Raw genomic sequence first — 105,579 nt, forward strand, 5'->3', positions numbered from 1 at the left:
GAGTGTCTCTACAAGTACAGAAGCAGCTGTTGGAAGAGAAGATCAACAATTTCATCACAGGTTTTGACCAACAGTGTGCTGGGCTTAATAACAGTTTGTTAAAAAAAACAAAACAAAACAGCAATGAATTGTAAAGGAAATTGGAAGTGTGAATAACTTTGATGTAGGAAATAATGAAGACTGCTTTGGACTGTGACTAGCCTGTTGAATCCTTAATGGAAATATGCACTCCAGAGCCACTGGGAGCAAATGAAGATTGGTGTGATGGAGGAAAATATCCCATGATATACATTAATTGTGTATTGGGTTTGCATGACCAGAGAGGTTCTGGATGATGAAGGATTATTAATGCTAGCCTAGCCTGCACACAGACATTTTTATAATCTGTACATTTGGAGGAGAAACATCGGAAATGTTGTAATTCTTTAGAATTACTTCCTGGATTTGATGATCTTGGAGGTATTTTCGAGCCCTAATGATTCTATGATTCCAAACAAATGGCATCATTTTAGGGCCTCTGAATGCAGCAGAACAGATGTGTGGCCCATTGAAGATCATCCATGCAAAGAAATCAGTGCACAAGTTGTAGAAGAATGCAGGTGTTCTTTCAAAAGCCTTCTTTGATGCTAAAAACTCCAACATGAGATGGAAAGGGGGCACAAATGGCTGAGACTGAGCCTGTTGCTCAGTGGAGAGAAGTTTTAAGTAAGAGAAGATGAAACCCCCTCCCAAGCTGCCCTTTCCTCAGGACACAACATTCTCAACACACTTAGTACAGGATGTTTGCCTGGACTTGCAGCCCAAGTAACTCCTTTATTGCCTCCTTCTGGGAGAAAAAATGAGTGGGAATGGGTCCCTGAACACAGCACACACATGCAGGGTCAAGTTTCAAGCTGAGAAAAGTTGCCCAGAGAAGTTTTGGATGCCCCATCCCTGGTCAGAGCCAGGCTGGATGATCCTTGGAGCAACCTGGTCTGAAAAGTGCCCCTGTCCACAGCAGGGGTGGAATGAGATGATCTTTGAGGTCTCTTCCAGCCCAAACCATTCCATGATTCTGTGATTCCTGCTAAGTGACCTGGACACTGAAATGCTCCTGATTCCACACCTGGGCACTGCTGCTGCAAGGACATTTGTCTGTGTCCCCTGAGTGTTACCTGAGGTTGAGAATATACACATCACCTCCTGCAGATCCTGCCAGCATCCTGAGCAGGAATTGGCTCTGAGCACCAAGGAAACCCAGTCATTCCAGAAAACACCATTTACCTCCACAAGGTACTTAATCACAGAGAGAAAAAATAAGCATACACAGATTCTAACAAATGCACAAAGGACTTTCAGGCTTGGTGTTTAAAGACTTGCACGTGGATGCTGTTATACTGAAGATTGCAACGCAAGTTGTTTTCCATTACCATCTGTATGGCAGTTGTCTTTTGCCAAGTGGGCAGTTTGCCTTATCTCTCTCTGAGTGATCACAGTCACACCTCCCTCGGAAGGGGACATTGCTGATAACAGCTATTGAATGCCACTGCATGGCTGATAAGAACTACAGCATCCCATTGGGAGATGTGAGCCCAGAGGGAGGAGCCAAGCATTCCTACCCAGATATAATCCAGAGGTTTTTGAGACACCAGGATGACTTTCTCCACGGGATTCCCCAGAGGAACAGCAGCTGCCTCTGCTTCCACTGGATCTTCAGAGGAAGAATACATCCTTCTCTACAGGATCCCTGCTCCAGCAGAACCACCCCTGACCCTGCAGGAGGGCTGAGCCACAATTCCAATGGGACTGCTGCCAACAGCCTGACCCACAGGGTGTCAGGTTGGGTTCTGACTCTGTCAGTGTTGTTCTAGTGTACTGCATTGTTTATTTTATCCTTTATTTTTTTCCTTTTCCCTATTAAAGAACTGTTATTTCCTGCTCCCATATTTTTGCCTGAGAGCCCCTTAATTTAAAATTTATAGCAATTCAGAGGGGTGGGGAGGGTTTACATCCTCCATTTCAGGGGAGGCTCCTGCCTTCCTTAGCAGACACCTGTCTTTCCAAACCAAGACATGTTACCAGTCCATCTGGCTCAGCCCTGCTGTACATCCATCCCAAAAAGCAAGAGGGGCTGAGCTATGGAGAATCACCCTGTAGGACTGATTTGGGCTAAACTGCTTTGTGGCTGGATCCACGTTCCCACCTTCTGGAAGTATACTGGGTTTGGATTCCAGAAATAAGTCTGCTGCATGGGAAATGTGATCCATCCTATTGCTCACAGTTTGCAGAAGCAGCAGCCATCTGCTGGGGTTTAGAGAAGGCTGAGGAACACAGGATGTTTGCTTTCATTCAGATGTGCTGTGGATGTGCCTCGTGTGAGCAGACTTGTCACAATCCTAATAAAACAACTGGGACATCACACTCGAGAGGAAAGCTTTGCCTTATGGGGTAAAATTAAACTCGAGCAAGATAGAAAGCACTACAAATACACATGCACACATGCATATACATAATCATTTAAGTAAAGGTCAGCAGAAAACAGGCCAGGCAGAAATTCCAAGCAAATGCAGCACTAACTTTGAGACTGAATTAAATGCTTTCTGAGGTGTTTGATGGAAACCACTCCCAAGAGAAAAAAAAATCTACTAAAGGTATAAGACAAGGAATGGTCCAGTTGCAAAATAAACCTACATGGCAAAATTACAAGATGAGATTAATTCAGATAAACTCTCCCACGGGGGATTTGGGATTACTGACAGAACTGAAACGTGGGTGTGGATTGACAGCACCAATCCAAGGCTTGGGAAGAGCAGACAGAGGCACTCCCTTATCACAGGCACTGATCACCACGGCCACCTGGGAGACTCACAGGGAGCTGGGCTCAGGTGTCTGCAGCTGCAGGAAAATGTCATGCACAAGGAGAGTAACTCCATGCTGCTGCTGTGAATGTTAGTCACAAAGGGGACACACTCCCATGGGAGCAGAGGATGCAAGCAGCATCCTGCAAATGCAGGAGGAGCAACCAGAGATGCAGATGGAGGTGCTGGCAAACAGCATGAGCAGCAGCTAAGGCTGTTCCTGCCAACAAGGGAAAAAGTTAAGTATGGTAAATCAAATAAAATTAAACATGCAGCAACAATGGATGCCCCACTTTTCTCTGCAAATGTCTTTTACCCTGTTTTCCCCAGGAGGTAATGAGGATTTTTGTAAATCTCTGTCAAAAGCAGACAACCTTGCTTGTATTTCTGTGTAAAGGCTTGAATAAGTGGAGAATATATCAGGTGGCAAATATTTTTCCAACAAAAATAAAATAAAACATTCTGCATATGTGGCATTGAGGTTGAAATATCCTGTGGATGATCACCAGCAGGACTGACACTACTGGTATTTTCTGTGAAGACAGCATTTGAATGGATGAAAGGCACTGTATAAAAACTTTGGTGAGTGAATTTGTCAGAATCCTGTCAATTCCTCAAAAGCAAAGCAGTGAGGGAAGAGGGGTCAAGGTAAATTGCTTACACAGATGCAGATCAAACCAGTTTGCTGATGCTACCAGGAATTCTGAAAAAAGTCTCCTAAGCATATTCACTGCTCTGTATCAGAATGGTAGTGTGCAACTTCTGTAACACATCTCAAAGGAAAACCCCTGGATCACACTGGGAGAAGGCCTGAGGTGGGTTTCACTGGGGGCAGAATTACACTTGATGCGATCAGAACAGTTTGAATGTCATGGAATAAAGTTCTGGATGAAAATCAGTGCACTTTGGAGGAAAGTTTAGTAACTCAGAAAGGATGCTTTATGAAGAAGATGAAAAAAATCTATTTTCACATCTCCCAGGATGTGACTTACATAATACTTTAAGATCTTAAATGAAGATGCAGAGAGTTTTCAAGAAGGAAAGATCATAAGATCATAATATGAATTTGACCTAGCTATAAATCAGAGAAAAGACAAAAAATTATATTTTAAAATTGTACTCAAGCAGACATTGAACAGCATTTCCCTGGAGTATCTCACACTCATGCATCAAGATGGTGATAAAATTTCAGGAACAAAAGACTCTACAAAGATTATGGAACTAAAAAAATGTCTCAACAGCCTATCATTAAAAGCCAGTAATTGCAAGAAACTATAATTATTCTAAAACAAACTTGCTGAGAAGTGCTTGTCTGAAGGGCTCTCATTAGCCATTTTACTAAAAGCTTTCAATATTAGAATTTCAGTGCCTAGTGTATTTTTGATGGCCTTTAACACATGAAGTAGAGGTGCACACCTATAGAATTGCAGTTAGAAATTAATTTACTCCAAGGCAGGAGATCTTAGAACTAAACGTGACTCAGAAGCACACAACTCTCTAAAATATTTCTTTATTTATTTGTATTTGAGCTGAAATGGCTCAAGTGGGAGCTACAATTTCTTTGGATGTACTAAATATAGCTTAAGACAAATTTTCCAGAGGTGTCCTCTGGTGCCACTTGGTGCCCCAGCAAATTGTGGTTTTAACTTCTCCTTGTTTCTTAATAAGGGAAATCTCAACTCTGTTTTTGATCAGCTCTCACTCAAGCCTTGGCTATTGATTCTTGCCATAAATTCTTCCAGGTCCCACCTGACACTGGATAATGTTGAAAATTCCCCAAGTGTGGGGACTGCACAGCATGTCAAAGAAACCACTCAATAATGATAATATGCCAAATATTACACATCACAGGCTTTATATTGGTTCCAATTCTTCTGTATTTACTGAGCTATCTTACCCTAAATCTGGTGTCTAGACTTCTCTACAGAGCAGACTTTTAAAGCTGAGTGGTGCATTTTTATTTAGTATTTAGATGGGCTTCTCCACTTATTAATGTGTCATGTATGTTGCAATTAAGGCAGCCCATTAAATATGAGGACAATTTAATCTCCTCAGTGCCCTTGAGCATCTGGTTTTTAAAATTTTGTTTTATTGAACCTGTTCAAACCTTTTGCCTCCCTAACAGGATGTGGAAGCTTGCAATATTCCACCTTGCCAGATCAGAACAAAAAATACAAAGCAGTTTTGATATTGATAAATAACTCATTCATCTGTCTCCCTTCCACTGAAGATCTTGACAAACCTCTGTCAAATTCAGCATGAAGCTTTTTTAATTCTGAGGTCAAGATCACCAGAGTGTGAATCCTGTCCCTCTGTGGGAATTGTACCATTTTATTATTGCCATCTTAAGCCATTTTATTTCTTGGCTTTCTCTAAATTACACAGAGTTGGAGATAAGGAAGGATGCACAATGGATTTGTACAGTGGTATATTTTCTGTTTATTTGCAATTCTTTCCCTAACTTTGGCATCCTCAACTCTTTTGGCCACCAATGGGGAGGCTTTAATGCCATTCCTTCTCAGTGTTTCCTAAAAATCAGTCCTATCAGAGAGCTCCTTTAAAGTGAGATGTCCTCATCTCTTCAGGCTTTTAAACTTCCACAGAACACCAGTTTTGTTCTTGTTCCAGTTATCTATTTTTGTGTGGTCTGCTTAGTCATGAGATTATTTAGGCATTTCTTTGCTATTTTCCATCTCAATCTAATGAATTTCTGCCTTTTTCTAGGATTTATAGCTTTTGGATCCCAGCTCCAGTTCCTGTCCCACACAAAGTCCTTTCTTACTGGTCCTGTATAGGGTATCTGAAATTCCTGTACAGGGTCATGACAGAACTACAATCTCCCAATTAATGTCATTTTCTCAGTGGCAAAATTATCCTATTTGTTTACCTGACAGTGGATCTCAGAAGACTCTACAAAATGCTTTACCTTTCTTTTTCTATCCTTCCCATTTTGGCAGTATTCCTACCTATCTACTCATCCCTACTGCAAAATTTGGAACCCATTAAGATTTGTATTTTAAATTTAAGTGCTGCTAGACTCCCTCTGATGTTAAGCATTCCTTACAATGCTGAGCTGAATCACTGACTATAGAACACTTCCATTTGCTGTAAATTGAAAATTTAAAAAGTATCCAATAGGTTAAGGCTGTACAATGAGATAGAGATAAAGCAGGTTGCAAAAATACAACATGAACACTTGCCTGTTCTCTTTTACAACAAAGAGAACGAGACATCTCTGTCTCAGCCAACTCCATCCTCAGGGTCTCTGCACTTATGGAAAAATCCCAAGTTTTATCAGCTGCTGCTATGATCACCAGAGATGCACCAAGCCTGGGAGGGAGCTGGTGATGCTTCAGTGAGATTGGGAAGGGCTGCAGTTCACTCACGTTGTGGGCACCTGCACCCCCCCCACACACAGAGGCATTTTACTCATTTCTTCTTTCCAGGGTGATGTAAGTAGGAAGCTGGGCCACAACAGAAGGTGCCCACCTGCAGAGGATGGTTTTGTGACAGTGCATATATTGGTTTGTAATACATTAAATGCAGAGATAACTGAGGAGACAGAGCCAAGGAATGGTTTGGGTTGAGAGAGACCTTAAAGATCATTTTGTTCCAACCCAATGCCACAGGCAGGGACAATTTCCACCACACCAGGCTGCTCCAAGCCCCATCCAAGCTGGCCTTGAACACTGCCAGGGATGGGGCAGCCACAGCTGCTCTGGACAACCCGTGACAGCACCCTCACAGTAAAGAAATTTTTAGTAATACATCATCTAAACCTCTTCACTTTCAGTTTGAAGCCATTCCCCCTTGTCCAAAAAATCCCTCTCCATCTTTCCTGTAGGCTCCCTTCAGGTACTTGAAGGAGATTTGATCACAAAGCAAAGAGCACAAGCCAAGCTGGTTTCACTGACATCCCCCAGGGGCCCAGGTAACACCCGAGGCTGTTTCCAGGCAGATCCAGGTGCCAGAGGCTGGCTGTGCTCAGCCAGGAGACACCTGCCCTTCTGGGAGGGGGTGGTGCTGAGCCCCCTCCACAGCCAGTGCTGCCAGCAGGTGAGTGCTGCAGCCTTGTTTCCCTGCAGAAATCACAGGATCCCAGGATGGTTTGTGTTGGGAAAGGATGGCAAAGATCATCTGGTTCCAACCCCCTGCTACGGGCAGGGATACCGTGTGTTCGCAGGGGTCTTAGGAGGAGGGAAGAGATGAGAAGGTTGAGTCCATGTTTCAGAAGGCTGATTTATTATTTTATGATTTATATTACATTAAAACTATACTAAAAGAATAGAAGAAAGGACTTTAACAGAAACAGAACCTTCTGAGGCAGTTGTGGGTGGCAGTTGGGGCGGGCAGGGACAGTTGGGGAGGGGGGTTGGCCCAGCAGTGGAGCGCAAGGCCTGAGGAAGGTAAGAGGTAAACAGGCAGGGAAGGAAAGGGAACAAAAAAATTCAGAAAACTTGGCTTAAAGGAGTGCCTGGAGGCAAGTTAAGGCGCTGGGGGAGGGGAACAAAGCAGGAACAAACCCATGAATCGGGGAATAAGTGAGAGCAGTGCTGTGCTGGAGGAGGCAGCTAGCCAGCTGCCAAGGCGAGCAAGCTCCTACTTATCTCGCCATGTTGACTACAGAAACAGACCTCAAATGACGCAGTGTCTATAAACAGAGAGGAAGAATTAGTTCCCATGCTGGTAGTTGTGTCTATGACCCTAAAATGCTTACCCCACACACAGCAGGAATTCAGTTCCTGAGGGCACTGAGGGTGCCATGGCACAGCTGATAGAGGAGGAGCAGGAGGAAGCTGTAACAAGCACTTGCTTATTATTAGAGAAACTTGGGATGGCAATTGCAAACACTGCCTAAAAGCCACACCACTCCTCCCCAAAACCAAAAACATGAATCAGGAGTCAACTGCAGGGTGAACAGGCTTTAGCAGAATGCTTTCTTGTTACATGCGAATTGGATTCCAAAGTAAACAAAAAAATCTCAGATTGTGCCCTTTCAATCCCAGTGATGGAGCAGGACAGGTACTTTGATGCTGTGTTCCACAGCGTTCATTTTTGTTAAAAGATGTATCAGAAAAGCCTTGTTCAGATGCTGATTTGCCTCTTCAAACAGCTCTGCTGCTTCTTCCATAACACTTTCTCTGGCTGGTCTTTTTCCTGATGGTCTGAATAATTAGTTCTCTGGGGAGATCAAGTCTTTTCTTGCTTCCTACTATTGGAACAGGGAATATCTGGACTAATCCCATGGTACCCTGATAATGCTCCCTTTGACATGTAGGAGATCCTTTATGGAGCATGATGTGACCCTTCCTGCAGACAAACACATGTCACATGTGCCAGGTGAAACAGGCTCCAGCTAGATCCATTTATGTTTATCACTCAGTACAGCAGGACTTGCACAGTGGTATCTCTGCAGCAATCCTGTTTGATAAGCTGCTCTGCAAAGAGCAGAAAGCCAGTGTGGATGAGAGCTCCTGTATTCCTGCCTGGGTGGCCATAACAGATGGTCTATAGTGGAACTCCAGACACACAGAAAAACGTGAAGTGGCACAAATCTGAGTCACTGGTACAAAAATCTCTGTTCTGGAGAGCGCTTGACTGCTGTTCCAACTGTCTGGGTGCTAAAAAGCAGAGCTGAACTAGTGAGGAGCTGGCCCTGAAAACTCCTTTCCAGCTATTTTTAAAAAGCCCTTTTGTAGGAGAGTGAGGCAGTGTAAGTTTCCAAAAGAATAGGTTTGTCTTGTACCTTTGATAGCAATGGAAAAACACTGATCAAAAGCATTTATTATTGCTTGTAGATCTCCAGGAAGGGCTGCAGGTACTGAATGTGCACATATTTTCATATATATGCCCACACACTAGTATGGCAAATGTTGGTCACGGGAACTTTCATCTGAGGAAAGTTAATTTTTATTCTTGCAAATTGGTATTACATGTATTTATACAAACACATAAGCATACACAGATACACATCTATGTAAAACACCTGCAGAACTCAGTTCTTCTCCATCTCTGCTTGGGATTCACATCATCATTTTCAAAGCAGCAATTTTTACAAAATACAGGCTAAACAGAGAATAGGAGAAGGAAAAGTAACAGTACCCCTTTAAAACATCAGCAGTCTTACATTCATGTCTTATGTTGTGCTCTGAAATCTCACCACAGATGAGGACTTCACAGATTAAAGCAGAAAAAAGAAAGCGACCAGGAAATAAATGGGAAGCCCACTGCATAAAATCTGATGGCCACATGATAAAGAAAAGGTAAGATTTGTTTATTCCCTGATAAAGCCTGTATTTTTTCCTTGAATTGTTACTGTCCAAACATCACCTGATACAAAACACATCATAAAAATGCTTTACACAGCCAAAATGGGCCAACCAGACTACATGGACCATCTAAGAAATGAATTAGCTGAATGCATTATTTACCAGCTTGTTCAGCTGTACTGTAGAACTAATTCTGTAGTTATTATACAAAGTCAGAATGAAGAGTAAAAACATCTGTGTGCACTGGACAGTGCACTTGGACAGCACTGTTGATTTTTATCCCTTCTATGGCAGTTATTTTAATAGCTGCCCCCATCACAGGCTTCAGTTTTAGATATTTGATGTTTTAAAAAGATGGATTAATCGCATACTAGGAAAACTGAAGTACAGTCATGTAAAATGACTTGCTCAACTGCACCTGAAGTGCCAGTGTAGCCATCAGGCTGTGCTAGAACCTCCCTTCTGCAGAGTGTGCTGCCAGTAGCTTTATGAGCTGCTCATTGCACTGCTCCCATCAAAAGCAGCACACAGGACAGTGAGCAGAACTGAGCAATTCTGAATTAACAGAATTAAGCACATGGAACAGCACAACACACACAAATGCAGGTTCTGTCCCTCACTAATGGGACATTGCACTGGTTTTGCCATATTTTACCTTATATTGGTATAACTCCAACCCATGTTGTTATCCACCCTTGTTTGCATTTAGACTATTTTAGCTGGTTTAGTTTAAGAAAATTTAAAGTTTTAAATGTCTACAAATGCATACAAATAACTCTTCTAAACTTAGAGTTACACAACCCTTCTGTAACTGTGGCACAGTTCAATCTTAGTTTTGCTTTTTTAAATACAATCCTTCTGAGAAGTGCAATCGATTTACAGAGGATGACAAATTCTACAGTTCTCTGACTTAACATCACATGGAATTTCATCTTAAAAGATGTCTTGACTGCTTGATTATAAAATAAAAATGAAGGCATGGCATTAGGGCTGTTGCAGGAAATAATTTCTCAAGCAGCATTACTGTCTACTTGAGGGAGAAATACCTGGCTTGGGAGGTCAGCAGAAATGGATGCGGGGGTAAAACAGGTCAGCAGGATTGTGAATAGATCAGACTGACTCAAAAGCATTTGTATTGGCAGGTGTGAACAGGAGTGGGGTCTGTGACAGGCAGGACAGCAGATGCTGGCCTTGCTGAGGCCTTAATTTTAGTAATGTCCAGTCTTGGTCACTACTGTTAAAAAAAAATAAATATGTGAATGATTTTGAGACAACACAAGGAGAAGACATAAGCATCTTGATAGATTTAAACCTGTGCCACACCAGGAAGGATTGAAAGGAAGCGAAATTGCTTTGTCTGTAGGTAAAAAAATATAGGGGAGACATTTATCTTGAGATATAAAGATGCATTTTGAGATATGAGAAGCAAAACCACTCACATCCATTACAGTTATACTTCAGTGGCCATGAGCTTTTAACTAGTGCTGCAGGTTCCTCAGTGGGAGCTGGACCAGGGAACTGGCTGAAAATTAGCAGTTTTGAAAGCAGTTTGACAACAGCTTAAAGGACTTTGAATCAAGTCTGACACAGTCTCACTTCCTCCGTTATGCCAAAAGCTGAGTCAGGAAGCTGAGGACAACAGCTAGATATCCTTTGCAGGGTTAGTAATGTTGAGGGGATTCAGTACCTGCACAAACAGCAGGGATGTGGCTGACACCCACCAAAGCAACCAGCTCTCAAACTGCCTTTGAGCTAATTTCCTAAAAAAAAAGACTGTATGTCAGAAGGATTTGGTCATATCAACATAGGAGGGCTGGTACTCATAAATGTCAACTTTCTAAAAAACATAACGTTGATATTAACACCATTACAGAATCTCACAATCAGTCAGGTCGGAAGAGAGCTCTGAGATCTAGGACTGAACACCACCTGGTCAACCAGACCATGTCACACCAGTCTTTCCTTAAACACCTCCAGGGACAGTAACTCCACCGATCTCCCTGGGCAGCCCATTCCAATGTCTAATTACCCTTCCTGTACAGGAATTCTTTCCAATGTCCAACCCAACCCTCCCCTGGCTCAGCAGGGATGTTCCCTGACATCCCTTACTTTGTCCCTTTATTTCTGTCACTTGTCTGAGAGAGAAGAGACTGAACCCTGGCTACACCCGCCTTTCAGGGAGTTGCAGAGCACTAAAATCACCCCTGAGCCTCCTCTTCTCCAGACTAAACATCCCCAGCTCCCTCGGCTGCTCCTCACAGGACTTGGTGCTGCAGATCCCTGCCCAGCTTCGTTACCCCTGCAGCCATTAGATGTATTTTGGAAAAAAAACCCCGGCAAAAACAAACCAACCCAAACCATCAAACATCAAGCCATCGGGTAGATAAATTTAACCGAAACTTATGATATTTAACTATGGCATCTACAAGCAGTCATGGTGCTGGTCCCTGGTTCCAAGTATATATAAATATACTTGGGGGGCAAAAAACAAAAAAGAAAAAAAGCGACGCAGGCAGCGATCACACACTGGGCTGAGAAACCCAAGGGTGCAGAGCTGCAGCAGAGAAGAGTGAGGGGAGTGAGGGGTGCAGCGGCTGCTTCCCAAAGCAGGGACCCGCCGGCTCGGTCCCTCCGGCTGCACCCAGCGCGGCCCCTCGCCCGCAGTCCTCCCCGGGCAGCGGCTCTGCGCCCCCCGAGAGGCTCCCACGGGGCTTTACCTCAGCCTGAGCGCGGTCTCCCCTCAGCAGCGCCGGGTTTTACTGCTCAGCCGACGGGCCCCGCCGCTCGCCCGGCACAGGGATGCGGGCGACGCGCGGCCGAGAGAGGAGAGAGAGGCGAGAGAGCCGAGAGAGGCGAGGGACGCGCGGAGCTGCGGGGCCGCGCTGCCGGGGGAGGGGGCGGCCCTTTCCCGGCGCTCCCGGCGGCCAAGGCGGCTCCGGGCGCCACTGAGGCGGCGCGTCCCGGCGGTGGCTCCGGTGGGCGGTCGGGGGCGGTCCGCGGGCGGGGGGCGGTGGCAGCAGCGCGCTCGGTTGTGAGCGAGAGCGAGTGCGTGCGAGCGAGTGCCATGGCCGGAGCCCGCTGAGAGCCACAATAGGAGCGAGACCCCGACGCCCACCGGGACCCTCCGCTCGCTCTCCCCCGCGCCAGCCGCCGGCGGAACAGCAGCGCTCCCCGCCCTGCCCGGCACTGCCCCCCCCGCGCCCGCCGCTCCCCCTCGGCTCGGCTCGGCTCCCTCCCGCCTCGCAGGGCCCTTCTCCGGGAATGTGAAGAGGCAGCAGCACCGCAGGCAGCGGGGAGTGCACGGGACTGAGCGGAGCCGCCCGCGCCTGAACCCGCCGCCGCCGACGCCGCCCTGCGCCGGGGAGGCCGCGCTGCCGCCGAGGCCGAGGCCTACAGGGCTCCTGCGCCGCCGCGGCAGCGACCGAGCCCGGCGAGAACCGCACTCGGGCCGCCGCCGCCGCCAGGCATCGGCCGCGCTCCGCCAAGGCCGCCGCCGCCTCCCTCCGTCTCCGGCTTCTCTACCGGGAGCGCCAAGGTAACTCCATCGGCGGTGCGGGAGGAGGAGGCGCGGGGGGCTGCGGGAGGACATGTTCCAGCTGCGGAGATCCCGTCTGGAAATGACAGCCGAGAGCGGATAATTGCGCCTCTGCTCCCTTCCCCGCCGATAGCCGTCGGTATTTTCACTTCCCCCCCCACCCCCCCACCCCCGGGACCGGCGGATCTGATGAGCGTGGCTTCGTATTTACCAAAATACTCGGGGAATGGAGCGGAGGAAGCGGGGAGCGGTGGCCGGGTTTGCAGCTTTTCCCCCTCGCACACAATAAATAATCTCGGGCTTTATTTCCCCCCTCCCCCCCACTGTTGGGGGAAACAGAGTATTTCCCTGTGATAGTGTATGCAGGGCAGCGAATGTTCATTTGGAGAGGCGAAAAAAAAGATCAGTGTTTACTGTAAGGTTGTTAGGCTGGATGTAGTCTTGTTGAATTAGAATTAGATTTTAATAATTTATAAAGCAGGTTAGGGAAACTGTTACTAAATTTACAGCAGAGAAGTGTCAGTAATGCTCCTTGCTGACACAATGATCCTGCAGTTTAAGTGATCTACTTTAGTCGCTGTCCATTATTACTATTTTTATTATTTTCCGTAATTTAATTTGGAGAGAGCGTGCAAACATTTCTGCTGGGATGGTTACACTTTAATGATGCACGTGATGAGGAGGGGAAGCTTTCTGATGAGATGAGATGGGGCCAAACCGATTCACGTTTAGGGAATATATTTTTGCTGATATATTCAGAATTTGGTTTATGTAACAGGTAACTTTGTGTGTTTTTTGGCGGACTGTTGAAATCTTAGAAGTGGGTTACTAAAGTACAGGCCATTCTATTCCAGTTTATCTGACTTTTTTATTTATTAATCTTGGCTGGGGCCTGAATGCCCTGGTGATGGTGGCTTTATTTTTTTTTTTTGCCTGGGTGATAAACAAGACCAGTTTAAGGTACGGGTTCATGTTGCTGATAGTATATTATATTTAGAAAGCCTAAGCTGGTAGTGAAAGAATACCTCAGGAGAAATCAAAAAGATGGAATAAGGTTTTTTTCATTATTGTAATGCCAGCTGCACAGTTCAGCTTCTGGGTGCTGCACATGCTTCCTTGAAGAAGCTATGGAGTTTATACTCCATTTTTGATAGATTCACTGCACCTATATGTAATTTTGCATTAAATAGTTCTTATCTTTTGGAGCTTGTTTACACTGTTGCATCAAATCTTTGCTTTCGAAAGCTTTTCTTACAAAAGACAAACCCAAATAATGCCTGTTCCAGTGGATTTAGTAATCTACCAAGCACACGAGTGACCAGATCATTTCAATAACAATAATAAGTACTCGAAAGCGTTCTGTATGTTGTGGAATCAACTTCTTGTAGCACACGAGGAGTCACTTTGGTAATTGAAGTCAACAGACATTGGGGATGAGTAATGCTTTCCAAGGACATGCTCTAAGACCCTGATCCTGCGAGTGCTTACGCCGATGCTTAACTTTGCACGGGTGCCTGTCCTGGCCGAAATCGCCAGAGCTGCCCTTGTTAATGGTCGTGTTAATTAATGAATGCAGATGAGGCTGCTGGAGTGAACTGTGCGCCGAGCTGCTGCTGCTTGTAACGTGTAGGCCTGAATTCCTCCTGTCTCCTCTGCCTTGAGTATTACTCATGGATTTCATCAAGCTGTGATGGGCCTTTTTAACAGGCAGGACCAGACTGGTAAATAAAATAGCTGGATGCATTAATTCAGCGTTTGCTAGAGGTACAGAATCAGCTGCAGGAGTACCACCAAGGCAGGTTTTGTAGGAAGAAGCAAATGCCTATTGCCTAGGCTAGCTGAAGTTGGGAAACAAACAAACTTTTGCTTGCAGAAGCCTTTTTTGGCTCTTTGCCTCTCCCTGCAAACCTTGTGTGTCTCATGCCCTTAGAGCAGTTACTGCTACCACACTGCCAGTCGTCCAGAAATGCCAGGACATGGAATAACCACGTGTAAAGGCACTCACAGGAAAACAACTGAGTGTTTCTGAAGTGGAGAATAAAGAAGTAATATGCACAATTTGTGTCAGTCTTGGTGAAATTGTGAAGTGTAGCAGTACTTTTTACTATAGTTTCCTAAATTTCTATAAAGTCTTGTATGTAGGTGTGGCAAATAAACGGAGTTTTTGTTCTGTCCTGTGTTTTTTGTCCTTAATGCCAAAAAAACATCTGTGCCTTTTTGTGTACCCATTCTTGAGCAGAGTAAGTTGAAATGACTTCATCCCAAGGAATGCATAATTTAAAACTACAGTCAGGTCTGCAGGTGTGTGAAGTTGTGTTCTGATGAAGTTCTGAATGCAGTGATGTCAGCATTAGGTCTGAAATTTTAGGCAAATAGGAGACACTGATAAAAAAGTAAGCAAGAGGAATTACTACACTAATAATTAAGTTTATTCCATCCATAAGATGGGTTAGACCTTTCAATAGTTTATCTATGTGAGTTGTCAACAGGAAGAAGATATTTGGAAAGTTTAGATGAATCTTTACCTGTTTCACTCATTTGGGACACATTTTTAACACATGCTTTCCTTCAGTAGGGATATGTCCTCAGCACCAACTACTCCTCCATCAGTGGATAAAGTAGACGGATTTTCTCGGAAGTCCGTCAGAAAAGCCAGACAGAAGAGGTCACAAAGCTCCTCCCAGTTTAGGTCTCAGGGCAAGCCTATCGAGTTAACTCCCCTGCCTCTGCTAAAAGGTAAGATCAAACACAGTTTTTAATAAATTAAACAATTTTTGCTCTACAGCCAACTTAGAAAATCAAAGTATTGTCAGGAATTGCAGGGAAGTTTTGCAGGCATTGAGAAATGTTTCATGCCAGATGTATATGTGTTTAAGCTCTACAAAATATTTTATCTGTGATTTGAGGGTGTGGTAATTGTTTGCAATACTTTTGGAAGTCTTAAATGCTGATGTTAACCCTTACCATGACTTGAATTTTCAAGGCTCTCAGGCTTTGTGCAAGAGTGTTTTGGTTTGTGAATCCTCAGCAGCTGACATAAATCAGCAGTAATTTTGGTGAGGGTAAATGGACTTGCGAGCTGAAGGAAACTGGTTTTTAGTGTCTTTCCTTGGTGTGTGGATCTGCACCCTGTGACAGTGGTGCCAACTGCAGCCCCTACAGCAAGAGAGGAGGTGGGATCCCCTCTCTTACCATTTGTGCATGGGTAGCTCCCAGGTTCCTGCCTTCTGCTGGATTTTGAAATGGAAAGGTCCCATGAGCTGCAGCCTCCCCAGGGGAAAGATGCTGCCAGTCTGGTCTTAGGCAAGGCCCTGCTGTTTTGAGATCTTGCATATCCCAATGCTGGTTGAGTTTCTGCTGGCAGATTTAACCTCTCATTTGAGAAGGAAAAATATTATCCAGCATACTGCTCTTAAAAGCATGTCAATATCTCTGTGATACTTTGACTGCTTCTCCATAATTTTAGTTGTCACTGAATTTCAGTACAAATCCAGGGGTCAGAAGCCCCTCTCAGAATGTCTGCCTGGTGAGGAAGGGGAAATCACCTTTCAGAAGTCTTCAACACCGACTTCTCAAATGGTTTATTTACTTCTGCGTGTTTTTTTCATTGCTATTCCTCATTTCTGCCTTAAATAGTGAAAATAGGCATGGCTGGTGCTGGTAATTCTGGAAAATAGGAGGTTTATTAGGTTTAATACTGTGTCTGTCCCTTTTCTTCCTTTTTGGGCAAGTATATTCCCCACATTCTCTCATCTAACTTGTTTGACAAATTTGTTAATCAGGGTATTTAAATATGTAACAAATGTGGAACTGCACTTTGGTTGGTTCTCAACCGCACTTCATAAGGATACAGTAGTTGCAAAAAAAAAAACTTCAACAAGCCCCCCAAAAATCTCACACCTTAATGTGTGTTTCTAAATTTAATTAAAAGTAGGATTCTTTTACAGGAGCAGGATTAGTTCCAGTGGAGCTGTCATTGCAATATTGTGGGCTTCTTCCTGTGGCTCCCTATAAGAATGCACAAATGGAATATCCTGAGTCAAACTAAATATGCACCCAGCTCCCCTGCACTGTGCCTGGTGGTGACTTTTATCCAGTATTTCTCAGTTTAGGGTTGGTTGGTGCCACTGGATTTGACTTTGTAGTCTGCAGTGAATATTATTGGTGATACTTTGGGTGATCCTGTGCAGGGCCAGCAGTTGGACTTCAATGATCCTGTGGGTTCCTTTCAACTCAGGTTATTCTGCGATTCTAAAAATTTTTTTCTCTTTGTTGTTGAACTCTTTTGTTGTTTGGTGAAAATATGATAAAGAAGCAAATACTTCTTTCAAATAATTTTAAAGCTCAGTTTTACACTTTTTCAGGTGATTTTTGATATGCAGGTTATTTCATGCCAGTTGCTACATTTTGGAAGGTGACTGGAGTTTATCCTTTGGCTTAAATGATGGGATTAGTGGAAAACATTTGGATTTCTATTTGTACAAATGGAGAAATTGATGTTGTAATTATTTCTCTCTATTCTGTAGTCCCATTCAGGGAGTAAACCAGGCATGGGCATGAGTAAAACAGTGAGACCTCGCCTTGCAGAAACACAGGCGTGTCCAGGTGCTTCATATGACTACTGCAGCCAGTCCTGAGGATTGAGATATAAAACTGTAATAAGATAAAACAAACAGATGGGGAGCAGAGAGTGTTGGTGAGACATTTATGATTAGTGTCATAATGAGTTACAGTGGTCCAGCTTCAAATGAAGAATGTGATCCTGGGAGTTGCTTTTCCCTCTTTGCCTTAACGTGGATTCCCAGAGGTGCAGGGATCTACCTGTGCAGGTTAATTTGTGGGATTTGGGCCTAACAGTCTCTCTGAACAGCAGAGCTATTGGTCCCTGCAGAAGGGACACTGGCAGCTAAAAATCATGCTGCTGTTTGGAAATATTCTTGACCTACATTAATATTTGTAACATTCAGGGTTGTTAAGTCGGCAAGAAGTGAGGAAATTTTCTCCTGTGTTGTTCATCCTTTTCTTGACCAATTCCATCAATGTCCTGAATATTTTTTAACTCTCATGGTTACATTCACCTTCCAACAAGTGACCAGTCCTATTCCTTCTGTTCAGTAACTGTATGATTTCCAGTTTTATCCTGGAATATTTTCTTTTAAACCCAAATAGAGAAGAGATACCAGCAAAGTAGCTTTTTAAAGTCTCAGAAAACTGAACTTAGTTTGGAGATGTGCGGTTGATAAGCTTCCTGGTTTGAGTACATTTCAGATTTAATTAAATATCTTCAGAAATTTTCAGTATGGGAACTTTTTAGAGGACAGATCTCAAATTCATATTCCTCAGATGTATTTCATATGCATCATGGAGGGGTCTTGCTTACACAAATATACATGCTGTGCTTCCTTCTATTATTTTTATTTTAAAATTTTTTTTTTGTGGATTGGCAGGCTGCTTTATCTCAAACAGCACTTTATGGCCTTCAGTATCTTCTGTGATTACAAGAATCATGTATGCAGAAAAGTGGGTAACTGCTTGGTCCATTCCTTGCAAGTTTTTATACTCTGCCTGTCACCATAATGATCTGAGCACCTTCCAGTAGTGTATTAAGTGACGTGACTACACATCTGTCACATCTTATCTGCTCTCCTTCCTCTCCCTAGGGGCAGAGTCACATAGAGTGAAATGGCTTGTTTTGGTAGTGTTTTAATGCAGTCTGTTGCCTTCTGTGAGCTTACACGCCTGTATTGCAAAAACAGATAGATACACCAGCCTTCTTGTTGTTCTTCGGTAATAAAAATATTTTAGGAAAGAAAAATAAGGGGGATGCCGTGTTTTGATGCTCTGTACAAGTCTGAAGGATAAGCTGCTATTTAGGAAATGGAATAAGAACAACTGGAATTTTCAGTGTTGCTCATTTCAGGGAAAAAAACATATACAGAAATGAAGTTGTTACTCTCATATTTTTTTAAAAAGTGTGTGGATGGTATCAGTTTGCAAACAAACATTTAATGTATTTGGAAAACAAGGTGTTCCTTCTGAGGCCCTGCTGGGCTGAGTTCAGGCTTTCAAAAGCCCTAAGTCAAAAAACTTCTGTTTGCCTAGAGTAAAGACTTAAATTTTTAGATGATTTCATTATATTTTTATTTATTGCATTGTGACTTAATCTAATTTGAAGTTATCTTTAAAAATCTGACTATTGTCCAATATTACACTTTAAGCCCAGTGTTTTCTCCTTTGTTTGAAGTGTAGAGGAATGGGATGGGAGGTGCACCTGGGAGTTGTGGCACAGGTGCATTTTGCCTGTGTGTGCTCCTCTGTAGTTTCTCACGTGCGTTTTTTGAAGGTTGCATGCTTTTCCCTGGTGGCTCTCGCAGTGCATGATGGATTTTGGCTGTCCTTTGAAGAGGCTGCTGGTGTTACCCAGGCTGACAGGTGCCTTAGGTGTAACTGGCTTGTGACAGAGCAGTCCTGGTGAAGGGCCCTTTTTTGGGATTGAGTAATTCCATCTGTGTGCCTGAAATCCCCTCCCAGGTTTGCTAACCAGGTTTGTGGTGTGCCTCAAATCGAGCTTGTTCTGTAGAGGAAAATAGGATTGTAGCTGCATTGGATAGGTGTATTATTTATTGGAGGACTATTCTGCTTTCATTTTGTATAGCTGCTCTTTTTACTTAGAAGTCTCTAGAGGTGGAACAGCAGGAGTGCAATGTTAGAAAGCATTTGGCTGGAAAAAGAGTATATTGTAAGTGCTGGACATGTGAAAACAGAGCAATTTCAGTATTACCTGCAAAAGGGGGAGGGGGAGCTCATTTGTGTTTCTGCCTGGTGTCTGTAGAGGTGGAGGAGTGTTCAGAGAATGAAAACTTACACAGAGATGATTAAAAACATCATGTGTCTTACAAATGCACATTTAGCATCCTGAGAAATTGCACAGAGAACTTGCATGCAGCTCACAGCATCATTGCCACCCCCCTTGTCCTCATTACAAATACAGAAGTTAGGCAAAGCAAACCATCCAAAAGCCAGACTGTTAATTGTTAAATCATTTGTATCCCATTTTTCTAATTCAGGGTGTGTTTTTTTCCTGTCATCCTTCCACATTTTCCAATGATTTAATGTAATTAGTGAAGGTTACTTTCATGTTCTCTGCAACTATTGTATATTTTTGTTGAGAATGTTTCAAAGTATGATTTTTATTTTTAGATGGTTTTTCCTCCTTAAAATAAGCACTCAGAGCAAAAGTTCTCTGTCAACAGTACCAATTGCTTTGCTACCTCAATATTATGAAATTTTTTGAGCTTCTAATACATTTATCAGATAGTTTCCATGGCATTAAAGAATTGGTATAGTGGCAACAAAAGAGCATTGCATAGTCAAAAAGGGAAAAATCTCTTTCCACTTGCTATTTGCTTTTGATCATTAAATTATGTCCCTATAGCTGAGATTTTATTATAAGCTTTTCTTGTGAATCTTATCTATTGGTCAAATGCTGAGGTTCCTAAAGAGTAAAAAATTCTAACAATTTGAAAAGACTCTCAACTGAGAACTGCAAGATGTGCACCTTCTTGTTCAAATGCAGTTACTTTTGAATTTTTAAAATACTCCTTTAGCATAAAAAAAGTATCCAGGCCTTTGCAGACCTATGGATGCCACCTAAAACTTGTAATATGAGAAATAGTTATGATTTGAGTTGTAGAAGAAGAAAGAGTTTGTTTTCTGTTGGCTTCCATGGGAGCTGCCTGCTTATCTTGTCTGTGCTGCTCTTCATTTGAGACATTTGGAATGTTTTACAGATATCAGATATACAAATATCAGTAAACTGTTAATAAAATCACTGAGCTAAATGCTCTCTTCTCATAAATAAACAAGAATTTAGGGTCATAGTGGTTATGATTTCCCAAAATAAAATTCAGCCTTATTTGCAGAACTAGAAATAGATCTTAGGACTTCTAATTTATTGCATGGAAGAAACACTGGAACTTGGTTTGAGCTGCATGTACATAATCAGGGATGAATCCTGGAACTGCTTCTAGGAATTTTATGCCCATTCTGGTTGATATAAATCTGGACATAATAGGCCATCTCTGTGTAAGATTTGGGAACAGGGCCACAATCTCAAAAGGAAGATGGACTTAGCCCATTTAGTATATTTTTTTATGAATATGTATAATGTTCTAGTCATAAGTAATAAATTTCTTCTCTTTCTTTGTGCTCTTGTCAGTTGGATTTTGAATATGCACTTAACCTTCTTTATAACCTGTTTACATCTGTTGATCGTAGAAAATTTTTTCCAGTAATCTTAAAGGTTTCTGGGTGTTTCAATACACTAATTACATTCTGTTTTTTTTGATTTTTTTTTTGTTTTATTTTTTATTCTTTTGATTGCTTGTTACTGTCTCCCACATTGGGAATGTATTTTTGGAGGACAACATTTGTAGATAATGGGCAGGTTAAGTAGAAGAAATACCCTCTTAACAGTGCACGGGGGAAAATGCAGTTGGTGCGGAATTCTGTCAGCTCACCCACAATCTTCCAATGTTTCCAGTCAGTTCTCTGTGTTCATTTCTGAGTCTCTCTAGGGCTGGCAGTTTTCCTATGGCCAGAGTGGTGGTGGGTTATTTTTTTGTTTTTTGAGGGAAGGTGGTTTGGATTTGTTTTGTTTTGCTTTGCTTTTGAAGCCTCCAATGTAATTGTTTTACTTCCAGAATTTCTCAGCCTGGCTTCTGGAAGTGTTTAGTGATGATGATTCGACCTTTTCCTTTTTTTCTTTTTAATAATTTTTAATGTGAAGTAAGTTGTAATTATGTAAAATATGTTTCTGTACTCTTCACAAGATTAAGTCTAAAATCTTGATAATTTTCTGCAGAGTGTTTAGACTTTATCATAGAATCACAGAGTCACAGAGCAGTTTGGGTTGGAAGGGACCTTAAAGATCATCTCATTCCAGCCCCCTGCCATGGACAGGGTCACCTTCCACAGACCAGGTTGCTCAAAGCTCCATCCAGCCTGGCCATCATCATGAAAAACTTTTGGTTTCAGTCTGTACTTGTACAGTATGTCTTTATAATGTTCCCAGTAATACTTATCTCGCTAATAATATTGCCATTTTCTTTTCTGTGCCCAAGTGTAGCTCTGGGGCTCTGTAATAAAACCTCCTGTTTCTGTAATAAGTACCTCCTTTATATTCCTTCCCTGAAGTACCTTCAACAAATACAAGTTCTGCTTCAGCCAGGCTATTATTTCTATATAGTGCACATGCTTGTTGAGGTATAGTGCTGCCTTTATAATTGATTATGTTATGGAGCTTTACTGTTGTGAAAGAACACATTCTCCATATCTCTGGAATTATGTGTGTATTTATAAAATCTGTGTTTGTGTATATTACATGTGTATAATATAGAAGTGTATATAAATAATCTATAGACATATTTCATGTCTTATACAAAGTTTATATTTTGAGTTTATTTAATTTTCTGTTTTTCAAAAGGGATAGTACTTCTGTTCATTGGTGTAGCTTTATAGTAAGGCAGCAGTCCTTTCACATTCATCCATTGTAAGCTACTGCCTCCCTGAGAAAAGAGCACTTTCATTAATGCTTTCTGGGGAGTGGGAGGAGGACACACAACTATTTTTAGGTTCAGGGTAACTTCCTTTCACCTACAGTTTTTTCATTCATGTTATTACTGTTTCTTTGACTCAATCAGGCAAAAATCCTTGGTAACAGAGGAGGGGACTTGGGGAGTTCAGGGAGTTTTGGTAGGATGGGTATTTATGGATTACTGTACTCTTAATAACTGTATAACTCACAAGTATCAGCAGATGGGCCCACTTTGCTGCATAAGAGGTTAAGGCAAATCTGTTAGAAAAATACTAAAATCTTCCTTTGAAACCTCCCTGGTAATGTCATTCTGGTTGCAGGTGCAGTGACAGGAAGGTTTTTTTTTTTCTGGTGGCCAAACTTTGAGAAGTTCTGGAGCCAAGTGTGGCCTCTCATCTGCTGAGAGAAGTGTCTGAGGGCCACAGAGTAAAACAGATTGTTAAAAACATTCCACTCCTCCTGATTTTAGTGATGTGCTTGATCCTGTGTCCTCTCAAACAGTTGATTCAGCTAATCTGAAATGCTGGTGGATATTTATGCAGGGTTGGTAGTTTCTGTGTCTGTGGTTTTCTGCTTAAAGTAAAGAACAGTGCAGCTACAGTCTGAGGATCTTTTGTCAGGCATTCCAAAAGATAAGGCAGATGTCCAAAGAATCAGTGTAAAATACTTTTCTGCCCTTAGTTGTTGCACTTGATTGAAAATTTTGTCTGTTTTCAAGGAAGTCTTGTAATCAGACCAAAGAGGAATCAGTTTGATTAGGAGTAATAATGATCCACAGTAATGGAAGGTTTTTCACCAGTAGTTTTTTTTCTAATTGTTATATTAAACAAATCTAAGAGTACATGCATTTTGAAAATTATACATGTCAGTATCATTTAATTTTGAATTTCCTGTAGGAAGTTTATTTTTCAAGTCACAGTATGTCTGACATTAACAATTTTTTATTTTGCTTGAAAGCAAAGTATTTAAGATTTTATTTTAAAACACTTTAGCATTTTAAATATATTTTATAAAAATTATTATTATTTTGTGTTTATTCTCTTTGTTGATTTTTCCACTCTTCTTCCATTCCAGTATGTATGACAGTAATATTTGCCTTGTGTGTGAAGTGCAAGGTCCTTCCTGTAGCATCTGCCAGAGTCTGGGACAGAGGAGGAAAACAATACAGCAGAATTGCTGTACCTGCTTAAATGGGCTGAAAGAAAAAAAAAAAAGTGAAATGGCTCATTTCTGGGTAGCTTCCCAAAAGAAAAATTAGAATATCAGGTTGCTGTAAAGTGTGTTTTACAGGGTTGGACATGGTGCCAGCCCTTCTGTGACAGCAGTTTCTCGTGTTCCTGAGCTGAAGAGTTTGTTCTGATAGCTCGGTGTTGGACTGCAGAGCTGACCGAGTTACAGGAGATGTGGAGAGTGCAGACAGCAGCCTGCTCTTCTGATTACAGAAGTTTGTGCATAATTAGGGTATTTCTGAAGATTTTTATGAGTTACTTTAAAAGGTGCATCTCCTGCCAAACACCAGTCACAGATTCAGCTGTCCTTACTTGATGGCATTTTGCAGAAGTTGAAGTAAACCATCAGTCTTATATCAGGGATGGTGAGTGAATGCTGACACCTTTGTGGCCCTGCTGGTTAAAAGTATCAGTTTGAGAACTTGACCCCCAGCAGGAGATATGATAAACTACTCAGTTACAACAATTTTTATTCTGAAAAATCAGATACCATCATGAACAATAAAGTTAAGTTGAAGTGTGTGTTGTCTGGAGTTCTTTGCTGTCAGATTTTGATTTAAAAAATGAAATAGATATAAGTTGCATGGTTATCTGTTTTATATTTTTCACTGTGAAGGCTGGCTGGGCAAAAATGTAGTTTGGGTATTGGGGGAAGCATTTCTTTGGGTATTCTTTTATCATAATGTTAAGGAGATCTGCCATTAGAATTGTTAGTGAGTTTCTAACTCTTTGAGGAGTATCAGAAAAAAAGTTTAGTGTCATTAAGAATTGTAGTAACTGTAGTTGGATGTGGTCTGAGTTTTCTGTGGGATTCCTGGAAGGTTTTCAGGAAGTTTTAGGGATGTGTTTTGTGTGATGTATTTTTTCATAATGCTCATGATGTAGCTGCCTAGTCTGAGTTGTGCTTTTGTTGTTTGGGATTTCTGTGCTTCTTTGCAGTGTCATGAGTGTAATGTTATTATGACTTCCTTGGTGTTTTTTCCATGTGCGTATACTGAACTTGGATTTTCAAATTTTACAGCGTAGGTGGTAGCAAATTTGTTTGTTGCTTTCACTGCTTTGGTCATATGGATTATGCTGCAAAGGAAATCTACTGCAAGTTAAATTTCTCCTATTACAAATTGATACTATGGATAGTCAGAAACTGAGGGAAGGATGATTTCAGATTTTAGAGGAATTAAATATTCTTATTTTTCCTTTATGTTACCCAGTAGAATGTACTGTGAATGCATAAACTTGCATTAGTTTTCTTGGCAAGTTCTGCTCATGTGCTCTCCTCTTTCACATTCCAACAGCAGGACATGGATGTTATATGCAGTCTCTGTATAAATTAGAAAGTCTATTTAGTATTTTCTGCTTTCACATAAGATTAACTGTTCAAAGCTGTTTATAGAGAATATGCTTTCCCATCTATGTGTAAATAGAAATGCAAAAGGTGGTGATTACAGCTGAGACAGTACTTGATTTGCTGTTGAGAACGAAACTTATTGGTTGAATATTGTCAGTATTACCAAGGGAGAGTAAATTTGGCAGCTTGCTCTGTTGATGTTTTCAAATAACATTTTTGGGATAGCTTTTTGAAGAAGTTGAGGTGGTACTGTGTCATCTTGGTTCTCCTTCACTTTCCCTTTATTCTCCTGTTTTCTCCTGTGCTTGTTTTTTATCACTGCCTTCCTTACTCCCACTTCTTTTTTCTTCCTGCACCCTCTGATGGATACGATAACATATTTTTCCACAAGAGGGTGATAACACTCACACGTGTTAAAAGGAGCACTCCAGGTGGAGGGGATTGCAGAGGTTATTGACAAACTCAATAGAATAAAATCAGCTGTAGTTATACAGAAAAGTAGTCTGCTCACCTTCAGCTCCATCCATGTGTTACAGTGGTTGTTTGTGTGCCCTTCTGGAGGCAAGACCAGACGTGTCAGGATGGAGATCCACCCTGGGAAGAACATGCCAGCTCCATCCTGCCTCTCTTGCAGTAATCAGGCCTTGCTGCAAGACAGTCTTTCATATCTGTTATTCGTGCAATAATTTTCCTTTTCCTTTCTCCCCCATGCACTCTTGTATTTCTTACATTTTTCCCTCCCTCTCCTGTTTAATAGGATACAAAACCTCCTTCTTCACTGGTCCTGTGAAACTGCAGTGGCTGAAATTTCTATTCATCTTTAAAAAATGCATAAAGAATGAAAAGGTGAGGCAGAGAGAAGGAGGAAAATAGCCACTCTTGTGATTCGTCTTTAATAGGGAATCTTAGTGAAAATTTCTGTCTGTTTTTGACTGTACCTACTCTTGAACAAGTATTTTACTCAGGACTAGATGCTGCTTTAGTTATTCTTTTTAGGGCTAGGAAGGCTGATGGAAATAAGTGGTTCTTAGTCCCTGTGACAAGAGCAGTTCCAAAATTGTGTGCCTTAAGTGATGGAGACCTTGACTGGAGTTCTGGCACCTGGGCTTGGCTCTTGGAAAAGTGTTGTGGTGTGGCTGGATGACAAAGGTGTGGGAGCAGATCCATTATATATGTGGGAGAGGGTTGGGATGCAGGGCTTTTTAGGTGACCTTCAAGAAGAAGTCAACATGTCAGGGTGGTTGTTATCCTGTATTTTGGATGCCATAATCTCAGAAGAAGTGTCCATTGCTGTAAATTGCTTTGGAATATGATCTGAGCTGCCAGATGAAATCTCTGCAGTCACAAGTGAAAAGAGCTGCTGTGAGTCTCCTAATATTAGAGGAATGAGCAAATGAGCTCTGTACTGTGGGTTAGGCATAAGCCAGGCAGTGAAAAGGCTCCTGGAAAAATTCTGAACACTTCATTGCCATGAGTCAGCGGGAATCCTGGCGAGGAGGGAGAGAGGAACCAAGTACTTGAGGTTATGTTTACTCCATCCTCCTATTAACTGTGAAATTCCAGGTCACAGAGTGAAATTTCTCACTCTTCTTTAATTTCAGGAAGAACAAACAAGTGTCCCAAATAATAAATAAAAAAGATTCTGTCTTTTTCTAAAAAGACAACCACAGAGTCGATGATCTTGTCAGAATCTCTTTTTAAATATTTTGTCTCTTTAACTGTAGGAAATTCCAGTGGCAAGAGAAATGTGTTGAATTTCTCAGGACAAGTCTGTTTCTCTTCCTGTTCTTTTACTGTCCTGTTTGTCCCTAAACTACCACATCCATAATGTGCACAGTCAAGTTCAATAAACAGCATTTGGAGCTCTTGCTTCATGGGCCAGGTATAAGCTTTGGTTCAGGTATCCCATAATCTCAAATGGGATAAAATCTTCCAGTTAACACTCTTGAGGTGAACATCCCACCCTCACAGCAGAAAAAACAAACTACAAAACCCCCAAAATACTTTAGAATTTCTGTATATGTGTCTGATCTGATTCTGAGTGTAAGGGAATTGGGGACATTCTAATTTTCATTATCAATGTAAATCTATTTTTCTTAGGTTTTGGGATATTCTCCTAATGAAAGAATGCTGTAATACCTAGGAAAAAAAAAATAAATAGTTAGAAGCAGGCTTTGAGTACCTCTAAGCAAGTTTCTCTTATTTCCTGCTTGGTAAGGAGCAATCATTCCTCTTGCAGAAACTTTCTTAATCAAGGACTTTGTAGAGAGGAGGATTGCCATGCCCTTCATATAGATTCTAAGGCAACCTCATTTGACACAAGTGCAGCATTGGTTTGTCTTCCCTTGTTTTGTGCAGTTGTTCCCAACATGAACAGGCATTGCACTATGGCAAAAATTCATTTGGGAGCCAAAATCTTCAAAGTAATTTCAGTTGTGGTGAGATGTGCCAAAACTTCATGGTCAATAAAAAGCAAATGGTTTGGAAATGAGCATATTTTCATGTTTATTTGCTTTTGGAGAAGTATTATACTTCTGGATTAAAGTGTTCTGATATATCAAATATAACAAAAAAGCTCTAAATCACCACATCATATACAATAAAAAATTCACAGCCTGTTTTTCATTACACTTGGTCTTTTAAGCTAAAGCACTCAGTAGTTGATGGTATTTTTTGCCTAGGTAGTTTCAAATGTCTGAAGGAACAGGACCTGTCTCATGTCCAGAGCTGCAACAAGGAGTGGGATAAAGCACCCACTTGTGTGTTCTTCATGTTGGAAGAGTTGTCAGATGGGTGAAAGGGAATTAATTCAGCCTTTTCCCCATTCCTATGTTCAGTGGCTGGACAGACACTCCCTCCCTCTTTTTTTATTTTTTTATTTTTTGCTCATGATGCTTTTGTGGTTAATGCAGTTTTTCTGCATTGTTGTTTCCCAGGTTTCTTGTCCATATTGAATATCTATATTTGGGTTTATTTTTCCCAGATGTATTAGCTGATGTTTTTCCAAATTGAAATTCACATTATTTTCTAGCTGTGTTAGGAATGTGCTTAGGTTCCTTTGTATTATTTCTGACTTTACTGTTACTCAAAGTTCTCTATTTAATATCCTCTGAAGATGTTATCTATATGCTATTTTAATCATTAGATCATTAAGGAAGTTATTAATGTCTGGACTAAATTGATTCTTATATCTCACTGGCATTTCTTTCCAGTTGGATACTTGGAGACTTTTATCCTTTTAATTCTAGACTTTTTGGCAGCACTGTGTGTGTCAGCCTCTTCCATCCAAAAAAACTGGAATCTGCTTTAAACGTAGGACTTTGAGGGAAAACTGAAGTGTGATTCATGCTGGAATAGAGTAAACTTTGTAAATCCAATCACAATTGAAACTGAAGATGTGTTGTAATCATTACATGTGTATTTTCACATGGATTTCAATATGCTGTCTTTTGTACTTTCACTTGTACAGTAGTAGTTCTTAAATGATAAATTATTAAGTAAATATTTTCCTAGTGGAAGTGCTTTCTATTTTTGTATAGCATCTTGAGAACAGAATGTGATTCCTTTCTGTAGGGTCAGCTATTTGAAATACTTGCCTGTGTTTGTTCTAACTACATAATCTATAATCCTCAATATGTCTTTAATCCACTTTATCTCCTACAGAACTAAATCTTTGGAATTGGGGGGAATATAGTGTGATAGATGGTATCTAAGGTTATAAAGTTTGGGAAGATTAAATTTACTTCTGAGGTCAGATTGATAGATTTTGGCAAATAACAGATAAAATAAATGACTAGTAAAAAAATAAACACTACTCCTATTTTCATGCCTATGGAATAAACAAATAATAGGTAACAAAGAGGTAACAAAATTTCATCTCTAGAAATAAGATAAAATTAAAGATGAAATTTCCCACTTGGCCAATATTAAGCATCTCCTACAGTGATAAGGAAAAGGAATTGATTTATTTTCTCTTTTCTTTTTCTTGTGTGAAGTTGAATTGAACTTCAAAATGTTTACCTTTGTGTGCATGACTAAGGCAGAAAGCAGAGTGCATTTTTTAGCACTGACCACTTGGGAGTGAGTGGATGCATTAATGTGAACAGATTTAACCTTGGCTTCAAGGAGAAGGTGTGTGCATCCACACACGTGTCCTGAAGTCTGTCCTGGGTGAAATGAGCTTGTCCTGGGATTGTTTAGGGTGCTTTAACACTTTGGGGTGCTGGCTGTGCTAAGGATTGCACAAAGTGCTTCTGTGGGGATGCTTCCTTAGAGAAATGGAAGGAGGAAAACTCCTGGGGGGAAAAAAAACCTCCTTTTTTTAATCCTTAAATAAAACAAGCTGTCAAAGGTCAGGTGTCTGTGTTTGTCTAATAAAGGCATTAGGTATCATTTGTTAGGGGATGATGGATTTGTCATTTCATCTAGTGATAAATAATCTGATTTTATAAGGTGTTTGGGGAATGGGGATAATGATCATGTCAAATGGCAGGTTTGCACAGCACAGGATTTGTTAATGAAGGCACACTGCATGGCAGGCCTGTGTTCAAAGTCCACAAGTATTTATTTTAAGTTGGTGTTTTACACAAATAATCCTGATTTCATATTTTAGAAGAAGCAAGATGATCAGCAATGTTAAGTAAATCTGGCTCATCAGTCCTAATATTTGTTCTTACAACAACATGCATAATACTGAAAAAAACCACATGCTTCTAATACTAAACATAAGAAAAAAGTTAGTGTGGAATTTCACTATACTGTACTTGTAAAATTTAGGACAGTCTTGAGGAGATGCAAATTGCAGGGAAGCTTATTTACATGAGTAGATATTTCCTTTATGGAAAAATAAAGCTACCATGTAAAACATGGCTTTGTCTGGTACAGACCCTTAAAAATTATTCCCTGTGATCCATTCCCTGGGAGGGATGGGAGCTGGCTGACAGGGCAGTGAGTGATTCTGACCACTGAAATGTCCCTTTTGCCACAATGATGGCATCCATATGGCTGCAAGGAGGGAGGGCCTGCATTTTATTTTTTCCAGTGAGGAAGTAAGTGGGATTTCACTCTTTTTTTCCCCCCTTCAGACAACAAGAAGTTTTCTCCCAGCTTCAGTGCTTAAATTCGTGTTGTGCTCTCTGTGCTGCCGTACCATTTTCAGTAAAAGAGCAGTTGCATGGAGACAAAGAGGCTGCTGATTTAAGTCTCAATAGAGAAGTCTGTTAGGCTTCAGCTGTGGGAGGATGCTAAATGTAGCTCAGAGGTTGGCAGATGCTACCTGGACCAAAACTACTTGAAAATATTAGGGAGCTGTTTTGTAGGTTTGCCTAAAAAAAGAGACATTTAATAACTGGAAGAATTAGTGGGACAAATATGACAAAGGAGTTGCAGTTTAAGAAGGTTCTTACTGTGTGGATGTGATCTGCTGTTCATGTTGAATTAAAAAAAAGAGTTCAGCTACAAATATTTTGCTAATCTTGATGGGAGGGCAGAAAAAATCCAACCCCAAGCCCTTTCTCTTCCTACCTGTCTTACTTTTTTTTTAAATTATGTAAGTTTATGCAACATTTTGAACTTCATTTTCAAAGGGAACAATACTGTTTCTGATTATGATTATGTAAGTTAAGCTGAAAGCTGTGGAGTGTTATTTTCTGAAGTTTTCAGAAAGCTCAGTGTTACTATTAACATTTTTCTATGCCATAACACAATGAAAATTTACCTTAAGGGTTTATTTTGTGCTGAAGCCTTTGGGAGCGCCATAAGCATCATTAGTGAGGTGGTGGGACTGGGCTTGGCTTTCTGCTGGGTGTGTGTGGAGCTTCATGGATGATACAAGAGGGGAAGTTTTCTTCATCCCTGCATGAGCATCTTCCATCCCTGAGGTTGGATAGTTCTGGGATCTGCCAGGGTTTCTCACCTTGTTGCTGAGCCAGAGTTTAAAGGCTCTTTAGCCATTTCATTTCTGACCTGTGAGATGCTGTGCAGGACACATGAAATGAGGTATCCCAGCATTTATTTTCCCAGTTATTTTCTCTTTTAGAGATGGAGAGGGGAGATAAAAGTAGTGTGCAGGTGCTGTGCAGCCTGAGAGTAAACAGAGAGAAAAGACGGAAGGAATCCACTGCTCAGTTGATTTAACAGGGAGGATGAACTTCTAATTAATTTCCAAGTGGGGTTTCTTGTATGACCTGTCCCATGGGGAGAGTTGATGAGAGGATCTCTGTGGCAGGTTATTAAATAGTTAACTTCAAGGGAGATCGTTTTGCTTCTGAAGAAGAGGTTTGCACACGTGTGGGTAACAAAGCGTTTCCAGTAGAGCACGTTTGATACTTAACCTGCAAAATGTCAAAAGAGGTGATTAATGTTTTGTACCTTTGGAATAGGTTTGATTTTTGTGTGCCTGAAGCTTCTAGCAGGTGCTATAGAAACCAGGAGAAAACATTATCTTTTCAGCATGTTGCACTCAAAGTTCACATTGAGCCACAAAATGTCCAAATGAGTGACAGTCTCTTGTTTGAATCTAAATGGAAAATGGAGTTTTCCGTGGCCTACTTATTCTGGAAATGATCATTTCATTGTAGGCAGATTTAACTAAAACCTAGGAGACTTTGTCAAAATTACAGGAAAGAAAAAAGATATTATTCACTTTTAGAGTGAGGCAAAGAAAATGACAAGAGACTTTTCAGAGGGTCTGTGTTGATCTGTCTTGCCTGCTAGTTCTTCTTTTGAGAGAAAGCAGTTTTCAGTTTTCATAAACATGTTCTTGGTTGTTTGATTACCTTTTTTTTTTTTTTTTTTTGCTACTACACAATACAGTAATGTGGCTAAAAGTGCTATATACAGTTTCTTAAATTTTAGGGGTGTTTTTCAGAGTTTATAAAAGTGTATTTCTAAATGGTGCTTTAAAACTCTGCCAGGGGTCCCTTGCTATTAGTCAGGGGTGGTGTTTATGCCCTAGGTCAGCTTTTTGCCTTGTCTGTGAACACCAGCCCAAAACTGGCTGAATTCTGAGACAGCAGATGACTCTGTGTGTAACAGCTAGATAGGGCTGTCATAATTAAGAATGCCCAGGCATTTTAGCATGTTATTAACCACAGTGTAGGTGTCTCATCCTCATGGAGCAGCTGAGGCTGATTGTTTCCTCTGAGGTGTGATGGAGGCATTGCTGTTAGATCTGGCTGAGGCTCAGTAAGATCAATATGAGGATGCATCATGGCCAAACTTGCAGGAGCTGTAGCAGGATAAGAGAGATGTAGCCCCATTAAATGATGGAAAACCCAGAGAAAATGCCTTATGCAATACGGTTAAAAAATAATTTTGAATAGTTTATTAAAAGGCTCATGAGCAGATGTGTTCATAGTGTCTTATGGGGAGGAAATACTGCTTAAATAGAAGAACTGATGTTGTCAGCTAAAGCAGGATCCATGTGGTTTTAATAGTGAGGGAAAGTCTGTGCTGGCAGGAGCTCTTTAAATGGATGATAAATTCTCTGTGAGTTTGCTACAAGTCATGAGTTTTGATTTGAGAAGTTGTAGTTGAGCACATATTGCCAGATTAATTCGTGGAGGGTTGCTTCTGTAGGATATCTTAGGGACTGTTTTCATTTAGGGTAAATGACCTGCTTTGGTAGCCTCTTCCAGCTTGCAGTCTCCTAAATCTGCAGCTCAAAGACCCCATCTTCTCTCCCTTGTGAAGCTGTCAATGTTGATGGAAACACAGCAAGGAATTTGGGAAGAAAAGTGAGGTTTTCGTGAGTTAGACTAGTGGGATGTTCCCTTGGAGGAATTAGCCTCTATTCCTTCCTCTGCTCTTTGTCTCTTGGGTGAATCTCTGTCCTTTCTGTTGCTGCTGCTCGGCCTGAGACACGAGGGGTGATTTACTCAGTGCAGGATGACTCAAAGTGCAGGTGAACTTGGTGGCAGCTGCTCCTGAGCATCTCACAGTGCTAAGTAAACATCCAGAGAAATCAGGATGTCTCCAGTTGAGCATTGTGAATTAATGGGTGCTTTTAATCTGAGTCTTTTTATTTCTCAGCATTCTTTTACATTGGTATCTTGTGAGTAATACAGCATAAAAATGACAGTCTTTTAAAAAAAATATTATTGTCAGCTTTGAGGAAAAACAACATAAAAATTCCATACAACATTATGCTAACTCTTTGAGATTCACTGCTTTTATTACAGCTAAGTAACTGAAAGACTGCTCTAATTTTGTTTTAATAGAAACAAATCTGATTGAATTATTTCTGTTTTTCTTTTCAAAAATGTGACTGTCACAAACATTTTAAAAAGTCTTGATTAGAGGTGATGAAGTGCCTAGTGAAATTCAAGTATCCAGACTGGAGCAGTGTTGCTTCATTGGTTCATTTTGAGCATGAAGTCTTTTGCTTTTCAATCAGATTATATTTTTCTTTAGGAATAAAATTTTAAAATTAATTATTCTTGTTTTTTATACAATGCAGTAATTCCTGATTTTATTATACAAAATCATTTTTTTTTTTCCTTAAGAGTAGTGTACTCCTAGGGTTTTAAAAAAATTTAAACTGAAATCCATAGCCTGTTTTGTTGCTTCACTGGATACTTTTCCTATCCTAAGCACATTTTAGCAAGGCTCACCAGGTTAAAGAAAGGCCATAGTGTTAAAATAATTTTAAACTGGGATCCTGCTTAAGCTCTTCTATTTTCTCACTTCCTGACTGAGCACAGCTATCTTTGCCTGCCCTTTCTCCCCTCTTTTGTTTACAGCTGAGGACAGGGCTGATACCCCATGCATTGGAGATCCTCATTGTCAGCTCAAGGAGTTCATTAGCAAATGCTTTGTCTTAGGGAATATTGAACAGCACATCCCTACCCTGGGAAGGGATCTTTTATGGCATCAAAAATTTCATCTGTGTGAGCTTTCAGTGTTTATTCTACTAATTTGGTAGTGGAGCATGAAGTAATTTATTGTCATGTGTTACATATTAATAGATCTGAAAAAAAAAAAGGAAAGCAAAATAAGGTTAAATAAGGTTTCCTGAATATTTTATTGCTTTATCTGAACTCCTTACAACTTGCTTTTTGGTTTATTTTTTAATAAGTTTGGAAACATGAAACAGTGTGCTGATGAATCTGAAATTTATGGAGATTTGATATATATCTTATCTATTCTTAAATATATGAAATGTTTATATCAGTGAATTGCTATTCAATATATCTTGTTGAAAAATGATTATGCTCATGTTCTCTGAAAATAAAGGCTTGTAATTCGAGACTGCCTTTTTGAGAGTTCCCTCCAACGCTGTCTCAAGGTAGAGTTTGAAAAAGGAAGCAGTTTATAAACTGCTGAAATACAGCTCAGTGTCAAAGCAACCAAAGAGTGAAATTGCTCAAAAGAAATAGTTGCTCTTATTTTGAAAGCGAGTCAGAGTGGAGGAGCTTGCTTTGTGCTCAGCTGCTATTGGCTGCACAAACCCCTCATCTCTGTGGCTAGTGCTAGATAGGAATATTAATAATATAACTCATGCCTCGTCGTATTTTGCTGCTTAATCATCTTGTTTGGCACACCCCTGGTCATGTTGTACGTGGCCATAATTCAGGAAAGCAAACTCACTGGGGCACTGGTGTGTTAGAGTGCAGCGATCAGAGGCTGGGGTTGTGCGGATGATGAAAGCGCTGCCCGGCGTGGGTTTATCCAGGAAAACTGGGGAGAAGCTGCAGCAGGCAGGAGCAGAGTGAGGAGCACCTCCTGTGCCAGCCCATGGCTGTGCCTGCCTCGTCACAGCTTTGCTGAGGATCCAGGCTGGGTAAGCAGAAACCTGTGTCAGCAGCTTTGCTGCAAGCAGAAACTCCAGCTCTCTCAAGTCCTTGCCACTGTTGTCTTCCCTGTGCTCTTGCTGCTGTCAGAAGTGGTGTTTCAAGGAGGTTGATAATATTTTGTTGGAAAATACTTGATTGTGTTAATGTAGTTTGGGAAGGTAAAGAGGGGCTCTAGCATGAATTCCAACAGAAAAGAAAATTTTTATTTTTAATATGTCCTCTTAATTTTTTCTGAACGTGACATTTTCCTCAGACACCAGAACTGAGCCCTGTCAATTGCTTGTAATTCAAAGTGTTGCTATATTAGTCAGGAAAACTTCTGAAATAAATGTGGAGTAGAAAACAAATGCTTGGCTTGATCCTAAAGGTTGGATCCTTTATAGTTGAGGATCCAACCTTTATATATCCTAAAGGTTGGATCCTTGTATTCTGTCATCATTTTATCCTATAAAGGATAAAATGATGAGAGAATACAAGGAAGTATCTGAAACAAATCAAAGGGGAAACTAAATTGGATTGGGTTTTGTTTGGTTGTTTTGGTTTTTTTCCTTTGTTTTATTTTTAAAAATCAAGAAGTCCTTTCCCTCTTTTGGTTTTTAAATAGTTTGAGCTTTAAATAGTGTAGGTTCTTTCAAGAGACCCATGACTTTTTGTGAAGTGGCTTCCATGCTCTTGTCAATGCATGAATAAGAAATAATAGAATGGGTGGGGAGGAAGTTGATTGTAATTTGACTTAAAAGCATGAATGTTTTGACCTCAGCGATTGGCAGTTTGAAAAGAATGATTTGCTGTGCTGTTTGTGTGAGTGTTGGGTTGTTTGGTGTTAATCACCATCCAGTTATGAATATAATTCACTTGTTAGACAAGTGAATTAGACTGTAGGTTAGTGCTGGGCTTCTAAACATACCTTCAGTAAACACTCAGGTCAAAAGGAGGGAGGTTACTTGGAGTGCTTTGTTGAGGGAAATTTCATACTCATCTTGTGGAAATATTCATCTTGTGGATGTAATGAAGGCAATGCTCTTCAAGTTGGAGAGGTCTGTAAAAATAAGAAATTTTTATTATAGTTTCTTATGTAGTTAGCAAGTGTATTTTCTGAAATACAGTTTTGACTGTGAAGTTTTCATGTATAAACAAAGGTGTTAGGGTTTCCTTTTTGGTGAGATGTTGTTTTATTTGCTTTTTCTAGAAGTTTGTTTTGGGCTCCAAGTTTCAAGTAGGATGCTTTTTGGTTTGATTTATAACTTGACTACTTTAGCAGCTGATATCATTTAAGAATATTTTGTCTTTGCTTGCCCTAACAAAGCAGTTGAGTCAGAGGAAAGCTGATCCTTACTTTTTTAAAATGATACTTTTGTTTGTGGTTTTTAGAGCTTTGAGACAGTGGTTAGAAATCAAATCAACATAAAACCTGATCCTAGCTACAGAGTTCTCCTAGGCTGGAGAGGCCCAAATCTGAAAGTGTAGGATCAGTTCCCACATTGTAACAGTTCTTCCTGCATTTCAGAATTTAGACCAGTTTTTGTGATGCTCAGGAATAATTCTTATTTGGATATATTAGCACTTTGCCTGATTAAGGATTGCTGAATCAGGTTCAGTATTTGAAAGGTGAAGGAAGATGAGTGTTAATGTTTGTGTTACTCTGGCTGGTGTGTTTTGTGGTAACATTTTAATAAAGCAAGGGCTGATCATTGTGTTGAAGATATTAAGAGGGACTGTGTTTGTATTCTAAGCCAAAAGAGATTTTTCAGTTTATTTTTTGCCCATCTTTTGCTGAAGTTGTTGTTGAGCATGCCAGGGCCTGAGTTGGTTCTCCTCCAGCTGGAGGCAGAGAATTATGCTTAGAATAAAGGTAAAATTTACTTACAAAAATAAACTTGAACTAGAGTTTTCAAAGTTTTTATGTGAAAGTTATAAATCCAGAAATTTTTGTACCAGTAATGTGTTCTTAAATATTTTTCATAGGAATGAAATACTGTGTTTCAGTTTGGTTTAAGAAAGGACATCAGCATTGCTTATTAGGCATAATAAAAAAGTAGCTTAGTTTAAAAATAGCAGTCTAGTGGGAATTTCATACACCTCCTGTGTATTCTCTCCCATGGACATTAAGAAAACATTAGGAGTTTCAAGTACTGTAAATAAGACATTTACTGTGGTCACAGCGTGGTTTTGTTTTTCTTTTGTCCCCCCTAAACATTTTCAAATAGTTCTAAACTTCTTCTTCCTACAGATTTCAATGAGTTCCTTACTTACAATGAGAACATAAACTTCCTGTTTTTTTGTTGTTGGTTGTTTTTTGTTTGCTTTAAGAGCTCAGGAAGCAGAAAGCCAGAAAATGACCGAAGATTGTTATCATAGACCTACCCAAAATTTAAGGGTTAAAGGCAGCTTGTGCGGGGGTGCCATGGAAAAGGTGGGATGGTCAGGGAAGGGGGAACAGCCAGGGAGGGAGGTTGTTGCTCAGTGACAGAATGGGGAGCAGAGAGGAACTGGCCAGACCTGTTGTGTGGGAGGAGCTGTGCCCCAGCCCTTTGCTCTGCGCTGAGAGGGGCTGAGTGCTGCTGCTGGCGAACTGCTGCTGGGAGAGCTCAGCCACCTTCCCCAGCCTGGTAAAGTCTGAGCGCTTTGTAACATGGAAACAGAAGAGAGTTCATGGCTTGCTTGATGTGCTGTTTCTTGGAGATAGCGAGGATGTGGAGAAATGATAAGATTTTATTCCTGAACAGGTAAAGTTCTGTACACTAATAGACTACTGTATAATAATACAATTTTGTTTGCCATACTTACTTATTATTCAATCAAAATCTCTATGTGTGAGCTTACATCTGTCTATCAATTGGTTGAATTTTGGAATAATTTGATTTTTTTCTCAAGTATCTGAGCTGTTGAAGGGAGGGCCAAGAGTAAATACTTGCCCCATGAGTGCCCTAAAGTGGTGCAGGTGCTTCAAGGAAGGATTATCTCACCGTGGGAAGAAAAGTGCCCAAAGCAGAAGAACCTGTCATTTTCCTCTTGATTATACAAACAGCCTTTTTAATTTCCTCTGCCTTGCTGAATCCTAATTGAAACCTTGCACTAGGCCAAGGCAGCCTGGGTGCCCAGGTGAGGCTGTGTGCAGTGAGAGAGGTCTGCCACAGAGATTGCATGAGAGGAGTCTCCTGTGAAATAATGAGAAAATCATCAGGGCAAAGACTACTTGGGTATGCCTGAACCATTTCTTGGATGGTTGGGGTATGTAACTAGGGGTGACCATGTCCACAGCTAGAAACTCCCAGATGGTTTTTCCAGCATAAGGTCTGTGAGTTGGAGGAGGAGTGAGAGGGATGCTCTTGAGCTGGATTCTGGGGCTCAGGTTCCCTGGTGCTCTTGTGATGGGCTGTGAGTGTTCTGTGGGGTCTTGTTCTCCCTCTGCTCACTCCTTTTGCTCTCTGCAGGCACTGATGTCCCTCACAGTGCTGTGTCGTGGGATTCCTCATTGGTTTTGAGGTACCTCCATGTGCTTGAACCCAAAAAGATGTGCACACCCATTCTGTAATTGACTCAAACCCTCAGTCAGGACCAGGGCTGTGCACAGCCATATGGAACTGTTCCTTCAGAAAGAGAAACAACCCCAGCCAAACCACACTAACAGGAGAGTGGGAAGCAGGGATGTGCCACCTAATGGGGTGGTGGTGGTTTGCTGGGCAAGGATTTTGCAGTCTGTTGTATGTGTTCTTTCTTTTCAGCAAAATCACATTTAAAGCAGATTGTTTTAGCCTTCATTTCAAGTGAAAAGGAGTTCCTTTCTCAGCAAAACACACCATCATAGAAGCATTCAGTTTCTCATTTGCAGAATAAATGATTTTAAGTTCTCTTGAGTCCAGCATGGAAAAAGTGTTCCATCGTTTTACTGGATGCTGTGTTCTCCAAAACATCAGGTTTTTTAAAATGGCTGTTTCTTAATGATCCACAGCTGAAGGTCCTTCCCTTTACTCTCGGCAGCCTGAGCTGTCTTCATAAGGTGGAACAGGCTCTCTCTTTGGTCCTAGGAAATAGTATTAATCCTGCCAGTATTGAACTGAATCCAGAATTACTAACCTGTCAAAACTCTGCTTTTAGTTACGACAGATGATATTCAGGATATCTAAGAGTTGCATTCATGTTGTCAAAAACACATGATGTATTTGTCTGTGGTAACATCAGAATTTCTAGAAGGGATTAGTTATGTTAATATTAAATTATTCCAGTCTCTATTAGTAAAAATGAGTCAGGTTATCTTAATAAAATGGTAATTTTCTAATTATGTACTATATTTCTAAAGTAATGGCTTTTAAGTACCAAGCATTTAAATTTGGCTTTTTAGTGGAATAATGAAGTATTACAAAGGCTGTCAAATGTTTTAGGATGCATTCAGATAATTTAGTTATTTGTTTTTCCCAGTGTTTTCCTGGTAAAAGCTGCCTAACTAGTCTGTCTTTCTCATGGTCTGTTTTTCCTGTTTGTACCAATTTGGTTGCTAACTATACAGAAGCAGAATAGTTGGGAGGAAATTCCAAGATGTTTCAACTTTTCATTAGCAAAGTGATTGGGAAACAAGGAGGGTTCACTCAGATGTCTGAAACATCATTTTGTAGCTGTGTAGCAAGCTGGGCTGTGTCACATAACATAAGAAAGAAGTCCCTGTGGAAAAGCACCCCCTCAGAATGGGTTGCTTTTATGTGTGTATTGTCTTTGCTTGTTTCAGTCTTCAAAACTCAAAATTTGCATTATTTTTGTTATTTCTTTTGAGTAACCCTTGCAAGTTTGCACATTGATGTAGGTAGTTTGAGGGGAAAAAAATCCCTGGTGAATCGGCAGGGTGAAGTTGATCTTTTGTGCTGCAGTTTTATATGGTGCTTCCTTAAGGATTTTGAACTTTAAGCATCTTGTGCAGGAAGGCTATTATTTAAAAAAAGTGTGTGTGACACTGCTGTAAAATCTCAGAAACTAAATTCTGGTTAATTTGTGTTAAACCCTGGAACAAATTTACTGGAAGCTTCCCTGTGTGAATGAATGTGAGCAGCTGAGGAGGAGTTACTCAGCCAGGTTACTTTTCCAGTTGTGACTAAGGGGCCAATTAGCAGCATCCGGATGAGACGGCAGCGCCTCGGTAAAAATAGATGGCATTTGGAGGAGCTGGGGGCTGCCTTGGAGGAGGGCTTCAGCTCTAGACTGAGAGAAACAAGGGAAAGAGGCACCCTTCAGCAAGGAGTAGCGCAGGACTGTGAGAATTCCATGAGCAGCCCAGAGGAATGGCAAAAAGCAATGCCAAATTAGAGCCTGAAACCAGCAGGCCTCTGCTGCCACAGGAGCTCCTGAGCTGGGCTCATACTTCCATTTGACAAGAGCATAAGGCTGGCATTGATGTGAAAAGGAAACAAGCTGTAGCATCCTCTGAAAATGACAGGAACCAGAGGTGTGGGTGTAGAGCTCGCTAGATTGTTAGCTCTTCTGTTCAGGATTGATACATTAATGCCTCAGTCAGAGGCAGGAGTAAGTCAGTCACACACCAGCGATGCTTCAGCTGATTTGCTTGCAGGCAATTAGCTGGCTACTGCTGGCATCTCTGAGACTAAATAATTAACTACCATGTGGGTACAGGGAGGAGAGCTGGATGGGCTGGGATTTTGCTTTCCAGCCTTTACTGTTACAACTTAGTCCTGGGACCACGGCAGCTTTGATGGTCCTGCCCTGTTGTTTCCATAGGATACTGAAGCTGCTGGATTAGGATAGTTAAAAACTCTTTTGTTGCCCACTGACCTACTTTGGCTGCGTGTTAGCTATTGGATTGGGAAAGGGCCATCTGTGTATGTGCCCACTGGTACAGGCTGAGTGCAAAGAGAACCCAGGATGCTGTCTGCCGTCTCTGGATAAACCTCAGTCCAGGGGAGGCAATTACTTAAAATACTCAATTTTATTGTGAAGGCCTGGCTTCACTCAGCATTTAATAATGTATTAGTGAATTTGATACTTCATGGAAGAAAGAGAAGGCATGAGGGATGCACTTGAAGTCCTGTCTTTTAAATACAAAGGGTGTAAGTTAAAGATTTCTTACTAGTGGTGTAGTAGTGAGCTGGCTGCTTTCTGGAAAGTGCAAGCCAGGGAAGGTGTGATCTGTGTATTCCTTTGGACAGATACAAAGCATGTTTGCTGATCTGTACCTGCAAAAGCTCTATAAACATGATTGCAGAATGTTATGCTAATTCACCAGTAGTATATTTGGATCACCTCACTTTTAGAGTTACCTGTATTTGTATAAACCTGCAGAGCACACATTTTTCCTGCTGAGTTTTTCTCCATTAATTTGTTGTGGAATACATAACTGATGTGATTGCTCTTCCTTTTTTTAAATTTTTTTTTTATTATTCATTAGTAAGCAATAAACTTTCTGCCAATTAGAGGAAAGGTGTAATCACAGTTGTAATGAACCAGAGTCACACTCCTTGACTTCAGTTTGGCCAGGGTACCACCTTCAAGATGAAGTTTGTGACCACAGCACAGCTGGGGATAAATATTGCTGGAAATCTAATTTCAATTTATCATCTTCAACAGAGAGGCAGCTGAACTAATGAGTAGCTTGGAAGAGGTGGAGAGGGTAGCAGTTGATGATGAAGGGTATTGTTTGGTAACCACAGAGGAAGTGCCTTAATTATATTTAATGCCTAAACTGTTATGTCTGGTTAATATTTGTAACAGTCTAAACTAAGAAGGCTTTGCAAAGTGACTCTAAGCCCAGCAGAGCTGGGCCTTTGGTTGTGTTACTTGCATGGCATAACCTTGTCTGTAAAATTTCTAATTTTCTCAGACTTATTCTTAAGAATTTAATACAAAACTTCTAATTTATTATGGGTCAAATACTTATTTTTAACAGCAATGTGCTGCTGTAGACTGATAGTGATATTGCAGAGAGTTTAAACAATTTCTATAGAAATTCAGGTGCCAAGGCCCAGTAGTCATCAGATATATTTGTCTGTCCAGGAGCAGACAGCATTTATGAGGGACAGAACCCCCTGTGATGGATTTGCACACAAGCAGGTAGAGAATATTCTGTCTAAAAAATCCTGGATTATTTTCTTCAGTGTTTCTGGGGAGGTGAGAGGTAAAGATCTTGCGAAAGAAGGTCCATGTGCATCATGCTAGTGCGAGGTCATGATAAAGGTTGTTCTTTAGACAGTTATAAATATTCTGAAATTAGATCTTTGCTCTCTAGAACCATAAGGTTTAAGGGAGATAAAATGCCTATCCCCATTTAGGGTTCAAGAAGCAGAATAAAAAGTTTCTGTTCAGAAGAGAGAAAAGTGGCCTATTAGTCTATGTCAGTCAATTTTGCAAGTTTTTGCTAAAATACCTGGTTTAGGTATAACAGAGCAATAGACTCTAAAGGTGGATAATTACTAGTAAATGACTCTCATTTACATACCTTTGAAACTGAGCTGAGCCATTCTGTGATGGACAAGATGCTATTTCTAAAGGCATAGCTGTTATTTTTACTTAGACATATGTAATGATAATACATAATAACATAAAATACCCAGCACAGCACATATTAACTTGACAGGTTATAGATGAGTATTATATAAATGTCATGTTTTTCCCTTCTATTGCTGAGTTGTTCCAGATCCTGAATAATCTGAAGATCAAAAAGTTGCTGTAGAAGTGGCATAGAATGGCAATGTGTTTCTGTGCACCAGGGAATGTGAGAGAGCTCTACAGCAATTGCGAAAGCAAAATAAAGTCGATTTATATATTTATATTTATTTTCTGTCATTTAGCCATATGCACTGGGCTTGGCAGTATGAAAAGGGTGTTCCCTGTGAGTTATTTGAGTTATTGTCACAAGGTGTTGGATGCCAGCGCGTGAGGCTCACAGGTGACCGTGTCTGGGGCTGAGCCCTGCAGGGAGTGCGCGCAGCGGGAGCCGCGTTCCTGGCAGGGAAACTGCCTGGGCTGCTCCTGCTGCAGAATCCTCACCCAGCACCTTCTGAGCAATGCTTTGGAGCTTCTCAGCTGCCCAGGAGCTGTTATCCCAGCTGTACCTGCAGGTTTTCCTGTGTTGGCCGTGGCTGGGATGTAGCAGGGGTTCTGTTCTTGTGCTCAGCAAACACGGGGGATGCTGTCCCTGAGGGGTTTGCTGCTGCAGGGGTGTGACCGTGTTCACAGGGGTCTCAGGATGAGGGAAGAGATGAGGATCTGACTCCATGTTTCAGAAGGCTTGATTTATTATTTTATGATATATATTACATTAAAACTATACTAAAAGAATAGAAGAAAGGATTTCATCAGAAGGCTGGCTAAAAATAGAATAGGAAAGAATGATAACAAAGGTTTGTGACTCGGACTCTCTGTCTGAGCCAGCTGACTGTGATTGGCCATTAATTAGAAACAACCACATGAGCCCAATCACCTGTTGCATTCCACAGCAGCAGATAATCAATGTTTACATTTTGTTCCTGAGGCCTCTCAGCCTCTCAGGAGGAAAAATCCTAAGGAAAGGATTTCCCATAAAAGATGTCTGCGACACAAGGAAGCATCCCTGCAACCCCAGCTGGCTGTTGGCACAACATTGAGTCCAGCTTGTTGATTCTCATCTTGGACATCTCAGTAGGCTGAAACTAGAATTACAAACAACTAAATGTATAATGAAGGCTAAACCCATGATTTTGTTGTTGTGTCACCCTGGAGCATATACAGAAAAGAAGGAGGTAAGAATATCTCTTAAGAAAGAGAAGAGTGAGAAAGACGAGATAAGAATAAGCATGTGTAAGAAGTTGAGCTTTCACTGTGTCCATTTGGGCACTTTGTAGTGATTTCCCAGCTTGTTTCTGCAGTTTTGGGGTATGTTTACTAAATACTGGATTCTTTTCTTACACAAACATAGTACTTTAATGATGTGTGTCACAGACATATTTTCTGAAAAATCCTTTCCTTAGGATTTTTCCTCCTGAGAAACTGAGAGGCCTCAGGAACAAAATGTAAACGTTGATTATCTGCTGCTGTGGAATGCAACAGGTGATTGGTCTCGTGTGGTTTTTTTCTAATTAGTGGCCAATCACAGTCAGCTGGCTCGGACTCTGTCTGAGACACAAGCCTTTGTTATTCATTTCATTCTTTTTCTATTCTTAGCTAGCCTTCTGATGAAATCCTTTCTTTTATTCTTTTAGTATCATTTTAATATAATATATATCATAAAACAATAAAGCCTTCTGAAACATGGAGTCAGATCCTCATCTCCTCCCTCATCCCAAGACCCCTGTGAACACCACCACAGATGTGCAGTTCCGTAAAATCTTTACTCCATTACACAGGTTTGTCCCCTCTGTGGAGGGAGTGAGAGAGCAAACAGTTGGGTTGTGTAGTGCATTACTGGAAAATGTTGGGAGACTATTGTGGTAAATTAGCACGAAGTAGAATATGTTGCTGACTAAATTTATACTGCCAAATGAGAAGAGAATGGAAATCATGTTTTCAGGGTTCAATTAAACCCTTCTCAATGTATAAACAGGGTTATAGAAATGTATATTTTATATGTATGTATATTATTTAAGCTAATAAATGTGAATATTTTAAAATATAAGCCTGAGCTCTTAGACGTTGGGTTATGTATGTAGAGCAGCTCTCACATAATTATTTGTTTCACTCGAGAATGAATTCCTGTAACTTCTGGGATAAATTAGTGGGTCAGTATCAAGCAAAGCAGCAATTCTGGCACTTGCTCTGAGCCTGCTTGGATAAGAGTTATGAGTTGGGTTTCCTGTGCTCTTGGTTCAAGCTTTTTTGCAAGTGTCTGGGCATTTCTGTATAAATTTCATAGAGCAGCTCTGTAGTTGAAGCAAAATGAATATTGCATATTTTATTTGGACAGATGGCAGTTTCAGAGCACTTACTAAGCAAGATACAATTTTTGCATTCTTACAGGAAGCATGTACAGATGTATAATTTTATCATTATTTCATTATGCACTTAATGCACTGAAGAAATGAATTGCAATGCAAATCCTGGACTGCCTTGTGACTGCATTTGGGGTGGAACTTAACTGTAAGATTGCTGTGACGTGTTTGTGTTCTTATATTTAATGATCATTACAGAGCACAGGCCCCTCATGTCATGCAGAAAAAAAATTGTGATCTGCTAAGAATCTTATCAAAAGAAAGACAATAATCCTCTTAAGGATTCTTCTGTCTTAGGTCAGGAGGCCATCATGGGGTTTGTGCAAAGGTTTGTTTTCTTAGTGTCCTGGAAGTTGTAAACATTTTAATTTTTTTGCCATCTAAGGAACCTGGAAACAAGGTCCTGTTCACTATAAATGGCTGCTCTTGCCATAATATTGCCAGTAATTTACAATGGAAAAAAAATTGTATGCATTGTACCAGGATAAAGCTGAAGCTGTAATGCAATCCATCATGCTCTCTAAAATCAACAGAAAACAAGTATGAAATAAAATTTGAGCATAGCTTGACCAAGTTGAAATAATGAGCTGAGACTTGGTGTTTCTATTGATGTTTTGGGTTCCAGTGCTCTACTCAGAACTTTGGAATGGATGTAGGATGGCAGGGTCCCAGAGACCAGCTGGGCAATTAAAAATACACTGAAAAGCACCTGGAAGAACTGTTAGAGATTTTAAAGGAAAGGGTGATTGCCATGGAGCACTAAGCTGCTATTGTGCAGCTTGCTCTATATTGGATGTTTGAGAAATCCCTTGGAAAACAAGGTGGCTTTATGTATATATATGGTGTTCCTGCCTCTGCTCTTTGGGATGTGATTTAGGGCAGAGCAGTTGAGCACATAGGTAAGTTCAGTTTACTTTGCATTTACTCTACCTGTAGCTTTTGCTATTCAAATGTCTACAGAAAATCCTGACTAATTGTGGTGTGCAGCTGCTGCTGGTCAGGGCTGAAAGGAGCAGGTGGGGGGCTCTGCACTGGAGGCTCAGCAAAGGTGGAAGGAATAACACTTGGTGACTAATCCTGGAGCCTCCCCAGCTGCAAGGATTCCCCATGAAGGGTCAGTCTTGTGTTTGTAACCAAGCATGGTGCTAAAATCCAGGAGATCTTCTGAGTTTGTGGTATTTCCATTCTTAAACTGAGAATGTTCTAACAGCTCAGGGAGTTGCAAGGCATGAGCTGAGTTTACTGTGTTTTAGGGCTGTCTCCCAGGTTGGGTTTTTTCTAATACATCTGGCTAATTAAAAGGTTAGAGTCAGAAAAAAACCAGAAGCAATAAACCATCCAAAAAACCAAACTGAAAGATGCTTATGTTTATATACATGTAGAATTTAGAAAAGAAACAGTGGGGATGTTTTTGGGTTTTTTTTTTTTCTTTTAATAAAGAACATTTACAACCCATTTTGCTGCTTTTCCCCTTCTTGGAGAAGACTTTGAAAAGTAATATTTAAGTGTTTCATGTGTAATGCTGTATGGTATAGGGCAGAAAGTGTGTGGCAAAGGTATCCTGATAACTTGTTCACCACCTCAGGTCAGTGTTTTCAAGTGGCAGGACAGACATTGGCACCAGGTTTTTCTGGTGACTGTTCAGCAAACTCAGTGACTTAGCTGAGTGAAGGGTAGCTTGTACTTTGAAAGTGCAATTTAGTAAAAACCTACTTAAAACAACTGGCATGAGTTTTCTGAGTCAGTGTAAAAGAAACTTGAGTCAGTCCAAGAAGCTGGCCACAGTAACTCTCAGTGTTTCAGCAAAGTATTTTTGTCTTCTTTTGGAACTTTATGCCATGTGTTCAATTTAGAGAATTGAAATCATATTTATGTGTATTTTTGCCAGCCTTCTTGCTTTCCTGGAAAAAAAAGAATTAACTAATAATTGTTTTTGAAATATTGGTAAAAACTGGGGTGGGGGAGAGAGAGCAAAAGGAACCTACAAAACCTTTGATCAGCCTGGGGCTCAAGTGTGTTAATTTGATGTCCAGGCAAACTCACCCCAAGTAATGTAATTGGCTATATTAAAGATGTCAGAGTGTCAAGAACCTCCAGATATGTGGCTGTTTAATCAAATCCAGCCCCTAACCTCTGACTCCTTCATTCTTGCTTTGCTTAACCACTTGGAGCTACTACTTCTCTTCCCTTTTAAAATATTCTACTTTCCTTGTGTACATATTCTCCAAACATTTTTTCCCTCCATCTTCCAAGTCTCCTGCTCTACCTCATTCTCTCTCTCCTGATCTTTTAATAATTTATGTTGTTTCCCTGCCTTCTTTAACTTCTCTCTACCTTCTTTATAATATTCACAGCCTCTTTGCTGTTCTTCCATCTCTGCTGAAATTTTTTTGTGCACTCATCTACTTGCTGTTTTTCCATCAATTTTGCTCTGAAATCTTGTCATTTGAATAATTTTCTTTACCTTCTCTTTTACCTTCTTTGGCCTGGATCATTTTTAGAGTGAATGGACTTGCATGTAGAATAGGTAAACCTTGACTGTCTTGGGGTTATTTCATTAAACTCATCCCAGTTCTTGAAGAACTAATGGGGAAATGCTGAAAATATTGTCAGTTTACCTAAAAAATGAAGATATTGCTGCCTGATTATGAAGAGACACAGTTCTGCTGAGTGGTGATTATCAGTCCAAGCCTAAGAACTGATAATGTACAGACCAAATATCTCCTGAGGCTATTTTTGTGGGACACCAGTTGGTGCACCAAAATACCCTGGCAGTCTTGTCTTCCATTAATTGCTCAGGAATTCTCACTATCCATCATGTATTTCCTTGATTACATGTCATTATCTGAGATGTTTGATGTAACTATTTCATAACAGAGTCCTTGTGTAGGTCAGTGATGAGTGAGAGCACCCAAACTTGTAAAACCTCAGCTCCCTTAGAGTCTCTCTGCTCACTTGGGGTGCACATCATCAATGCCAGTTTGCACTAATACAGACCTTTTGCAGCCAGTGTTCATGGAATAATGTTTTGTTATGGCTCATAAATGGCTTTGACAACCAGGCTTCTTGTCTTGGTTCACGTCCAAGTTGAAAGATGTTCACAGCACAGACATCACTGGTGAGAATGGACAAGTGTTGATCACAGGTTAATGAACCACAGCCCAGAGGAGGCTTTTCCTTGAAACTTTGCTGTGGCTCTGGATTGAGCTGTATGAAAATGAAGAGAAATTAAATTAAATTATATTATTGCCTGCACTGTGCCTGCTGTGGAAATAGGCAAAAGGTTCAACTTCATAAAGTGTAAAAGCATAATTTTGAAAAATATGCTTTATTAAATTATTTTTATTGTCAATTTATAGCACTTAATTCACCTATTATTCTATTCAGGGGCTGAAACCTGAGGTACCACATATGTGAGTAAAGGCAGAATTTTGATTAATATATCTACATTACAAAATTTGGGCAGTTTATATGACTAAGAATACATCTTTTAACGAGTACACAACACAACCCTGTGTTGTTTGTAATGCTGCCCCACTCGAATGATATGTTAGATCTACACTGAGTTTATTATACCTGCCCCAGTAAATTATGTTTGTTGAATATCTATTAAATGATTGGGGAGTGTTATAAGCAGTGGAGACATTTGTGGATCCAGGATCCCTGTGGAACTACCCAGAAAAATCCCACTTGGTGAGAATTTGCTCAGTTTGAGTCGGGGCAAATTTATGGCCAGGGAAATAATTCTCAATTTTGTGACAGATTAGCTGAAGAGGCTGTGATTATCAGGAAATTGGTGGATTATGTCCTGTGTTGCATTTCTAATCATGCAGTTTGAATGTGCTGGAAATGCTATGGTAATGTTGTGCTTTTTCTTTCTGAGTGTTTTCACTCAGGAAAGTCAGCTTGAGTTTGTCCCACTGTATTTATTGCTGTGTGAATAATTGTACTGGTTAGATTTTACATATTTGGAACACAGTGCCTGACTGCTGCCCTGCCTGTGTAATTATTAAGTCTAGAGAATGGGTTGGGAAAACAGCTTTGAGAATAGCACCTCTTATAAATGAATGATTACTGACTTGGCAAAGCATTCATAATATTGACAGCCAGTTAGGAAAATTAAATCAATGCAATCAGGATAGTGATTATTTTTCTCAAGAAGCGTTTGTGTAAGAAAAAGAGGGCAAACATTTGTACTTTTTGGAATGTTAAGAGCAATATTCTGCTGTGCAAAGTGACCTATAGACACGTGGTTGTTCTGTATTTCAGGACTGTAAGTTAGGGAAAGCTCTGAGCTGGGTGTCACCTTCTCAAAGAAAACCAAAAGGCTTTCAAATTCAAATTTGCCAGTTTTATTGGAATGAAGACTAGAAAGGTAACTTCTTCCATAATAAAATCTTCACAGTGATTTGTGAGGGTGAGCTGTAGCAGTTTTATGCACCACTGCCCCCTTTGTGCTGGTAGGTCTTGATGCAATGCTTGCTTGTATTTAATGTGATTTGGTGAGTGGCAGCAAAGTGGGAGCTCTTTGGGGTTTGGAAGATTTTTTTTTTCACAAGGAGATTTTGTTTAAGTTGAAAAATAATTGTGCTAGGTTTACTTAGTAACTGGAAGATATGAAAATTAAAGAAGAGTTGAGGAATTATTTTGCTAGTAAGTCAAAAGGAAAAGTTGAAATTTTGCAACTCAATTGAAAGAGGAAATCTCAGAGGTGGAGCGAATGCAGAGTTCTCAGATGTTGGGACATTATAAGGAAGTTCTTAAAATTAGTGTGAATAAAAATGTTACTATTAGTCTCTCTTCCCCATTTTGGGCTTACTTTGGTTTTAGTATGTGTTTTTATTTTTTGTGTTTAATGTGGTGTTTGCTTTTACTATCATACAAGGAGATGATGCTAATTCTCTATGCAAATGTCATCTTCAAGCTAATGAATACCATTAATGTATATACTGGAAGCAGTACTTATTCTGAAAGCATTTTGATTTTAATGATTCATAAATGTTCTGATAGTGCATATGTGGGTGAAGGGTAGCATGTGTGAGCATCACAGAATCACAGAAATTCAAGGCTGGAAGAGACCTGTAAGATCATCAAGTCCAACCCATGTTCTAACAATTCAACTAGATCATGGCAGCAAGTGCCACATCCAGTCTCTTTTTGAACTCTTCGAGGGATGATGACTCCACCACCTCCCTGGGTAGATGATTCCAGTATCTGACCACTCTTTCTGTAAAATACTTCCTTCTTAATTCTAACTTGCATCTCCCTTGCATCCTCTAGTTCTGCTGAATACTTCTTATGTAATCTGAACATTTGATCTTGTTTCATTCTGATTTTTGCTGCCCTGTGTCTGCAGTCCATGGCTTTTCCTCACAGTTGCCATGCTGCTTTGAGCAGCTCAATTCCTTCCTACACCTTCACTTCTTCACTTCCCAGCATTGTGTCCTTCACTGCAGAATTAGGGGCAGGAGGGAACTGATCCAGGTTCTCCCCATCTGGTGTTCACTTGCCAGGGAGAGGAGAGGCAGAGCTCACTTCCCTGCATGCAGTTTCTCTGGTGCACAGTTTGTTTCCTATAATCCAAAATGAGTTACTTGTAAATGACTTTAATTAAAACCTGAATGTAGTATAAACGTTAATATATTTTTATGGATGTTAGAGAATTGCAATAAAAGTCTGCCATCAGATTTTTATGTCTTTAGTTGATAAAAGGATGCAGAAGGCAGAGACTGATCAGAAGGGATGGGCTGGTTGGATTAGGATTATTCTGGGAAAAGGCTATTAAGAGAAAAACAGAATTGCTTTAGCCATTTTACTATTTCAGCCTTTGCAGTAAAAAGTGTTGGTCCGTGTCTAAAAAAAATTATAGCACTTTCTGTCAGTTTTTCTGATAACTTTATAAAAACTTGACTTTAAAGCTCTGATTCTGTCTTGATAATCAGCATTCAGATGTCCTAGTACATGCTTTCACTAAGCCGATTTCCTTTGAGTCTGTGAATACTCACTGTATTTCAAAAGCTCTGAACAGTTTTAAATGGCTGAGAAGAAAATTGACAAGCCTGAAAATTAAATTGTAGCAAAGACCTGAAAATGAGGAGAGTTCTCACAGTCACCCAAACAGAAATTTATCTTGCTTTAAATTTTGGTTTTAATAAATGTATACTCCTCTGTGTATTTGACATAAATCACACATGCTACTTAATACTGTCACTTTAATTTTATTTTATAGGTTATTAAAGTGTTATGAGTATTTACACAGATTTATTAGAGTGCTTGCTCAATTTTCTACTTTTATGTGAAAGTAGATACAATGGTAATATTGCAGGTTATTAAATTCTGGGGCCTAAATGTGTGACTGTGTTAGCATGGGAGTAAATTCATTGAAAGCTCTGAGTATCTGCTGAGAATAAAGGGTTTGCTGTCGTTCCTCAGCCAGCTGTGAACATCTGTAAGGAGCTGTGTGTTCATTCCAAGCTGCTGCATTAGGGAGCTCAGGAGTTCTGCTGTGGGCTCTGTAGGTGTGTGCCCCAAAGAGCAGAAAAAGAACCCCCACCCCAGAATCTCAAACCAGCCAATACCATGGTCTGTGTGGGACGGCTGGGAACATGGAATACTGATTTTATTTATTTGTGCCACCCTTTTCTTGGCTTAGGACTCCCTAATTTTTCAAGCATATTAACTCTCATATACTTCCCCTGTTTCCAAGTACAAAACCCCCCTGGCATTAGGTTCCCCCTGTTCCCAAGGCACCCCAAATTCCCAGGAACATTGAGAAAAATTACTGAGTGAAACTTCTTAGAGTTTTATTCCCTAGTGTGAGTGGCAACTTACTTAATAAAGAAAAGCAGATATGACCAGAACAATTGGTTTGTGGGATTTTATTCTGTGGGGCTTTGAGGTTTTTTTTGTTGGTTGTTTAGAGGTTTTTTACTTGGCTGTGGTTTGGTTTTTCTTAGTTTCCCCTATGGTTCATATGGCCTGTTGATGCAGTCAGACTGGCATGAATTTCATGAAGGGTTTTAGAGTGGTTTTTTTGAGAAGAATGTAATTATATTTTTTGTTTTGTTCCCACACCTCCAGATACTTAACTGGAGAAAGAAAAAGAAAAACTTTTATGACTTATTTTAATGCTTTAGTAATTTAAAAATTTTTATTTAATATGAACCCTGCTTAAAATGTGTGTAATCTTGAGTCATATATATGAGTCTGGTTTTAACTTGTGCTGAATTGTATCCTAATGGATTCCACTTGATTTCAGCTTGTTTTTCATTAGCTGTAATGTCCTTGTTGGTCAAAACAAACATGTAGAAGTCATGTAGAACAGTGCAACCAAACCCCATTATGGTCATGTAGCAACATCAATGGTATTGATACCTTTTAAATATTTTCAAGGTCTGTGGTACATTATAGGTGTAATAAAGAAGAAAGAGTGCAAATGTTAAAAATAAAGCTTTTGAAAAGAAATCAATTGCACTTTCTTTTTTTTTCACTATAAGGCTGTCTTTGGAAGAAATGTTTCATCATTTCTTGCCTGCTTGTTAAAAACAGTGAATTCTGAAGTCCATTCATCTCTGTTATTTGAAGGCAGGTAGTCAAGAGAGCAGTCACAGAACTCTGCTTCCCCAGGCCCTTTATGTCCTGTAGGGCTGTAACCTTAGAAAGGTCATGTATAGAAATGATCTTTTTTGTTGTGGGTGAAGGCTAATGAGTTTCTCTGTCTCCTTGGCTCATCTTGGGTTTCAGCTCTGCCTCCTCTGAGGTGTTTGAGTGTGTGAGAGACACCTGGCCAGTGGAATGGCTTCAGGGTGCCTGGTTTTGGGACCTTCAGTGTTCCAGAGGTGTTTCTAGAAGGAGGATTCTCCTGCCATGTAGATTCCCTGTTGAATCCTGTCACTACTTCAGTGCTGTAAACAAAACCAGGTTGAAGAAACTGTTGCATCTTTATTTGTACTGCGATCACGTTTATTCTTTTTAGTGTTTAAGCACTGGTTTTAATTAAATTGAAGCACTGTGTTTAAGCAAAACAGATTTGTGGTGCTTAAGTCTTAAAACTATTTAAAAGTACCATACAATTACTAACACCTCCCAGCATTTGCCAGGTATTCCTTACTATGACTTATTCTTTGTCAGCAATGAGAAATTCCATTTAGATTGGCCTTTGAGAAGTCCAGGTTTTAAGAAATAAACACAAATTCTCTACTACTGAAGCTTTTTTTAAAGTGAGATCAGGAAGGTCAACCAGTGGATTTTGGTGCTGAGGCAGGCATTGGTGCCTAAATAAAACCAGGTAGTTGAAAGGAAGCTCCCTAGTCTGAGGACAGACCTTCAGAGTAAAAATGTGGAATTTCATCTCTACAACTTTCTGCTATTGCTGTCCTCTTGTGTACATGAACATTGGATAAATGAAGCTGCCTCTGTATTCTTTTGAAGCATTTGGTAAAGTAACCAACAACTAAGAAGTTGGCATTCCTTTTATTATTGTATTAAGTCTTTTCATTTGCTGTGAATTAAGAAAATGGAACAAAAGTAGTGAGTTCTGCTTACTTTATTGGTCAAGCACATACTATTTTTTGTGAAAATGTTCCTATTGATGCATGTTATGTGTTCACAGTACAGAGAAAAAATCCTCACTGTGTTTCAGTGAAATTGATTTTGCTATGGGAAGTGTCAATATGGGGATAATGACTGAAACTCAAAACTTGTTTATGGAATTATGGCCTTGCTGTGTGTTCATATATATGTATTCATGTATATTCATACAGGGCTATAAATGACGTGGTGTTTTTAGAAATACAAATTAATCAAGCTTGATGTGTTTGACGCTTCTTTCATCCTTCTTTGGAGTTGAAGTTAATGATGGTAAAAACCAGCCTCCAGTCAAAGTAGTTGTTTATTGTAAAATTAAGTCTTGAATGCTGGTGTGTGTCCATTCTCTACTTCAGCCTCGACTTTCTTGGTGAACTTTATTTTCCTCATGGCAGTTGATGATTAAATTCCTTCTACAATATGCTCAAGATCTCAAACACACAATAGCAATACAGTTCCTGTAAGTGGTTCATTTGTTAATCTGAGCTCTGTTTTACAAGAATTGTATGAATGCTGCTTTCCTTTGAAATTGATCTTCAAAAAGAAATCCTGTTTTGTATAATAAGATGCCAGACTCACAAAGATTTCCTTTCTTGTTTCATAGACGTTCCATCTTCAGAGCAGCCTGAACTGTTCCTAAAGAAACTTCAACAGTGCTGTGTCATTTTTGACTTCATGGACACGCTTTCAGACCTTAAAATGAAAGAATACAAGCGCTCCACTCTTAATGAACTGGTGGACTACATTACAATAAGCAGAGGCTGTTTGACAGAGCAGACTTACCCTGAAGTAGTTAGAATGGTGAGTTCTTTCTTTCTCATGGTCTCTTTTTAAACCCTCTTGCAGTTCCATTTACACCCTGTGGGCAAAATTGACCCCTGGGGTAGGTGGATTAAATGATGCCTTTGGCTTGGATTTATTGATAGACATTTCTTGGGGATAATTCTCCAATGACAAAAATATTAATTTTTATGTATTTTAAATGAAAGTCAAGTAGATTATGTTTATTATAGTGTCACAAATTATGAAAGGAAACCTGGATTGTTTCCTGATAGAGAAAGCCAGCAGCCATTAAATCACAGTCCCTCATGTTTCCTCCAATCTATCTTCCCTCTCCTCCCAGTGTAAATAATGGAATAATTTTTGCAAGTTTATCTTTCTTTGAACTTTCTCCAAGTTCTTGGGTGGCTGCCTCAGGTACAGATACCTTAAAGCATGCATGGATAATAATTTTAAAATAATAAATGCTAAAAATGTTGTACAGGATTGTTGTGTCAATTTCCTGGTTGGGTTATGTGGATTCATTGCAGGGGCTGTGAGAGTGAGCAAGATTGCTCAACTATAAAGCCACACCTTGTATATATAAATTGTTAAATAATGGTGTTTAATTGTAAAAATGGAAACAGTACCAGATGCTCTATGGTGAAGAATGTTCATTGCAACTGGCAAAATCAATCACTACTTTAAAATGTTTGTTCTGTGCTGCTGAACAGAACCCTTATAACCTGTTCTCTAAATGAGAAAGCAATTAATTAAATATAGATTTGGTCTTGACAGTTTCCTAACAGTACTGTGTGATTGTGGGATCCACTGGCTATGTGCTGTAAGAAGAAAAACATGAATAGTTTTTGCATTGCATTGTGTATGCTCCTTGCTTCTTTTTTGACACACAGATTCATGCTGTGTTGCTTGTCTGTAGTATTTAAAAATAGCTGTAAATTGTGACAGAACCATCAAGCAGTTAATCATGAAGGAAAAAAACCCAGAATTAAGGGTTTATGAAAAAATCTTAATAGGTCTTCTTTGTGTGTATGAATTGTCAGAAAGCCTGTAATTATGAGTTCAGATTCTTTCCCTTCTCCCTCACCGTCTCCTGCCCCTTTCTGCTCTGGACCAGTCTTGTGAATGAACTGCTTGCTGTGTTATTTCTTCACAATGTGAACTCATGCACCATTCACATACCAGGCAGAATACAGAAAGGCTTTTTTTTCTTCTCAGTTTTTCTGCTGGTGCTGCACTGTGGTATCTAAATGGTTTGCATGTGTTAGTTTGATCTGATGTGTACCCCTTGTGATGAGCAAAGTATATCACACCCTTTGCCTAGAAGGGATGTTGATGTACAGATAACTTCAATAAAATGGGGGGCTTTTTCTGTGTGTAGCAGATGCCTCCAAACTCATCCCCCCAAAGAATTTGGTAATTTTTATAGCATTTCTGTTACTGAGGTTGTATTCTTGGGTTGACACTGGTTATAGTTGTTTAGTGCAGCAACATCTCTTGAATAAAAACTCTCAAAGTTAGTGTTGCCTTAGCTTGGGCCCCAGGAAGCAAGAAGAATTTGATTTGTAATTGTTTATGAGGTTCAATTTGAATCATAAATAATAATCTATGAAACAGTAAAGTAAAACCCCTTTTGTATCATGTCCTGCTGTCCCTGCAGTCACTTTTATTGATTCACACAACAGGTTTTAACTTAAGGAAATTATATATTGCCTAAAGAGTTTGAAAAGCATGGTTTTGAATAATTTCCTTAAATATAGTCTGTATTTATGGTATGGAGTATCTATTGGAAATAAAGACACAGCCTGAATATTTCCAGTGGATTTCACAGATATTTACTAATGGTGCTTAAGAAATTCCAGTTTCACTTAGATCCTTTTTGATAGAAATCTGTTCTCTCATCTTTTCCTTTCATGGCATCATGCCCTTCTTCATTCTGCTTTCTTCTCCTTTGCATTTGTGGTGCTGAACCCAGGCTGTTCCCTCTTCAGTGCTGGGATACTGAAGCAGGGGAGAACTCTGAATATTCTCATGTCCTCTGTCTGGCTACCCAGTGGCCCCTGACTGCCCAAATCTGATTTTTTTTTAACAAGTAAAAAGATGCCTATTATTTAAGTATTTAAAGAAGTGAACATGTTTTTATTCCTTAAGAATTTCCTGAGGAAATTTGAAGTAAATATAATTGTAAATTGTAATTTAGATTTTGGGTGAAGCTCCAGCCTGCAACAGGCACCTGAGCTTTGGTGAAGGTGTAAGCAGCTGAAAGCTGGACTCCCCTGATTGTGCCTGTCACAACCAGTGGTGTTTTGGGTGCTGGAAAACCACTTTATGGTTGTGTTCCATGGGAGCAGGATGCAGTGCTGTGATGCTGAATTTGTGGGGGTGAACCCATAGCAGATGCATGAATGATTCCTGTTGATGGCCCCAGTGAATGCTGTTGCTGTGTTTCTGCTAAACCACATCACCAGGGCTTTTGAGGCTTGCAGGTGCTTTGTTTTTTGTAGATGGACTATCTGGTAAAAATGCTGGTTTTTCCTGCTGGTCTTTGCCTATAAAAGCAAGACTTCTTCACCACTTTGAGAACACAGGCCCTAGAGGGAAGGGTAGTTCTTCTAATATGCTATAGAAGGAGTTTTCAGCACATACTGCCTGGTGAAGAGATGGCATTAGTCACTTTGTACTAAAGCCCTGCTATTTGGTGTAACTTACTCTTTGCAGTAAATACATGTTCTTGTTTCAGGCAGTTTTGTGCCCATAATCATGCACTGAGACAGACTTAAATGTGCACAGTTGACTTCACAAGTGCAGCTACCACCTTCATGTGCTTTTGGGGATTTTCACCAAAGTCTCCAGCTGGGTTCACAAGGGAGCTGTCACATTGACAGTCTCAGACCTGTCATGGTAGTGAAGAAAACAGCAATATCTGTGTTCTGACCAAATTAGCATCCCCACTGCCTGCCTGCCACAATTGTCATGGGAGTGTTTTGATTGAAAGACCAGGATCTTAAAACTGATCAAAACTGAGCCCAGTTGTTTTATGTCCCTTTGAAAGATCTCTATCCTGTTATGTTTAGTGTTTATGAATCTGAGAATTAGTATTTTCTGCTTGTCCCTTTTGGCTACTGTGATTTGGAGGTGAAGGGAAAAAAAGTTCTTTTGTGAGTTTTAACATCATCCAGGAGCAGGGAAAAAAAGTGCACCAGTCAAAAACTGGTATTTTTAAAGTTACTAATATTCACAGAGAAGGATTAATAGCTTAAGTGTTTTCTAAATAATCTAAAATGTTTGAAAATTAATTTATGTGGAAGAGACTTCTTTTGTTTTAAGGTTTTATAATGTATGTGTATGTTAATGATCTCTGTTAATGACCCAAGGTTGTTTGGTTCTAGACATACTAGGCTAGGAAAAAGTTGCCGGTAGAATTCTTTAGAAGAGCTGAGATTTCTAAAATATAAGGGTTTGAAAAAGTAATTTGTGGCAGCCAGATAATTTAGAGATGTTTTTCATGCCATCTAAAATTTATGCCATTAAAAGCTTTATCCATGCTTGTAACATCACATGTTTTCATCTTCTTCTCTTGCTCATGTGATATGATGTTGTATATAGCTAAATGTGAAACCACTTGGCTGTTTGTCAACCTGTGTGCAAATCTGCTTCTTTAAACCACTCTCTATAGCTTGATTCAGTGTCTGGCATGTTATTTATTATTCAAAAAAATAAAATAAACCAGAATCTCCTAATGACCACCAAAGCAAGTTGCAGAGGCCTCACCATGTCATCAATATCAGTTGATGGGGAGAGGAATTGGGATTTGTGGTAATGGCCATGAGCTGAACAGATTTATTCAGGAGGGGATTGCTCAGCATGCTTCCCCTGCAGTTTGATGCGTTGTTCAGAAGGGCAGATGACATTCTTTAGAATTAGGCAAATCTTAGGAAAAATGGCCTTGCCAATTAAGCCACACTCGGCTAAGAGGGAAATGCCTGTAATAGGACTTTATGAGCCAATAATTGGATACTTAATCTAAAATTTATTCCTGTCTGAGCAAAAAGTGGAGGCTTAAACTAATGATACTGATTTTTGCTGGTAGATTAAGCAGTGGTAGTTGAAGGAAATAAATGTTTGTTTTTATCTGTGGTGTCCTGAAGGGTGTATGTGGTAGGACTGTTTGTGCTTTATGGATGTTAAGACACAGATTGAGGAAACTCATCTATTTAATTTGAAAAATGAACAAAAAAATTGACAAGCTGTTAAAATGAGATGTCTGGATGAATCTCTTTGTTGGTGAGCAACCTTTCAGCTCTCCTATTTGCTTCTTTAGAAATTGTAGACCTGGGCCCTGACGTTTACACATGAGTGTGTGTTTGCCAGCCCACAGGAGATGGCTAATGAAACTCTCTTCAGATCCAGCTTTTAGAATGAAGTAGTGATACTTTGTTCTCTTTTCTAAGTGCTGAAATGCCTCTGGCTTCCCATTGTCATCTTTATCTTTTCTGTAATGGCAAATTGAGTAAAATAAGACTGTAATTTCTGTTCAGCCCAAGTGAAACATCATAGGAGATGTCATGTGGTGTAGAAGCTGTGTTAAGCAACAGAGGGAAAGAAACTTGGTTAAATCAATACCCAAATAAACACAAAAAATGCATTTTAAAGGTCAGGTTCTGGTTTTGGGTTTATTTTTTTTTATCCTCTCTTTCTACTGACATAAATCTGGAGAGATTGCATTGGTTTTTACTGCAGGTTTGTCTCAACAGATGTGAGGGCAGAGTCTGTTCAGGAGTTTGTTTGTGACAGACCCGTTAAACATAAAGAATATCTTGCTAAGCCATGATTTTTTTAGTATGTTGAGCAACCTATTTTTAGGAAGTGTTCTAGCTGTTAGACTTCATAGGCATTATGGTTTTTATATTTTCTATAGCTTTAGCTGTGTCTTGTGACTAAGTGTGACATCTTCAGAGTTTCTGTATTAAAATGTTCTTGGATAGAGATTTTTCTGCAGATCCACCTATATTCAGTCTTACCTTTTTTGATTTAACAAAAAACCTGTGTGTATGTTCCTGTTGATTCTTGCATTAGATTTCAAAACAGAAAATGAATGTCATTTTGAGTTTAAGGAAAAACAATGAAATCATATGCTCTCACAAGAATTGACAAATCATATCCCTTTCTAATGGGAATCTTATATAAAAGTTCAGGAATTCTGTAAAATTAATCTTGAACTTGACTCAGTGGAAGTAGAACGGATTTGGAAGGTATCTGAAATGCTGGAAGGAAAATGCAATGTTTGATTCCCCCCCCAATGTTTTTTGACTAAAAATTGTCATGTAGATGCAGCCATAATGGAGCAAACATGCTATTGTTAAAAAAAAACACATAAAAATCACATAATATTTTACATTCTGTTCTTCTTTCTTTAATGTGGGGGTTAGCAATTCTGTAGAAGCAAGAAAAGAATCTACCTTTGATTCCTTTTGTGCATTATTTCTAAATACTTTTGTTAGATGTTTTTGTTGCTCACATTCTTTATACTCCTAGCTCATATTAAATGTACAATGCTTATTAAAAGAAGAGGCTCTGATGTTTTGTGCCCTTCTCAAAAAATCAGTTGGAGGCAGCTCCTCTTGCAGCAGTTGTCCCTAATAATTTTTCTGGACAGTCTGTAATTACATTTACCTGTATCCATTATTGCTGTGGTTGGTTACATGGGCCTTGCATCTGTCAGGCTCTGTCTGCATAACAGTGCAGTGACTGGGTCTGAAGGAGAGAAATAAACTGGGAAAACACTTTTCTTGTTCAAGAAACACTTGAGCTGTATTTATTTATTTATTTACTTAAAGGATCTTCACATCCCCACACCCTATTTTGGCTGTGTCAGCCTTTAAAGCATTTTGTCTACAGACAAGCACAGTGTTAATCTGCTTCTGAGGGATTGTTTTCCTGAGTTTTGAATTGTATGTTTTGTTCTTTAGTTTGGAGTTCAGGACAGCATGAGTTTTGCAATGCTGTCTAGAGTTCAAGTACATTCATTGGCAGGCTTTCACTTGATCTCCTGCCTGCTCTAGAGGTGAGGGGCTCTTTCTGCTGGTGCTGTGCTTTGATTTGTGCAAGGTACTTAGCTACTGCTATGATTTTTCAGACTGTATTATAGAATTACATTGGCACATATTAAGTAAATAATTCTTCCATTGAATCATCTGAAAACTTAGTTACAGGGAGATAGTGATGAATGGGGTTACTGGTAGGGTACCCAGATATAGTTTGGGTCTGGGTGACCCAGAGTGGAATTGCAGAGCTCCAGTTCCCAACAGGGAGGAGGTTGTACCCAGGGCTGGGGCTGAGCTAACACTTCTAATTCAGATCCAAGTGTCATAATCCACCTTGGTTCTTGTCTGAGTGAACAAGATTAGAACAAGGGGTGGTGGCTTTAAACTGGAAGGGGAGAACAAAGAGTAATGGCTTGAATTTGGATGGGGACAGGGCCAGATTACGTGTCAGGGTGGAATTCTTCACTGTTAGCTTGGTGAGACACTGGCACAGGTTATCCAGAGAAGCTGTGGCTGCCTCATCCTAGGAATTGTTTAAGGCCTGGTTGGATGAGGCTTGAAGCAGTGTGGTCTAGTGGAAAATGTCTGCCTGTGGCAGGGCAGATTGGAATTAGATGATTTATAAGGTCCCTTCCAACCCAAACCATTCTGTGGTTCTGTGAGGAGTTTCAGGGTGTTTGTAAATTTGGTTTCTTTTGGGCAAAGCATCCACTGCAGGAGTATAGCTATTGATTTTTTCAGTGCAAGGCATCACTAGAAAGCAGCTCCTCCCTCTATAAACACACATGGTGTGGACATTGCACCTGAGCTCCAGCTGTTTTCTCCTACAAACTCACTCCTGTTGTAGTTCTGCCAGGAGAAGCATTGCCCAAGGATCTCAGGTTTGCTGCTTCCTCCTCTGTATGGATGGAAGCTGACACCACCACTGAAGTGGGTGAGGGTAAGCTAACAAGTTTAGGAGCCCAGATCCAGAGCTAAATTCTTGCAAGTTATTGATTGAATTTTTAGAAGACTTAAAGGTCAAGGGAAAATGAGAAGAACGGTTTTCCCCCCAGCCTGTGATCTGGATTGTTGACTGTGTTCACAATCCAGTGTAGTTCATTCTGATGCAGTCAAGTTAAAAGTAATGCTTCTGGGCAAAAGAAAGCACATAATATTAAGCCCTGAAAGACTGTATTCAGGCAAGCAGTGGTGCAGAAAAGAACCTGAGCATTGTGGATTGCTTATCATGAGTATCTTAATATGAATTTCTGGTAGGCTGCACTGTTCAAAGAGGTGAATGTCGATAAATTAATATGACAACATGCAGGAGAAAAGAGGGAGATGGTCTGGCTTTTTATATATACCTCAGTGCACTTGTGCACAGGTGGGAGGTCAAAGGAAGGAAGCAAAAATAATCACAGGATTAAAAACAAACAGAGAAACCAACAACTGCCTGGGTTTAGGAGCTTTGTTTTTCCATTTATCGCCACAGAGGTTGAGAGTTGTCATGTCTATATAAAAATACCTATCTATAGATAGACACATACTGCATATGCAAATATATATATACAGGTGTAAAAGAGATCTGGTGGCTTAGCAAGAACCAACAGGGTATCAGGCAGATTCAACCTTGAGATCACAAACAGTGCTGTAGCTAAATTAGTAGTGAAACTTTAGGAAAAGAGAGCTGGTGGAACAGTTTATAATCTTTTAAGGTAAAATTAGATACTACATTTTGTAAGATGTTCTGTAGTCAAACTTCTGGGAACAATTCAGCGGGTTTTATAGAAAGATTACAGCTGAGTGACTGCAGTACTTACTTCAGGCTCTAGGATATGTAAATCTGTAAATGATATTGCATATGCAGATATGATATCCACATATGCAGATATGTTTCAGAAGTACAAGTGCAGTGTCTTTTCTGGGGGCCAGTGTTGTCTCCAGGTTAGATGGCATCATGTTATGACTTAATTACATTTTATTGCTTCTCTGTTGTTATTATGCACAGCAGTTTAAACATTGTGAGCAGAGATACTGGGTTTCAATTTTATATGTACATGGGGTTTTTTTGGATGATTCCACATATTTTTAATTGAAGAACAGGTGTTCCCTGAAAGCTAAATGGGTATCCACTTACCCTGCTTTTATATAGAGAATATATTAAACTTTGCAGTGTGTGTGTTTGTTTTCATTTTAGCTTTCATTCAGGAAGACTATTACTGATAAAAATCTTTGTTTCAAACAGCACAGAGTAGAAGTGCTCAGCTGCAATTCAATTTGTGAAGTGTTTCTAATAGAGTGTTGTCACTTTCATAGCACTCCAGTGAGGGACAAGGAGAGGACTTCCCAAAACACGAATTTTGACTTCAGACTTGAGCATCTTACTACCTTCTTTTCTAAAAGTTATTTCGAATATAAATGTGGTGATAAAGGTATCTTGAAGCTTGATGCTTTTACCTGTATATTCCTAATTTTGTGGTTGTGCATTGCCAGGTAGCAGCAATCAGATTTGTTCAGAAATTGCAGCTCACTCTCTGGGGGCGGGGGTTACAGAGAGCCTTCCCTGCCTTGTTTGTTTTTAGCAAATTGACATTGACTTGTAATTGCCTGGGAGAGTTTTGGTCTTGCATCTGGCTGGAGTTAGGTGTTAGGTCAGATCTTAAGAAGAAATTCTTTATTAAGAGGGCAAGTGAAGCACTGGCACAGGTTGCCCAGAGAAGCTGTGATTGCCCATCCCTGGAAGTGTTCAAAGCCATCCTGGATGGGGTTTGGAGCAGCCTGGTCTAGTGGGTGGCATCCCTGCCCATGGCAGGGTGGTGGAAGGAGATGACCTTAAAGGTCCCTTCCAACCCAAACCACTCCATGATTCTGTCACTTGTGCCTCATTGACACAGAGCTCAGAGGTTTCTGTGCATCTCCAGTCTGGAAATCTGTCATTTCAGCACTGGTTTTTGGTTCAGTGCCAGTGGATAGATTGAACTGCTTGTTAAGTTGGTTTCTGGCACTTGGGTGTCGAGATTCTGCATGGTGGAGGAGCTCTGGTGGACTTTGCACACCCAGTTTGGTGTGTGCTTCTGAAAGATACAGCCATGGAGAAGAGGGTGCAGGTGTTTTTGAGGACAGAGAGGGGGCATCTGTCTTGATAGGACTTTCTAGAATACTGGAGTTCTGGTTTGCCTTCCAAAAGGATCATCTGGGCTTGGAGGCGTTCCTAATCGGCGGCAGACGGAAGTCACTATTGATCCATGGTCATTTGTGCTGGCTTTGGGACAGGATCCCTGGGGACTGTGTCTGCAGGCTGGCAGGCATGTCCTCTGCCTTGATGATCCAAGCAAGGTCAGGAGAGAGAAATGGCTCAGCCATCCAGCTGAAGGAATTTTGGCATGCTGCTTGGGCCCAGGGATCAATTCTAAATAGCTGCCTTATGCCTATCTGAGGAAAAGTCTTTCCAGATCTGATGTTGCTGTGTTGTGTGGTGGCTGTCAGGGTCTCCAAAGTACAGCTGGGCAGTTCATGCATGGAAGGACTTGTTGTCTTCAGTTCTCCCTTAGAGGCTTATAAACATTAACCACCCAGAGGCTACTGATTCAGATAAGCTTGCTATAAATTGACACTGCATGTAAATGAGCCATCGTGCTGTGTTGTGGTGATTAATGTAACTGTAATGGCACACATTATCTCCTAAAGTTATGATAACCTGGGGAAATCACTTAAAGATAACCTGTTCTGTCTGCTCTCCTCAGGAGGATATCTGCATTTTGGCTCCACATAGCTTATCTTTGCTCCTAGTGCAAACCAGAAAATTAAAGAGAGCAAACTGCATGCTAGGACCATATTCTAGCCTGCATTGCATTTACTCCTGCATGTTAATTTTCTTATGCAAAAAAACCTGCTTTTGGGTTGCCTTGAGACTGGCATTTTTTAATAGGCACTCTCCAGAGATCATACTAATTCTGTCCCAAGCTCAAGATCCAGGTGTCTGTGCTGGAACTCAGCTAATTGTTGCTGAACCTCTCATACTTCTGTCGTGCTGGTAAGGCCCTGGCACTAACTGCTTGAGGCTTGGTTTGACTTAATTTGAGTCTTACAGGAATTTGTCTTAGTTTAGCTCTTCATTCTGAAAGTATGTACTTTCCCTTGCAGGTTTTACTTGTGCCATAAATTCAGTATTCCAGTTTCTAAACAAAACAGCTGATGAGTGATCTGTAGGTACAAGTGTTAATAATACATGTAGAGTTAAATTTGCAGAAAATTTTCTTTCTTGTTTCAAATGAAATTTAAAGCAGAAAAGGGGAAAAAAAAGCGCTGCCTTTGATTTTCTTAGTTTCTTATTTTGATCCAAATCCTGAGAGAGCTGGGATTTTTGACTGTGAAGCATTACCAAAATGCTTAAGTATTTTAGAATCCCAAATCTTTGGATTCAAGGTACATTTCCCACTTTTTACTTGGGAATCCTTTGGGCTGTCTGTTCTGCCATAGAAACTGTCTTGCTAATTGTGATCACTCCTCCTCTCCCTGTGTTTTCATATCAGGGATAGTAGAAGGAGGAGCTGAGGAATCCTTGAGGAAAGACAAACTGTAACATGTATGTATTCCTGGAATAGTTATTCGACCTCTCATGAGATTAGAAATGTCTCTTCATGGAGGGGCTCTGGAGAGAAGTGAATGAGCTGGGGAAGAGGCAGGAGAAGGGAGGAGAAGATCATTTCCCAGTGAGTGCTGGCAGTCACTGTGCTGTGGCACAGGGCAGGGGGAGCTCAGTTCACATCAGTAGGAAGTGCTGAGCCTCTCCAGGCTGAAAGCAGCGCTGAGCTGTACAGAGAGGGGCTCCTGTGGAGCCTGCAGGGCTGGAACTGCAGTGGCACACACCCTCTTGTGGCAGGAAGGGACAAGTCCCAGCACAAACCAGCGTGGTCTCTTGTTTTCTGTGCTCCCTGGTTTGCCTTGCTCGCTCTTTGGTGTTCAGTGAACATCCCTCACTCAGGTGCACCACCTGTGCTTTCCTGCACTTGCCTCTTTCATCTTCCTGTTCTTGCAGTGCCTGAATCTGTTCTGTCCTGCAAATTCTAAAACTTCACCCCATTTAAATCTGGTTTTATCAGTATTTGGATAGTATTTAAACTGTGGACTTTAAAGTGCCCTTCTCACTAAGCTGCCAACATACTAAAAATACTCCTTACGGACTAAAACATTTACAGGAACAAAAAGGCTGGAAAAATAACCAAGGGTGCTGAAGAACATACTAGTTTTGTGTCTTAAATAGCTTAGTTTGTCTGAACTACTATGAAGGGGTCATGTATAGATTAGGGGATAACATGCTGCTTTTCCCAGCTGTTTGATTAACCAGCTTAGGGCTGGGTCAGATGCGCAGGAGCAGAGCAGGGAAGGCACATCAACACCTTCCAAGTGCAGAGGGGCCCTCCAGCATGTTTGCAGTTATCAGATTTTCTGCATAATAAGTTGTACGCTCCATTCAGCACTCTAATTAACCCAGGAAAGCTCTCTGGCTCAGTCTGTGCTGATAGCATGAACCTCACAAAGCCAGGCAGTCTCACCAAAGTACCTCTAAATAAGATTAAGCAAAGCGAGCCAGCCATGAAATAAAATGTAGGCTAAGTGTCGAGCAAATACTCTTATTTGCTTTCATTTAGTACCAAGTTCTGCACTTGGCATGAGGTGTCCAAGCATTTAATGTGTGAGTAGCACTGGCAACTCCTAGCAAGTGCTGACAGATGAGACCTTAATCATTAATGTTTCTCTGTACAGATAAAAATAACCAAATGCTGTATGACAACACTTACAAACACAAGTTGATGGTATTTCCTACAACTCCTAAGCAGTCCTGGCTCCCACTGATCCCATCAGGATTGGGAATTACATGTTGGTGGAACACGGTGGCAGACTGGGTAATGCTGGGATATCAGAAGAAAGGAGAAAAGCCAAGGCTGGTGGCAGGTTTGTGAAGTGTCAGGTTCCTTAGTTAGCCCTGTGCTGCTGCTAAAGATCCTTGTCAGCAGGAAAAAGAAACAGTGTGAGTGATGGAGGATGGAGCAGGTACAGACATACAGGGTCCTGAAATCTATGACCTGTTTGCAGAATGGATCTCATCCTCCTTTCTTTGCCTTTTCAGGTATCTTGCAATATCTTCAGAACTCTTCCACCTAGTGACAGCAATGAATTTGATCCAGAAGAAGATGAGCCCACCTTGGAGGCATCGTGGCCGCACTTACAGGTTTTTGATTACTTACCTCAGAGGAAATTCTTGTCATTGTTTGGTGTATCTAATAATTTTCTTAGCTTTTTTTTTTAACCTGTGAATCAGAACTAGTCTGTGAGACACTAACATTTATTAATACTGTTTATGATTCTAATATAGTACCTAAAGAGAAGGGAGAGAACTTTGTGATATTTCTAAAATGTTAAAGCTTTCTTTCAAAATTATATTGATGGTGTCCCTCATATTCCTGTTTTCCTTCACTGATTTAAAAATTATTTTGCTTTCCCAACTGCTTTGATGCACAAGTATTTTTCAACAACTGCAGCAAGAGCATTGTGAGGATGACACTGCTGGCAGTTTTGCTTTATTGAGGGTGGTTAATATTCATAGGAAAGTGCACAGGTGTTGGCAGCTGATCAGAAAAGTGAATGAGAAGCTGCATCCCTATCTAAGTCCTCCTTCCTCTCCTCGAGGTTTGCTCCCAGGTGTTTGGAGCAGGAATCAAGCTCGCTCAGTAGCATCCCTTTCTCTGAATTTCACTTGTCAAAACAAGGGGTTTTGAGACCCCCATGTGGAATAACACTGCATCCAGGTCTGGGGTTATTAGCGCAAGAAAATTGTGGGCCTGTTGGAGTGGGTCCAGAGAGGAGGGTGCACAGATGATCAGAGGGCTGGAGCACCTGTCCTGTGAGCACAGGCTGAGAGAGCAGGGACTGTTCATCCTGGAGAAGGCTCCAGGGAAACCCCATTGCAGCCTTCCTGTACTTGGAAAAGGAAATTATAAAAAAGCAAGGGAGAGAGTGGCTTTTTACATGGTCAGATAGTGACAGGACAAGGAGAGATTCAGATTACACTTTATTAAGAAGCTCTTGAGTTCTGAGGGCCTGAGGGCCTGGCACAGAGGTTGCCAGAGAAGCTGTGGCTGCTCCATCTCTGGGAGTGTTGAAGGCCAGGTTGGATGAGCAGCCTGGTCTTGGGAATGCTGTCCCTGCTCATGGCAGGAGTGGTGGAATGAGGTGAATCTTTAATGTCCTTTCCAACCCAAACCATTCCATTGTTCTGCAGTTTTCAGTGAAGAACATAAACTAAACTGGAGAAAATGTCCTTGATACTAGTGCAGTAAATTCCTTTATAGAAAATATAGATGAAGATGCTGTGTGTGTTAGTCAGGATAATGACTCACACCACTGGTAAATTTACAGGAAGTTTGCTTGAGTAACAGTTTGTGGAGTTTAAGAGTTTTTGTGAGCAAAGAAGCAGAATTGATCTCAGCCTGAAATGAGGATTCTATTTTACAGTTGCATGCACAATCCTGTGAGGGTTTTTTTTCCCACTCTTTTGTGCTCTCTAATTCAGAATCTGTTGAAATGTAGGTTCATCCCTCATTTATATTTAAATTTCACAAAAAATAAGAATCTTCAAAACTTCAAGGCAGCTCTGAGGAGCTGTGCCTGCCTGGAAACAGCACATTCAGTGACACTGGTGCTGTAGTTCAAAAAGTCATTACTTGCATGGAAATGAGGGAATTTCTTATCCAGTGGATGACTTAGCATTGTCAAGAAGAAATTCACCAAAGTATTTGTGAAAAGTCAATGGAATTGATTTCCTGATGATTTAATGTTGGTGTTATGTAAGCTGTCACTTTTCCCACAACTTACTTCTAAACCTCTCTCCTGCTTTTTGATTTCCTACTGCTTCTTTGAGAAGTCAGAGAACACTGTTATAAAGTACCAGCAGCAGTTTTGCAGCATATTTCTGTCATGGAAAAATTTAAAATGATTTTAAAATGTACTTTTTAAGCTTCCTTTCTCCTTTCAGTATCAATATTCATACTTACTAAAGACAAAAAGGAAGAAGTTTTCAGTGGCTGCTCTTTGTGAAAAGGTTCTGCAAAGAGAATGGCTGGCTGGTAGCTCATTATCAGTGACAGATCAGAGTTGCTGTCTTATGAGGCCACAGCAGTCTCTGTTTCACTTCACTTCCTTGTTCCCTGCTTTTTATACTCTTCTTTTTCTCCACTAAATGAAAAGTCTTGCTGTCCCACTGAAGAGTTTAGGTAGAGATGGAATTGCATGAAAATAAGCAGATTTTCTCCAGCCCTGAGGCTAATCTTTACAGTAACTTAGGAACTTCTGAATAAATTCTGGTTTGTATTCTTCTTCTGTGTTTCAAGTTGTACTAGAACACTACTCTAAGCAGTTTCTAATTTAATTTAAATATTTCCAACTGTTTCACCAACCCCTTCAGAATTGTAATGTCTGTATTTGATGTGACTTCAGCAGTTCAGAGGGCAGTCTAAATGTGCTTCCCAATTACTCTGGGAAGCTTTACAAGATGATAACAAGCATTACAAGATGGCAGTGCCTGTTCTTGGTGATGAAATGTCTTTGACTGGAGTTAAATAAGCAGAGGCAGCTTAAAAAGCTCATGTAATTAATTTTAACTAAAAGGTGGTAACTTAATAAAGGAGAAAAATATTTTCCATTTTTTTAACCCTTTGTACTGGGGAAAAATAAGCACTTAATCTTTAATAAAATAATTTAGGGAAATACTAAAAATATAAAGAGTAATCAAGTCATAAATTAAACCCACGTTTTGTTTATTTTTTCTTTTGCAGCTTGTATATGAGTTTTTCATACGATTTTTGGAAAGCCAAGAATTTCAGCCCAGCATTGCCAAAAAGTACATAGATCAGAAATTTGTATTGCAGGTAAGCTGGTGTGTTTTCTTTAAGGCTTAGTGCTGCTTTTGGGGGAAAAAAAATCCTTTAAAAAGATTTAGTTTAGAATTTGAAAGTATAACTTTATTTGCAACAGAAAAATGCTAAGCCAGCATCTACAATGAAAGTTTTCAATCTATGGAGGAAATGGAAAAAGGTGTGTGTGTTTATATGTCAGCTTGTTACTATAGATACATAAAATAGATGGTTTGGATCCAGTTTCAATACCTCAGTCAAAATATTTGACTTTCTGGTTTTGAGACAGAGCTGAAACAGTAACTGTTGAAAAATGAAAAGTTTCCCACCAAGTAGTCTCAGAATGCTGTTCTCTCAATCTAGAGACTACTTAAACACCAGTTTTAATGTGTCTTAGTATTGTTTATACTTTTGTTTTCTGGGTAAGCCAGGACACTCCACAGATACATTTTTTTGTCTTCAGATTTGAGAACAGGCCTGACTTGGGTTTTGTTTTCCCTTTGTGAGTTTTTGTGTAACTGCAAAGTCAGAAAGAACTTTGTGCTTGATGCTGTCTGTAGCTTGCTTGTGAAAATCAGGGGAATTTAGAAAGATTGCTATTTAGTTAGAAAATGGAGTTTCCTTGCAGGCTGTCACTTGAATGAAAAAGCAACTTGGAGTTGGCAGGAGAGACTCAGCATTTCTGAAGACCTTTCTCTTGCCCCTTATCACTCATGGAGCTTTTATTTTTCCCTGTACTGCTCAGGCAATAAAAGTTGTGCTTTTACTGTTCATTGTGTTGTCTGGATGAAGAATACCTGAAAAATGCAGTGAACAGAGCAATTTCTGTCCTTACATTCAAAGTTTCAAAGAAGATAATTCAGTTTTCTTCTTGATATCACAAGACCTTCTTCATCCTACAAAGGCAATAGGATATACTTCAATTTTTCCTTTATCCTTCTCCTAAACACAAGAGCATTTTTCATCTGGATCAAACCTCTGGTGGTTTCCTTTTTGTTCATCTCAGTACTGATTTGACAAGGAGGTGCACCAATGTGTTCATCCAGTACCTGGTGGGGATAAAAGAATATGCATGACAGATCACTCCTGACAGGATTTTTCTGGCTGGTTTTGGTTTGATGAGATAGAGCAGGACTGCATTAGGATGAATACATGTGCTCTCCTCCAAAATCTAGGAAAAATAATTCTTAGATGCTCCTGTTCTGTGCTGCTGAACGTGGTCATGACTGGCAACATCCCACTCAACCCTTTTAAGACATTCAAAACTGTCAGTTTGGCACAGGAGAATGGGTCTAAACCAAGGGTTTTTAAATTTTTTTTTTAAATCCTGCTAGTTTTCATTAAATCTACTAAATGGAAGAATATTATCTACTGAAAGAGGGGAATATGAGATTTTAAAACCTGCATATCAGAAAACATGGTATGACAATTAAGAAGGCAAAGGAGTTCTAAGGATTCCTATGTTCTTATGGGGTTTGGTGATGCACATTTTTATATTGCTGTGCAGAGTGTCAATTTAAAATTCACATTTTTCTAGAAAAAGTTCTATTCAGACATACATATATACATATACATACATACATAACTATTTATATGTAGTGTGTACATGTGTGTGTGTATATATATATATATATATATACACACATACATGTACACACTACATATAAATAGTTATATTTCCACGTGTGTACATACTTTTTGGTGAGCTGTAGGAAATTGGGGTGTCCTTCCACTTCCTATTGTGTTTGTTGTGTCAGGAGTAACTCCTGAGTACCTGCAGATCCCTTACACAGGAAAGCAATTTGAGACTGAAGAACATGAAGCATTTTGGTGTCTCGTGACACTGACAACACAAATGGGACTTTTGGAGTATTTGGAATCAGCTTTTTCTCAAAATTAATTTTTTTAAAATTTTAATGATGTGTTTCTTGGCAGTAAGGATGCCTGTATGAAAAAAAAGGGAAAATGTTCATTTTTTAATGGACTTTTTTCAAGCTTTTTGCTTGTTTACTTGCTTTTTGCTTTCTTTTATTAAGTATAGCTGTGGTTCTGGCTTTCAGCTGTATGTTTTAATAAAATACTGTATTTACCAGTGTAGCTGTTCACTTCTAAAGCCTGCTTATGTACAGTTTGAAATGGTTGGCAGTGGTTGCTAAGAGACATACTATTCAAATATATCCACAAGTCTCTGTTATGTAGGTTGCTATTTTGGAAAATTAATTTCCTTTTTCTATGTATGTTTAGAATAGTCAAAATAAATTATGGAAGTCTTGCTGCTAATTCATAAAAATAAGACTTTATTGTTGAAACCTGAAAACCAATTGGACATAGCAAAATAATAGTCTTATTATTATTTTTTTTTTTAATGAGAGACTTAGTTTAGCAATGTTTCCAGAGAGGATCTGCATAAGAGAACTGGAAATATAAATACTTTTCAATCCAGTAAGAAAACAAAAAACCTAAGTGCTTCCAGCTGTTTGCTGTCTTAGGCTGAAATGTGCTATTTGGGGAAGGATGAGGTGACTATTTATTTATTTAAATCCAGAACTAATTGAGGAGAGCAATGTGTTTATAACCTCTGGAGGGCAGCTGACAAACCTCATACTTCCCTCATGAAATCCCCACCACAGATTCTTTCTTACTGCAAGGAAGATACAGTGAGGTCTCACTTCAAGCTGCAGAAATGTTCCAAACAATGAGGAAGAATGTGTGCATCAGTCCTAGACCTGGATGTTAGAAAGCAAAACCCCAGACAGCCTAGCAACTTTAAATCATATTTTTTCTTACCTTTTTTCACCTCCTCAGAGTTATATAGCAGTTTAACAGAGATCAGGTGTAGCATGCATACACTGACATATCTACTTGCAATAGGTATTTATAATTTATCTGTTTGTGAATCTAAGATAATTTTGTTTTCTGCCACTCCTGTAATGATTTTCTGACAGCATCTTACCCATTTGTAAGACCTGTTTGACAATCTCTCTATTTCTCTTGCAAGACAGGTATTCGTTCAGTTGCTTTTTTTCATGCAAGACAGATACTGGTTGCCAATGATTACTAAAAATTACCTAAAATTCCCTGGTTTCTGCACATTTGTGGCAGTTGGTTGTGCTTTTTGCTTTAAAGTTTACCTCTGCATTTATTCCAAACATCCACCAGAATATCCAGTGTTGTGGTGTCACAAAAAAAAATGAGGAGGGTGGCGAAGGGAAAGCTCATACTGTTGTGGCAGAGGATTCAAGGGGAATAAAACAAAGAACTGCAGGTGATATTCCTGCTACTCATTTCATGCAGCTTCAGGTGTTGGTGTTTGGGATACATTTTGTACAATACCAGACACTAAAACATCTTTCTTGGCTAAGTCTCACATAACCATTTAAGAGCTACTTAGTAAACATGGGTTTTCTATTGTTTGTTTTTTTTTTTTCCTTTATTCATTGTTTTGTTTTGGTTTTTTAATTGGCATTGATAATGAAATCACTGTTTTGTTCAAAGCGAAGGATTAATTCCCTGTGATGCTTTTGATTTGTGGCAATTGGTGGAGATCCCACAGCAGCAGATCCAGTGCTGGCGTGGACTTCCCTGTTGAGTTTTTCTACAGCATGAGGGCCATGCAGTCGCTAGGAAGGCTTAAGAGCTCATCATATGAATGACAAGAAATTAGAAAAATGTGACCTTGACACAACCTTGTGAGAACAAAGTGTTAGAGCTAAATGAGGACCTTCTGGTTCTGCAGAGTCAGGGGATGGTGGATGGTAAAAGGCAAACTGTCTTATCATATTTATTTTTGGGGAGAAGATGGGCAGCAATCACAAATTTATTTTTCTGAGTTTCATTATCTTGTACTGAGGTTCCAGCAGATTTTTTTAATACTGGTTATCTACTCCTGGGGTACCGTGGATGTCACATTCTTTGACTCATGTGTTTTCATGAATTCAGTTTCATACAGAAGTCTGTTGTGTCCTGCTTGTCAAATGTCTCCTGTTTCAGTTCTCTTTTTCCTTTAAACACAGCTGTTGGAGCTGTTTGACAGTGAAGACCCTCGGGAACGAGACTACCTAAAAACAGTCTTGCACAGAATTTATGGCAAGTTCCTGGGCCTTAGAGCATTTATCCGAAAACAGATTAATAATATTTTTCTACGGTAAGTTGTGGAAGAAGGAGCTTTTCACTTATGAACCCTTTAGGAAACTGATATATTGCTTATATTTAACTTTTCTTTTTTTAGATTTGTTTATGAAACTGAACACTTCAATGGCGTAGCTGAGCTGTTGGAAATTTTAGGAAGGTAAAGGAGTCTTTATTTATTATCTAACTCAGACTTCCCTTTGGACACGTCAGGGTAGTGTCAGATTTGGAAAAAGTATTATGATAATCCCTGACTCTGAAAACAGATGTGTGCACATGCTCATCTTTAAGCCCATGTGCAAATCTCTGTCACATCTTTGCCAAGAATATCTAACTACAAGTTACAGCCAAAGTGTTGGGTTGATTTTATGTGTGTGAGTCCATTAAACACTGCACACTTCATCCTTACATGCTGGAGGATTATTTTCTTTTGAGCACACTTAGCAGAGGGGATGTTTTGAGTGAATCTAATTTTGGTGGGTTAGTTACTCAAGACCACCTTGCTCAGATGAATTTACAGACCATATAGACAAGGTCTTCTCTGTTTGGCAGCTGTTTGTGATTATTCCTGATGGGAGCTGGATTGCTACCTGGATATGCAGTGCCCTGCCAATATAAAGCAGGACCAAAGTCCGTGGCTGTTTGTAAACAGCTGCTGACTGCTAAATATCTTTTAATCTAGAAAGTGCTTGTTCAGACCTCAGTAATGCTATCTGTGATGATGATGACACTAACAAATATTTCTTTTCTCATTTCCAGTATTATCAATGGTTTTGCTTTACCTCTCAAGGCAGAGCATAAACAGTTTCTGGTGAAGGTGCTGATCCCTTTACACACAGTCAGGAGTTTATCACTCTTCCATGCACAGGTAGAAATTATGAAAATATTTTCTGTTCAGTAAGAATTATATGTATATTTTTAAAGGTTGCTTTGTAAATTTAATTACATGCACATAAAAAGGGGAGGGGAATTCTAAATGGAAAAAAAATACAATTTATTTTTTTCAAAATTAATTCAGTATCTTTTGTATGAGAAGTATCTAACTTCTGTTCTGATTAGGTAATTAAAAGCATAACATAATTCTGTAATAGTTTGGAAATTTTATTATTAGTTAAGCTCTCTCTATTGGTTTTCCTCTCTGCTCTTTTCTCATTCTCACGAGTTTGCCTTTGCCATTCTCTCTCCCAAGAGGATTTTTGGGTTTCCTTAGTCTTGTCCTGTCAAGGTTCTTCTTCACCCTGGCAACCTTCTGAATACTAATACCCACACTTTTTCATTTAATATTCTCCCTTACAGATTGCTTAATACTGCCTTTATGCTCTCATACATCTTTTTATACCTTCAGTTTTCATGATGTAATTTTTCCTCTGATAGCTGCTACCTGTTGCCTTTCTCTCTCATTCTCAGATAGTGAAAATTTTCAGTTTTTCTGTTGGTGACAAAGCTTTGCTTTCTAAATATGTTATTCCAGGTTTTAGCTGTGTCGACTCATCTTGCAAGAATTCTCATGACTTTGCTGTATAAAATTAGTAAAAAGTTGCACTTTAAGAGAGTATCAGAAGCTTCAAAACATTGCTTGTATGACTGTATTTAGATTCCCAAGTTGCTCTGATTTTTGTTCTTTTATAGAACATTGTTTCTTATAAACTGAACTTTGAATGGATTTGCACAGTGCAAACTGTCCATCTCAGTCTAAAACTGGATGTAGTTTGAGAGAGCTGAATAGCATCTTGCCTTAAGTTTTTCTTTTTAAAAAAGTTGGGGTTTTGTTGTGTCTTTATAGAAATGTTCTAATTTTGTTTTTGTAATTGTTACCTCTTCACAGCTGGCGTATTGCATAGTACAGTTTCTGGAGAAGGACCCCTCACTCACAGAACCAGTAAATATTTCTTTCATACTTTTTTTTTTTTTTCACTATGAATGGTTTACCCTGCAGAGAGAAAAACAAAAAATCTAACTTCTTTTTCCTTCTAATTTAGGTCATTAGAGGCTTAATGAAGTTCTGGCCAAAAACCTGCAGTCAGAAAGAGGTAAGAGATATGCTGATATTACAAAGAAAAAGAAAGAATTACTTTGCTCTAAAACATAATAAGCAGGGATCTTTAATTCGTGGTTGATAGCACATGCTGTGGTGAATCTTGGTATTATTTCTTGTAGATGATTTTTCAATTCTTTAATTCTAGTTTTTTTAAACAGTTTTGACTGTGCAAAGTTTGATAAGTCTGGTTCCTATTCACAAAACAATTCCTGGTTCTGCTGCAGAGAATATTTTAGAAAGGAGAAAATAAACATAGTTAAGGATAGGTTGGAAAACTCTGTTAGATTTGGAATTGTTTATATATGAAGACAGTATTTTTCCAGTGAGGATGAAAGATACTTTCTGTGGTGTTTACCTACTAAACATGTAAAAGATGCAGTTAAACATGTGCATTTTTGTTTCAGATGCAAATTAGTTTCCCTAGTGAGGTTTTGTGAAACAGCAAAACTGTTATTTTCAATGTTGCTCTCAAAAATGAGGTAAAATTATGAGAATCCCCTTAGTTACTGAAGTTTGAGCCTTTCTTCAGATCTTTGTGTGAGACAAGGTTTTCAGCATGGATGTTTATACTGGTGCAATTCTGAATTTCATTCAAAATACTTTAAATGCAGCACTTGAAGAAACTTGTCCTTGTTTTAAGGGACTGAGTCCAAAAGCTGCCAGTGGTAGAACTGATGACATTTTTTGAGACAGGGTCTCACTGTGCTGAGTGAGGTTTCCATTTCTTCCTGAAGCAGTAGAATTTGGAGGTTACCATCATTCTTCAGAACAAGATGATTTGGAGATTTTATATTCAGTGCTTTCTTTTTTGTCTTTAGGTCATGTTCCTAGGAGAGCTGGAGGAAATCTTGGATGTAATTGAACCATCACAATTTGTCAAAATCCAGGAACCTTTGTTTAAACAGATTGCCAAGTGTGTCTCTAGCCCTCATTTTCAGGTCAGTGTTAAAGGTTATTGTTTATATAGGAATGTATAGTCGCAGTTTCAAACATAACTCCCCCCAAATGTAAATATTATTCTATGTTATGTTTTTAAGTACTTGTCTTCTGTGGAAGAGGATTATGTTGGGGTGGAAGGTTAGGTCTGAGCTCCATTAATAACTTGTTTGGGGTTACAGCTCAGAGCTTGTCCTTCTGAGCCCCTCACAAATCCTTAACCTGTGTCCAGGTTTGAGCCCTTCCCACTGTGGGTGGCATGTGCTGCCCCCATAGACCCTGGAGGATGGATTTGCTCCCTGGTTTTGGTGCAGTTCCTGTTTTCTGGCTTGATTCCTTCTAACCATGTACCCACGTGTCTGGTTAGAGGTGACACGAACTGCAGCCTGTTTTAATCACATTGTGTAATGGGAGGAAGGGGAATGGATGGGATGTAAATGGATATGTGAAGAGGATATAGAGTTCATGGCCTGTAGTGTCTCCATATTAAGCCTGGTGATCTGTCCTGGCACCAAGACAGATGTGACTTTTCAGCTCTTCCTTGGACTGCATCCTTTTTTAAATCATAATTCAGATCAGCATCCTCCTTCCTACCCTCAGCTCCTCTCCAGGGTAATTACTGTCCTTGGTTCCTTCCCCACACTCAAGATTTCTCCTCCCTTATCCAGCCCAGCTCCTGGGCCTTTCCCTGTCTCCTTTCCCTGGTATCCCAGCACTGCTGGGTTTTTTCCAGCTGCACTCTTCCTGATTTTGAGGGAAAGGGTGATGGGAAGTCTGTCTGCTCTTCCTTCCCCTCCTCAACTGATGCTGTGTCTGCACCCAGTCTTCAGTGAGCAAGAACACATTGCTCAGGAAATAGAGACTGGGTGCTGTGGGATCAGAACTACAGGATAGAAATTAATTCCATTAATGCATGTAGAGTAGTTTAATTCCAAAACTAATGACTCCTGGTAGCTCATCTTTGTAGAGTTTCTCTGTGATTTGTTTTTCTATCAGAAAATCACAAAATTACAGCTATCTGAATTCCTGTTCCTGTTTTATTTTTTTGACTCAAAGGTGGCTGAAAGAGCGCTGTATTATTGGAATAATGAATACATCATGAGTTTGATAGAGGAGAACTCAAATGTTATACTTCCCATCATGTTTTCCAGCCTTTACAGGATTTCTAAAGAGCACTGGAATCCGTAAGTTTGTGCATTTACACTTTATCTTTCAGCATTTGACATCCCACTGATGAACTCAGGGAATGTCTGCTGCAGAACATCTGAATGGGAGAGATGCACACTCAAAGCTGCTCTGAGCAAGTGCAGCTCTGTTAATGACAATATGTATTAGTCTGCACTTGAGCTTGTCTCAGTGTTTTTAATTAACTGGTATGTGTACAAAAATCACTACTTTGTAGGATAAAAATAGGCTTCTCACAAGCTGGAAAAAAGAAGAAATTAAATGTTACATTGTTATTGAAGGAAAAATGTTGCTCATCAAGTGTTTCTCCTACGCAGTTTTTTTATAAACGGGTTGGCTCTTAAGCCTGATTCTAAATTGTCTAGAATATCAGTTGGCATTAATAAAGCTTTATGGCTGTATCATCAATTGATACCTCTGGGAGACTTTTGATTTTGGCATTTTTTAAACATCCATGAAACAGGCAGTATATTCTTAGGTTGGGTTGTTTTTTCTAAATTTATTGAAATACAGCTGTTTTCTATGACAATAATTAAGCAGTGACTTGGCGTTGATATTGTGATAATTAGGCAATTTTATTTTAAACTGAATGGCCTAGTAAAAAGTGTTTTCATAAAAAATTCTATTGCAGGAAGATGACATATATCCTTTATTTTAGTTGGAAAGTTTTTTTAAGTGAAGATGATTAGCATTTAGTAAAGCCAGTATTTTTAATGAGCTGTGCTATGTTCAGATCCCAGTTGCTTTGAGACCTTACTGTAAAGTGTTTCATCTTTTCAAACATTGGCCTTTTTGTCCTGTACCTAGTCAAACTCTCAGGGTTGTGTGCTTACATGACAAATCTAATGCTGCTGGAAAGCCTCTGTAACTTAACACTGGTCACAAAAAGACACTTTCCAGTACCAGTCTCCAGCCTTTTAATATTATGCACTGAGATGCTTCTGGTAATGAGAATATTCCAGTATCCCAATTCAGACTTTCATACCCATAGTAATTTTGTTACACGAGCCAGGTAATGACCCATCTAAACTAAAGGAGCTATTTAAAGATTTTTTTTATTTATAAGAAAATTTTTCATGTAGGCAACAAAAATGAAAGTTTATTTAAAGAGATGAGAGACAGGGGTGCGTGGGAAATGGCACATGGTTTGTGTGTCCTGTAAGGATTGGCTCCAAAGGTTCCTGGCACTTGTGCTGTTGATTCACTGCCTCCTGGCTGAGGAGCTGCTTCTTAAGCAGCCCTGGGTCTGAATATGACAGCCAGAGTAGTGGATCAGGAACTGTGGAAGGGAAAATGAATCAGAACTGCATGAGCACAAGGAAATCACTCTTGAAATACAGCTTTGTATTTTGCATAGATGGAGTGAATATTCAGCTTCATAGAAGAGTCATAAGGAAATATGAATCACTTTCATTTTGTGCTTGAATTCTGTTCCTTCTGCCAGCATTGATGATTTGAATCTCTGAAGTTGCATTCAGAATTGCTCCACAGCATGAGGGAAGTGACTGTAGTTATGTGTAATAGCTTTCTGTTGTTGCCTTTCACCCTAGAGTTTTGGCCTGCTCCATTTCAGTAGTCAGTAGGGACATGAAAGCCGATTCTCACCTTTAAGTATGTTAATCCAAAGTAGTTTGAGTGCAGTCGAATAATTTACATAACCATACATGCAGGAACAGAATTGGTCACAGAAAGGCTGCGAAGAGAAGACACTTTTTATTTCACCTGAAACTAATGGATTCCTTTCTTTCTTCTCTTTCCATGTTTCACAGGGCTATTGTGGCTTTAGTCTACAATGTGTTGAAGGCATTTATGGAAATGAACAGCACCATGTTTGACGAGCTGACAGCCACTTACAAGTCAGATCGTCAGCGGTAACTTTTTAAAGCTTTTTTTTGTCAGCTGTGCACATGGCCTGCAGTTTAGCTCTCCCTTACACTCAGGCGCAGTTGCAGAATCTCAGACATTATAAACACTGCCCCATTTTTGCCCTTGCCTGCTTGTTGGGCTTCTCATTGCAGGATGTGAGATTGTGTGCAGGTTGTTCTTTAGGCTTTATTAAGTGCAGTATCCATTGCATGGCTTGGGAATCCACATTCCTTGGCAATTCCTTTTTGACTCCACATTCCAAAACACTTAAGTGTATCAAGATCTTCAATGATTAAAGGAAAACAAGGGTTGAAAGGTAACACTTGCTTAAAGACCTTAAAAAACAAAGTTACACTGAGGTTTGGAAAGAGACATGAGGGAAACCCCTAAGATTTGATTTTCCAAGCTGCTGTTTGTTGGCTGGATGTGATATTAAAGCAAAGAGACATCTCTCAGCCTTCTTGTTTCTCATTCAGAGGTCCTGCTGTATCTGAGTCTTTCAGCATGCAGGATCCATTAAATACACCACTCATAGAGGCATTAGTTCAGCTCCAGTACCTTCCTGTCTTTTCTGCCATTTTCCCTAATCTTTATTTCTCCATTACAGTGCAGCATCTTTTCTCAAAAGTTTCACCTTATGCAAAGATTAGGTGAAAAAAATGAGCAAATTTCAGAAACTTTGAACAGGTTGCAGCTTCATTTAAGCCATACTTTGGCTGTGACTCAGGGTTCCCCCAGGCAATACAAAGGGCACTGCATGTCAGCAGAGGTTTTTAGGGTAGTCCAACCTTGAAAGTCTCTTGGCTGTTGAAGTTTTTTGGCTTCTGGAGTCACTGGCCTTTCATTCCTCTTTGTTTTATAGCCAAAAAAAATCTGCACATAACAGGCTAGTTCATTAATAGGGTATTTTAATAGTAGAGACTTGTTTAGAGATAGATTTGAACTAAGAATCCAGATATTCTTGATATGTATTGATAAATAAGTGCCAATCATGTAGTGCAGTTGAGACAAATTGTGGTTTCCCAGCAAAAAGGCAGAGAGTTTTAGGACTGATGATCCAGTCCAGATATTCACTGAGGCAGCTTGGTGACCTGAATCCATTTGTGGCTGCACTTTGCCCCTAAGATGAGAAATTCTGCTCTGAACAGCAGCAGACACTGCAGTGGTGTTCCCATGTCTGGATAATGGGGGAGCTTTAGTAGCTGAACTGCACAAAGAATTTCTTTTGCACCTCCTGACATTGTATTTCTTACCAAGGCTGGTGCTAACCATGTCACCATTTTTATTTGCTTCTCATAATTTTAAACCTGAATGTATAAACCAGGATATCTTAAGGCTTTCAGAAAATCTTCAGCATCTTAGTAAAACCACATTTTAGGAGAGTAGTTTTGATACCACTTAAAGCTTGAAGAGAAATATGTTCAATATTAATGGCTAGGATAGGTCAAATAGGTAAGTTGGATGAGGTGATAATCCTCTAACAGACCTTTAGGAAAGCAGGCATGTATTTCCTAATGATTAGAAGATAAATATTGGTAAGTAGCCTGAAAATATAAGGCTATTTCACTTATTCTTATTGTTACTGGAGAGTATTTAAAATTAAATATAAGGCTCTTTTTTTTTCCTTTACTGTTCTTCAGGGATTTATCTGAAAGTTGTTTTTTTTTTTTTTTTTTATATGTTTAAAATCCTCTTGGGAAATCAAAATTTCTCAGCAAATGAGCCAGATGTTGATATGTTGAGTGAATCAAAGTGTATAGGAATGTTTCTAATCCCTTGAAATACTTCTCAAAACTTCTCTAATGTGACTGGCAGAGAATCTGTGTATCTGTCATTGTTAGATTTCCATTTAATCTAAACCTGCAAGGTGATGTTATAGAACTTGAGAGCATTTTGTGCCTTGCAGTCTCAAGGAGATTTATTCTCAGTAAGCTGAGGCAGAGACAGGAAATTTAGAAAGCAAACAATGCAGGTAAAGTAAATGTTAGGTTTGCTGTATAATTTTCTCAAATCAGCCACTAAAGTCTGTTTTTAAAGCAAATGCTACACAGATCTTGCAGGAATTTGGTGTGGAAAAAGAGTAACTCACTGCACAAAAGGCAGATCTTGTAGGTTGGACTTTGCCTTGGCTGGTGCCTAAGCTATAGGGAAGCCAGCAGTCATGTAAGTAAAAATAGTGATTCTAAAAGAATCAAGGAATGCTTTCTAGAAAGTTGCTCTGATTTACAAAATTATTCATATCTTAAATAAATAAACATGAAAATAATTACCTAACTTAGTCCAAAATGTTAATTTTTATAATTTTGACAAATCAGTTCTGTAGTAAAAGTTCCCACAGCATTTTTTAATTTCTTGCTGCAAATTAGTGTCTATGAACACTGTCACTTTGCTCAGCTTACATTTTAGGCTCTTCCCATACTGCTTTGTTTCGTTAAATTCATGTAGGTAACAAAAAAAAAAAAAAAAGAAAAGAAAATATTTTAAAAAATACATATGCAAAAATTGGTGCAGCTATTTAATGTCAGCTATATATTTTTAACATAAATATTATTTATCTCCAGTCTTCTCTCCTGCTAACTCTTTGTTTTATTTCATCTGTCAGTGAGAAGAAGAAAGAGAAAGAGCGTGAAGAACTGTGGAAAAAACTGGAGGATTTGGAATTAAAGAGAGGTCTTAGACGTGATGGAATAATTCCAACTTAACAAAAATACAAAACAGCATTATTAACCTGTGGAGTCACACATTTATGTAGTAGAAGATGGAGCAACAGTTTTCTGTATTGTGCAACTTTACAGTAGATTTCACATTTGTTTCATTATTACAACAGCACTGTATATACCTGTCTCTAAGTAAAGGAAAAAAATAAGGACTTTAATCCAAAGTTTGGACAACAGATGGACTTCTCAGAACTTTGCAAACATAATCAATGTTTTAACCCTTCTTTAAAACCAGTCTTCAAAGATCTGTTGATGAAAATTGCAATGTCAGATTCCATTGTCAGGACCTGTTCCTTATTTATCGTTAGCAGAGAGTATAATACAACTTTCAAATGTGAACAATCTTAAAATTTAGCTTGTCTTTCTGCTAAACTGTTACGTGTATTTATAGTAAAAGAGAAAAAAAGACTGTCATTTCCTTATGAGTTTGTGTAACATCCTCCTTCTCTGGATAACTTTACTGTAATTTGACTTTCTTTTCCTTTTGCATATCTTCATAAGTTGAATGTCCATTCAAATCAGGGCCATGAAAAACATTGGTCCTGAATAAAAGTTTTGTTTACTGGTGTGAGCATTTTTTTAGTACCAGGCTGTCTCTGGTGCTTCCTTAATTTGAACATTAGGAATTAAAAAATGAGTAGGTGATAAACATAGTAGGAAAGGGAGCTTTGGATTCGTGCACCTATTTATTGCAAATCCAAATTAGTGTCCACAATCCATGGAAAAATAAAAAAAAGGGCAGTGGTAACACCCTGGACTTCAGTACCTAACCAGTATTAGTGATGCAGCATTGGACACACGAACCAGAGTTGGTTTAGAAACACCAATTGCTAAATTATTACAGTATGTTCTTATTGGACCATTCTGAAAGAATAAAGACACATGCTAAACAACACAAGCATGAAATTGATCTCCAGTGGTCATGGATCTAATTGGAAACTGAGTTGAGATAGCAGTTTGGACAGTTTGGAGTTGTTGCCTTACTTTTTAATATGTATTTATAAAGTGTTCCAGCAAAAGAGGATGTAGCCTCTAAGAAACATACTCTAGTGTTTTTGTGGTTCTAGTACTATAACTCATCACAGTACCAGCCCTATGGTCTTAGCTGGAAAGGATTCTGGATAATACACTTCTGCATTCTCATCTGGATGCTCATTCCTAACTACTGTATTTGTTACCAAAAGTGGTTCTACAAATGCTACTGAAAAAAAAAATAATTCTGGAAATCCTAATGTTCTGAGTATTAATAATAAAGTTTAAAATGCTTTTATATCAAAGGTGCATTGTGACCAAATTGTTTAAAACAAAAGAGGAAAAAAAAAATACAAAAACAAAGAAGAGGGCTGTATTATAAGTATACATTATTGGCTATCTGCTTTGTATTTGAAAGTGGAATCTTACATCTTTGGTAGGTAAAATGCTGATAAGACTTCTGTACAGTATATATTTAGCTAATGCAGTTGCATTATTCTATACCAGAAGGTATGTGTTTCAGGATTTTTCTCCAGAATGCTTTTGAACTGTTATAGACATATGACAACAGTGAATTGATAATCCTAAACCATCAATCCAGCAGTATTTACAGTATAAAAATGAATTGGTGTTCATGAGTCTTTGTGATAGTTGCAAACATGAATTTATGACCTGTTGCCATTGATAGAAATACAGTATAAATACAAGCTTGTATATTTTTCTTCCTACCATTTAAATATACAGTAGGATTTGAAGTTTTCTTGTTTTCAGGCACGGAAAAAAAAAAGTAAAAAAGAATTCCCTCCTAGACTACTGACTGTTTCAGGATTATCAGATCACAGTTTGTACTCCTGGGTCTGCACACACAAATGTTGTAAACTCAAGGCTTTGTAAGAACTTGACACTGTTAATTCTGGAAAGAAAAAAAAAGTGGAACTAGTCATATGCAACACCAAACACAACATGATTTAATGGGATTACTATGAGCTTCTTTTAAGAACATTGACTGGGACTCAATGTAAATTAGGCAGTTACTGTCATAGTTGAAACATTTTATTTTAAAGTGCTGAAGCAAAGGTGCAAGCTGAAATACTGAAGATTAAATAAATTTATAACAAATCATGTCCCTTAGCCCATTGATTTTGACAGTCTTTTATTTCTGTTACCAAGAAAGCAAACTTGCTAGTGCGATTTCTGTGTGAAATGATCATTTCACAGTACAAGACGGTGGACTCAAACTCATGCTCAAAGACTATGTTCCATTGTGAAAAACTGAGAAAGAACGGAGGAATAAAACTTGATGTTCTTCACCTGGTGGAGTAAAACACAACAATGTGAAATTAGAAAAAGCACCTTGTCCTGTACTTAGAGTTTAGGTGAGTGTTGTTTGTTCATAACTATTTTTGGTTTTGCCATGTCATTCTACTCTTGATCATACAAAACTGACCAGACCCTGGTGGGTTGCAATATTTCGTGGCCTCCGCCGCGGGGACAGCGGGGAGTGTCTGATGTTCTTAAATGATTTATCACTTCTGAGAAGGAATGTTCCTTCAAGGAGGAGGAGGTGATGGGCTGTTGTATGAAGTCACTTGACTCTAAAGGCTGGGTGAAGCACCTGAAGATGCACCTGCAGCCAGGACCCCGCGTGTGCCGCAGCCCCAGCGCCGTGCCCGGCCCCGCAGGGCTGGAGCTGCACCAGGAGGAAGAGGAAGGCAGCCCGAGGGCCCAAGTGTGACCAGTGCATCATAAATTACACTTTGGTTTGTTTGCTTCTTGAGTTCCACAAGCCACCGTGGTTGGTGTCAGTGTTGTTGACTGCTCGTGCGGCAGCGTTGGGTGCTCCTGCGTGTCCTGGGCCACATTGGTCTCAGGGGAAGGGTTGGGCACTGCTGCTCACAGGAAGGAGCTGCGAGGGCATTGGGGCATGGGGATGTAACAACTGTGCAAGTAAAGTTCCTCTCATACACTCTGAATTGACCACATGTTGCTTTCTTCATCTTGCACGTCTCCTGTACTGTTTTCCTTTCGTTGCTTTCGAGTGTTTTTTGTCTCTCTTCCAAAGGTTGGAATGCTTTAAATAAAGGTATTCTAATGCCATTGGAGCGTTTTGCTAGCAGGGTTATAGTAAATTTAATCTTGGTTTTGTTAGCATAAGTAAAAGGGTTTAATTTATTTTTTTAAATCTGTTCTCATATATGGAAAAATCGAGGGTGTTGAAGCCAAGAATTGCTCGAGTAAGAAATGCAGCAGCTGTACTTGCATTATACGTGCGTAAGTGCAGCCTTAGGCTCTCTCACTCGATGGAAAAGAAAATACATTAGGAGCTCTAAAAAGCTCTTTATTGTTTTGTGAGGAGTGGGAAGGATGAGATTCTTCTCCCTCCAAGTAAAACTGACATAATTTCCTTTTAGTTCTGTCTTTGAAAACAAAGATGCCCTTTTCTCTTAATTGAGTGACACCACTATCCCAAAGCAGTTGCCCTTAAAGAAAACAAAAGTGATGATGCTCAAGGTTGAAGAATGTTTTTATTTACTTACAGCTTTTTAAATTTGGCTCCTGTGCTTCCCTTAGCAGCTCTGGAGTGAGCCATGAATTAGTTCTTCCTAGTTGGTATGTGCAGCAGATTTTATGTAGCCCAGTTTTCCATTTTGAACTCTATGACACAACATCTTGAAAGAGAATGGAACTACTTTTGGTAGAAAACTTTTATCCAAGTGTTGCTTCCCATGCACAGAAGCGTGTGCTTTTTATCACAACCTCTCTGAGTAAGAGCTTTTGTTACTTGGATCACCTGCTGTAAATATGTTGTATTCATAACCTCATGGAGCCATGAGGAGTTTTCAAATATAAATAGTACCAATACATTTCTTGTTGTTGTCCTATTTTTGATTGTAGTATAGCGAATGACCTGTCATGCTTTTTGTTTCAAGGTTAGCATTAGATTCATAGATCTTAATATTTTAGCATTTCATTGTTTAAGCAGGAGAGGGCAGCAAAAGTTCATTTTTCCCCATAGGAATGCTCTGGTCCCATTACTGTTTTTAAACTTAGGTGCATCTAACTATCTGTGGGTACGGGGGAAAAATGAAACTTTTTTATATATATTAAAAGGTGCATATGAAAATATATAGACTGGTCCAACCAGACTGTGAAAATGTCTTCTACTCTACATCCAATAATAATAAAAATATCTTCCACCTCTGGATAAAGTACAAGCAGGTCTTAAACTCTTGGATTCAAATGTCATTCTTTGGAAACAGTTTACTTTCATAAAAGTGGTATCAAAGAAACTCAAACTCAATGGTGCTCCCAGCTATAAATGTGTTATCTTCCTCTTTTGCACATGCTCAAGAGGCTCTGTACTGTGGGTGCATCTAAATAAAGAAGCAATGAAGTGTTTTCCAGGTGCTTGGCTTTTTTTTCCACCTCCTCCCATCTAAACTTCATGAACCTTTTCAGCAGTGAACTTGGAGCAGTCAGGTGCCCATCTGCATGTATCAAACGTAAGGAATCTTGTCTGGAAGAAGAAATCCCCAAAAATGAAGCAATGAGGTGGTAATTTTAAATTACAGCCATAATTACCATAGCAAACACTAGGTTTTCATTAAGTTAATTTTTTTCTGGTGATGGTGAGTATCCTTGTACCTCCCACAACCCCCCTGTGAGGGAGGTCAGGATGCAGGAAAGAGGCATTAAAGCCACACAGAGTTCTTTGGGAACCCTGTGAGCCTTCCCCTGTGCACCTGGTGAAGGGATTTGTTCCTTTCTGGCAGCATTCCAGAGTTTCAGTGCTCGTGCTGCTCTCCCTGCAGTTTGGAGGTGAAGGGAAAGGCTGGAGGTCATCAGGGGAAACCTCTGGAGAGAGCCTGGAAAGGGGCACTGCAGGTGGATGGGCTTTAGAAGCAGTGTAGGAGAGCTGGTTGCTTCCATAAAATGAGAAATATTTATTAAACATCTGATTTTTAAATACCGTGTTTTTAACATTATTTTGTTCCAATAGTCTAATCCTTAATTCTTTCCAATTTTTTTTCCAACTTTAATCAGTTGGATCTTGCCTGTCTTTGTTAGAAGAGCTCATTATCACAAATCTCTTTAAATACTTGTAAGACAATATTCAGAGCAATTCAGCTTAACAACTCCATGTCTCTCCACTTTCTTATTGCAAGGCAAGTATTTTCTAAAGAAGTTAAAAAAATAAAGAGAACATGCACTAAGTTGGCCTCCAGGGTAGGATTTGTCTTCTTACTTGCAAGTTAGAAATCAACCTTTACAGGATTGGAATTAAAAAATTAGTTTCCTACTTTCAGTAATGATAATTGCTTTGCTAGTTTTTCATCTTGGTCTTTCCTTCTCAGGGATGTTTTGGTTTCTCCTGCAGCAGTAGAACGTCTGGTTTATCTTATATTAAGTTTGGACTTCAGATCACAAGTGTGTAGCCTACAAAAGCAGTTTTGTGTGCAGGTACAGGCTGGTCCCAAGGCTGCATTAATTAGTGCCTCAGTTCTCTGAAGGAATAGCTTGGGATTTAAACTGGACACTGATGCAAAGTCTCAAATTATGATCTGTGGTTTTAAAGATTCAACATTGGAGCTGAAGATGAAGCAAATACCCTGAATTTGTTGGTAAATACCTTGAAAGCAAATGTACCAACCCACTGTGAGCAGTGACCACAGGCTCTTCCGGGAGCTTCCATGACATGAAAATAGGTAATACAAAATCTTTATTTTGCAATATTTAATGTTTGTTTGTTTTTGTTTCTCCCCTGTCCATCTTGTCTATTCAGTATTATCATCCCCCCTTCAGTCAGTGAAGGTGTGAGAAGCTGGAGGTCACTCAGGAAGGCTGGAAAGCTTGAGATGCATTTAAAGAAATGTCTGGTTTTTTATTCAGTGGTTCATTCTTCCATACATACTGAAAGTGCCTGGGAACTTGGCATTATCCCTGCATCTGGGAAGGGCTTCCAAAAAGAGAATGAGAAAAGAATATTCTACACACCAACTGAAATATTCTACACACCACCTGAATCTTGTCAAAATCCTTACTTGGCAAGCTTTTCCTTGTGTGTAAGAAGCCTGTGCACTTCCGTGGCAGAGGCAGCAGTGTCCCAGCAGTGAATATTCCTGGAGCCCCAGGCACAGCAGGAGCACACTGGGGACAGAGTGGCTCTGACAGCCAGGGAGGAAAGACCTTGTGTTTGCACAGGGATTAGTGCAGCCCTCAGTAAAGGCAGAGGTTACCTGCAAACCTTTGTGAACTGAGCAGGCTTGGGTCAGGTTTGAGTCTTTGCCTTTTGAACCTTCAGCACATGTGAGCAAACTGGACAACTGATTCAGTTTTAGGTTTTTTTATTAATTCTGCAAAGTGTGCTGAGTGGAGTTGCAGCTTATGCTCATCCCAAAGGCTGTGCAGCAACTCCCCTGCTTTTTTAGATATTTGGCAATGTTTATGATGTGCATGAGTGGAAAATCACTGTATATTTATTTAACTGTCTCCAACCAACATGGGCATCTGTGTTACATAATCTTCCATTTCAGATATCTTGGAGGCACCAGGCTCAAGTCTGCAGGTGCCAGATCTTGGAGTAAACTGCAACTTGGCAAAGGGCACTCTTGATTTCTGGAGGAAGGAAATGTGGAACTCAGACAGTGGTAATTAGTTTGTTAGCCCACACTATTTCACAAGCACAAGGGGATATTATTGCTGTTTGCTCTCCATGACACTCATGAGACAGTAATTGTCACGGTTAGTGGTTATGCACATTTCAAACATCACTTCTGGCCAGACAAAAATGACTCAGGAATACAAAGAAAATAATATTTCCAACTGCAGTGTGATGCCTCCAGCCCCACTTTCTCCTGTGCTCCACTAGGTTCTGCAAACACAAGTGGTAAGGAGTTGTATTGGGCTGAATTTAAGCAAATGTGCTGTTCTAGTTGAGATTGTCATAAGGGGAGCATAACTACAGACCAGGAGGCATTTCAGCCTTTTCCAAGCAAATGCCTTTCCAAGAGGTCAGCTAAAGAAATGGGATTTTTTTAGGGGTCCTTCCACCAGATCAGGTTGTTCCAAGCCCCATCCAATCTGGCTTGAACACTCCCAGGGATGGGGCAGCCACAACAGCTCTGGGCGGCCTGTGCCAGGGCCTCAGCACCCTCACAATAAAGAATTTTTCCCAATATCCTGCCTAACCATGCCCTCCATCAGTTTGAAGCCATCCCCCCTTGTCCTCTCACTACACAGCATTGTAAAATGTCCTCTGATCAATGTCTGCAAAGATCCCAAGCTCACAAGCTGCACAAACATTTTGGATTTTTCTGCTAATATGGTTTAGACAGGCCAAGCATGTGCAGGAGTCCTTGCTTGCTTGATTTTTGTCTGAATTTGAGAGAGCAGAGGTGGCCACCTGTCCCAAGGAATTTTAGTCCCTCAACTTCCAACTTTTTCAGCTGTTTTTCCCCCCCTCTGAACATTTCATCTGGTTTTCTTGCACTGGGTGTGAGTTGGTGACTCTCTCTGCAGTTCAAATACACTTTAATGACAAAGATCCCCCTGGTTTACATCAGGTGCTTCAGACTTACCAAACCTGACATTCAGGTGCAAGAGAACATTCTTCCAGCAGGAATCAGGTGTGCCCGGAATGCACCCTTTAACCTATGATTTCAGTTGCTTGGAAAAGAGATTAACTAAATTAAACTGTAAAAACATACACACACACACACACACACACACACACACACACACAATTTTTCCTATCCCCTTCCAATAATAATTTCTATAATTTATATTTCTGTTAAATCCACAATCAAACTTCTCACTTCCTATTCTAATTTACCAATCCCCTCTAAAATCATTGACAATGATATATATGCTGTACATAATTTCAGGGGACAATATCCAATCTATTACTAGGACTTAAAATCTAATAATTAAATTTATATGCTTGAATAAATTGTCTAGGAAAACAGAATCTATAAATAAGCCATTTAATGTCATAGTGGCTTTTTGGTGGTTTTTTGGGTGTCAATTAGTCACTGATGTAGAATATCCTGTTTTGATTGCATCATCAGTGCAGCAGGGAGTGTGGGCATGGAATCCAGATCTTGCAGCAATAAATAAAACTTGATTTCCAATGCTTAAGTTGTTGCTTCAACATAAGCCTGATTTCATGAGAGTGCTACTGGGCCAACCTTCATTCATTGTGGCAGGGTGGTTCAAAGAAAAAACAGATTCAGTTTTATATTCCAGTGCTTTATTGACCAGAAAGAGAAAAATCAGATGAAAAGAAAGCATTTCCACCACAACATTCTTTTTCAGTAGCCAGAGTGGGCAAAATACAGGTCAGGCTTAGCAGCAGTGATTTCAAGCTTGCCATGGAAATGCTGGTAGTTAAACTTCTGTGACCTTACTTCCACACTGGCTTGTCTCCTTCTGTGCTGCCTGACTTGGCAGCAGATGAACTCCCAAAAACACAGCTTTAAAATGTTTCTTCCTTTACTGAAACCTTGAATTGTTTTCCATGTGTTCACATTCTCTCATTCCCATCCATTTTCCCCATCAGGCCGTTCACGCTAATACATTTTCCAAGCAGAGTCTCACCTTCTGGAAGTGTCTCTCTGCAGAGCTGGGGCTGTTATCTCTTTACCCTCAGAACCATGACTGAGGAGGTGAGAGGAGGAGGAGGAGGAGAAGGTTTCTGGCATCCCTGTGCCAGTGGGATGGGAGTGTGAGCAATGCAGGGAGGACATCCCCATCCCTGTGTGGTTCTTCCCTTCCCTGAGGGGAGAGGGCTGTGGGGGAATCCTCACCCACTCTCCATTGGATCCCCATTCCTTAGGTTTTCCATCCCACCACACATTTCCCTGAGGATCAGATGCCTGGAGGGGAGGATATGCAGAAAAAAGGTTTGTGTTACTCTGGAATAGAGTTTGTCCCTCTGCAGAAGGGGATTTTGTATAAATCTCAAAGATAAATCAGATGTTTTCTATCCAAGGCTAAGGTTTGGCGTATTTTTAAAGATTATTGTCATTATTTTTACCATGACTGCACTAATATGAGCATGAATGATGGAGATCTTGCCTCTTCCAAGTACAGAAACAGGGTGAGACAGATTAAGTACTGCTCTTCTGTAAACTGCAGGACTTAATTCTCTTCCTGCCAGAGTCAATGATGGAAGCCCCGTTGCTGTCACCAAAAGTAAAATAAAGATCTGTGAGGAGATTGGACAAATCTGCTGTGTCTATGTGGGAAAGTGGTCAGTACTAACAGGGGTGACATGGACTCATTTCCTCTTCCTGCAGTAAATGGATCCCATTCACATCACCCACTATTGTGTGCACATTGCCTGTGTGACCTCCAGAAAGCTTTTATGGATATGAGCTCCAGAGGGAATGGGTGATCCCAGTTTGCTTCCTGCCTGTTTTACAATGACAGCCATCAGCTCCAGAAAAAAACCTGAATAAATGTCTGCTGCATAATTTGTGATCTGTATCTGGGCATTCAGGTAAACACTTCAGCACATGTAATGAACCCAGCCCTGGGATGTTAAGTGAGGCAGTTTTTCTGAGGCTGTCTAGACACAATGTCTGCCTACAAAAGAATTTGGTTATGAACAGGGCCTCATTGTTCAAAAGATGTTATTCTGCTGCTGGGGAAATGGAAAAGATTTTTTTTTTCTTTCAGGAGCAGGGAACTGCCCTTTCCTGGTGCAGTTGTCATTTCATAAATGGTGTTACTAAAAATTTTCTCCTCTGAGACTCTCCATTATTATTAATTACGTAAAACATACTGTCTTGCAAAAAAATGTGCTAACCTATTCTTTGACATGAGAAAAAAATGGGAAGTAAGCAGTATAATTTCATTTGCTTTGTTTGGAGAAATGCATCCAGGAGAGGTGTTTGTATGGACTGCAGTAAGTGTCACTGAGATGCTGAGAAGCAAGGTGTGTACCATCTGTTTTGGCACCCTGCAATGGAAGTGGACCAGCACTTTGTAGACTGTGGGAAAAGGGACATTGCAGGGAATGTGCTGCTCTGCCCCTGACCTGAGAGAAGAAGGAAAAAAGTGGGTTTGGAATGAAGTTTTAAAGCTGGAGGTGCTACAGTGAGGTGAAAAGACCAGTCAAAATCTGTTCAAGCATTTATCTGCCTTGAAAGATGATCAGATGTTTAAGGAATTAAGGAGACAAGGCATTTTTGAAGATTTCACAGGATGGGGTTGTCTCATCCATGTCAGTGAAAAGCTCAGTCTGGATCTCTTCACTGCCAGGGGGTGCTGGTTAACAATGGTTGAACATGAGCCAGGGGTGCCCAGGTGGCCAAAAAGGCCAATGAAACCTGGCCTGTGTGAGCAGCAGTGTGGCCAGCAGGAGCAGGCAGTGACTGTCCCCTGTGCTGGGCCCCGCTGAGGCTGCACCTCAGATCCTGGGCTCAGTCTTGGGCCCCTCACCACAAGAATGACATTGAGGGGTTGGAACAGGTCCAGAGAAGGACAGCAGAGCTGGAGAAGGGTCTGGAGCACAAGTCCTGTGAGGAGCAGCTGAGGGAGCTGGGGGGGCTCAGCCTGGAGAAAAGGAGGCTCGGGGAAGACCTTCTCACTCTACAATTCCCTGAAGGAAAGTTGTAGCCAGGTGAGGATGAGTCTGTTTTCCCAAGTTACAAAGAATAGGACAAGAGAAGCCACCTCAAGTTGTGCCAAAGGACATTTAGATTAGGCATTAGGGAAAATTTATTCACCCCAAAAGTGGTCAAGGATTGGCAGAGGCTGCTTGGGGACATCAAATAACCATTCCTGGAGGTGTTTAAAAGATTTGCAGATGTGGCACTTGGGGACATGGTTTAGTGGTGGGCTTGGCAGTGCTGGATTAACAGCTGGACTCAGTGATCTTTCCATCCTTAATGATTCTGTGATTTTACCTGTCCTTGTATGTGACTAATTTAGGCTGACCTCTGTGTGGGGCTTAGAGAGGTTGTCCTTCTCTTCAGGTGTTGAGGAGAGGGCAACAGGAGTTGGGAGCTGTATTCAGTGCCTCCAGTAATTTCCTATTTACATGTGCCAAACAGGTTTGGCAGAGGAGAGATTCAGAATAACACCATGTCTGCATGAAATGCCCTGAGCCTTTTAAAAAAATGTATGAAAATTCAGTGTCCCATGGCTTTGGTGATAAAAACCCCTTGACAATGATGTCAAGAAGACCACACTTAAAGCAGGGAACCATCCTTGGATCATGTTTTGAAGTTCTCACTTTCCTGTGACATGGAGAATCCTTTTTATTCCAGAATTCCCCTTCGGTCAGGCAAAATCTGTGTTGCTCAGCCTGCAGCCACTGTCTGTTCTTATATATTAATTAGAAGGTTTGGAAAACCTTTGCCTGGACATGGTCCCGTGCATGCACTCAAACAACTTAAATGGGGGAAGAGAGCAGATTAGATAATTTTAATCTGTGAACACTCTGTGTCCTTGGATTAAAAAAAAAGGCAATTTCTCAGTTGAAAAAGGCTGTGCAATGTCCAGAAACTGCCACTGGTACCAGTGTCTTTAGAGACACATTATAGTTCCACCAGTGCTCTCCATGCTGTGCAGGGAATGCCACCCGAAGCAGGAAGATCAGTAAATGTTGGGTTGTGGCTCTGGAGTTTGCTCTGTGTCTTCGTGGCATTCTGTGGCCAGCCTCTGTGAGCAGGGATTTCTATAGGAAATACAGACCAGCAGTTTTCCCCTTCCAGTGTCAGTGGAGATTTGGCCATTGCTAACCCTGGTAAATTTAACCTACAGTGCTTGTTGCTCTTGGGTGATGCTTTATAAAGTGTTCAGAAACTGGAGCAGGACACCTGATCCTTCATGCTAATTAAAGAGGCAAAACCTAAATTTAATTTTCTGGCCTTATGTTTTGAGTTCAAACCCAGCATTTTATTATCATTTCAGCTTAATCTGTGAGTCATTTGTAATGCATTTTCCTTCTAAAGCAACATCTGTATGTTGTATTCTTTACATGTCCAAGAAGTTCAGAGTCTTTTAGTGCTTTGAGTCGTGTGGGAATCCCTGGGGTACAGTTTGGCACACACCTCTGCAAACATACCTTTTAGTCATTTACTGCTGGGTTAAAACCTAAATGGATGATGGAGGATTTAAGCAGCTGGATTTCAACATCTATTTGCCACATGCCAGCTGCAAGCAAAGCAAGAAATTATTATACTTAGCCATGATTTACATATTTGACCTTTGAACTCCAGAGGATATAGCTGACATTGTCAGAGTCAAATACTGTGTGAAGCTCTGTGAAACATGAAACTTGTCTTGTTAGACTTGTCTGATCTTTATAAATTAATGTCTGGTTTGAAAGTGTCTTTAAATGACAAAAGTGCTTTGTTTTTATCAGGATTTATCTGTCTGATCTAATTAAAGTAGACATAGCTTACAAAGACTGCAGAATAAAAAGCATGCTTGAGGAAAGGCAGAGGTGTGTAGCATCAGCACCGTAAAATTGAATTTGTGGTACTTTTCTCAGTTAATCTCTATTGATTAATCCATATGCAGGAGAGTGCAGGCTCTGACCTGAACTTTCAGCTCAGGTGAAATCGTTACTACTGTGATATCAGAATTTGTAAATAAGCTGTAAACTATAATGAGTGATGTTAATTGGGAAGAAATTCTTTCCTGAGAGGGTGGTGAGGCAGTTACAGTGTGATGTGCCTGTGGCAGTGATGCTCAGAGGTGAAAAATGGATCTTTGTTATCTCTCACTCTTCTTGTCTTCCTCCCCTGGTAATTCTTCAGTTGCTGATAAGTTGGTGACTCAAGATAGACAAGAGAAACCTGGGCAGCCTCTGCTACCTCAGCTCTCTCTGCAGGGTGATGGGATTTGTTTCTGGCCTGCTGGAACATATTTTTCTTCCTGGCCTCTGTGAGCCCTGCTGGTCCCACGACATGGGGTGAATCTGCACCCACAAGGAACTTGTAAAAATCAGTGGGAATGGGGTGAAGAACTGGAAATAGGAGGACTCAAAGTGTTGTCTGAGGTCCACATTTCCCCAGGGGGTAGAAAGAGTTCAGGCTGGAAGATTTGGTTCTATTTACTTCTGACACTTTTTGCCTGTTACTGTCTGTGTCTGTGCTGTGCTGAGGTTTGACTTGGCCAGGTGCCTCTCTGGGGTTTGGGACTCTCATCCTGTTTGTTTCCCTGGCTGGATTAGGATTAGTTCAACAGTTCTATGAGGTTATTCTGACAGGATTCACAGGAAGACACAGTAGCTTTGTTTCATTTCCAGCTTTGTCCAATCTGCAAACTTCACTCATCACGAAGGCAATGTTAAAAGGGGAGCATTAGCACTGGGGGTGATGTGAGTCACACAAGGTGTCTGTTCTGGCTTTGAACAGTAGGGAAATTATTGAATTAAGGTAATGGATCTTTGAACTTCTGTCGTTTTGATTAAGAAGCTTCATCTTCAAATTCTGAGCCCAGAGCAGCTGTGTCATTGCTCATTAGTCTGTCCTAAAAGACTAAAACGTCTTTTCTAAAAAGACAATTAAAGGAAAGCTATGGAGTGCAGAAGGGACTTGAGTTAAGTGGTTATTGTCAGCCACATAAAGTTTGCATGGCATCTGTATTTATTAGAAAAATCTTTTCCACATTGCAATGAATTCAGATCAAATCTCCAGGCAATTCCCTGGTGTACAATTAGAGAGCCCAGTTCTCTCTCCCATCAATATTCAGCCAATTCCATTAGATTTGAATTCTTGAACCCAGATTCTGGGCTGAATGTGATGAGCATCATCACCATGAAGGGACAGTTTCATAGGGAAGAAAATGTGGCTGTGTTTGATGACAATGTGAGGGTGCACGTTGTCTCAAAGTGCCTGAGAAAACTGAGAAGAATGTTACAACAGTATGGTGAAGTGGTGTTTGATTGCTTATTATCAGGAGCTATGCTTGACAAATACACCTTTCCAGAGCAGCCTTTACAAAGAGTCTCCTTACTTTCCTAAGGACCACGACAAAGCAGTTCCACAGCCTGGGCTCAGTGCTGAACCTTTACTCTCCTCGTCATCCATTCTGGATATGTGGGTTTGTGTTTGTCCCCTCACCATTGTGTATATCACACCCCCTGAACCCTCAGGGAACTCCCCAGGAATGCTCCTGTTGCAGGTAAATCCTTCCTGCCACTCAGTTTTTGAGAAATGTGTCTTCAGCAGCTGTTAATCTTTGCAACATGTAACTTACAGCCACAGTGGAGTAGGACTCTGGAATCAATATTTGCACTAGTTTGACTGGGATAGATATCAGACAAACTGTCTGGTCTATCTTTTATTTTAATTTTTTTAAACATCTTTTATTTTAAATTTTGCTATTCTTTGCCACGGGGCCAGGATTAATTTTGTTCAAACCGGTTATTTTCTTGACAATGGAGAGTCTTTACTTCCTTTTCTGCCTTTATTTTTCCTTCTGATTTCTACTTGCGAAGCATTTTGCTCAAAGTTTAAGGGTTGAGAAACCAGCTTTTCTGAGGTACCCTGTATATAAACATATAAAAAACGTAATTTTAGTAAATGTGTTCAAACCATAGTTTTTGTCCACATAGTAACAAATCAGGTTTTTGTCCATATAGTTTCAAATCAGGTTATGATCAGTTTCTGAACTGAACCTGCAGTTCTGCCATTGATTTATTGGAATTACCTTGTTTAGGGTGCAATACCTGTATGTTAGAGATGTGCACTGCCAAAATTTAGAAGCTTCAGCTCTTCCAGTGTCTGCAGGACCTTCATTAGTTCTCTTCTGGATTGAATCCATCATAGCTGCAGGCCTTTTTTAGCAGAAGAGTGTTATCTCTCTGGGAGAGATGTGCCTCTAGCAAACTGTGGATTAGTGTTTTTTGTTACTGTTAAGCCTCACCCTTGGACTTCATTTTCCAAGTCTGATGGAAAAGGAAGAGAAGAATGGTGTCTGACAGATTCCTTATAACAGCCGTGCTGCTGAGGCAGTGTCTGTGCTGAAGCAGCTGGGATTCTGCTGCAGTCAGCACAGAGCTCTTCCCCAGCACTTCACATCTGCAGGGCTGGATTTTACAGGTGTGCTCACTGGGGCTGTTCTGCCATTCCTAACACAGGTACCCCCACAAGCTGCAAGAAGTGTTTATCTCCTCTGTAAGAGGGCTCATTCCCCTGAGGACTGAGTGTGGTGTGATTTACTGCCACAGCATCCTCAAGAAATCCTCTTTCCTCACTGCATTCTTGTCCCCCTAATGCTCATTCAGCCGGTGCCAGCTCGTGTTGTGTTAAGCCCAAGAAGCAAAATGAGCAGAAAGTCTTTTAAAGCAGAAGTGGCTTTGTGTGCCCAAGACCTTCAGCAAGGACTGGTGTCCCATTGTCAGCAGGGAGAGCCCACATTTATCTCATTCCTGCCCAGGAACACATTTCCTGATGGCTGCATTTTGCTCCCTCTGCTTGCACTTGGCACAGTTTCTATCAGAGCCTTTCAAGGAGCTTTACTTGCTGCCTTTGATTTTCATTTACAGATCAGCCATGCCCTCTCAAGGTTAAACCTGCTTTGTCTGTCCCTTTACAAACCAACTCTGCATTCTTTCAGAATGTAGAAAATGACAGAAAGTCACTCTCCAAGACAAACACACAGCAGCTGTGGGGATCAAATAATCATAATGCACTTGTTTCAAATGCTTTTCAGGACATAAAGGTTATCTTTTTTTCAAAACTACCAGCAAAGAGTAAACAACCTATTGACATAAAGTCTGATGTTAACTTGTGACTCTAAAAGTGATTCTAGTGCTATTTTTTTCTGTGAGTTCATCAAATTACATCTAACATTTATAGCTATGTATCCTACCTGATAGTTTTATGACTCTGTTCTAAACTGAACCCTAATCTCTCTTGGGTGCCACCTCCTGTGAACTTGGCCAGCCATCCCACACCACCTGGATTCCTCGCCCATTTCTCCTTCTGTGGTGCTTTTGAACTAACACCCACCTTTCCAAAGCCCTGCTGTGTGCAGTGCATTAAATATCTCCTGTCCAGTCACTGACTTTTCTTGCCTGAATGGTGTAGAAGTCCATCAGAAAATCCTTCATTTTTTGCCTCACAATTGTCATGAGAAAAGACTACTGAAGGGTTAAAACTGCTGAGCCGGTTGGGAAAGAAAGTCTCTTGCTTATCTAGTGTGTTCACAAGTGATGTTTGCAGAACACGCCATGCTGTACTCGAAGGGGGCATGCTGCCCTTTTCTGGACAATTGAACTGGACTTTCTTCCAAACTCCTGACCTGGCTGGACTGAGCTCTGGGGTGGCTCCCCCCCGCTCCATGAGAAGACCCCTCTTGCCTGTCTTCAACCACCGTGACGGACCAACAGACATGCGAATCCCCTCATCAAGGAACCAAGAACCCCTCTGGCACCCTATTGGCACCCCCATGGCACACCCCTGGCAACCTCCTTCCAGAGACTGGGACTGCACTCCCTCCCAACTCAGGGAGGGGGAAAAACCTACCTGTGAGCATTCGGCCATGAAAACAATGGACTTCTCCCCTCCATGGAAACCTAATTTCAGCTACCTTCCCCCAACCAAGAACAGTATATATATTGGGGTTCGGTCCGACTGTCCTTTGAGATCTCCCCAAGACGTGTACCAGCGAGTTTCGGTGGCGGGACCCCGAAGACATCACGTTTTGGTAGCTATACCCCATTCCCTGACCTCCTTTCCTCCCTTTTTTCCTTGTCTTACCCTTCTCTTCCCCGGATCCCTTAACCAAACGCATATTTAGCTGTGGTTATAATCAATAAAATTGCACCTTGTTGATTTGTTACTGCAAAACCCCTGTGCCTTGTGTTGGTTATTTTTGCACCCAAAAATCATTCGTCACCCGTTCATTTCGGGCGGACCTTCACAATGGTCACCAGGTTCTTTTGGCCTGCCACAGCCTACATGGCACTGTGCAGTGCTTACTGTGTGTGCAGCATTGGTATTTCCCTTGCTCTGTCTCATTAAATAGTTCATCTCAGCTCCTTTCTCATGATCAACCCAATCTGAAATCATACTGGTGTATTTATTGATTAACTTAAAGGAGATAAACTCACAGAACAGTACGATAGCAAAAACTCTATGTGGGAAAAAGGCAGAACTCGGGCTTTTCACACAACACAATGCAAATCCTTCAGGAATTGGTGTCTGTCCCACAAACAGACAGGATTTTCTAGAGACAGAATAAGTGAGAGTCTGCAATTTCTCTTTTGTTTCACTCTAAGAGGCCATTCAGTACAAATGGAGATGAGAGAACAGGATCTTACTTAGCTGGAGTCACTGAAACCAAGCTGAATTACACAAAAACTCCAGCACCTGGTTTTTTAATCCACAGAAGAAGAGAGATCTGTCAAAGCTGGTTCATCTGCCATCTGGCACGTATTTCCTGTACCTGCCTCTAATCTCAGGCTCATTTTTGCTGGTACATTTCCAGAATCAAATAAAGGGGCCTTAAGCTCAGTATTTTTACTTTTACATGCTTTCCCCATAAGTCAGGAACTTTTAAAGTGTGTATTTTTGAAAAAGCTTTAAAAGTTTATTTTCTAGCTTTATTTTTGGTCAGTGAAAATTACAGAGAAGTACTTTTAGGGTTATTTTAGTGGAAAGTGATCATTTTAGACCAGTGACAAGACTTTGGCTGATCCTCTTGACTTCCCTGTGATTTCATTTGTCTTTGAATTTCTGCTTTTCCCTCTTGGTTTCAATGGGAGGAAAAGGTGTCTGGGACATTGTCTGGTGATCTGATGGAGACATTCACGACACCTCCATTCAACATTCCACCTCCAAATCTCATCCTTCACTTGAACCTGGAGTCATTTACTGCCAGTGAGACTGGGAACAATAATGAGGGAGAATACTGGGATGGATTTTAAACAACCCCTCTCTCCTAAATTTTCAAATTTATTATTAAAAATTCTGTTCCTTCTTTTTTTTTTATTCTTTTGGTGTCTGTTAAGTGAATTGTTTGAAGCAGTTGTTTCCCATGTCATGATGGCAATATGGCAACAGCACTAACTGCCTGCTGCTTTTCTGTTTTTCAGACAGTCCCTTCCCTCTTTCACTTGTTCCAATCACTGTTTCCTAATTTAGACAGAAAAGGTAGACCTTGAGAATAAATAACCAGCCTTTTGCATTCCAGCTTGTGTGGCTGCTCCAAGATGAACAATGGAACCCAGCAAGTGCTCTGGGGCTCCCAGGGCTCTGAGAACAAGAGGGAGCTCTGCTGCTGCACCAAATGTGGGCTGCTGACCCTGGCAGTGAAACAAGGACCTCCAGCCATGGGTTATTTACCCTGAAAAAGGGAGAGCAACATTGTGGTGTACCTTGTTTGGTTCTGAATGGTTCAGTATCTCATTTCCTCAATGGCAGTTTGTGTTTTCCATAGCTCATGATACAGAAAGCTGAAATGCAATCCATCAGATGTATGTATGGGATATTTGTAAGGTAAATTAACAAGCTCATAGTGATCACTGCTTCATATTTGATAAGATGCATGTTCTGGACATCAACAGATGCTGTTTTGCTTGGTTGTTGTGGTTTTTTTCCTCTACTCTTTTTATGATTTCTACTAATTTTGTTTTTCCCTCTAAGACATTGTAGCATGGATTTTATTTGAATCAAGGTTTCCCCTGTGTTTTCTATTCTCATGGCTGGGTTGTATTACTGTGGCTGCCTCTGACAGCATCATCCTGAGGGGTCCATAATCCCTGACACTTGCCCTGTATTTCTGGATTGTTCTGGAGCTGGGAAGTCACTGTCCATCCATGGTGGAAAGGAAAGGAGATGACTTTCTCCAGGCCACTGTGTGAGCTTGTGGCTTCACTTCTTTCTCCCACTCTTCTTTTATGAACCCACTGACCAGCAAGTTTTTCACAGAACCAACTTCCTCAGCTGCTCCCTGTCCTGTGGACAGCTGAGAATTGGGTTTGCACAGTGAAGGTAGTGGACAATGATTTCTAAATTTCTTTTCACAGTGGAGCTCACCTGTGTTTCAGCTGCCTGCCTTGCCAAGAGACGAACACTTTCTTTTCTTCACATCTCCTCCCCCCATCCTTTGCCCTTGCTTGTACACAGAACTCAAGTAAAAAAGATCTTCTGCAGTTGACAAAAATCCAGACAAGTTTTTGTACAAGTATCTGACAAGTCTCCCTTGAGGATGTTTACTTAGGGCTTGTAAATTAGAGGTAATGATAATTTCAGAGCCAGCTTCCAATTCCTTCACAAAGGTGTTGATATTCCATTATGGAAAAGAAGATCCATTTTGCCCCAGTGCATGCTCATAATTTCACTCACCAAGATACTCCTTTTTTGATCAGGTAATGAAACAATAACCTGCAAAAACAACAATTCCCTTGAAGCTAATCACTGCTGGAAAGGGGAGCCTTACTTTACAGTCAATGGCTTTGATGCCTTGGGTGGTTCAAGTAAGGATCTGCCTTGATTGACAAGACCCTTTCTATAAATTTGAGCAATTAGACATCCCAGTAGCAGCTGCTGGGGAGATCTACTGGTCACAAAGCTGACAGAGATTGCAGTGCAGGTCTCCTGCTGCTCACTCTGACACCCTGAAACACCATCTGCAATTTAAAACTGCAAAAGGAATTCTGACTCCAACGAGTTAGGTGAGTGCATGTCTGTGTTTGCTCCCTTTCATGGCTCCGGCTTATGAATAAAGCAGCAGGATTTGCTAAAGTGGCAAAGGACAAATGTTTGATTTGTTCTGAAGTTTGTCTATTTTGCTCTACATATATTTTTTTAAAAATAAGGAGTTTTAGCCTTTTTTTAATCCAGTTGAAGGTTATATATAATCATACTCTAATCACATGTAAGACTCTAGTGTATACATGCTGACATATATGATGCAAACATCATGTCGATATAAAGCTCTGATTCAGCAAATTTAAATAATTTTGTTTAAGAGGAGCCTGGAAACTCAAGCATCAGCCAGGCAAATGGCAGTCCCAGCCCACTTAATTTTGGTCTGTCCAGCTGAGGACAGACCCCAGCACACACCAGTCTGTGCCCCATGAAGTAGATGACTTTCTCAAAATTCAGTGTCAAATCTGGGATTTCTAAGACAGATGTGTTTAAATGCAATGATAGTATGTGAATTGTAAAATGTGAATTGTAAAATGGACCTCATGGCTTAAAGCTACTTTCTAGCTCTCTTTTTTTTTTTGATAGAGGAGCTGTTCTAGAGAAGTTGCTCGTGTTCTTTGCTGAGACAGAAGGTCAACAGGTATCAGAGGATCTTGGTGGGCGCTGGGCTGCTCAGGTGTGAGGAGTTGAGGGTTCCTGTGGCCACCCTGGCCATGTCCCCCGTCTGCCCAGCTCTGGTCACTGCCTTGGCAGCCTGGGCTGGGTGTGAGCTGCGCTGAAGGTTCAGCCAAGCCCCTCTGGCTGCAGCCCTGGGAGGGGAATGGCACCAGTCCAGTGCACTGGGTGCTGGTAATACTCCAGGATTTTTACTCTCCTTTATTTTTACTCAATTACTCTCCAGTAATACTTCTGGGAGATGCTGAGATTGTAGCACAAATTCAGGGGTACTTGGCTCCCAGCTGTGCAGATCTTGGCTTTGTGTGAGCTCAGGACAGCCCAAGCAGGGCGGTAGAAAGACATACACTGCAAAACAAATCTGCAATATGGAGATTGGGAGTGTGAGAATATGGAGTGGGGCTGAAGCATGGGCTGGTGACTTTATGTCCTCCAGGCAAACTCTCAGTGCTCTGCAGGGAAAGCCTTCTCACTGCTGCATTCTGTGACAGACCTTTTTACTGAGATTTTCCACTTCTGGGAGTAGTGACCCTCATTCCTCCCCTGACCCCTCTTCTCCCAGGCCGAGTGAGGATGAGGTTTAAAGGGAGGAAGGCCTACCCCTGCCTCATCTGAGCGCATCCACTTGCTCTTCTTGCTGCTGGGCTGCGCTGGCTCTCCCAGCCCTGCCCTCCTGTCCCCTGTGCCCTCAGCATGAAGCTGCCCTGGCTGATCCCCGGAGCTCTCCTGGTGCTGCTGCCGCCCGACCCCGCCGCTGCCGCCGCGGCCGCGGCGCCGGACCTGCGGACGTTCGTGGGCTGCGCCGTGAGGGAGTTCACCTTCATGGCCAGGAAACGCGGCTGCCGCGGCCTCCGGGTCACCACCGACGCCTGCTGGGGCCGCTGCGAGACCTGGGAGGTGAGGCTGTGACCCAGGGACACCCCTGGCTCGTGTTTGTACCTCAAAAAATCCCTCTGCAGACACCCACCCCCAGTGCCCATGGCCCCCTGGCTGCGCTGTCAGCGTTTGTTGTCCCCTCCCTCCTGCCCCTGCCCCACAGGGCAGTGGAAGCCATGTGATGATTAATGAAGTACTTATGTAATGCTCTTAATACGCAGTCTGAAAGCCTCTTACAGCTTGAACACTTAAGGAGAGGGGGACTTTATTACTTTGCTTGAAAAAAAAAGTATTCCTTGGAGATTAGGATGGAGGCCCCAATTAATGGGTAATATATTTTGTTCCAAAAAGCAGATCCCAAAGATAATCTCTGTTTCTAATTTGGTCCCGTTTTAAGTCACAGCCCTGTATAAATATGAAGTGCTTAAGTTTTAGAGGTGTACAAGGGAGAAAGAAGGAGCATAAGTTCATCCACACACATATCAGAGAACAAGTTTCTGACTGTCTTTGCCATTCAGTAACTGGAGAGCTCAAGGGGCCAATCCCAGTTTAATTTATTCAGAAAACCTTGAGTGACTCAGAGGGATTTTGTCCACATGAACCTCGAGTGACTCAGAGGGATTTTGTCCACATGAAGACAAGGACTCTACATAAGTGACCAGAGATGGAGCAGGCTCTGTGTGCCAACCCTGACTCCCCTTCTTCTTAACTTTTTGGGATGAGGGAAAAGGCCACCAGTGGCAGATTCCATAAGGTGCCTGGGAGGGATCTCTTGACTCCTGCTTCCCCCTATTCCCAAGATCAGACCTTGCAGCCTCTCCTGCTGAATACACCTTGCTGTGGGTTCAACAGCTTCCAGAAGGCACCACGATGTGTTTGGATGGGCCTTTTTAAGAGGGAAGGTTTCTGCACATCCTCTTGCTGAAATGTTGTATTTGTTCTCTCCCACTTTTTTGTTTCCCAGGAAGGGCTCTTTGCACAGCACAGAGGCAAAGAAAGAAATTAAAATGTCTCCTGGCTGGGAGGTATTAGGCAGTGGGCTCCCATTCCTGTGTGTGCTGCCCATTCCTGGAGTCTTTGGAAAATGGGTGCCCCTGTTAAGGAGAAACTGATTTTTCAGCAAAACCAATGCCACTGTGAGACCACATGGCAGGGTGGGTTTCAAGGCCTTCAGGCTCCCATCATCTTCTGATGGCTGAGGTCTCTGGCCAAGCTGATTTTCTCCAGAGGAATTGCAGACTTCTCTGCTGGCTGCTGTGCTGAGAGCTTTCCCCACAGTGTGCAGCCATTGGGATTTGTGGGAAGTGCAGCCTGACAGGGAGGACTGGTCTGGCTGAGAAAAAACCCAGCCCTTGGCACTTGGATGCATCCCTGCTCTTAGGCAGCTTGTGCACACGAAGAGTTTCCAGCAGAATGTGTTTAATGGAAAATCAATGCTCTTGGAAGAAAGCAGCTGCTTTTGGCAGTGTTTGGTCGAAATACTCATACTCTGCTAAAAACCACTTTTGGGATAATCTTTTGTCTTTCTTCAAGCAGGTTTTAATTGGAGCTTTATGCTTTAAGCAAACTGAAACACATACATGCACCCACTCCCCTCCATGGCAGGGCTGCAAGAGGCAAGCGTTGAAGGATGTAGCCTAAAATTTATTTCCACAGCCCCTTCCACCTGATCCAGTAGCTCCTCTATTCACACAAAATCCCCTTGAGGAAACTGGGGCTCCAGATGTTTGTCTTGCTTTTTGCCTGAGGCCAGCATTTCTCCCCTGCAGAAACCAATCCTGGAGCCTCCCTACATCGAGTCCCACCACAGGATCTGCACCTACAACGAGACCAGGATGGTGACGGTGAAGCTGCCCAGGTGTGCCCCTGACGTGGATCCCTTCTACACCTACCCGGTGGCCATCCGCTGTGACTGTGACATCTGCTCCACTGCCACCACCGAGTGTGAGACCTACTGACCTCCCCTCCCAGCCTGGGCAAGGAGGGGATGAATTCTCACCCAGCTTCACACCCTTGGTGCCTCCAGCATCCTGGAGGGTGTAAAGCAGCCCAGAATTTGATCTCTTCCTGTAATGCTGCTGCTCACTGACTTTTCTGGGCAGATGAGGCTTAATCTCCTCTCCTTGTCGCAGACATCTTTTTATGAAAATCCTTTCCTTAGGATTTTTCCTCCTGAGAAGCTGAGAGGCCTCAGGAACAAATGTAAACATTGATGATCTGCTGCTGTGGAATGCAACAGGTGCATCTGTGATTGGTCTCATGTGGTTGTTTCTAATTAATGGCCAATCACAGTGAGCTGGCTCGGACAGAGTCTGGGACAGCTGCCTTTGTTATTCATTCCTTTCTATTCTATTCTCAGCTAACCTTCTGAGATGAAACCTTTTTTTCTATTCTTTTAGCATAATTTTAATATAATATATATCATAAAATAATAAATGAAGCCTTCTGAAACATGGAGTCAGATCTACGTCTCTTCCCTCAACATAAGACGCCTGTGAACACGGTCACACTCTCCTCATGCTGCTCAAAGCATTATTGCTGTAGAAACCCACAGCCTTACAATAGCAAATCCCATAAAAAGAAATGTTGCAGTTTCCCTTCTCTCTGTGTGACCTTTCTCCCTGCACATGGACTGAACAGCCACTGGGGTGTGGAAATACCCCACAAAAACATTGCCTCCTCCACAACAGCCTGATTCATCTGGGGTTTAGCTTCTTCCCAGTAACATAAATGTTACCAGTTACCAACACTTC

The 105,579-nt window shown here is 40.5% G+C and overlaps 2 protein-coding genes across 4 annotated transcripts; both read left to right on the forward strand.

Moving 5' to 3' along the window:
* The first annotated feature begins 12,120 nt into the window (after positions 1-12,120).
* PPP2R5E (protein phosphatase 2 regulatory subunit B'epsilon) lies at positions 12,121-83,789 on the forward strand. Of its 3 annotated transcripts, none has more exons than XM_059475359.1 (14): positions 12,121-12,641; positions 15,217-15,377; positions 53,703-53,899; positions 66,035-66,136; positions 68,739-68,831; positions 72,830-72,960; positions 73,045-73,104; positions 73,704-73,812; positions 74,770-74,823; positions 74,924-74,974; positions 75,801-75,920; positions 76,975-77,102; positions 78,873-78,959; positions 81,572-83,789. In XM_059475359.1, exons 2-14 carry the CDS (start codon positions 15,221-15,223, stop codon positions 81,669-81,671), a joined length of 1,389 nt encoding a protein of 462 aa, XP_059331342.1. In that variant the 5' UTR covers positions 12,121-12,641; positions 15,217-15,220; the 3' UTR covers positions 81,672-83,789. The 3 variants fall into 3 exon arrangements, with proteins under 3 accessions (XP_059331342.1, XP_059331341.1, XP_059331340.1); XM_059475358.1 differs by having other exon boundaries at positions 12,123-12,641; positions 15,214-15,377; positions 78,873-78,974; XM_059475357.1 differs by having other exon boundaries at positions 12,124-12,641; positions 78,873-78,974.
* An 18,854-nt stretch (positions 83,790-102,643) lies between these two features.
* On the forward strand, positions 102,644-104,784 carry GPHB5 (glycoprotein hormone subunit beta 5). The gene is made up of 2 exons (XM_059475236.1): positions 102,644-102,847; positions 104,596-104,784. Exons 1-2 carry the CDS (start codon positions 102,644-102,646, stop codon positions 104,782-104,784), a joined length of 393 nt encoding a protein of 130 aa, XP_059331219.1.
* Positions 104,785-105,579: the final 795 nt, after the last annotated feature.

This window comes from Ammospiza nelsoni, chromosome 6 (assembly GCF_027579445.1).
Source record: "Ammospiza nelsoni isolate bAmmNel1 chromosome 6, bAmmNel1.pri, whole genome shotgun sequence".
Lineage (NCBI taxonomy): Eukaryota > Metazoa > Chordata > Aves > Passeriformes > Passerellidae > Ammospiza > Ammospiza nelsoni.

Coding starts and splice junctions, on each gene's coding strand:
- GPHB5 (XM_059475236.1), top strand. CDS start 102,644: ATGAAGCTGCCCTGGCTGATCCCCGGAGCTCTCCTGGTGCTGCTGCCG. Junction 102,848..104,595: donor GCCGCTGCGAGACCTGGGAG/GTGAGGCTGTGA, acceptor TCTCCCCTGCAG/AAACCAATCCTGGAGCCTCC.
- PPP2R5E (XM_059475358.1), top strand. CDS start 15,221: ATGTCCTCAGCACCAACTACTCCTCCATCAGTGGATAAAGTAGACGGA. Junction 68,832..72,829: donor ATCAGAAATTTGTATTGCAG/GTAAGCTGGTGT, acceptor CTTTAAACACAG/CTGTTGGAGCTGTTTGACAG. Junction 77,103..78,872: donor TCTAAAGAGCACTGGAATCC/GTAAGTTTGTGC, acceptor CATGTTTCACAG/GGCTATTGTGGCTTTAGTCT.